We start from the raw sequence: 144,179 nt of genomic DNA on the forward strand, positions 1-144,179 counted from the left end.
AACGAGTCTTCAAATACCGCTTCCCAGTGATCGTGACATGCGAGCCAAATCTCACGTCGGAATTTCGCCTTACCGGATACGTTAAGCTCTGGTCACGTGAAGATGGACACAAGAGCAAAGTGTTAATGTGTATACGCAGTGGCATGACGTTTGTTCGGAACACGATCACTCCACATGACAGCAATGAATATGTGTGTGTGACACTAAAACATAAACTACATGTGTTTTCGATCATTGGCACATACGTACCTCCTGGAGAAACACTTGACCTCTCCTAACTATCCACTGTGTTACAAGGTTCCCCAGGCCCTCACGTTGTTATTAGAGAATTCAGTGCTCATAATCCTTACAGGGGAAGTGCCGCAATGAACTGTCGAGGTAGGAACTTGATAGACTTCATAGACACTGAAGGTCTGTCATTAACGATGGATCTCCAACTTACATCCGCGGCACTACCTACGGAAGTTGCTTAGAACTCACTATTGTATCTCAGAGCCTCCAGCCCTAAGTTAACTGGTGCTTGGACACACAAACGCATGGGAGCGATCATATACCAACATATGTGCAGATGAAGTGATTTCTGCAATCAACTGCATCTGCTGTACGCCGCACTGATTGGTCCACAATATCTACATCTGTCGAAGACTACTTCGGAGACATCACTTCAGCATCTGATATAGAAGACATTATTGTATCATCAGTGCAGAAGACAACTAAGTTCATCAGCGCACCTGCGTCCAGAACGGCGATTGATATTGAATACAAACGGCTCCGAGCGATGCGTCATAGAGTGGAAAGGAAGCTTAGGCGAACTCAATCGTCATTAGACCTTGTCTTATGTCGACGAGCTCAACAAAAAGTAAGGCGTCACCTTCAAAACATGGGAACACAACTGTGGAGGACCTGTTCGTCTCTGGATCCTCGAAAGCCACATTCTAGAATCTGCGAGATAGTACGAAGCCTTCGTGTCCCTCCTCAGCCAAAACATCCTTTCCGTGCTCTAGCATTTCCCCAATCTCTGACGGAAGTGCAGGTTGCCGAAACTTCTGTAAGATAGTCACCCGTACCGATGCTTCAGCATGTCCAAGATTGGATCGACCCGTGCTATCTCCTAAAGATGATCGTCGTGGCCTTCCTTTCACGATGCCAATTGGAAGCTACACTTGCTGCGTCCAGACGATCTTCTGCACCTGGACCTGACGGTATTTCATATACTGCTCTGTGACACCTTGGTGTGGAAGGTCGGAAAGCCCTGCTGTCGTACTATAACACCACGTGGTGATCCAGTACAGTCCCAAAGCAGTGGAAAACCAGCCGCTTGGTTGCCCTCCTAAAGCTAGGAAAATAGCCTTACGAAAGTCATCTTACCGGCCAGTGGCTTTAGCTAGCTGTGTCAGTAATGTGATGGAACGGATGGTGCTCACTAGATTAGAATGGTTCATGCAAAAGAATGAGCTTTATCCTGAAAGGAATAAAGGGAAAATCAGACATCCACCCGTTCGTAGCAATTGCTACAAAGGAAACCCATACGGGTTCCTCGAAAGAAAAGCCTCAAAGTTGAAGAAAAATTCGTCCTGGTCCGGGACTCGAACCCGGGACCACCGCCTTTCCGGGGCAGCCGCTCTACCATCTGAGCTAACCAGGCGGCTAGCAGATGGCAGGGAGAAGTCGAATTTGTCGACAACACACGAGGCAAAGGCAAGGTTTGACGTAGTAGTTCTGCGGAAACCCGCAAGGTGGAGGGAAGTAATGAATAAAGGGAAAATCAGACATCCACCCGTTCGTAGCACTTCCCTCCACCTTGCGGGTTTCCGCAGAACTACTAAGTTATCCTGAAATGATGACCGGATTTAGATGTGGCCGGTCTGGAATAGATGGGGTCATTGATCTCGTGTCCACGATCGAACACGAAAAAAAGCGATACCGACTTGTAGGAGCAGCTTTCTTAGACATAAAAGGAGCATATGATAATGTACTGCACGAAGCCATTCTTGATGCCCTCAGTAATTTGGGCATCGGTGGCCTTCTCTACATGTGAATTGAAAATTACCTAGGTGGTCGCACACTCTTCATGTCCACGAATGATGGCGAAACGACAAGACACGTTGTGGTCCGTGGAATGTCTCAAGGAGGAGTTCTCAGCCCGACACTTTTCAGTGCTGCCCTTATTGGCCTTGCGGAAATAATTCCTGATACAGTACGCATCAGTATCTACGCAGACGACATATGCATATGGGCGTCCGCAGTCACGCGACCGCAAATTCATGCAAGGTTGCAGCTAGCTGTTTTTTCAACGTCTCAGTACCTGCAGTGCCAAGGACTGCAACTGGCCCTAGGTAAGTGCGCTGCGACAGCGTTCACACGGAAGCTTATGTGTTGGTATCCAATTATGATCAATGGACATGATATCTCATATGTGATCCACCACAAATACCTCGGCGTTGTCATTGACCGCGGTGTTTCATGGTCGAAACATGTGGCAATGTCAAAGAAAAAATTAACTGGGCTTGCTCAAGTTTTTCGCTTTCTGGCCGGTATGAAGTGGAGTCCATCTGAGCATTCGCTACTCCGGCTGTACCAAGCTCTCTACGTCGGTTACATTCGGTATAACCTGCCAGCCTTATCAAGTATGAGCTGGTCATGTTTGCGTAAGCTGGAAAGTGCCCAGGCACAGACGCTGAAAACATGTCTCGGCGTTCCATGTTGCACCTCAACCTACGCAACAATTCAGGAGGCTCGCGTCACCCCTTTACCTGTCTATCTACGATGCGAACCTCTTCCAGTATTCCGGCGACTGCTGCGCCGTCATGGACGCCACCCCTTATCGACACTTCCCGACATACGGCCGGACTCCACTTTTTCAAGAGCCGTTATATGCCAAGAATTTGCCATACCAGCATACTTTGCCCCGGCTGACCTTTCCACGTATGCCCCCGTGGGTAATGTCCAAAACATGGGTACGTCTATCAATTCGCGGAATTTCTAAAATATCGCGAATACCTACCGTCGGCCTCAGATGTTTAACACTTGAATATATGTCGAAAGAATATGACTCCCCGGTGAATATGTATACAAACGGATCGGTCTCGTCGTATGCGTCTGGTGCGGCTTTCGTCGTGCCTGCACATCGTCATTCGACGGTTTCGTCTGTATAACAAGACGACTACAACATCTACGCAACTAGTCGCAATCAGAGAGGCCGTTCAATATATGTCACGACAGCCGCCTCAAGTATGGACAGTCTTAAGGGACGCAATATCGGCTCTGCAAATACTTAGAGTGGTGTTAAAAGAAAGCGCTTACAGAGTGTTGGCTCTTGAAACTGCCGAACTCTACACTTTATCGCAAGAAAAGGGCCACCATATCACATTTCAGTGGATTCCCAGTCACTGTGGCATACACGGCAACGAACTGGCCGATGCCGAAGCGAAGAAAGCCCTCGAAGAACCGGACTCACTGCTTGCAATTCCTTTTTCAAGAGCCGACGCCAACTGCCTCCTCTCCAGTGCCATACGAAAATAAACAGCAAAGCACTGGGACAATGTGGATAATCGCCACAGACGACTCCAGAGATTGGACCCTATCATGAATTTTAGGCTGCCACCGAAAATTCAACGCAGCTGTGTCAGTCTTCTGCACGGACTAAGGCTGGGTGTAGCGTTTATGCGCGGATACGTGCACCTCATGCGACGCACCAAGTATCCAGACTGTGAGGTGTGCAATGTGACTGAGACTATAGGTCATGTGCTTTGTGACTGCCCGAAGTACGTGGAAGAGCCTCAAAGGTTAAATAACGACCTTACGCGTCTCGACAGTCCACCGTTGTCGGAGGACATTATTTTACGCCCTTGGCCAGATGCTCAATCGAGTTTCAAGGCCATCCAGGCGTTGCTGAACTTCTTAAAAAAGTACGGACATGGATTGTAGGCTTTGAGGATGCCAAATTGCTTGCCATATGTTCTACATCTTCCTTCTCTCGTCATCGTCACCCATCACGCGCCTCTTTCTTCCCTCTTTCTTTCCCTCTTCCCCTTCCCGCAACGCCGAGTAGCTGGCTAGAGGAATATACCTCTGGCCGACCTCTTTGCATTTCGTATCATTAAACTTTCTCGAGAGAGAGAGAGAGAGAGAGAGGGAGAAAAGTTATTGAAAGCTTTGCACACATCCATGAGGCCTACAAAGTGCAACCTCAGCTGCCACACTAGCTTGCTGTATTAGATGAGCTTGTAGGTTTGAGTAAGCTTTAACTATTCTTTTTTTTAGCTATTCATGTTTCCTGTTTAATCAAACTTGTATGAATACCAACATCGCAGTCATTCTGAATATATCATTCTAAAGTCGCACGTGCCATAAAAAAGAAGGAAAGAAAGGAAGCATGGCCTAGTGGTTAGAACGTTGGAACTGCCGTGTTTGATGGCAGAGCTTAGATCGCACTGTCGGCCATGCATACTTTATTGCAATGCAGCGAGACTGGGAAGACCTACCCACATATCCCACTTGTCTATCTAGCTACTTACCGACCTGCAAAGTGCCTGAAAGTGGGTAACGAATGCTTCGCATTACAACGATACAGGGGGACTGAGAAAAAAGTGTTCAAGGTACAGCAGTGCATTGGTCAAATCAGAGTGAGAGCTTTGCATACGGGGCAGAGGCTGTCAGGCACGGGACAGCATGGGAGAGACTTTAGGCTGGGTTTCCTTCTTGGGCTAAGAGTTCTCAAGCGCGAAAAGAATGTGTACAAAGCTGTGAGGTGTCTGCTCTTCAACGGCTTCTCGGTTTCGTCGGTCGTGGACGGTGTTGGTGGCGAAGAGCCAGTCTTGATGTCATTCGAAACCGTGTCTCGGGGGAATACTTCAAAGTGGAAAGACGGACATACTGCAATTCTCTTAGTCCACTCGTAGTAGACATTCCGCTCACTTGCTTTTTCACCCCATCCTTTCATTGCTTTAGACGTACTGTCCATTTATTTTTTCACTGCATATAGTTTTTCCTTACCATGCTCTTTATTGCTTTCCCGACGCTTTTCACTGTCTTTTTGCAGCCTCCCAATGATGTCCACATGCGCAGCCGGTGCGTGCGAGTATCATGCAGTGCTGCTCGCTTTCCTCGGACTTTCCAGCGTCGTTGTCACAGACCAATACACTTCTCCCCTCACTGCACAGCTCTCTGATCGCGGTTGCCAAAAAATAATACATCTTTTTTGAGCAGTGACCGACGTGTTTCGCGTGTTAAACGACAGCGTGAAGCTGAGAAGCGAATTGACATTCACGACGTGCTCTGCGTAGTTGCGACATGCCCGTTTTTTTACTGTTTTGCCACAATGACCACAAGAGAAAGGGAGAGGCCGTCACCTTCGGTATAGCTTCCTGATTTATGGCCGGAAATATATAGCCTCGCGGTCTCTTCGGGCGATCACGAGATGGGTCGGAAGGCACGTTGGTGGGCTCCTGTCTTTTGTCTCGTTCTATAGCTATAGCCTGTTGTTGTTGTTTTCAAGTACTTCTTTTGTTTGGTTTTCTCTAACCATGCAAGATTACCGTTAGGATGACGCCACAGTTTCGTTCTTAAAACAAGATCACATATGATATCTTTATTTGCTGTAACGTCACCAAGTGGTAGTACTTCGAACTTTTCCATTGGGCTTTGTGATATTGTTATAATTCGCAAATCTCTGTCAGGTAATTATTGTTTTTGGTTTGAGTTCATATTGTGAGGTACATACAGGGTGTTTCAGCTAACTTTAGCCAGAGTTTAAAAATATGCCGATGCACTATAAGACGAAGCGACCAAATGCATGTTGCTCACTTTTGTACGCGTTGTGTCACATTATATTTTGTATTTTGCTCAATTAGATAGTTAGTCAAGACTAATTAATCAACTTTTGAAGCAGCGAAGTTAGGGAGAAAACCACAATTAGAAAGTTGCAGAGCGCTTTGCAAAACGTCCACTTAGGCAGTTTGTAACTTTCTATCCATTAAGTATTTGTGTTTTTCAACTTACCCAGGATGCCCGCAAAATACCAGAAATTACCACGTGTCATACTCGCTTGTTCGCCGTGATTGAAGCGCTCTAAACTGGCTGCGTACATACGAACATGACATCTAGTAAGGCATGCTGCTGCTTAAAAGATGACAGGGAAGTGACGAAGGCGTTGGCTGTGTGATTTACGCCAGCAATGCGCTATCCTCGCGGCGGTTCATGATAGCGATAAGTAGACCCAGCGGCAGCACTCCCGGCTAAATGCTATGTTCCTTTGTGCGTGGAACGCTTGGAAGCAGTACAATCACGACGCGCAAACGGGCATGCCAAGTGATGTTTTTCTTTTAAACGAGAAGAAAGGGAGTTAACTAAGGGGCCCTATTTCTTATAAGCATATCATAAGAAGCTAACAAACATTGACACCAAGGACAACAGAAGGGAAATGACTGGTCCTTACTAATGAATTAAAGAAATGATAAAAATAATGGAAATGAAAGTGGACGAAAGAACAACTTGCCGCAGGTGGGGACGTTAGGTTTCGGTGTCTCGACGTCCGTAGATCTTATAGCAGTGGCGTTCTGGAAGGCGTTTTACAAACGTCCCTGCTTGAAGTGAGCCTAAAATGTGCTGCATGTCACCGTCTTGACTGTTTTTCACATTTGCCATTTTTCTTCTTGTGGTATTATGGTTATGACTGTTTGGTCACTGCCCTAAGTGGCAAGCTGTCGATGCCACGTAGGCGTCGTTCTTGCATCGGCCTACGTGAAGTCTGGTGTAGTGTTTTCTTGCCTATGAAAACAGATGTGTGAATGGGTCCCGACCCTCATTTAGAAGCTGCATGCTGCAAGCGTACGTGTATATTATCAGTGAGCGCATTCTTAATGGGCGCTTTCGTGCACACCCTTGGTGGAGAGTGCCTTCGTTAGCATGGGAATTAGCTGCGCAATATGCAACACGCCTACCGTCGTCGTAGTGCCGTCATTCTAGCTTCGTCATCCGATCATTTTCATAGCGTCGTCATCACGCTGTCATTGTCATGCTATCGTTGTCATACAGTCGTCGTCCCGCCATTACCTTCAACAACTCTTCGTCATCTCATTGCCATACCTTCGTCGTATACCCACCGTGGTTGCTCAGTCGCGATGGTGTGGCGCTGTCAAGGACGTTGTCGAGGGATCAAATCCCGGCCACGGAGACCAAATATCGATGGGGGCAAGCTGCGAGAACGCCTGTGTACTGTGCGTTGGGTGCCTGCTAAACAACCACAGATTGTATAAATTACACCCCAGTACGGTGTGCCTCATAATAAGATTGTGGTTCTAGCCCTTAAAATCCTAGAATTTATTTTTTCGTCGTCGTAGCTCGTTTGGCTGCACCAGTGTGCGCTTAGAAAGCCGGCGAGGGTTCGAGCATCCAAGAGGAGCGTAGTAGTTTAAACGAGTACACTACAAGGCATCCTTTACACTGAAATTGCGTGGAAAAAGTGGCACCTCGAAGCCCTATAGCGTTTCGCCGAGGTCGAATTCGTTAGTGAAAACGCCTAGCCCATACCACGGCTGAGGGTTAAACATCCCCGTTACGCACTCATAACCATCCCGTTAGTTTCTTTTCTGTGCCTTTCACCGCACTACAACGCCTTTACCAGGAGTAGCTTTCATCGGTTCTTGCGTCCGTTGTTGTGGTGGCTGGTGGTCAGTGGGGGTTGGACTTTCACAGCCGATAAAAACGCGCATACGCAAGCGAGTTTCTAGGTGCGTAAGTCGCCGAACATCACTGCCATAGCTATTTTAGATACACATGCTGCCGCGCGAGATCTACGGCGCGTGTGAGCGTTATTTTTCAATTGAGGGTCCCAAAAAGATGCAGTGGTGGAGCACTCGAGAAGGTCAACTTTCTCTCCTGTGGCGGCGACGGCAAAGGGATATGGCAGTGGGAAAGGAGGATGACACCCACCTTGCGATCCGGCGCTCCCGCCATTGGAGCCTAAGCACGTATGACGAATCAGCTTGCACGTATAGCCACTTATACTACCCTTACGCGTGCTCTGGTAAATGGCTATATTCTTTACAGAATTGCGCTATGAAATAAAGAAAAACAATATTTAAATCTTCTCACTGCAAGAAATACGAGCCTTCAAGCACCATTGCTTTAATAATGCTAGTATATAGCTTCGCATAAGCGATCAGCTCATTTGCTTAGACTGACGATCATCGCCGATGCTTACTACAGTCCTTTGTTAACCTTTACTATCTCGCGAAAACATATACCCTATATAGAAACCAGTCGCTTTACATGACACAGGGACATCCACTTGCAGCACGCTCTCGGATTACGCCGTTCGCCAGGGCGATCAGCCCATTTCCCTTCGAGGCGGCAGCGATGACAGCGGAAGGGCCATTTGGCGGGTGATGAGGAGAAGGAGAGAGGAACGAAGCTGCTTTCGGAGACTCGGGGGGTCACAGCCTATGCCTATGAGCCTCGGGGATGGTCCGTATCGACACCGTCGAAAGGCAAGAAACAATGGCGCGTGGCCATAAATGACTTACTCCGGGTCGTTACACGATATTTGGAGGAACGGGCAGACATATAGGAAAGCTCGTCTCGCACGCCGTATTAACGCAGTTATGTGAAGACGTAACACACGTGCAGATGGAATCGGGGGATCGAAAAAGAAATTCCGCTGTGAATCGAAAATTTATGTCGGCTTCACCTTTTCGTTTAGGCGCATCAGCTGCTAGCACTTTTGTGTCTCGCGCCATGGCACCTGCTCAGTAAAGGTTAATGTTCCTTTTGGGGCATTGACCCGTAGGCGCGAAGGAGAAAACGGCAGCCTTTATGATAAAGTAAAAAAAAAAAGGTATATAACATATTGTTTGCTAACTGAAAGGATAATCACTCCTCTGATTTTACAGTGCCACTATCAGTCGATTTAGACGCGCCTCGAGATATTTCTCCAGGCGCACTTTCTATTTGCGCCGCTACAACCGTTTACCGAGGCTGTGGCTTTTCATAAACATCCGTTCATGCATTTCCTGTGGGGCAGTAGCTAGGGCTACACTGAGCATTAGCGTTCTTCGTCTACCAGCCCCTCTTGGGAACTGTTACCTTGGGTTTTCTATCAAACTCGCAGTTCTCTCGCAAGGGCTTCTGTGCCCTTGTTCCCCTTTCCCACTTTCCCAGTGCAGGGTAGCCTACCGGATTCAGGCTGGTTAAGCTCCCTATCTTTCCCCTATGGCTCAGCTCCCTCTCTCTCTCTCTCTCGTGGAGAAATGAAGTATATACTCGATGCAATAAAATATAGCCTAACTTCTAGCATGCTTGTTTTATATCATCGTCTCGTGCTTCATTTTTCTCATAAATTCATTATCAGCAGCTGACTTCCAGATTTCCTTCGAAAAGTTGCCATCTCCTTTGAAGGAGAACGATCAGAGGCAGTGTCCTGAATGTACTTTGACGTGCGGAACAAATCCTTTAGCTGCCGTTTAGACGTAATTCAATTTTGCTGCAGGTGGAAGGGGAGGGGTAGTGTCCCCTGATTATGTCAACATAACCACAATATTATTTGGTCTTTTTCCTATAACTCTTCAAGTCAAATGGTTGCTGAGGAGCTCCGCATTTTACTGAACTCATTTCATCATGTCTTCAATATTGTTTTCTTGGCTTAGCGTGAAGACGTTTGCAAGGATGTTTCCTCACCTTATATTGAAGATGATCACGACGTACAAGAAAAGTGCACTTTAAGCGTGTTTTTATTGTTTGGTTGAACGGTCTATTTTCATCTCAGAAAAAAATATATGCAAGTGGCTATGCGTGCTACTTCCCCCCTCTGCCGAAGTGACTAACGTGTAATGCATAGATTACAACGTGTTCTGCGGAAACAGATTCACTATACGAAGAGTGTAGAGGCATCTTGCATAAGGGTGAATTCATAGAGTGTTCCTTCTCCTGTTCTTTCTCTTTTTGTTCGTTCGTCCACCTCAAATGGGTTTGGGAAATAGAACGCAGCTGCCTGGCACTGTATTACAGACACCAGATAGTCATGGAAGAGAAAAAATGACCGTTTGTCACGGAAGGTTCATGTCCGTGCCTCTGAAACGAAAGAACCGTGCACGAGAGAGAAGTCCGAGCTTTACGACAGAGAGCTGAATAAAGAGAAATGAAAATGTGTACAGGAGGTACTTACGATTCCATGTGATCCTTATATTGTGGTACATGGGTATTTAGCCAAAGCGGGAACTTCACTGTCTGGTGACCTCTACATAATGAAATAACTAAGAGATGGGGGATAGCTTGTCTTGATAATATGATACTAGCACGTGTACTTATTATTCTTTTCTCGGGGACTGTATCTCGCCCGCTAACAACATAATGTTATCTCTGAGCGCAAGACGCGCCTGCATTATTTTCAACTTAATCGTAGGCTATTATTCATTCGATCTGTTGTGTATCTGTTGCGTTGTGTAGCTCTTGTGCACCTAACCTTGTATAATTTGATTATATTCGCGACGTGAATTGTGTAGCATTTGTTTGGAATGCACGCGGGGTTAGCAATTATGCTAGAACATTCCACGAGCCACTTGACCCGCAGATCAGATTTTCGACGATCGCCAACTTTACTCGCCCCTGTCATGGTGCCTGCGTGTTACCTTTCTTTCCGGGCTATAGTTCGCCCAATAGAGAGTTAGTTACATGATTCACACTTGTCGCATCTGTGTCCTTCAGCGTCACTACAACGTGATAATACGGATATTGTTTTCATGTAGGCCACACCTTTATGCAAATACCATCACTTTAAGTAATAACATCGTTTGGTGCGCTACTGTCGATAAGGAAAACAATGCCGCCGGTACAGGCAGCCAGAAATTCCTGAGCGCGGATAATTAAGAATGAAAACCAGCCCAGATTATCCGAAAAGCAGGCGTTCTTGGGGCACACTAGTAATTAATTTCTTTTCTTGATTTTCAGATGCATTGATATATTTGGAGCTACACTTTTACATTTCATATCATAAATAAGGTAGTTGGCTCAGAGGCAGTAAGCCTGAGACTAACTTTAAATCCGTCACACCACCTTTATAAAGTTTTCTTTGAAAACATGGAGCACGCATAAAAATTGTTCATGTGCACGAATAAATTCATGACTAGGAAAAGCCATATAACATGACGAAATTCAGCACGGTATGGTATGGTTGACGTTTTTCTTTAACGCATGCAACAAGGTACGCTTTATCATGGGTTATCATTAACTGCGCACCTTGTCACGCTTGTGCTAGTTGCGCAGCTTACTATTAAAGGCGTGTGCCTATTTACCATGGGCACAAGGTGAAGGTGACCTTGAAGGTGACCGTCAGTGAACATTCCTCTGCTAGTGTGTTTACACTTAATGCCTCTTGATTATTTTTTTCTGCCATTTTTTGTCATCTAGTTATCCCCCTTTACCTTTCCACAAGTGTAGGGTAGCCAAATTGGCACGGCCTGGCTTAACATCGCTGCCTTTCCTTCCTTTTCGTCTTTGTCTCTCTTTTTTTCTCTCACTGTTAATATTTTCAAGCCTGATTCCGAAATGTTAATGCTGAACAGAAGGACCCCGCTATATACTAGGCAAATACATTTTGCATTGATTACCATGCCAATGCTCAGCGTTACTTGTTTTGAGTTGTATGAATGTGTGTTCGACTATTCTGCAAAATACTGGAGCCGTACATAGTTTCTTAAAGTCCACTGTGTCTACGCCATCAACCTCGTAGCACCAAACGTCAACTTCACCGTCGCCTGTACGTCTCGTCTTCTCACGAACGTTGCTCTGACACACATAGCCGGCCGCGCCAAACGGAAATTACGAGCTACAGTACATTCACTTACCTATATTTGTTCGTATTGACTACATTTTTCTCTCCTTCATTTTCTTCCCGTCACCTTCAGCAGTGTTGGTTGCAGGATCATCACACTGCTCGCAACTTTCATGGTTGCTACTGTATGTTTTTATTGCAACAACATGGCGCGCAGCACCTTGGTCATTTTAAAACTCCATTCATTGATCTGGGTGTTTTCGGGTAATTTTCTTTTTTCGTTTTTGCCGAAAGGTCGCGCTTCAACTCGATACAATGGTGACGAATTCGTAACAGAATCCGTTTCAACTATAGAACTAGGCTATCGTCTGTATTGCTTATAGTCAGTGTGTGATGCGATGCCGTGTTCCCTTTTTCCCTCCCTAGTTCCAATCGTGTGGGCATGGTTACCGAATCAGGAGAGAACCGCTAGCCTGCGTCTCTTTCTCTCTGTTTCAAGTTGGGGTAAATAAACTCTTACTTCAATATAATAATAATAATAATAATAATAATCTATTTCATGTGTCGAGGAACAACCTGGTGTTTTGGTATACTGGCACACTCGGGAATAAAGGATATATATATATATATATATATATACGGTTGATTGAATTGTGATAGGATGACACTTGTTTGTGCGTAAAGCCACCCAATGAACACCTTCTGGTAGTAGGCCTGTTGTCATAGATAAGACGCCGTCATGGTTGCCACCCGCTGAATCCTCGTCTGCACCTTAGGGCGAGTTACCACAGAGCCCCAGATGCAACTTTCGTTGGCGTATGTTCAAACACGAACTGTCCGCGATAAGTAATGAGCAATTCCTACCAGGAGGAGGTTGAACAACATAGGGCAAAACCCTCCAGCCTGAGGCATACCACAGCTGACGTAATATTACGTAGCTGGCCGTCTTCGGTCCGTAAGAAAAAATATAGCTCTCAGTCAAAAAGTCCCGAATGCATTTATACAGCTGATAACCAACTCCCGCAGTCTCAAGTGAGTTTAGTATAACCTCATGGTTGACGTTGTCGTATGCTCCTTTGACACCGAGAAAAAGTGTCAGTCGTAGACGCGTCAGGATTTTTTGTTCGTGAGCCCACGTATAGAGGTCAATGGCGCAGCCAATGAACGAAAGAGCTTGATGAAAGCCTGCCATAGCATCCCGATGGATGTAGAAGCACTTGAGGTACCATTCCTGCCTAGCAAGAATCTTTATTTCCATCATTTTGCCGTCGCATCTTAAAAGCACAATCGGGCGACATGGTGATAACACGAACGGAGACTTCGAAGGTTTCAGATTGGGCATCAAGCACCTCGATCTCCTTTGGTACTTGAGCAGCCCGCCGCATGCGTCACGCACGTCCAAGCTGGCACAGGGCTGCGTGCGTAATGTCAGCTGGCCCCCTGTGACGAAGAACGCCTGCAGGTCGCCAATGCAGCGTCGAGTTCCTCGAGTGAAAAAATGGCACGTTCACTCCTAGTACAGATGCCTCAGTGACGTCAATCAATGCTGCGCCGCCAACAACACGCGCACTGAACTTTTCAGCCATTTCAAGCTGCGAGTGGCCTTGGTGGGGGGCCAGAACAGCAAAGGGCTTCCATACCGCAGTGTAGGGTAGCTCACCGGAAGCTCGCCTGGTTGACTTCCTGCTTTGCCTCTCCTTACTTTCTCTTTCTTTTTCACTGTAGTCCGGCGAGTGACTCTGAACGGCAATACGATACGAACAACTAACCCAGTACTCCGCGAATTGCATACTTTCCTAGCCTCGTCAAATATCATAAAGCTACGTTTTCAGACTTTATTGAAGGTGCTACTCAAACATTGATGCCTCTTTCGATGTTTCGGTCTTGCCCTGGTGATAGTGAAAAAATAGCTTCCGCCATCTATCTTATGCGTAGTTGTCTTTGCAAACGAAAACAACCCTAACGGCTATATTTCAGACATGTTAATAGTGCTCCCTTCTTCGTGTAGTCCTGCACCGTTATTTCTTTTCAACTAACGCGCCACTCGTTTGGTGCAGATGTTTTAAAAAAAACGTGTTTCGACACCGCCGAACTTTTTTCGCCACCATTTAGGACGAAAATAATCCAAATAAGAAGCAACTCATTCATAAATATGATATTTTTATTTTCACCTGTGCATACCTTTCTTTCTCATTTTAACAAGGCGCTATATTATTTACACAGCGGGCATAGTTATACTCTGAACTTATATCCTCCGAAACATTTCTTTGAAGTAAAACAGGTGAAATTAAAAAGAAATAACAGGGAAATCTTTGTGCACGTTCATTCAATGGAACCACTTCTGTCTTCAGCCTTTTTTCTGCAATGTTATTGGCCTTCGTCTCACTTAGCAGTTGATGGGGCAAGTCGAGGTGCCCCTAGAGTTGTATGGGCTCCCAGAGAACGTTGCACTACCGCTTGGCTTTTATGCGGTAGGAGTGTACGACGTCTCTCTTCTTTTAATCCGGGCTTGGAGTTTTCCCGAACGAAGTTGACTTGGTCTCGAAAGCAGATGACCGGAAGCTGCAAAATGTAAATAAAATTGCATATCGTATCTTTCATAAAGGTGTTTCGGCTTAGAAAGCTGGCACGTTAAATGCAAGCACGTTCGTACGCAAGAATGGTTCCTATCAACCATAATAGCTACTACAACTGAATGTGGCTGTGCATTGTGAAACAGTTCCTAGGCAGGACACCTTCTTGGATCCCGCCATTGTATCGGGTTGCGCATCTACACCGCAAAAGGAGAAGGACAACTCCGCAATGGCATGTCATACCTATCGGAGGTTAGTGTGGGCTTGCACGTATGTGAAGTGTCTTGCATAAAACTTATCCGCTCGTGGGAACTTCGTTATTCTTTTTCCACTCTCCGTATTTACCAGTGTATAAGAGTGCTTACCGCAGGTTACCTGCTATGACTTGCTTACCTCGTAGGCGGACCCTTGTTGACATTACCGTGAGGCCCAGATCAGTGCAAACATAGCGAGTGCCAGACACCAACTCATCTCCCGGCAGGTTGCGCTGTCCATGTAGTATTCTGCGAGATGAAAGAAATAGGATGCGTGCAACAACACTTCAAAAGTTCAAAGACTTATTGATGTTCCTGTTATAGAAACACTCCGCTTCATAAGAAGTTAATTGGCGCTTTCCAGAAAAAGCCTTTCGAGAAACGCCCACTAAACCTAAGCACGATGGAGAAATTTTATTCCAACAATGCAACAGAAATGAATTTCTTTGCATTTCTCATAGGAACTAGCAAACAGAGAGTGTCGTGTTGGGTTTAATGTTGACCACCCCTTTGAGGCGAAACACCATAGTACTAATGTGGCTTGGAGATTTGAGAGAAGGAAATGATACTCTTTGCTTTTAGGAACAGAATATGGAAATTTCTGCACAAGACCAGTCTTACGCTGGTGCAGATCACAACAAATACAGGAACACTTCCGATAGTGAGCGTGTTTTCGTGACAAACAACGCGATGAAGTTTTGCATACTATCTAAACAGCTAAAATAGGCAGTTGGTCAATGAAAACTATATTTGGGTAAATAATTACCCTTTTGAATTTGGCCTTCAGTTTATATTAAGATCAGTTTGTCTGGATGCCAAGGAGTGATACTGTTAGGAACAGATTGATCGGGTGGCGTTTTTTTTTTTTTTCCTTTTTCAGGCGTAGTAAAACTATATCAACGCATCCTACATGAGGAAAGAAACGGAACGAAAGAGTAAAACAAGGAACTACAGAAAAGATGAAGAAAGAAAAATATCTCTACAAAGCGTGACAAAAAATATTGCTGAGTGCCAGTGTTCTCAACAAATGAGAAGGAATATCGCTTGATACGCATTGCGCTTCTAGGAGCCTGACTAACATTTCTACTTAACCTTTCCTTCCCCATGTTGATAACGGGTTTAGCCAGCGTAATGAAAGATAAGAAAGCGGCTAAAAATAACAAATGCCTGGGCAACAGTAGGTCGACGCAGCCAAAACCAATACAATCTTGCATCAAAAGCTCATAGGCTGTCCCACCCATATGACATTACCAATCATTCGAGAAAATAAAGAATTGGGGCAGATATACCCGAACAAAACAAAATTGTGGAGAGTCCGGTAGAAGTTGAAAAGAAACGATAACAAAGGAAAAATAAAATTTTGGTTTCAGTGGCACCGCTGACGGCCATTCGGTTGTCTGTGCTTTGTTTTGTGCTGGCGTCTGTTCATCCATAATTCACCAGCAGAAATTACTTCCTGCCTTCGCGCTTTCTTCTACGGTCAGGCACTAAAAATACCGCGTCCGAACCAACGGGTACCCACGTAAACGAGAACAGCCATACACAGGCGATCGTTTGCCGTAGGGCCAAGGGGCACCGCTTACGGCTCACAGACGCTTCGCCTTCGTCATTATCCGTGATGCGCTGAAAAGCCATTCCGCCGGAACCCTGAAGCCGTATAGCCCCTTCAGCCTCGGTGCTCCATGTTCTGCCAGTATCGTGTGGTTCGTGCTTAATGCACACCGAATTTCCACAAACTCCACTGAGCGCGCTAGGCTTTGACCTACCAATTTGCCTTGAAAGTGGAAATATTTCAGAAACCCGCTACGGAACTGATGCAACATATAAAAGCGGCGCTCACTTCCTAATACATCTCCTTGGGCTGTTGCTCATCTGCACACAAATGAGCATTAAACATCGCTGGTTAGGAATAAATAAATAAATAGCGTGACAGGAACCTTTCGATTTAGTGCGCCTTTAGCGGTCTACTCAAGCATCTGCAAAGGGCGTTAAAGTATTGCATATCTCGCATTTAGTTAACCCTTTCTGTCTTGACCAAGGATGTAGATTGGTCAAGGTTATTTCAATGCCTTGCACCAGAACCTTACTGGTGAGATTGCCATCCCCATTAGATATCAGAATGTCGGTAATGCTCCTCACTTATTTCGTGTCAGGCGGAATAACTAAGGAACGCGACGCTCTAGCTCGGGGGGAATCAACAAGTAATTAATGAAATGAAGGCCTCTGAAAGAACCTATTATTTTATAAATGAGGAAATAAAGTCATAGATCAAAGAACCACGAAGCAAAATGAGACATAACTTGCTGTAATAATTCGTAACTTCTGAACAATTTGCTCCTCTCTTTTTTACTATAAGCACAGAAAAACACCAGGTAAACAACTGTATCCCATCTATTATTTTGCAAAAGAACAATGCGCGCACACATCGTAATCTTCGTTGTTGTTGTTGGTTATTGGTAGTGTTGTTATGGCTACAAATGCCTTCGGTAGCATGGTTCGTATCAGAGCATGAAAAGAGGCGTCCTCCTTGTCTGGTGACAGATTTTCTTGCCTAAATGAAAGCGGTTTTTAGTGACCAACACGCAAAAATTGGTTAAAATTTTCTTAATAAACCACAGCTTCTAAAGGAAGTAACATGTCCATAGGAAAAAAAGGCCAATGTACTGAGCAATCTGCTTATCTTGTTTAGGTAACCACAAGGAAGTTAATAGATGTGTTTCATTAAAACTGAACTTTAGAGAAGTTATCGCTTTAACAACCTGTTGTCTCACGCGTGAAACTTGCTGCAGTATTTTTAAACAGTCACGTTAGTATCATTGGTAGCATCGTTAAATGCATTGTGTTTCGCACCGTTCTTACGTGATCTTGCATTTCATAATCATTCAAATTGGCCGTCGTAGTCACCAGCTCCATCGGGGAAAATTTGTCATCTAAATCACAAAAATTGTATTTACCAGTCGGTGAATGTTGCCCTCCAAAATAATACCCTAGTTATTTAAACAAATACAAGCATTGGCTACAAAACACAAATTTGATTATTTCGAAAAAAATCGCACTCGAGAAAAAAGTACTAATTTACCCTAAAAAAATTTCTAAATCTTTGACTGTTATAGGAAAGCTTAAAGCTTGGAATAGTTCAATCTTGAATGAACGAAACTTGTCGGGGAGATCTCCTCACCAAAGTTTGCTGCACCGCAATTGTGAACAGACATTATCTGCTTATGGTTGACTACTTGAAAAGAAGACGAAGAAGTGGCTCCTGTGTGGAACCCCGTTTTCTACTGCTCTCATTTTCCGAGTATTTTTGCGTGTTTTCGGGAGGCGCCGCTCGCGAGACCTTCGGCGATGGAAGCGGAGCCAGCTAGACGTCCGAAGGAGACCGACGTCACAGCGTCAAGCGCTCCGAGGAAGCACAATCTCCTGATGAACGACACAGACCGCGAGGACACCTTGCTGTACTACGCTCCTTCAGAAGATCTGTCGGATGACGGCGACTACATGACAGTTGTAAGGCAAAAAGGAAAGAGGAGAATCGTCACTGCTTCCTCGTCTTCATCAAGGACGACAGCGGCAGCAAGGGCCAATGACACGACTCATACCATCCTTTTCTTTTCCGAGACGCCGACCGATAACCTGAATCGGCTAAACAGGCAAGCCATAACTGTCACACTGGAGGCTCTTGTTCCCAATGAGATTATGGATGTGAGAATTAACACCCCTAAGAACATTCTTGTGGTTGATGTCAAGAGCAGAGCAGCATTGGATATCTTGAGTACAGTGAAAATGCTGGGCAAGATAAATATTCGCACCATAATACCACAGGACATCAATACTATATCAGGTGTGATTTATTATGTCGATGAGTCAATCGATGACAACAATCTGCCTATTTTGGTCAAACCCGCCACAGCAGATGTAACTATTATTGAAATCCATCGCCTAAGAGGTTCACGCTGTATGAGGATAACTTTCAAGTGAGGTAGCTTGCCGCCCGACGTGAAAGTTGGATTTTTTCGTCATCCAGTGCGACCGTTCATTCCAAAACCACTTCAGTGCCGTAATTGTTTGAAGATCGGGCATGTCAGCGGCATATGCAAACATTTGACTGTGTGCGCAAGATGTTCTGAGCAGCACAACGCTGATGCTTGCCGTGCGACTCACTTCAAGTGTGCCAATTGCTCTGGTCCCCATGAAGCATCGTCCCGATGCTTCATCTCATGAAGCATCGTCCCGACTGCCCGAGACACAAGGCAGAGCGCGAAGTCCTACAAGAAATTGTGAGAGACAACTCAACTCACAGGGAAGCCGCCGCCAAAGTGCGACGGCGTTATGTCCGCCGTCACCGCAGACGATACTCGTCTACTAGAAATACTGATACCGTCGCAAAAAGGACGCTACTTCCTGAGGCTGGTGCTCCCAAGGCACTCACCCACACTAACAACACGGTGTCTGATGATACAGTGAATACCTCTACTGCAAATGACTGACCTGCCCTTCTGACGTTAAGTCCTCCAGCCCGACAAAGGTCGACAATGGGCTACCGACGCTCCAATGAGGGCACAGATCACGTGCGAGGTCAAGACAAGCAAGTAATCGCTGTAATGAAATCTCTAATGAAAGTCATTCGCGTGTTGATAAATGACATGCAGACGCCATCGGCTCGAGGTGCACTACAAGTGCTGGACGGCATGGATCCGGTTCTTGCGAGCCTCGAGTAGCAAGCACAATGGCTCTGCCACGTCAGCTGTTCTTCACACAAGTCAAGGAAGCATCTATTATGCAGTGAAATGCCCGTGGCCTGAAATCCCGCGTTGATTTTCGCCATTGCGTTTTAACCAATCGATTCCCCATTGTTGTCGTCTGCGAACCGAAGCTACAGAAACCCGTCCGGATCTCAGTATATGAACCACATGTGTCATCGACATGTAATGACATTAGCAAAGTGATCATCTACACACGGTGTGAACTGACTTACCTTGTTCATCCAGTGCGGCCGCATGACAATAATCAATATGTGTGTTTGACCGTGAAAAAACAAGAACTTGCGTTTACTTTAGTGGGCGCTTACCTTTCTCCATCAAGTCGTTTCGATAGGCAGAGACTGAGTGACATTATAGATGCGACACCTGGTCCATGAATTGTTGTTGGGGACTTCAACGCGCATCATTCACTTTGGGGAAGCATCAAGATAAATTCCAAAGGAAGAAACCTCTTGTCCTTTGCTTGCGACCATGAAATTTGTTGTCTAAATGATGGCAGTCCTACGTTTTTGCGCGGCCGGACGTATAGTAGTTCTTCAGACTTAGCTTTTGTTTCGCGGTGCCTCACTCGCTGCGTACATTGGTTCGCAGATATAGAAACCCATGGAAGCGGCCACATTCCTACCTACCTGAAGATAAAAGCCCTAACTGAATCCTCTCCATCAAATTTTAAACAAACAATAGATTGGCCCGTGTTTAAATCACTTATGAAAGATGCATGCCACGAAGGCATTTCGTCCACACTAGAATTTGAGATCGCCAAAGCTATGCAGGATGCTATGTGCTCATTTCGGCCATTAGAGAAATACACAGATTTTGATTCGGAAATACAGAGCATCCGTGCAATCCGCCGGCGAGTGGAGCGACGGTACAGACAGACAAAATCGTTCTATGACCTTAGAGAGGCCAGACGCATTCAAAAGAAAATTCAGCGTCGCCTTGCTGTACTGCAATATCAACGCTGGAAATCGTTTCGTGAGTCTCTCGATCCGCGTAAATCTCTGTCGGTTGTCTGAAGAACAATCTCTGGACTTCGAACAGCTCCTCAACAGCATCGTCCATTTAAGTCTCCCCATTTGAATCAAGGACGCCGAGAAGTCGAGCTAGCCGAAGATTACTGCGCAAGGATCGCGGGTCCGGTGCTCACGTATTCACCTTGCGCACCTATTCCCATTGTGCCCCCTTGCTCCCGAGATCCTCGTATGGACGCTCCTTTCTCCATCGAAGAACTGGAGTCCGCACCTGATGGATGCAGGCGATCTTCGTCACCAGGACACGATGGCAGCACATACTCTCCGCTTGCAAACCTTGATCAAGAGGCCAGAGCTGCCCTTCTTGGCCTATACAGCCCATCGTGGCGTGATGACCTGGCCCCTACAACGTGAAAATCCAGTCGGCTTGTTCCACTCCTCAAGGCTGCCAAATCCCCGTTGGAATTGTCACCTTACCGTCCAATAGCACTGGCCAGCTGTGTCGGCAAGGTAATGGGGAGAATGATCCTTACACGGTTAGAATGGTACTTGTAATTTTACGATGTCTATCCAGAGGCAATGGCTGGTTTTCGACGCGGCCGCTCGTCAATAGATAGCGTTATCGACCTAGTAACACGTACAACACCAGAGACATCTGAAACGAATCACTGCGACCCTATTCCTTGATGTTAAAGGTGCGTAGGACAATGTAGACCACCATGCAATTCTGGCCACCTTAGAAGCTGTAGGGATTGGTGGACACACCTTTCACTGGATAGGCAACTATTTGAATGGCAGATCTTTCTTTATTTTGACTGAAGATGGACCAACGCCACCTAGCTATACCAGTCGTGGTGTACTGCAAGGCGGAGTACTCAGCCCTACCCTTTTCAACCTGGTGCTTGATGGTCTCGCTGATTCGCTACCGCAAACCGTTCAGCTCTCCGTATATGCAGACGACATTTGCATATGGGCTTCAGGCGTGACACGTGTACAAGTCCGCGCACGACTTCAGAAAGCCTCAACGCCTGTGTTAACATACCTAAGAAGACAAGGCCTGGAACTTTCCGCTGAGAAATATGCACTCATTGCTTTTACTCGCAAAGCGATGGCCCCATATGCTTTGCGGATTAATGACCAAATTATACGATATAGACGAACGTACCGATTTCTTGGCGTCATCATTGATAGAGACTTGTTATGGAGGCCTCACATCTCGTACATGACAAAGCGTTTGACCGCCATTCGGGACCTTCTTGCGTTTCTCGGCGGGAAGTCCTGTGGCGCAACAGTACCATCAATGTTGCAACTCCATAAAGCACTGTTTTTGGGCTTCCTGCGGTACAGCTTACCTGTACTAGGAAAAACTTGCACTACGAATATCCGCATACTCCAGAGCGTGCAAGCCCAAGCACTCAAGACTTGTCTCGGTCTTCCCAAAACTACGTCATCGATTGCGACAGTGGCCATAGCCAGAGACGCTCCTACGACAGTCTACATTGATAGAGATGTCCTGAGAGCACACATTCGACACCTGACTCGGATTCCCTCCCACCATCTTGCTTGCTTGCCAGCAAAAAGGCCACTTTCAACTTTTGCCAAAACTATTGTCACGACACGATTGTCAGATCCATTGTGGTGTCTGCACCGGCCGCAAGTGCAACTGACAATTCCAGGAATCAGAAAGAAAGCTGGAGCGCCATTGCAAGCTTTGAAACAAGCAACTTTGGAGCACATTCACAACGTGCACAGATTCCGGCAACATGCATACACAGATGGTTCAGCAAAAGTCAACAGCTCTGCTGCTGCCGTCATCATCCCGGCAAAGTCTGAGGAGATCAAATTAAGAACTTGATGTGTGACCACATCGACGGGTGCAGAAATCGCGGTGCTCCGTGCTGCACTTGATTTCATTAAGCAGAAGCCACCGCAACAATGGACAGTCTTTAGTTCCTCCAAGGCAGCCCTTCAGTGCATACGAAGCCGAATGCGCCATGGACCCAACGAACAACTGGCCTCAGAAATTCGGCACATATATCATCAAAGCCATGACAAGGAACACAACATAATCTTTCAGCGGCTTCCAGGACATTGTAACATCAGCGGGAATGACCGCGCAGACGAAGCCGCCCGATCTGCACATGAAAGTGGTCACCGAATCTTCATTCCGCTTTCGCGAACAGACGCTGCGGCTGGGCTGCGATTGGTGTCCCGTGAGTGTACTTTGCCCCTGTGGGACTCAAATGTTTTCACCATGTGTCGGTTGCGTTCGTTGTCTCCGGACATACGGATGCACCTCCCGCCTGGTTTACCACGACGTGAACAGACCATGCTCTACGGTCTGTGGCTAGGCGTTGCCTTTACGAACTCATATGCTTTCCTCATTGGAATGGCCAACAGCCCCACGTGCGACACATGCAACATCGACGAGACGCTCGCACATGTTATCTGTGTCTGCCCGTGATACAGTGCTCAGAGACAAGTGATGTGCAGAGTACTGGACCGGTTGGACAATCGTCCACTGTCTGAACTAAAAGCTTTAGGCCAATGCTCCGAAAGAACATCCGCGTTGAAGGCCTTACTCGCGTTATTAAGGTTCCTGCGGTCGTCGGGACTTCACGACATACTCTAAGAATGCCGCCCCCTACCGCTCTGTAGCGTACGCACTTTGTTCGTGCTTGTCTCCCTTCCTTTATATCTCCCCCTTCCACTCTGTTTCTCTTTTTATCCCCCTTAACCATTTCCCCTCCGCAGGGCAGCCAACCGGAACTACCTCTGGTTAACCTCCGTGCCTTTCTCTGCATTATTTTCTCTCTCTCTCTCTCTCTGCCCATGGTTGAAATTTGGGTAACCCTGGGCAATGATATATTCATAAAACTGAAATGCCGCATTTAACAGAAAATAGAGATGCATGTTTGCGGGGGCGTTCCACGCTAAGAAAATGCCATAAAACCACTTAAACCGGTTGCACACAGTCAGAAACAAAGCCTCGCCATTGCGTCATCGGTACCACGAATCCTCACGGGCATTGTAAGGCCGCCGGCTTCTGAATAACGAGTAGATTTTCATTCCAGCACAACGATGGGCTGCGTTCTATTAGCAAGGCATGGCAGAATACCAGTGGTCGTAATGACGCCGATTAACGTTCACAAGGGCTGCGCGCTGCACCGCGTTCCCATCATTTGTTAGCGTCAGGTTGTTTTTCTAGTCCTCTTCACAATTGGTGTGCTTGGATTCTGTCTTTTTCTGCAGGGCAGCAGGATGATTGTGGCTTGAGCTGACAGGGCCTAGAGAGCCCGCCATTTGCGACGCACGCCCGTAGCCGCCTACGGCTCCCTGAGGGCCCAATTGCTGAATCTCTTAGCAATTAGTGGCGCTGAGAAGAGCACGTCTCCGCCGCGAGGACGTACATCGCAAATCACATTGTGCGGCCCGCGCTCCCCTCTTTGTGTGTGCAACGGTGTCGCTTGAAACGAACTTTGTCATTTTCGTCTCACTCTCATCTTAGCTGCCTCTTTCTTCTCCTCAACCCGTTCCTCTTCGGCGTCAGTAATGGTCTTTTCGGTTCTCAAACCCTTTCGAGATTAGAAAACAAACAGAACACTTCCGCTTTCCTCCAAACCCTTCTCTCCAACCACGTCCAGCTCTGTTTCTTGCTCATTCGCTTCATATATATGTCCTTCCTCTCTTTTTATTTTCTTTCCATACAGCGCCATGTTCTGGAAACAGTTCTGGGCTTTTCCCAAGCTTCATATGCTCTCGGTGCTTCGTTTTCTTTCTGGGCCGCAAGGAACCTGCAGACACGGACTGCACCGTGCGCGACAGCGCGCATGAATCTTTGCGTTAATCGCGTTTGCCGCCGCCACTCCTTCGTTCCTCTCGAAAGGCGCTAGGACGGCCGCGAGGAAGGTACGGCACGCCTCACCCGTGTGTGCGTACATGGCGTACGAGGCTGCGCATAATTATACGTATTTGCGCCTTTGTCTGTGCGTACGTGTGCACGCAAGCACATGCCCTGCGTAGTTCAGCTGCCACGTCGCGAACTTCGGTGCCCTTGAACGTGGCAGCGCAAAAGGCCTGAGCATGGTGAGGTGCGTACAGCGCTGCGAGAGTGCGTAATGCGGGCCGGTTGTGATTAAATGAGCCGGTTCAAAGGAGTTATATCGCAAAAAGCCCCTCTTCTTCAGCGCAGCGAATCCCTCCGCTAAACTCTCGGCCGTTTGCGATGCCCTACCCCCCATCTATTCTTTTCAACCGCTCTTGTCTCCGCCGACCAAGCGAGGAAAACTGGGGAGATAGAGGAGCGGCACGTGGCATGGTACTCTCATGCGTACGCCGTTGAGGTGCAGGTGTTGTTTCCCACTAGCGTGGCTACGCGACGGGCGAAGCAGCTGTGGGATGTGCTAGAGGCTGCGTTAATGAAGAATTGTGGCTGCCCATCTGAGAAGTATTTCCAAGCTCATTACGCAGGATCGCAATTCTGCAAGTGCTCTTTCTATTCATTATGGCGTGCAAGTGGTGTAGCCATAAGACTCTCGGTGCAGTTGCGTGTCCTACTTGGAGCACACAACAGTTTTCGATTGTTCATGTGATCCTGATGCGCGAGCAAGGATGATGTAGCACTACAATGGCTGATCTTGTTATTGCAGGTTGTAATCGCTGTAAAAACGAGTCCGATGAAAGTAATTTCCATGCTTTTTTTAATATTTTAGGAAATCTTGAGCCGAACACAACAAATTGTGGAATTTTTACGTGGCAGAATCATGATCTGATTATGAGGCACGCCGAAACGCTAAGACCCCGCTGAGCCGTACATTGGGTACATGTTAGAGATACCCGGGCGGTCAAAATTAATGCGGTCCCCCTCTTTCCCCCCCCCCCCTCATGTGTACGTACGTAAAGGACAGATATTAAAAGTAGTTGCATTATCGCGCCCGTTAGTACATGTAACTAGTGAATACGAAGAAATTGTCACCGCAAATAAGGTTCCATTGTTATGGGTCCCTGGCTGTTGCTATAAACAAGCATAGCAGTAAACTAATAGTATTGCGCCAGTGCCAATAAAAAGCGGCAGGTGCTCAGTAATTTGCTACTTTCGTTTTGGTAAATTATCCATAGCCCAAGAAACCTTCTAAATGTTGGGTGTGTAGCATTGCAGACCACGCAGATGGTCGCACTTGTTCGTACTACGCACATGACTTTACGCATTCCCAAATTATATATCAGGCTCATAACCTATTAGTGCAGTTGAGCACTCTCACTCAGTTATATTCAAGTTGGTGAGACGTGTTTGAAAAAAAAATGTATTGAACATAAAACATGAACATAAAAAACATGAAAAAACAAGCTTTTATTTAGAGCTTACCTTTTAAGTTAGGCAGATTGACTTAAATTGCCTCGAGCTGTAGCGTAAGAAGCTGCACAGGGTGTCCTGTCTCGCTCGCACGCGTTGTTTATAAGATATAGTACACCCACTGTAGTGGAACACAGTTGCTAACTACATAAACAAGACCAGTTCTCTAATCTGGAGGCATTTACCTTCTTTTCCCTTTTCCATTTATATTCTGTACCATTTTTCCTATCTTGTTCCAGTCGGACTAGAGTCCACAGTGGGTTTGGTGGTGAAAGAGTTCTGCAGTTATGACAAGGTTTGCCAATCATACCGATGCAAAGACTCCCCTACAAATTGCGGGCATCCCCCGCGTCTACCTCAGTTCGCTTCACTCTGACACTCTTATAGTCGGTTGTGTTATCGATAGGTGGTGCGACAATAAACATATTGCACACTTTTCAGCTGTCATGTGTCCCGTATTATGAAATATTGGTGCCTACGAGGAGTTTCGCAGCTGCCATGATTGAACAACTGTACAGATTTGAGTTGCGCCAGACGTCAGTTCCAAACCACTGTGTGATCTTATGCGGCTAAGCGGAAATCAGGGCTGTCCCGCATAATCTGAACCCTTAACGACTCTGTTACGAAGAATATTTTAATTGCAAACATGAATAAAACGCAAGCTTAGACCAAACGTAAGAGCGACGACTATGGCTCACCTGGATAGAACTCGATGAGTCGCTGCTTCTTGAAGTCCGTGCCCGGTATGGAGAGTAGGCACACGAACAAGTGCCGACCCGAGCGCGAGAACTGTTCGTCCGGCACTTGGCTGGAGACGCGAGTGACGTAGGATCCGTCCTGCCGGGGCGTCACCCGCTGCGTTGGGGTGAGGGCGTGGCGCCGTGGTGGGGAAGCAGAAGATCCTTCATCTAACTGGTACAGCGACAGCGTGGGCAAAGGAAATGCGCCGGTCGCTTCGCAGACGAAGGTGGTCGCCGATTCTTCGGCGGTTCGTGAGAAGTTGAACACGAAGTGCTTTGGACGTGCTGCAGCAGAATGTACAAAAGAAAAGAAAAAAAACTGTAGTCGTACAGTCTGCGTCAGACATCTATAGAAAAGGCTACTTCTTTAGCCAAGGAAAGCAGCCTACATCTTAAATTATCGGCCTGTACTCATGCATGTGGCCAACATAGTCATTTACTGTTTTACGGGCACCAAGCTAGATCTGTACGGTGATTCAGCTATTTTGTAGAATCGGTATGTAAGAAACTTCTCAAGACTAATGAAATAAATACTACACATTTTTTGCATGCGACAATGCAATACAGTGTGTAATCTAGCATAAAAATAACGCGCAGTGCTCACCATAGACGGTCATGAGTTGCGACTTTTGGTCCTGGCTATTGTGCGAAGTCACGTGACACGAGTACCTGCCGCTCAGCTCGGTGGTCGGTCGCAACAGGTTGAGAGCGCGGAACTTTGTGAAGTGGTTTGCGGTGACCGTGAAGTCGGTGTTCAGGCGCCCCTTCAGCCTCTGAGAGACGTGGCGTGTCTCCAGCTCGGGTATCCACTGGTAGATGGGTTTTGGGTCATCGTTCAGAAACCACTTGACCACCAGCTGTGAGTCGTCACGCTCAGTGTACGCGTACTCGCAGTCCAACAACACTGAGTCCTCGGTGCCGTTCTCGACCCACATGGGGACAGATAACCGCACGATCTGCACACCACTTGCCGACTGGATTGCTGAAACAGAAAGTTTAGGCCATCTCGATTACGCTCACCAAACAAGTTATTTTTCTTTAAATATTGTCGAGTAAGACAACCGTTGTGACAGTACGTTGCGGAAGAACACTATGTTATCACCGTCGCTTTACGCCGAGTGGTCTCACCAATGAAACCTAAAGAAAATAAAGAAACCTTGTGGACCAAAGGGTTACCGAAAGATTTTGTATGGCAGTACTCAAAATAATTTTCATGTAAACCAAGCCCAGGGCCTTCCTTCGTGTACCTTTCTTTAGCGACTGGCACACACATGATGGAGGGAACGGGGTTACATGTATGGTTAGTTCCGTTGTTTTCCACATTCGCGCCTGGACTCATGAAAGAAGGCACAAGTGAGTGGTCATATACGAATTCTTGCAGCATCCCTTGTGGGTGCGGTTTGTGAATATCTTCTCTACATGAAATTTGATTTGCACATTCTAGATACTACTTAGTTACAATACTCTCTTTACATGAAATGTTATATTTGTATGTAGTGGTAGTTTCACAAATTATCCTCCGTAACGGCAGTTAGTTGATGTAACGCTATTTAAAAGAAAGAGCTGAGGTCAACTGCACAGCAGGACAAATGACGTTCAAATTAACATGTAGCTTGAGGACTAAATAAAAATCAAATTAAGAGGTTTAACGTGCTAAAACCAGGATTTGATTTTAAGGCACGCCGTAAGGGGGACTCCGAAATAATTTTGACCACCTGGGGTTCTTTAACGTGCACCGAAATCTAAGTAAACAGGTGCTCTCACATTTTCCCTCCATCGAAATGCGGCCCCCGTGGCCTGGATTTGATCCCGAGGCAGTAGCGCAAGACCTAAGCCATTAAGCAAACATGACGGGTACGCTATATATGGATTTGAAAGATAATGGCCGTTACAAGATACAATCGTGCGTAGGTGCTACACCTTATATTGCTTTCTCGAACGCTAATCCAGAGCACGCCTGAGAAAGCTTCTGAGATAAATATAATTTTCTTATTAAATAGAAGAAAGAACAAAAGAAGAAACATAAGCAATTATAGCGTGCTCATTGACACGTTTCATATTCAATCCACCTTAGATACGTTCAAACGCACAGGTAGCACCATCAAGTATACAGACAATTCTACGTCACTTAAGAATTGCGCACGATAGATAGTCATTGGGAATGGAAGTTTCAAACATTCTTGTCAGTGAGCAGCGTTTTATAGATGTGGAGGTTGAAATAAAAATATGTGTAGAGGCAAATAAGCATGTCAGATATGCTACTCGCAGCTTCACTTGAGGCTACCGGGAGCCAGGCACGTACCCAGGATATTTTTTCGGGGGGGGGGGGGGGGGGGGCACCACCTCCATCATCATCATCATCATAATCATCATCATCATCATTCGTCATCCTCTTTTATGCCCACTGCAGGACGACGGCCTCTCCCTGCGATCTGTAATTACCCCTGTCCTGCGCCAACCGATTCCGACTAGCACCCACGAATTTCCTAATTTCATCGCGCTACCTAGTGTTTTGTCGTCCTCGATTGCGTTTTCCTTCTCTTGGTACCCATTCTGTAACCCTAATGGTCCAATGGTTATCTAACCGGCTCATTACATGACCGGCCCAGCAACATTTTTTCTTCTTGATGTCAATTAGAATATCATCTATACCTGTTCGCTCTCTGATCCAAACCGCTCTCTTTCTCTCTCTTAACGTTATGCCTAGCAATCTTCGTTCGATCGCTCTTTGCGCGGTCCTTAACTTGCTCTCAAGTCTCTGCCCCATATGTCAGCACTGGCAAAATGCACTGATTGCACACCTTACTTTTCAATAATAATGGTAAGCTTCCAGTCAGGAGCTGGCAATGTCTGCCGTATGCGATCCAACCTATTTTTATTCTTCTGTGAATTTCCTTCTCATGATCAGGGATCCCTGTGATTAATTGACCTAGGTAACCGCACTCCTTCACAGTCTCTAGTGGCCGACTGGCGATCCTGATCTCTTGTTCCTTTGCCCGGCTATTTATCATTATCTTATTCTTCTGCATATTAATATTTAACCCCACTCTTACACTGTCTTTGTTAAGGTCGCCAATCGTTTGTTGTAACTCGTCTGCATTGTTGTTGAATAGAACAATGTCATCGGCAAACCGAAGGTTGCTGAGATATTTGCCGTCGATCTTCACTCCTAAGCCTTCCCAGTTTAATAGCTTGAATTCTTAACACGCAGTGAATAGCTTTGGAGAAATTGTGTTTCCCTGTCTGACCCCTTTCTCTATAGGTTTCTCCCTGCTTTTCTTGTGTAGAATTAAGGTAGCTGTAGAACCTCTGTAGATATTCTTACGCGAAGGACGAGTCACTAAGACGAGAAACTATTTACAGATTATATTTACAACAACGGTTGCAGCGCTGACCGGTTAGATTCACAGCGCGACCCCAGTTCGTTCTTCCTCCTCTTTTCTGGAGTGATGGCGCCTACGCGCCTCGTTCAAACAAACAAATACCACACGCATGTAGCAATATTTTCCAAGCTTTTTACGTAAGCGTTCTGTACTCCTTGATTACGTAGTGCCTCTACGATTGCTGGTATCTCTACTGAATCAAATGCCTTTTCGTAATCTATATAAGCCACATAGAGAGGCTTATTGTACTCTGCAGATTTCGCGATAACCTGATTGATGACATGGATGTGATCCATTGTAAAGTATCTCTTCCTGAAGCCAGCCTGTTCCCTTCGTTGACAAAATCCAGTGTTGCCCTTATTCTATTGGAGATTATTTTGGTAAATATTTTATATAATACTGGGAGCAAGCTAATGGTCCTATAATTTTTCAGTTCTTTAACGTCTCCTTTTTTGTGGATTAGTATAATGTCTGCATTCTTCCAGTTTTCTGGGACCCTTGCAGTCGATAGACACTTCGTATAAAGAGCCGCCAGTTTTCCAAGCATTATGACTCCTCCATCTTTGATTAAATCGACTTTTATTCCACCTTCTCCTCCCGCTCTTCATCGTTTCATGTCTTGCAGGGCCCTTCTAACCTCATCGATAGTTATAGGAGAGTTTCTGTATCCTCTTCATTACTATTTCTAAGGGAGGTATCGTGACTCCTCTGGGTACTGTATATAGGTCAGCTTAGAATTTTTCCGCTGCTTTTACTATATCTTCGAGATTATGATGATATTATCCTTCTTATCTTTTAGTGCATACATCAAGGTTTGTCCTATGCCAGGTTTCATTTTTACTGATTTCAGGCTGCGTTCATTTTTTACGGCTTCTTCAGTCTTTCTCATCATTTTTACGGCTTCTTCAGTCTCTCTCAGTTATTTTCGCCTTGTTGATCAGTTTTGACAGTTCCGCGAATTGTGTAACGCTGTGCGGCCGCCAGTCCCATACAACCGCGTAGAGCGCAGGACACTGCGATTCTAGACGTACTGCGCCCACCGCAAAAGGTTAGAAAAACACCCACATAAGCACAGCAAAGAAGTGGCTACGTGAGGCGGTTCGACCGATAACTGTAGAAGCGTCATTCAAAACAAGTAATTGGTCTCCACTTCCGGCGGCGTTTTCTCTACTTCCTTTTTAAATAAAAAGATGTTGATCCATAAATATTCTCATAAACAACGGTTAACTTTTTTTTATTGTTCGCTTTTCCTTGCAATTTGGTTGTTGCCTTGGCTCTCTCCCTTAGTAGATCGCTTAATTTCTCAACTCCTTGCGATTTTTGTTTCCAGTTGCCAATGTTGCACGAAAAGTGCTATACAATTAGGGAAAAACAGACGAGGTAACGGGCGACAGTCATCTTGCTTATGCGTTTAAGGGTTATTGCAGGGTTTCATGATGGACGCTCTTTCACATTATCTTATTTCCGACCTTATCTAACCCATATCACGTGTATATGGTTCCGGGCATCTGCCAGCGTCGCGGCAAGCCGTAACTCAAGGAAATAAGGAAGCAAAGAAACAAGTTAAATGCAATTGGCGTTTTCTCCGGCCGCAACTCGTTCCATGAGAGTACAGACCAGCTGAGTAACAGCCGCATCCCTCTCCTGGTCCCAGGATCAGCCTAAACAAAGAAGGTTGAACTAACAAAAGCAACAGCTATGCGCGTGATGGTTGAATAGATGGTGACAACTGAACGCATCTCGAGTTAATCACGCGGGTGCGGAATATATGAGAAAACTGTCCTTCTCGTTACAAGAGATGCCGATAACTACCGCCATCTAAAAGGAGTGAAAAAGGCAGCATAATGCTGACTGATGATTAGCTACCAAGTCTCAACATTGATCTGGCGGCGCTTTAGGAATGTGTGAGGAGTGGTGGCGTGGGTGGGGAAGGGGGGGTATGCCACTTGATTTCGGGGGGGGGGGGAAGGGCCCCCCCCTGGGTACGTGCCTGCCAAGAGCGTTGAATTATTGAGAGTTGGCCTCTTACAGAGTTATCGGATCCTTTGATATTCAACTACTTAACCCTTTTACGTCATTGGAAGAATTGCGCAGTACTACATTATCGCTGGATATAATGCACGTGCACGTCTGATAGCAGTGTTGCTTACAGTTCGAGGCACAAAGCGAATGTTAACTTATGGAAATAAAGGGCAGAGTGCTCTTATTTTTTTGTTCTCACAAGCCCTTGCAGATAATGTTCCGAGCCAACGTCTGTGGAATATGAAAGCAAAAGAGAAACACTCAGGCGTACTCGCATTTATGTGGAAGAACTACAGGCAAGCAAAGTGAAGCACCCAGGACGCGTCCAAGCATGAGTGACCTCTATACTCAGAGCTGTCCATGCGGAAACACTGTTGAAACAGTGACATACACATTAGTTAAATAAAAAAGCCGGCATACGCTTCCCCTTTCGCGCTCGGATCAATTAGGGGCACTCGATACTGACATACATCAGAGTTAATTAAGACTGCTCATTTCGGCGCCGAAAGTAATCATCACAAGTGGGAACAAATTAAGCTATGGTGATTGGCTTCGGGAAGGGAAGAAACCCCTCCAGTGATTACAAAGCCCAGGGCACCGCGTTTCCTTGGATATATACTAAGTGGAGCTAGACAGAGCAATAGAAAGGTCGTACAAAAATAGTCCAGGCAAAGTTCATCGGCCGGAGCAGAAAACAAAAGAACCAATTTGCTAAAAAGCTTTAAGTCAAGTAATTTGAAAAACAGTTCGCGCAGTAATTAAAAAGAAAAAGAATAAAAACAAAAAGGAAAAGAAAGCCTAAAGTCTCAGCACTGGGAGGATGAAAAATATTTATTGATGTACACTTTTCATATCGCTCTCAGCCGGCAAAAGCTTCGATTAGTTCGATTTCTAATTGGCAGAAACGTAGACCATGAGCGCGTACGCTCATTCGAGCTGGAAGCGCTGCCCACTCGATTGCTACCAAATGCCTAATGAACGGAAACCTAGGGATCAGCGAAAAAATAAATAAGAAAGAAAAAGAAGAAAGATAATCTTGTGAGTGCATAAGCGAAAATCAATGAATGAACTCCACTCTCGTACAGATTACGTGGTCATCTTTCTACTGTGCGTCGTACTGTGTAGCAGTCGGCAAAACTATAATAAACGAATTATCGGCTCTTAGATTACTGCCGCCACCCAGCTCACAAATTTGAACGTGCTTGATTTTCCGGGAGCACGCCTACAATGTAAAGAATGGCGGCAATCTGGCTATTCACTGCGCAAATTGTGTGCGCCCCATTACTTGAAGATGTAGAAGTTCCGGGCAGGTATGGCGACAATTGCGGCAGTAAAACCTTCGAAACATTTACGACGATTTTCCCGTCATTCATGAGCACCACCTCACTCGTCATCACCTAAAAGAAGTACAGATTTCTCGGGACCTAACCATGGTGTGAAGGTATAGGGGGCTGCAGCATGTACGGACGCGAGCGCAAGTAAAAGGAATGGACGGCACAACGCTGCACTTACATGTGAAGTTTGAGTTTACAACTGAACTAAACTTCAATTGTAAGTGCAGCGTTGTCCTGTCCGTTCCTTTTAATTGTGCTCGCGTCCGTACTTGCTGGAACCCCCTATACGTTCACCGTGCACTAACTGGCCCAGCAAACCACACTACTAATCATGATGTATTGATTCGTTTTGATCTTCAGACCCATGCGCAACTGAAAGTTTCATTCTGCCCCTCTTTCGCTTCCTTCCTGCCCCCGTTGCGTTTCAAGGTCTGTATTTGTGCGCACACAATAAAACCAATTGTTGGCAGTCAGAATTGGTCCTGTCTTCATCCGTTCTCGTCCGTGTCGTTAGCGCTGTTTTCTTCGATAGATTTTGGCCTCAACTCGCTCCTAACGTTTTTGTCGCCATTTAGAAAAGCGTACACAAGCATAACTTCTGAAACATCTAAACTCTTATCTGTCATGGAAAATTCAATTATCCGCAAAGTATTTTAGGCGAAGCATTCATTGTCTCATTCTTGGCACTTCGCGGAAGGTGGGTAGCTAGGTAGCTAAGCTCCTGTCTTCGTTCGCTTTAATAAATAAACTATATTTGGGGCTTTTATGTGCCGAAACCACGTTCTGAATATGAGGCACGTCGTAGTAGGGGTCTCCGGAAATTTGGACCCCCTGTTGTTCTTTAACGTGCACTTAATGTTTAAGCAGTTTAAAGCACGTTAACGTACTTTAAAGTACACTAAAATAATGCGGCACTGATGGGGGAATCGGACCTCTGCCGTTGAGCACAGCAGTCAGATGCTCTGTTAGGCCACGATTTCTTCTTTTATTACGTGTTTCTTAACATCTTACAAACATCGGAGGCATAGACTTGTTACAACAGAAAAACAGAGAAAATGCAGTTAGCCACTACATGGCGAGTCCTGTCATATTAAATTGTTTTGTGTGTACCTGGGCCTCCAACCTAGCTAGCCAGTCATCTATTAGGCCAGGATAGCACACGTTCTTTTTTGGTTCCAAAGCCACCCACTTCTTTGAGACGATAGGCGCATGCACCCCGTGCCACTTCCTGGTCGTATTTGCTTGTGACAGCTCGCGCTACGAGGAGCCATGTTAGATTTCACTCTCTCCGAGATCGGCTCACTGCCATCAGTACTTTCATCGTAGCACGCCACAAATTTGCGACGTTGTACCAACTTCAACACCACCTAGTCTATCAGGCTTTAACATTCATTCATCGTCATCAGCAGGCTATCTTTATGTTCACAGCTGTACTAAGCTGTTCACAGCTGTACAGCTGTACTCTCCCTGCGGTCTCCAATCACTCCTGTCTTGCGGTAGCTGATTCCAACTTGTGCCTGCGAATTTCTTGACTTCATCACCCAACCTATGTTTCGGCCGTCCTCGACTGCGCTTCTCTTCCCTTGGCATCCATTCTATAACTTGAATGGTACACCAGCTATTTACCCTACGCATTACACGGCCTGCCTAGCTCCATATATTCTCCCTAATATCAACTAGAATATCGGCTATTCTCGTTTGCTCTCTGATTCACACCGCTCTCGTCCTGTGTATTAACGTTACGCCTTAAATTTTGTTTCCAGCGCTCTTTGAGCGGTCCTTAACTTGTTGTAGAGCTGCTTTATTAACCTCGAAGTTTCTCACGTATACGTTAGAACTGATAGAATGCAATTATTGCATACTTTTTTTTCGACGGAAGTGGAAAGCTTCAAAGCAGGCTTTGATTGATACCTGCCGTATGTACTCGAAGCCGTTTTTATTCTTCCTGAAGTTTCCTTATCTTGATCAGAGTTTCCTGGGAGTAATTGATCTATGTAAACATAGATCATGCGCAGTCTCCAGAGACTGATTGGCGATAATGAATTCACGTTCCCTTGCCAGGCTATAAAATGTTACCTTTGTCTTCTGCACAATAATTTTCAATTTTGCTCTTAATCTTTCTTGGTTAAGATCCTCAAAAAGTTGTTGTGATTCGTCCCCAGAATTGCTGAACGAGACAATGTGATCTACACACCAAAGGCTGCTGAGATATTCGCCGTTCATCCTCACTCCTGAGCCTTCCCAGCCTAACAGTTTGAATATTTCTTGTAGGCATGCAGTGAATAGGGTTGCAGAGATTGTCTCCTTGCCTTTCTCCTTGCCTTGTGACCCCTTTCTTGATAGGTAATTTTCTGTTTGTGGTGAACCAAGGTAGCTGTGGAATGCTTTTAAATGTTTCCGAAGATATTCACGTATTCCTCTTGTACTCCTTGATTACGCAATGCATTTGTGACTGCTGATATCTCTAGTGAATTAAATGCATTTTCATAACCTTTGAAAGCCACGTAGGGAAGTTGATTTTACTATGCAGATTCCTCAATTACTTCAGTAATGACATGAATGTGATCCATTGTATAATATCGCTTTCTAAAGGCAGCCTGTTCTCTTGGTCGATAGAACTCAAGTGTTGCCCGGATTCTATTGAAAATTATCTTTGTTAATATCTTATACAATACGGAAAGCCAGATAATGGGCCTATAATTCAATCCTTTAACGTTTCCTTCTTATGGATCAGTATAACCTTAGTATTCTTCCAGCTCTGCGAAACGCTTGAAGTCCTGAGGCATTGCGTATAAAGGGCCGCAAGTTTTTCAAGCATGATATTTCTTCACCTCTGTATAAATTGACTGTTATTCCACCTTCTCCTGCTGCGTTCCCCCGGGTCGACTTGCAAGGTCGACTTCACTACTTCAAATGAAAGTAGCGCGACTGCTCTGGGTACTTTGCAGGTCACTATAGAACGCTTTTGATGCATTTACTACATCATCGAAATTGCTGATGACATTACCCTGCTTACCTTTCAGTTAATTTTGTCTTTTCATATGCAAAGTTTTCTTCTAACTGATTTTTACTGCTTGCTTAATCTTTCCGACGTTATAATTTTGATTATCTCCTTTTTCTTCTTGTTGACTATTTTTGATAGTTCACCGAATTCTATCTGATCTCTTGTGTTAGACACTTACATCCTTTGTCTTATGTTAGACACTTACATCCTTTGTCGTGTGTTTATTACGTCCCTTGTTACTTCGGAGAGCTTACATACGGTTTGCTTTGGTGCGTTACCTGCCACTTCAATTGCTGCTTTTGAATTCGGCCTAGTTATAGTTTCATTCAGTAGCTCAACGTTATCTTCATCTTCCTGTTCTAAAGCTGCAAATTTTCCTCACTTTTTACCCGCTTTATATTAAAATCGCTCATGACTATAGTATACCGAGTTTACACCTTTCCCATTGCTAATTAAACATCTTCAAAAGCTATTTAATTTCTTCATCATGACTGAAGGTTAAGCGTAGGCTTGTACTCCATTTATTCTACACCTCACATTCAGCTTCATTACAACAACTTCTGTCCTCTAATAATGCTGTAGAGTTCATTAATGTTGCCCGCTATTCACTTATGGAGTTGACGTACCACCCTGTATTCTCTCTAATTCGCAAGACTTCTGTATCACAGAACGTGATCGCTAGTCGGCACTGTATAAGCCTCAACAGTTCTTGTAACCTCAATAAGGAGAATAATATCCCAGGCAATGCCTGATAATTCCTCGAAGACGCCTGCTAAGCTTGCTTCACTCGAGACAGTTCGCTTGTCAGACGTTGCCAGGTTCAGTTTCCAGTGACGGCCTGATCGTATCCGCAGATTTTTGGCACCCTCTTCTACGTCGCAGGTCTGACTGCCATCTTGATCAAGTGTTCCGCAGCCACTGGGGACTGAGGGCCATTGCTAAATTGCAAAAGTCGTCATGGAGGTAGTGACTGAATACTGCACCAGGGAGGCCAATTCATATTCTGGTCAGGGAGTGCCTTTGTTGAGTATTAGTGGGCTTTCCTGATTTGGTTGCACCTGGAATAATATAGTCCCACTGGCTCTCGACAATTTTTTTCGCCGGTGTCAGGCGCCACTCCAAGCCTGAAAATATAGTGGAGTGGACGAGGATTCGAACTTGCGACCTTCAGATTAAAGGCCCAGTGTTCTACTGCTGTTCCCTGCCGTCGCTCCACCACTCCATAACCAGGCCACAAGATTTAGTCACTGGGGTACAAATGCATCGAGGTTTTACATGCACTGCATAAAATAGCCATAGATGAGTAAGATTACGTACGACGTAAAAGCTAATGACATCATACCCTGTGTTTCTCTCGGTTACACTCCTCCAGTACCAATATAGGCAGAAAAAATTGGCATGTCGTAAGTTGGAGTCGAATGGTCACCGTAGAAGTCCTGTCGTTGCCACCATACGATCATTTTCAACGCAGTCATCGACGTCCTGTAATTGTCACACACAAGTAGGATCGCGACTCACACACACAACTTCTGAATTTGCAGGAACATGTTGGTCCACCGGATATCATTTTGCGAAAACAGAAACCATCCTTGATAGCCAGGTATCGTGTAAATGCTTCGTATAATATCGATTTCTGCAGTTCCTGAGATCTCCAATGTTTTGACTCTCTGCCGTTCAAAATGCGCCCAGCGATTGCAATCTCCGATGCTAGTCTGCAGCCATATTGTGCACGGAATTGCGGGATAGATTTTTACTTGCATTGTCTGCAATCGCACGGGGAAGGAATATTTAATACAATTTACTCAACCACCGATAATTAGTGTTCCCTGTTATTGCAAAATAAAGGCACAAGTTTAGTGAAGTTTACTCATTGGTAGCCATTTATATTATATTGATAGCGGTTATAGGCTAACTATCCTTATCATTTTGAGGTATGTCGATGTTTCTGACAAAAATCTTGAAATTATTTGCGAAAACTTTATAAGGAAATAAAAAGAAAATCCAAGGCACCCTGGGTGTATTCCAATTGAGTTCTCTCAGAGCGGCCGCCGGAAGTTTTACGTCTAAGTCACTATTTTCTTTCCTTTTGTTGTGCATTACGGAGCAGAAGTTTAAAGTACCATTGAGGGAAAGAAAGACATAAAGGAATTACTGAGTATATTCTCTTTGCACGCAGACGCAGACACGTACGAAGCGTCCCGCAAAGTTACCAGTCATCCCTGTTGAGGCGAGATGTTCAAGCAAATAAAGGGCAACACTAAACACTTAACCACTCCACCGATTGTAGCGCAGTGACGAATACTGCAGCTAGGGTGCAGGCTTACGCAGATTGATTGATTGATTGATTGATTGATTGATTGATTGATTGATTGATTGATTGATTGATTGATTGATTGATTGATTGACGCCAGTCATAAGCAATCGCGTCTGTAGCTTCACTCTAAAGCAGCACCGAAGTCAAAAGGTTAAAACAAAGCAAGCGACAAAAATCTAACAGAAAGATAACAAAACGGAGGAAGAAGCATATTTTTTCCGTCTCTTCAACACCGTAGAATGCTATAGCCCCGCTATCAATGAAGTGTTCTTCTTGGCGAAAGGAGATTGATCGCACGCACCTGCGAATGTTTGTTTACTGCAACCGATACAGGGCGAAATAGTGCAAGACCTATTGCATATATTACTGCGCCAGCCATCGCGTCGCTGTTTCGTAATGTGGACGACACTTGAAGTTGTTTGGTGTAGTGCATTTCTTTTCTTTGTCATAACGATACTTATTGCAACAACACAGTCACTGGAGTACAAAATCATTCCATTTGAAGACATTTTCAACGCTGCTATTCTTAAAAAGAAAGTCAGATGCCTACGGTCGTCGCCCCGTTACTTCCTTATTAAGAAAGAAAACGGTTTCAAGTTCTCTCTTTCTCGTAAGAAAAAAAAAATGTTGCGCCATATAAGTACGTAATGTGCTTATTGGAACGGTTTTTCTTCAAGCGACCTTGCACGCAGCCGAAATACTGCAATTTTGCTTCACATTTCAGAAAGTGGCTCTGTGTGTCCCGCTATTCAATCGCATTGCAAAAGGCCATAAGGCCGGCCCTTCGTCTCCACAGGACTTAAAGAGTCTCAAAGTGAGTAGTTGAAAAGCGAATGATCTACCCTGGGTGGGGTTGCGCAATGAAGTCAAGAAAGTATTACATACTTTGAATAATTACCTCTCTTGAGCTGGCACCGTTTGTTGATTTTGTTGGCGCATCTGCCCGTATAGAGTCACAAAATGAAAACCATAGTCAGTATTAGGTAGAGTTTCGGTGACCTCCTAATGCAGTCTATCTGTACGTCGTGCAAGGAAACCGTGATCGAATTTCCGGTCCGCTCTCTATGCTACACGGACCGCCTACAGCTTTCATCATTTCTCCGACACAAAAGAAACCTCTTGCGAGCTGTTATTACGTTGTTGTGCTCTCACGAAAACAGTCATTTCATCGCACTTTCTGTGCTTTCTTTTCTTTTGTGTCTATCTTGCTTTGATTCTGCGCTGACAAAGAGGCAGAGTAATTTTTTAAAACAAGAAACTCTCTTCAGCACTTCTTGTCCCTTATCGAGGTTAGCGAAGAAAAACTATTCGAGCGCAGGATTGTATATATGAAATGTCATCTGAATAATTTGGTCGCAGTAGTCGGAAAAGATGTGTAATGCTCAAGTTTCCTGTTCTTTTGAACACAAGCTCTGGGAATGTGTACCGAATTGGGTTGGAAACAATACGGCGGTACGAGTTGGAAGTTTAGAAGAAATAAAATGGTTTTTATTGAACAAGGCAAAAGAAGAAATGACATATTGTCGTCTGTAGGGATCCCTTGTTCGTAATCGAAGGGCAGGCAAAGCGCATTGTTCGAATAAGCATTGTATAGTTTACTGCATATAGAAGTTTCCAATAGCTTTACTTGAAAATAAATGATGATGTCTGTAAATTAAAATTTCGACATGCATCAGGCGATAGATTTATGATGCAGCTTCACATTAAATATACATCCGATAGTCACCACATGTGTTTCTCCACAATTAAAATAAACAAAATGCCCCCCATGAAATTACGATGCTTTCCTTTGTTCTAGAATAGCACCAAACAGTAACATTAGACACTCTAGTCACAAACGCTCAAAAAACTAGCAAAAGCAGAATGAATGAGTAGCCAAAATGGTGCTTTCAATAGTTCATAAAACGTCGTTGCAAATAGTTTGTTTTATTAGATGCAAGCCAGGCCAATCCATCTATATTCATGGTTTCACGCCAAACTAGCCACAACTGTTGCTTGTGCTTTCTCCATGCCGTTGCCCAAGTCAGGGCCCTAACGCAAGTGCGTCAGGTTAACTATTAATAGAGAACGGATATCGCCCACTCCTCTAAAACAGTGCTCTTTGGAGAACCCGCGACCAAACCTCCACAGCCCGGAATCTTTCTACAATGCGTGCGAAAATATTGAACTCGAAGTATGGCCAGCAAGCCAGAGCCCCACCTCAACCAATACAATTTTTTCTCGGCGCATCATGATTCAATTATTGTACAACATTGTGCTGAATAATCACACTGCTATTTCTTCCTCAAACTCTGTACTTCTGGCTTTCGATTAAGTGCAACCGCGCTGCTGCCTCCTGCCAGGCAAGACGTCGCTTCCTATCGCAACGGACGGCGGGGTAATCTTGGTCCTAGTTGTTCGATAACTCCCAGGTGCCTGAAGATGCTAAACACGGCTGACTTGCTGGTTAAGTGCATCTGAGCATCTTTGTTACCACGTTCTACCAGTTAACCAGGAGACCTGGACATGCAGCAACCAATTCACATCTGTCCCACTTCAAATGTAGCGGCCACCACATGCGGCGGAAGAGTTACTGCAGTCAATAGGAGGCTTAAGCCAAATGTGTCAGAAAACTGCTGCAGGCAAAACTTCCGACAAGGGGAGTCGCAATGGAAACGCCGCCTCGTGGGTGCATAATCAATAGGAGGACACCGTTGAGGTGCTTTCGTAGGAGTGAAGAGAATGACGAAGTTTGTGATGAAAATGTTGTGGCTTTAGATGGTTGTATGTGGACGGCAGCGGCACCGTGCCTCCCTGCTTTTGGGATCCACCCGCACTCACATCTACTACGCCAGCGATTCCTCGAACGTTGACGTTGCTACTCATGCTTTGCGCGCACTTTCTTGTTATGAAAAAGTATTTCGTGGTTCATCAGGGCCTTTGGTATTGCGCTGCTAAGCACGAGGTCGCGGGATGAAATGCCGGGCACGGCGGCCGTATTTACATGGGGCGAAATGCAAAAACACCCTTGTGCTTAGATTTAGGCGCATGTGAAGAACCTCAGGGGGTCGAGACCAAACCGGAGTCCCCTACTACGACATGCCTTATAATCGGATCGTGGTTTTGCCATGTGAAACCACACAATATTTATTTTAATGTTCTGGAAACTTCGAAGCTCCTGAGCACTTCTAAGTGAGAGAGAGAGAGAGAGAAGGGAAGAAGGAAAGGCAGGGAGGTTAACCAGACTGAGTCCAATTTGCTACCCTACACATGGGGAGGGGGATGGGGAGTGAGCGAGACAGCGAGAGAAAACATGAGTCTATACCGCACTTTCACATGCACTAAGTTAGGTGCAGGATGTCTATAGTCGGGGACTCAAGTCTGTTGTCTTCAGGTAGTGAAAAAGCGCTCGAACTGCTTGCTGGGCTTATGAACTGTGAGGCCAGGCTCCCAAGGTCTTTGCTTCTGTAGATGGCCTGTCATCCAGTCTATTCAAGGCACACTGGAGAGTCTGACGTTGGATATCAAAGCGAGAACAGTGGCAGAGAAGATTACTGATGGTCTCTTCACACTTGCACTTAGTGCATATTGGTGAGTCCGCCATTCCAATGCGATAGCTGTAGGAGTTGGTGAATGCTACTCCTACCAACTGCCGACACAGCAGTGTTGCGTCACGTCGTGAAAGGTTTGCTGGTAATTTAAGTTTCAGTGATGGGTCGAGGCTCTAGAAACGACACTTAGAGCTGCTCTGTGGTGTACGCCAGTAACTTAACGTGGTGGTACGAGCGAGACTGCGAAGCTCTCTTGCAATGTCTACTCTCGGTAAAGGTATAAGGAGTGCCGGCGCGCTAGCCTGGGCACGCCGCGCGCCGCCATCGCCGAGGTGATTGCCAACGATGCCACAATGTCTCGGCAGCCACTGAAAGATGATATGATGTCCTCGTTCAAAAGCGCAATGGCAAGTTTACGTCGTAAACCTCGCAAGCTATGGAGGGCTGCTTTCGAGTCACAAAATATTGCCTATTTTTTGGGCGGTGTTTTTCCAATGTGTTCGACAGCAGCACGAAGAGCGGCCAATCCGGAACCTTTAGATGTCGTTACGTGTGAAGTCTTAAACTCGATGACGACCGATTGAGATGGTATAACAATGGCGCCCGTCAAATTTTCCGAGACGGAACAGTCCCTGTAAACATGCATTCGGTTAGCACATGAACAATGCAAAAGTTCCAATGTGATCTGCTTGAGAGCCGCGGTGGTCAGGCTAGCTTTCTTCGCTATTCGTGGAACAGCAAGGTTTCATAGAGCGTTTCAGTTATCGCACCAAGGGCGAAGCCGTAAGGCGTATGTTTAACACCCGCTAGTTACGTTCTAGAGTTCGCACAGCTGTTTAATTCTTTTACAGCGACTGGCCTGTGTGAACGTCTTTGATTTGGTGAGGCCCACGGTGCCCATGCGTGAACTCACTGAGTCTTTCCTTCCCTCCCACACTTCTATTTCATCTTTCTATTCCCCCTTTCCCGTCCGCCAATGCAGGTTAGTTAACCAGACGCATTTCTGGTTAACATCCCTACCTACCGTCTTTGTTTTCTCCTCCCCTTCCTCCTTCTTCCTTTTACAATTATTCCGCTGTTTCTGCATACATTGTATATGTTGTATGTAAAAGTGTCTATAGCTTTATTCTGGCTCGTTTTCTCAGTTCTCCGAATGACACTTAGGATAATCTTACTTTCCTTCCACACGCAAATACGTGTAGCTCGGGTATCTGGCATTCGTATTGACCTCGGTGTTTCATTATGTTTCGGCATGCCAACAACAGCTTGAAATTTGTGGGCATAGATTATTATCGCTTAATTGGTGACAGCTTTTTTAAATGTCATTCGGCAGGTTGAAAATTAACAACATAGGGTAGACGAATAATTTGTTCTCATCCCCTTTTGTTTTGAGACTCGCGGCTGCCCACAGGAAGCGGGGTTCTTCGCTTCCTGTTCTCCCCGAAACGGAAAGGCTGTCACGTTTAGCCCACTGTCTTGGCTCTGTTATAGAAAAGCGGTGCTGCTAAGTTGTCATATCCCTCCCATGTGACGATGGACAGACACTACCATTTTACAGCGAAGCTACATACCTCTAACTATCGATGCATTTGTCGTATCCGTGAGCAAAAATATGAGCTGATCCTGGAGGTAGCGCAATACCGGGCCGACCCGCGGCGGACGTGAAGCAGGCTTCAATCATTCCGCCCCCAATAATAATAATAATACTTAATAATAATGCATGATATCAATACATCAAAATTTCGATGTATTGATGGCGTCTGTGCGTTAATAATAAAATACGTGAGCGTGGGTCGATCCGGAGGTATTGCGACACCGGGCCTACCCACGGCAAAGGTGAAACTCGCTTCAAGCACTCGGCCCCCAATAATAATAATATTATTAGTAATAGTATTAAATAATAATAAGTGAAATAAATAAATCAAGATCCAATCTCTCAAGTCGATGGGTGTAGTGGAATTGTTTGGGAACAGCACATGGACTCACGAGCACAAGGCATTGCCATATACGCAGTGGACAAAATGTTTGTACCACCATACAGCCTTGACTCGCAAAACCAACGTGCCACCGACTGTGGAGACCTGTGCACCGTTCAAACGTAAGACGGAATTGTGAAATCCATTGTGTGTATATCGCTAGACACGCCCTAGTGTGATACCGAGAAGTTCATGACGACGCACCTTGCATGGGTTAGCCGTGATGACACTACCACAGTGATCATCGTTGGAGACTTCAATGTGGACATTTCGGGACCAGACAAGAAATTGGGAACTCAGTTTGTGCTAGAAGATATTGGCTTGAAGTGCAAAACCGAGAAAAGTCACTCAACTACTCAACCGCTGTCGTGTATAGATTTAACTTTGGTCAAGAATCTGTCTTAGGTTGTAACCAAACAAATCAGTGCATATCACATTGAGCACAAAACTATCATCACTACCATCACCAAATGATGAAAATAAATATATGTACTCTTGTCTAACCGTGTGTGATGTATTACAGCTTCGCTGGCCATCCACCTCTGCCGAGTGGTATGGCTATGCATATATATATATATATATATATATCGCCATGCCACCAATGCATAAATATACCAAGAGTGCCAAAGCGGCTGCTTCTTAGAAACCAGAAAAGCCGATTGTGCATCGCAGTGATGAAAATGCGAAAACAGGCCTGCACTTCAGGAATAAATAGAATTACGTAGAGGCGCTGTTCGCAGTGTTTGTGTAAGGATTTCGGAACTCCAAAGAACGCAATAAATGAAAGTAGAATACCGATTGGAGAACACTGTGGACCATTGTGAGTTGAAAAACATGGACGGACATTCGAAATCCGATGAAACTGGAGCACCCACCTGCGGACAAAATGAAAACTGGTCGTGACTTTCCTGTTTCTATAGAATTGAAAGAGGTCGGGTTCGGAACAATGTTTATGTGGCTTTAATAAAAGAAAGACAACACGGTTTAAGCTGGGAAAATAAATATAATAAAGTGAAATAAAATAACCATCAAATTGCTCGATGCACATACCTGAAAAACATTTTCCGTGAACGGATAAGGCACACAAGAACAAATAGTCTTAGGTGAAGGAAAAAACAGTGGAGACGAATTGGAATGAAAACACTCACCGAGATAATTTAAATGAAAACCAACAATATGTTTTTCGAGCTTAACTTATATAGCTTGAAATGATATTGTCAGCAATCGTATAATGCTTCTGTAAAGTAATTTAGCGGAATACACAGTTATCTCTTCTTTTCGCTCAAATAACTTTAGTTGTCTACTCCGCCGTGATTCTATTCCTCACACCCGTTTTTGGCCTGCGCACGAATGCAGGGGTAATAAGACCAGTGGACGCCCTTCTGCTTATATTTTGCCGTGCAGTTAGGGCGAAGATAGATTTAGCTGAATATATGCGTATTCCCGCGAAAGTGGCGGGGGGTAGACGAATGGAGAAAGCATCGTCATGATAAAAAAATTCCAGAAATATAGAAATAAAAGATCGTACGGTTTAATGGTAGAACTTTGGCCAAAGAGTGCCAATAAAGGTGAACCTCTGAAGGCCCAGAAAAAAAGATATTTGGCAGTTGTCAAAGATATTGAAATGAGAGTTAAGAGCATCTGTGTTTCCATTACTGCAACAAAAGAAATTTTTAATTGAAGCAAAGATGTCATAATAAATATTTTGTTTGCACGTGCGCGCGGAGTAGTTTTCAAGATGTGAGGATGGTTAACATGGTAAGAGCAGTCGCAACACGTCTTCGAATCCCCGTTCCCCTAGTCAATTTTCATATCTCGGAATACCTTGGAATCGTTCTTGACACTGTTTTGTTTAACTAGAATAGCTGAAGTGGCAGGCTATGTACAACTATGTACAGTGCTCAGCAATTAAAACGCCATACTCAGACTGAATGGCGGCCGGCGCTTTTTGCGCCACCGGTGATCGGTGGCTGATCGCTGAGGAGGCCGAGTGCAGTTACGATGCATCAAAAAGATTCTCGCTTTCATGTGACAAAAAAAAAAAATCATCACCTCAGTGTCACCAGCGCCCTCCAGTGGCTCAAGAAATACCGGCCACCATGTTGTCCGAGTATCGCGTTTTAATCGCTGAGCACTCTAAGTTGGAGGAGCTTGCAGTTGTCATGACCACTGTGTCCTCGAGAAAAATCATACACCATCGACCTGAAGACATCTCTGTCGAGACGTCTTAAACTATGTCAGGCTGAATGTGTCTGCATAGATTGCGAGTGGTACAATGTATAAACATAAAACTTGTATTACAATAAAACTGTGACTTTTGTGGGAGATAAATATGAACATGGCATGATGGTGAACGCGACATTCAATGGAAGCAAACACAATCGCACGCAGTGACGTTGAACAGTGGAATCGTGTTCGACACTCTACTTAAAATGGGGCATAATCTAATTTTCTCTAATGCGAAGAAACGTTTACGCGAAATTAGAATTACACAGAGAACGCGCCAATATTTGTCATCGCAGCAACAGCTACTCATATTCAATGTCGTTACGGGGAGAAAATATATGTATTTAAGATATATAGAGTTACAGGGTTGTAGCTCAGTTGCCAGATTAACACTATCTACCGATTGTCGAGTTACTTCAACCTCGTCTTCACCTCCCAAAGTCCTTTTGTCCACAACGGCACAAACTTGTACGTGACATTAACCCCCGGCGGCAGAAGCATCGTGGCGATGCTTCCTAGGGTGTCGATTCCGTGTGTGAGTTATAGGGCTTTGGTCGCGAAACGTGCACGATATCAGTTCTTGGTGGGGTAGAAGACGTCGAAGTCACAGGTAATATCTCACATATGAGACTGGTGCCTTGGCGAAGAACTCGCCATGGCCCAAAGTATCGTGGCAGCAGTTATTGGCGAAACGTTATGGGAACAAAAATATATATATTTACAATATGTACAGTTACAAGGTAGTAGCTCAATAGCCAGGATAACACTATCTACTGATTGTCGAGACACTTCAACCTCCTCTTCACCTCCCAACGTCCTTTTGTCCACAGCGGCACAAACTCGTGCATGACAATATCATCAACGATTAAGTAAATATCCTAATGCATACCACTGAATACATACTCCATATAAATGTTGACAACTACTCCGAGCTCACTTACATGTGAGATCTTCACGAGGAAGGCGCTGCTGAGACTAATCGCAACAGTAAATGCACTACGGGGCATGTGTACGCTTTCGTGCATTGAAACCGCCTCAAGAAGAAAACATTGAACACAACTGATTGGTAAATATAACGTTTCATATCCGTCTACATAAACATGGCGATTGCGAAGTCATCTCATGCAATACGCTTGCTAGAGCCCGATAGTGCAGAATCATGTCGTTTTCAGTAAATAGCGCACTGTCGGACATATTGGCTTTGGACGCCACGGAAGATCAGTAAATACGTCAAGGCGTCGTAGCAAGTGCTGTGAAGACACTCGTAGCGCGTACTTTCCCTTCTTTTTTTGTTTCTTTTTTTCATTAGGTGTACCGCAAAATATACCGTCAACTTGACAAGGTGAGAATGCATCATGAATTCTATTCTTCAGGTTTGCAAACTGCCGGTCCATGGGGTACAAAAGCGGAGTTATTTTATTGCGGCGTGAAGCACTTATTCGGATTTTATGAATGACATACCTGTAGAAACTCGGACGGAGTGTACTCTGCGTGTGGACTGAACCGATGCTCCAAGACAACTTTCGTATACTACTTCCTAATAGATAATAGCACCAAACTGTTTCGTTTGCGCATACTGCTTTGAACAATACATTATACAAAATTCTAATTCTGGAGAAAATTGAAGGAGCTCATTCCTCTCACTACTGTTCATGTGTGACATCTTGTTCAACTTACAGACTAGACACTCGTGCTTTGACTGCATCCTAGAAATATTGACGCTGCTTTGATGCTGTCACGGTTCCCTCGCAATTTTTAATGACAACCGCGCTAATTCTTCCTTTACACATGGTATCATTGCATAGCCGTTAAGAGTACCTACCTATAAAGATACGTTACAACAAAACGGCCATGACCTGCTTCTAAATTCGGGTTCTTGTGATTTGGCGAAAAGAGAAGCTCTAAAAATTCATTGTCAGTGAGTCCTAATATTCAACTAAGGAATAGGCGCGAATAGTAATTTATGTGTTCTAAATAAGTATTGGCTTGATATCTGCTTTGGACTCATTACAGTAAGGAATCAGAAAAGGAAGAGGAGGTTAGACAATTAGGTATCTCTTTCGAAATGGTTCGATGACGCTGTCTCCACTTTTTTCCTGCGGGTGGTGAATTCTTCGTTTACTTCGTTCACAACATGAAAGAAAAAGTATGGATGCAGTCGTATACAAAAATCAGTGCCGTATTTCGTTACAACTACCTGCAGCTACCCCAAAGCTCCCGCAGCCTTCGTACAAAGACAGAGAAAAATGTATTGAGAGGAAAATTAGGAACCACGTTACTCTTGAGCCACCTTATTTTGCGCCAACTGCTTCCGCCCCACGCTCGTGGTTATCGACGAGCCCAAACACGGATGTCAAGTCCTCCCTGCACCAGCCTCACGAGGGCAGCTGGGCGTTGCACTTTGAGACTTCGATCGCCCGAACCGTGACTGAATTTTTTTAAAAGAAGCAAATCGGAAGTACGCGGGAGGGACAGGTTGGGAAAGCGGGGAAAAAAAACAACAAGGAAATGGCAGGAAGGGGGAAGCCAGTGAAGCGCGGCGGTAAGTTCAACGACGCCCCTTCTGTATTGGAAATCGACGGAGAACGCACACAGCAATCGAAGCAAAGTCGAAGATGGCAGGGGTGGGGCAAGCCTCGTCTCTCGAAGTCAGCCCTCGGTATTTTGGCCACGTCGCACAAGAGCCCTAAATTTGAAAATAAAAAAAGCTAGAAAGCGGCAAAATTGTAGGAAAGCTGTATAATAGGCAATGAAGGCTGCTTTAGGCCGGACGAGGAGCGAAAAACGGCGAGCAGAACTCAAACCCTGAGGAGGGAATGAAGCGCCGGATTGGCGGTGGTCGAGCGAAAACGATTCGCGCAGGGCTGGCGGGAATGAAAGGAGTTTGCAGACCGATAATGGAACAAAAAGGAAAGAAAAAGATAAAGAACAGAATGACAGCAAGCATTTGCGCAACTACTCATTAAGGAACACAACTGGAGCTAAGCCAAATTAGCATGTGTCCACTAAGTTCTCATGATGATAATGAGCTTTCAAATTATTCGCTTTATCTCGTGAATCTCTCCGATAAGACAGTTACCGCTAGCTCTGAAACTGCACCACTTCTTCCACCAGCTAGACATTCCAGCTTGCAAAACCTTACTATTCCCTAGACATTGGCTGTCTGATCCGTCTTGGTCTCCCCATGGATACGAGTGATGAGGCGGAAACGACGGCGTGTGACGAAATGGACAGCGCCACCGACGCATTCCGTGCAAGCGTGGAAAGTTACTCGCTCACAAAGGATCGTTAGGGTCCTAATAGTTCGAAGAAGCCGTTCGGAACAGCGGTATCCGCAATGCTGCTGCGGAGACACCGGGGTGATTGCTTCAGCCACTGAGCTTCTGGAACCGACGAGTACCCCTTGGTTCGCACCAGCTGTTCACAAAGTAGCCGCTTCAATTGGCTCATCTCGTTGATCTCGTGAGTGGTCACCGAAGTAATTACGGTGGAGAAACCAAGCCGCTGTCTCTATCGCGAAGTCGCAAAACCGCGAAAACTCACCATGTGATAGTGACGTGTACGCATTAAAAAGGCATTATTAAGCTCAACAAAACAGATTAAAAAAAAAATAGCTGGAAATTCCCCCGTTCAAGAAGGATAGAAGATGCGTGCTCATCGATCAGTCTGACACTGGCTACAGGAGCTGCAAGGGAGAATAGATTTATTTGCATGTAGTTATTTCTTTTTTTTTTTGCGGGGCAGTATAACATTTTTGAGACCTTTAGGCACGTATACAACATCCATCCACTGACTCTTTTTCGCAAAGAATCCATTCTAGCGGCATTTTTAACCTTCTGGCTGGCACTGCGCCGGAATTTTCGTCGAGCCACCACAAGCTAAGTAAAGCGAAGCGGGCCAGTCGCAGACACCAGCACCACTTTTCTCATCCAGTTATCTACTTTCACTGGGCTAGCTCAGCCGAAACAAAATCCTCTCTCATTCTGGGTGCTGCCTTTCTCTTTCCAGACAATTAAATAAGAACGACCGTTCAAGGTAGGCAATACTAGTCGCTTTGAAAGCAAATCGAACTGCCCTGCTATTAACGAGAGGACCGTGTGAGTGGGCGGTTCATACAACGCTGCGGGTCACTGCCCGATGCTTTCGTCAACGGTTGAGTAAGTTTGATTTCAGGAGGCTGATATAAAAAAGGCATATTGGAAAATTTTTACGTTACATGATGCCATGCTACCCTAGCAACGCCAACTCTTACGAACGAAATCCCATTTGTTATACCTGTTAGTCCCGTGGTTTAGTTACAAGGCACCATTCACGGAATTACGAGTAAAGTCAGTTTTGAAGTGATGGCAAACAATGAATAAAATAACAGGGGTTGCAAGGCGGATAGAATATTAAGCTGGGGGAAAAGAAAACAAAACGTGTTATTCTCACATGTTCTCTTTGTGGTATATCGACTTCTGTTTACTGCTCATGAAAGCGGCCAATGTGATTCACGTCGAAACGACTTCGTGTCAACTATACAGCAAACAAAGTGAACACATGTCTTGTCAAAATGCTTGCAATAAAGAAAGACTATTAACGCTCTTCAGCTCGTAGAGGGTCGTTAGGCCCTTTGCTGTCATTAATCTCGCCGGAGCAGAGAAGGGATATTTATATTTATCAGCGCATTATCACCCGAGCGTAACGGGTTCTGGAGCCTACGTCACAAGGCAACAAATGAACATCACCGCAAATGGTACACGCGGTTGTTCTTCGGAGCTTGCCATAACTGCTGTCTATCGATGTACCCTATTTGAAATCAAACGACCAATAATGAAGACCCTAATGTATTTGAAGAACATATTTGACGTGTAAGAAGAAATGATCATTGGTGATTCTTCGTTTTATCAGCCGACTAAAGCCAGCCATTCTTTTTCTATACTCAACGCTGCAATTTATGAGCTTTTTCTCCCTTCATGCTCAATTTGTTGGCAGCAGGAAATTCTACATAGTCTCACCACCTTATTATCTCATGCTAACTTTGTTTCTCTCGGATAGGAAGAGTATTTCTATGGTCGGTGTAGCTTTTTGGTAATGAAGTTGTGCGACTCCAGCGTGAAAGAACCTGCTAGAGTTGTCCTATTCATTACAGGGCTTACGTTGTTCACTGTGAAACTTGAGCGGTTTGTTTTCACTGTTTCTGGAGGTTGTTAGAAGTCCCGAATAACATGTCTTCTCTGCATTAAGAAAGAAATCAGCTGTATTTGATTTTATTTTAGTTCAACGGAACGACAGCCTTGGTCTAACAAACAAATAGCGTATGTTTCTTATCTTTCAAGTTGAATGTTCTCGTTTGATACCGGATACTTGGGAAACCATTTTTTTCCAAACCTTTTTGATAAGCGAGTTCGCTGCGCCATTCAGATAAATAGTAATAAGGTTCATTCGCATATCCGTGAGTAGAAAGCTTCTGGCGTATGTTCATGTTGTTATTCGTTGATGTTCAGTCACCCAACTGCTATACTTATTCGGTTGCGAACGATCTATATCAGAAAACTAAGGTATCGTAGATTTCACAGCTCAAACGTATTTGTTAATGGTTAAGTATGCTTACGTTCGACAAGAAATAACAAAGTAGCTATTAAGACGGCAGTGTTCAAGCTGTGTTAGGATTAGCACTAATGCATACGACACATTGAAATCAGCCTCGCGATCGAGCTCATTAGACGGTGTTGTAACAATATACGAAAGCGACTTGATATCGCGAGGTCACACATGATAGAGTCACTAATGCGCTGCAGGAACTGTGTCGTGGCAGAATACCAGGCGTCCTACAACGCTGGCTTGATAAGGAACGCTGACTGCGGCGTTACAGGCGTCGCGCCATGATTGCGCGCTAGACGGGAAACCGCCGGCGTTTGTCAGCGCCGACGTGAAACATGAGAAAATTATAGCTTGACCCATACTGTTCGGTCCGCTCAGATCAGCGTATGCACCATGCATGGTGCTGTATGCACGACCCACCTCAGCAGAAACGTTAGCGTGTGCATGCAAAACGCAGCAGAAGGCAGGACGCTACACCTTCGCTTCGCTGTAGTAACGACGAAGTGGAGCATTGCGGTGCTTCCACTTTTCTGTTCTTTCTATTCTTCTTTTTTTTTTGTAGCCAAACGAGCTGCGCGTATAGTCATGTATTTCGAGTCTTTCAGAGCCTCCGCGCGTGGAGTGCAAGTGCACCGTCGACAGTCTGACAGCACGTCGACGGAGTAAATACATCTCAGGCATCCGCCTAAATAATTGTTGTCACAATCAAGCAGCAACAAAGAAAAAGAAACTCGCGTGCCCTGTTTTGTTTGCTTGTGAAGGAGCCCCTCGTCGTCAAAGTCAACCTGGAGCTCGGCCCTAGCGCGTATCTAATAAAATGTATTTTTCAGCGCAACGTGGACCATGCGGTGAAAGTGTCTCAGAAAGTTTTGTCAGGCTAAGGCCGAACGCTCCTGATCGTCGCTAAGTCAGCCCGTGCAGACATTTCATTATTGGAGATATCGTGCTTGTATCGAGCGGCTCAAATATATTTGCCGGTACTCTAAAGGACATGGCCTCTTTCCTAACCATCTCCCCGAAAAAGCGAATCGATTTTATCGTGGAGCGTCTGAACCTCTTTTTCTTATAATTATTTTTCTTTCTTATCAAGTGAGATATTGAACACATAAAACGAAATAAAATGTAATGTTCTTTCTAGGGAAAAAATCACTAGTAGCATGGTGATACAAGTTTTGAGGCAACCCATAAAGCAAGGACATATCAGCGTTACCTTAATGAGCTTTACTGCTGTGTACTGCGTAATATTAGAGAAAGGCATTGCATATATGGCCGCGTTCGCTTCCGCCGGAACGAACACCGTGCCGGAGACGGAGAAACAAACGATCTCCCCAGAATTCAATTTCGGGTCGCTGCTCCAGCTAATGCGATTCCAGAATGTGAAGAACCTTAACGAGCTCTTTTCGGTATTCAGGGCTTTTCAATCTGCGCCGGAGGCGGCATTCTCAAAGAGAAGCTATTGCTGTTTAAGCTCTGTACTTTTTTTGGGGTGGGGATCTAGTCTGGGTGCTCTGTTTTCATCGTCGTGATCGCAATAACGATTTAATATCATGGATCATTCACAAAGCGGATTATAACATTTCTCGGCGAATTATCTGATTCCTTGTTTAAAAATTTTCCTATAACTGGAAATACTTAAAAAAATTACAACACATACCTGAAATGTGCTTGAAGAAGCATATTTTGTGTAAAACGCGTAATATATTTAGCTGCAAGATGAAACTAAAAGAGAACTGAAAAATTTTTACCGCAATATAAAAGCGAGAAACGTTCCCTCGAATGTACCAAAAAATTTGTGCAACAAGAAAACCTTTCATTTTTCGTCTCTATTCCGTGTTGGTGCTTTGGGTGGGTGTCCAAGATTTCTTTCATTTTACAAATTTTAAAATATTAGGGAGGTACACTTTTTGAGCACCCAAACGTACGGGACGCAAAGCGCCGCGTGCACAAAAGGAAGCGAGGAAGGTACACAAAACAGTGGGAAACGAGTACTAAAGTACACAAGCGGTGCCGCGGGACTTGCTATATTTAAAACTTCCTATTCTTTCATTTTCCTTTCATGGGACCTGTTTTTACGAAATAGTTGAGTGATTTGCTTCAACCAGTTCAATTTCTTGTAGGTTTTTACGTTACAAACGAATGTATTATTGTCGGAAATCCTGGCGATACCTTCTGCACTGAGCCAGCGTTCAGACTTTGCGTAGAAGGCCCTTCATAAATACGCGCTAGTAGAGATAATTTTTATCTGTGCGCTAGTAATCAGCAGTTACGTTTAACAAAACTCACTTGTTGACATAAGCTCAATTTCAGAAATGTGCTAACAACGTGGGGTCCAATTCACAGCTCTTCTCTCGTACGTGCTCTTTACCATCGTGTGGCTGCAATCTTTAATGTTATGTGTATTATCAAAACTGCTAGCAATTTGATGTTACGAACAACTCTCGCGTAAAGGTATTTTCGCGTATACAGACCGCTCCTAACACAGTTAGCAAGCAGCTCCATGGAAAATGTCGAGCTGAGAAATCAGCAGCACGCGTGTAAGACGCTATAGGCCGCTTTTCAACACTTATGACTCGAACGAAATTAAATGCAGTGAAAAATAACTGCATCTAAATGGACGGAAGCCAAAGCTCCTTGCGCAATCGTGAATAACCGAGAAGGAGCGGTGGAAGCCTTCATCTCATATAGGGCGCTATGCTTAGTTAAGAACTTGTTGAAGGGTGGTTCATATAGCTCCTATCAACAGACAGGAAGAAAGAAAGGAGTTCTAACCGGGCCCGAGTTCAATTATTTCCGCCAGCTTACAACGGCCACTTACTGTGCGCTAGAAATAAATCTCGAGCTAAAGTGGTGGACTTAGGTCTCTGCCATGTTTTTGAGTATATATATATACGCCACCCCAAAAATAGGCAAAGAAATAACTGCCGTTCCCTCGCCTCGGCTCTGCACTTTTATAGCTCCTCCTGGACGCCCCACCCAGCGTCGAGAATCTTTGATAAAGCACTGTAATTTATGTTTCTCTACCGTCTACTATAAGGCCGTGAAAAACCACGTCTCTCTTTTTTTACGCTTTCTTGCTTATGTCCGCGTTGCCTATCACGTGGACCTGCGCTGTTCCTTGGACGCCGAGTAAAGAATATATTCAAGAACAAAAGTGCTTGAGACTAATATATCTTCTACTACTGGCTCAGTAAATTTACTGCTGCAACTTTTTAGAGCTCGGAACTTTGAAGATAGGGCAGAGTGCGAAACTGCAGCAGTTCTCGTTCCACGCATTCATGCTCAGTAAATTGACTTAGGATCCAAAACTTGAAGTCAAAGTTCTTAATCGAGAGCGGGCACCATAGCTGGCATTATTACAGAATGGCGCAGTAAATAATTAATTAAGTTTCATAATTATCAATGCTTCTTCTTGCTTTAAGCCTTGTCATGCAGTGATATGGATTTACACGTGCCAAAACGATGACAAAATTATGAAGCACGCTGTTCTGGGGAACTACTGAATAATTTTGACTGCCTTGGGTTCCTTAACGTGCACGCAACGCACGGCACGCCAGCCTATTGGCATTTAGCCCCGCACCAAAATGCCACCGCCATGGCCGGAATTCGATTCCGTTCCCTCCGGCTTAGCAGCGCAACGCCAAAACCAGTACGCCGCCAAAGCGGGTCATTAAGACTTAAACACATTGTATAGAGAAATAAAGACGGTAACGTGAAATTCACAGTACTCATTAGGAGTGCTGTCTTTCAAGCAATGTTTACGATTGTAATTTTGTAACACTCGCAAAACGCCTGTTTCTGCCCTTTCAGAGACTGTATTACGGAAAAAAGTACTCATTCCTGCCATGCTTATTCAGTCTGTAATGTCCTGCGCTAGAAAAGAGGACGTTTTTCTTTCTAAATTCGTGTGAACTGCTACGGTAAAGTTTTGTGCTAGCTGTTTACGTTTAATTTGGGCATTCCAGACAGCATTTCATAAAGCTCTTCTTTTTTTAGTATTATTGTTTAAGATATCTAGTGTGCATAATTTAATGAAAGTGACACATTTGAAGTCTTGTAAGTCGTATATAGAAGAATAAAGGGAAATGATAGGTGGAGCCTCTTTCGAAACAATGAGCACTGAAGCTCGTCAGGACCAAATTATCTGTTGCTAACCCAGAAACGTTTATTGGCAACAGACTGACGGTATACTACGCGCAAGGTAACAATAATTGCTTATTGAAGACACACTGATGCAACTGAGGGTAATCCTTCGCGGGTTTTCTATTCAGCCGTGCGCTACGCTCAATTTTATGTGTACTTAAAGAAAACACCGGAGCTTCTGGATTTCTCTTAACGCACCCTCTTGGTAACAAGTGCTTCAGCCGCCCGTAAAAGTTCCACTGAAAGAGCCTACCGCGTTCTACTTCGTAACACTAATCTGATTTCCTGTTTTCTTTTAACATAATGGAAATAATTTACGCTGAAGCGCTTCTCAGATGTTGTACTTCTCACGAGCCACTGAGAGAATATTACTTTTCCGAGCGCCTTAACTGACTACAGCGTGCGTCCGACTTTAGCGCATTTCACCATACACATGTAAGTTTCGCGAAATATCATCTTCATTACTCACTTCTATGGTCACTCCAAGCGAATTGTTGCCGTCGTCGTTGCCATCCGCATCATAGTGAGATTAGGTGTATATTTATTATATGTATGCTATATACAATGCCGTGCTATATGAAATGTGGTATATGCGATTTACATTGCCACACGATTCTAGCACTAAACTTGCTCACGGCAGGTCTTACATTCCTGACAACATCATTGCTCAGAATTATGAAATTGGCAGCCCACAAATTAATGTCATTAAACAAAACACCGACAGCGTCTGCCTGTTATCCTAATTCTTCCCAGAATTCATTATTAAAAGCATGAAACAATAACAGATAAAACCTGAAAATTCACGTAACTTTAATGGCATGGCTGTGCACGACCTCAGGGATCAGCCGAGCAAAAGGTTTAAAATATACCCGATACGGAAAAGCGTTAGGAAAATCGCTAGCAAGGACGTTGGCTTTAATTATAATATATAAATGAAATTGTCCGATGACAGCATTCAGAGAACCCTTAAGCACAACTCGATTCCGCTAGTCAGCTTACGTGTACTTCAATTAATATTCCTACTACAGCTACGAGTCTCATTCTTGGTGTAATATTCTAACATGTTGCTGTCGCCTTCCTTACTTCGTCCTGACGGCGAAACTGTGATATGTTTTCTTTTTCACATTGCAGGTATAACTTCTGCAACATGTTAAACAAGCGATATCATAATGTTCTATTACCTACTTACTAATTCTTTGTTCTTGTGTAACTTGCAAAATCGAAATTTGGCCATGAACCTTCGTGGATGCGTACAGATGAATTGCGATCATCTGTAGTTTTCTCCTATGCAACCGAATTACTCTACCTGAATTTCACAATGCACACCATGCGCCTGTTTCACTCCTCTACTAACGAAATGTGGCCGACACGACTGGGCATCAAGTCAAGAACCTCACGTCCAGCTGCCCCTTTTCTTAAGTACACAAGAAATTGAGCGTAGCGCACGTTTGAATAGGAAACCCGCGAAGGGTTAGCGTGTCTTCGGAGGGTTAGTGTGTCTTCAATAGCTTTGAACAATGCGGGTTCTTAAGTAAGGAGCAGGCATTTCTTGCGCCACCTAGGCATTGCGCGCCAGTTGTATATATTGTCTTGACAACGTCATTAGTGTAAAAATGACACGCAGAACTCTTTTTAAGTAACGGTCGTGCAAAGTATTCTCCACGTTGACACTCACCGAAAATGCACAAGAGCATCAAAATAGTGGTGACGGCGGAAGGAGAGTGCACGATGCCAGAGTATTCCAGTCGCATGGCTCCAATTCTGAACAACATAGACGTGTAGGCAGACAGAGAGAGGACAAACCGGAATGCAGTGCAATGTTGTGGGCACTCACGACACCCTATCCGTTGTCGTCGCCGTCATCAGCCGCCGTTGACGGCGATCGCGTATGCCGAAGTCAACGAAGGTAATCGTGGCCGGAATGAGCCGGCGAGGCGCAAGCAATCCCGAGGAGCCGCATATTCGGCACGCGCGCGCGTCTGAACGCGGGGCCGCGAGGAGCAGTCGCGACCGCCGCCGCTGCCTGCCGAATAAAAACCAGGGAACGTAACAGCGGTGGGTTTGGGCCGCGCTCGGTTCCCGAAGTCCCCGCTAGGCGAGACGCGCCCATCGACCCACTCGAGGGGGAGCCACGGCCGACGAAGGAGTCACCGTCAAGTGCGACGCCCTATGGCTGTACGAGTATTTCGCGTGCGCGTGGTGCCCCACGGGTGGCGGGCAGGTGCAATTGGCTTCGCCTCATTATGAATTCGTATGGGGCAAAGCCAACTTAAGAGAAGGAAAAGCAGAATGTAAACTTCATTTTCAAATCAATGATTCGAGTTCGGCATCTTTTCAGTGGGTCTGGGCACCCGCCGCGGACACGGTTCCAAGGCCTTGTCTCGAAGCGGCTTCCACGGCTCGCTGGACGGCCCAGAGTTGTGCTGTCAGGTTCGAGCTGAGCAGTGCGGTCTTCAAGCGCGAGCGGAGGCTGGCGGTGGAAGAGATGGAAGGGTGCGCCTGTCCAGGACCCGCCCGGGCAGACACGTGCTCGAAAAGCTCGACATCACATACCACACGCAGCACGGCATCAAAGTAGAAATTCCAAGAACCATACGCGAGCAACTATACGTACCCACGTTGCCTCGCAACATGCACCCCCAACACCACACGGGGAGACGTAAAGCCAGGGCACAACACATGGACCAAAGTTACTCCAACGACAAGGAGGCGGTCTTCACCAACGCAGCTCGTTATCGAGACAGGAAGAGTTTCGTGGTGGCAGTTACTAGCCACCGAGGCAACCACCTCACGAGCGTCACCGTGAACACGGCACGTGCCGAAGGGGCATAGGAAGCGGCCATAGCACTGGCCCTCACACAAACCAAAGCTACATACGTGATCTGCGATTCCCGAACGGCTATTACATTGTTTATTACATTTTTGGCAAGTTAACGGGGGAAAACGTTTCCAATAAGATCTTTTCATTCTCTCTTCTGCTAGTAGCGCAAGAAACGGTGGTAACAAGATACATCACGCTGTCTGTAGCTGTACACATGTTCCTTCGTGCGCTGGTTGATGACGTCGCGACTCCTGAAGGCGCCGCTTTTATGTTCCAAGCCAGCGCGAAATTCAAAGCAGGTCAAAGTTTTATCGTGCGGATCAGGGGCGACATTCGACTTATCTAAAAGTGTTATTTAAAAAAACTACAAAGTTCGCCCGCATTTACTCTGCTAAATATATTCGATGCGCTCTGGGAACTGCTCGAAACCCTAAGCTGAGGAGCTTAGAGTATGCTCAATACGTTAATTTATACAGAAAAATGCGACCATCACGAAGCTGATGAGCAACGTTGCGGCTGAAGAGCTTACAGTGACGCATAATAAACAGCCATCTTCAGTTGAAATTTGCCTTACTTCAGAAGAGATGAAGGTGAAGACATTGATTCAATAATTTTTTTTAATTATACGTGTGTTTATTACCCTGACAAATCTCAAAAACACCAGAGATTGCACTTCTCGGGCCGTCAAGCGTCTTTCTGTAGACTACGGGCTGTGTTGGTAATCAAGAAAATGAGGCTGTAGACAGATCAGTGACAGCGGCGCATAATTTTTGACACTTTTATCTCTAGTGAATTTTTATGATCAATATCTAGACTAAGACAAAAGCGTAGTCAAACCACTTGTTGGATGGGGAGTCTAAGTCAGTGTTCCTGTATATGCTCTCGCAGGGAGCAGAGTTGCGCGTAACTTTTCCGGCGCCCCTCGCACCGCTATTCGCCGAGCGTTATCACGTGGTGCAAATTTAAAATGACGTCAAATGTTCAACTGCGCCGCTGCGAAGCCTACTTTGTGGGCGCACCGCCGACTAGTTTCCGTCAGTGCCATCGAAATTGCGATCAGCGGACCGTCGAGCGTGCGTTGGACCACCGGTCGGCTCCGGGTTGCAGGTACGGTATGCGACGATGTTAAGTTAATGACTTTGGTCAAGTGGTACGAAACACATCATTTTGACACTTGTATTCCAGTATAACGGGGTGCAGCGCACCAAACTGCACAAAATCGCACGGAAGGTGGCAAAGTTTTTTACGCGGTGCCATGCGGACGGACGAGACCGGCCGGCTCCGAAAGGGACCAGGGTATGCGAGGTGCGCTCGCCTTGTTTACAGTGGTAAGTTGGGCTTGTTTGCACTAAAGCAGAATTTATCTAGAGTAACACTCTTATAGACGCTGAAATGCCTACACCTGGCATGAGAGGTTGTTCACTTGCGCAATTTTTTGTGTATATGCGCAGCGCGATACAGACGCGGGACAAAGAATGGACGATACATCTTTGTCGCGCTGCACGTATACGCCAAGAATGTACACTTACCAACTCGCCCAATGCGCAGTGTTGCTAGTACGATTGTTCTGACTGTGCGGCTCTAGAACAGCGTGTTCGAAACAGATTAAATACTAGCAGATAAAATTTGCCCGCTGCACACTGGCTTTTCTCTACTCTTTATTTTTTATTTTTTGTCGGCGTTCTGATTTTTTATGTAAGGTCGATTGATGTACCGGTGTTCATTGTTTTGCAGTAAGCGAAAACATCGTGCGCTCCCGCTGATGAGACAGCTGTGATAGCTTCAGCATTTACCGCCTTGTTCAATAAGCCTTAGTCGCCGTGAGGAATGTAAAATTCTTTTCGTACTTTTATTAAACGCGGTGTTATAGTAAATTAACCTCAGGTGTATGAAAAGATAAAGCAAAATGTGTTGCCGTATTACAGTCTGTAATGTGTGAATAATTACTTTGCAAGTTTGCCATCTTATGTAATTAGTGCCATAAAGATAACCTGTTGTTACTCTTAATAACTTGTTGCCTTTCCAGTGGCTTTCAAGTCTACCCCCCAAGGCTCCAAGAACCTGCGCTCATCCCCTGCTGCCACCAGTCATTGCTCATCCATTCCCTTGTACGAAATAAATTTGACCAAGAAGATCGTGCATCTTGAATCTTATTCCACTTACAGATTTGTTGCTACGAAGCAGCTGTTAAGTTTGTGGTATGAATTGTAAAAATAAGCTTTGCATAAAATGTGCGCATGTGAACATTTGAAATGCGTTTAAATCTACGTGTCTGTACCGCATATATCAAGAACGTGCAGCAGCTGTGAACGACGGTCACGGTTAACGGTCACTGAAATAACTTCAGGCACGACAATTCTTGCGACGATTATTATTCTTCTAGTTTGCGCTCACACTGTGCTCACATAATTGTCCACCACACTTGTATAAAGTTTTCTTTCAACACTCTTTAGAACATTTCTTTTCTTCCGGCCTCTGCGAGAAAACTTCATATGCATGCTGAAAAACATTGCACCGCTTTTTTTTTTTGCAAGATAATGCGCGTTTGCACGTGCACGTTTGAGCTGTTTTAGTGACGGGTGTAGTCAGGATTTTATTTCGAGGTATCGTACTCCTTATATGTACGTTCGTGCGTGTGTTTGTATATGTGCGTGTATATATGTACAGTCGCGGTCAAAAATACGCGGCCCACGGCTCCAGTCGGCGGAGCGGCCGCGAGCCGCACCGCGGCGCTCGCGTCGGCGCTGCGAGAGTTTGCGCTCTGACGACAGGTATCTCCCTACGTATCGTCCGTATCCGTTACGTATCCGCCCGTTACGTATCGTCCGTTACGTATCCGCCCGAGAGCGAGGGAGATACCTGTCGTCAGAGCGCAAACTCTCGCAGCGCCGACGCGAGCGCCGCGGTGCGGCTCGCGGCCGCTCCGCCGACTGGAGCCGTGGGCCGCGTATTTTTGACCGCGACTGTACATACAAACTACATACATGTACATACAAGCCCCTCCGGCTATGCCAATCGTTCGAGCGAAGCCTGCATTAAGCAGTGTCATCTTGCTCAGCGCTTGCGAACAAATTCCGCATGTAGGTCGCGACCGGCATACAAAAAACCAAATGGAACACCGCGTGGCATTTCCCTCCTGCGCGCGCGAGGAGTTGCTTCGCTGCAGAGCTGGCACACAATGGCGGACCTATGCGCAACTCTGCACCCTGCGGGAGCATATACGGGGACACTAGTCTAAGTCTTCTCCCCTACATAGGATTGACCCGGTTTGGTGCTTCGCAACATACCAGCGCATCGATCGCACATTTGATATACTCATACATCGACTGCGTCTGGAGTTGGCCCACACAAATTACTTCTTACACGCGATCAAGAAGACGATCTTCTCTGCTTGCCCTCACTATAACCACACCGACTCGCCTTTGAAACATCTGCTCATCGAGTGACCGCAATACGAACGACAGCGAGGGTCCCTGCGCAGTCCCTTGAATCGGCAAGACAGCCGTCGTATATTATGTGGCGAAAGTCCTTCGACCCTGGTGGTCTTGCTCAGAAAAACTAAGACATGTTGTCTTCGTGATTTTCTGACAGATAGTGATTTGAAGCAGTCTCCTTGAAAGTCAATTAATTGTGAACGTGCTCGTTATCTGACATTGGACGCGTTTATTTGAACTGATGCAGTTTGTATGTGGCTTTATCCTTCACTATTTTGCTATATATAGAGTGTTCCGGCGAGCACTTTCAAAAAATTTAAAAAGGTTGCCTATGACAGGTAGCAAAATCTTCATCCACGAACTGGTCTACACGAGGATGCGGACATTTCTAGTACGATAAATTAAAATGTATAATTAACAAGATTAACAATTTTCTAATTACGTTTTTAATTTATAACCTTAAGGCACATATTGCAATTTACAAATTCTAGCAGGTGAGACTACAAAGCATATGTACTTCAAAATAATTATGTGGATGACACCAATTACGAGACACGCGCCGCCAAACTTGCGGTAAAAATGCACTGTTGTCCCACTTACTTTCTCAACAAAACTTCGTTTTATGCATTGAAGCACAACAGTAACTGGGACACCAATGCATTTCTCCGCGAAGTTGAGGAATAATTATCTGGAAACTGGTGTCATCCCGAGAATTCGTTCTAAGTGTAACCGACTTGGGAACTCCCCGGCTAGAATTTGCAAATTGCAATATTCACCATGAAGTAATTACTTAAAAGTCTAATTTGAATTTTCGCAATTAGTCAAATATGCTCTTTAATGTTATTTACAAGTAATGTCCGCCTCTTCAAGTAGATCAGCTCATGAACTAGAATAGTGTTATCTGCCACAGGCAATTTTAAAGTTCCTTTTTTAATGTGTTCGCTGAAACACCTGGTATAATGTGACTGTACAGATGGGCACTGCCTTGTAACGCTCAACTGTGACTGGCCGCTCGCATATAGCTGATACAGCGCACCCTCAATATTGTTTAACATGCAACGTTTTGCTTAGGTGATGCTATATCCTCCTCTATTTTTTCTTCCTCATTTTACTCCTCTTTATTCTCGTTTATTTTTATTACTTCATGCATTCCTTATTGGCTCGAGGTTATTTTAGAAGATGTGGATGCCTGGTCCTTAGACTATCATTTTTCCACGCTATTCACCGTTTATCAAGCAACAAGGTGTGTAGAAACACAGGCATGATATTTATGTTGTCTACCACTAAGTACCTCATTTTGATTCGTCTTCTTGAAGCGCATTCGCATGCTGGATATCGCGCTGACGTTTCACTTCCTTACGGTGTCATAAAAGGCGTCGTAGTCACCAAGACAGGTATTGCCGTTCTGTATTGTCGCTTTTCTTTATTGTTCCTCACAACCTGCTCACAGCTTTAATTTCTTAACGCGTGTGCAGGCGAACAGGAAAGCAGCGCTCTATGCTTCTTTGAAATCAAAATTTTCAAATTCTTCAGTGATGTCTATCAAGCGGACCACTCAGACTCGTTATAACGTATTCCTTAACGACATAGTTCATACTCTTCCAGTTGATTGTCCTGCACAAGCATTGCGAAACAATCTTCGCGTATGTTCGTTTTTCTTACGACAAGGCGCAAATTACTTGTAAGTTTTAAAGGCTGTCGGGCAAAGAGCCACTATTATAACGTTTTAGTCCTCTAAATATTTAGACCTGCTTCCGTGGCTTAGCAGCTATGCTGTTGCGCTGCTCAGCACGAGGTCGCGGTATTGAATCCCGGCAGCGGCGACCGCATTTAGATGGGAGAGAAATGCGAAAATGCCCTTGTCCCGTGCATTGGGGGCACGTTAAGATCCCCAGGTGGTCGAAACTTACGGAGTGCCCCACCACGGCGTACCTCATAATCATATCTTGGTTCTGGCACGCAAAACCCCGGAATTTAGTTTAACTTTAGTCCTAAATATCTAGAACTCTGTTCAGCGGAAGAGAGAGATAAAGAGAGAAACCTCTGTAATGGTATGCAGAGAACTCTGCTGTATATGTAATTACCTAAATGCTACTCTGCATAGTGAAGGATATCGGAGACGGAAAGACTGTAGCAGCGATGAGGGCGGACTCTCCCGTGCCATTTCTCCAGCGGGAACGATCCAGCAAAACGTTTCCTATTTTGGCATGGAAACGGTTGCTGCAAAGAAACGAATTCCATAAAAGAGAGAAAAAAGAATGCGTTATACCGCGGATGACAACGGGAATTTTTTAGCAGCGCACATCTTTGTCAGCGATTTCCAGTGAGCCTGTCGCGCTGCAGAGATCTGTTGCAGCTTTAGTTCATGACCTAAGGCAAGCGTTCTTTCTGTCACCGCATCAAAGAAGACGAACGAATATCAGCCAAAACAGATCATGCGTCAGGTTTGCGTGAACCACCACCAAGGGGAGCAAAGTAACACGATTTGCGGCACTCTCCTGCTTAGTAAGTATGCCTCGGCCGCGACAATCGCACGGCTTGATTCGGCCCCGAACCTTGCCACTGCTTCTGAATTACCCACCGTCGTTCTGGCAGCTCGTTTCTTGTGCACGAACCGAAACTTTCTTTTCCCAGCCGGCGTCTCTACTGGTTGCACAACTGCGACCGCACAAGTCAGCGCAGCGCATTCTCTCAAATTTTCATTGTATTTGTATTGTATTGCATGTATTCATGAATTCACGAATGCTAATCAAGGAAAACGAACCGTGTACTGCTATTGCACTTGAAGTAGAAGCTTGCGTAGGTCAATATTTCACGCGTGTTCTTTAACGTTTAAAGCAAAATTCAATTGTTGTAGACATAGAGGAAGAAGAACATTACGCCAACCTAGTGTCTGACCAGAGCATCTCATGCGTTCAAACTTCGTTTCTGCGTGAATTTTGTATATCCTTGCGTTCGTTTCAAAATATAAAAAGCATGATTCATGTCATCATAAACAAGCTTCTAATTCAACTCTTCAAACCGAATCCGGCAGAAGTGTGAAATGTATTCTCGTTTATTCAGTTCGCATCTTAAGCAGTTAAGCGGTGTAAATTATGCCGTTATCACGTCGACGTGGAAAAAATAATGATAGAAGTATAAAACAATAAAAAAATGCGCATGTGATGTACACTCACTTGTATGCGTTCGTCTGAAAGCTAATTATCCAGCCACACCTGCTTCTAATGGAATGACCAAGTGCAGAAACGACGAAAAATCACCCGACAGTTACAAGTGTTTAGTGAGAATAAGCAGTAAATGGTAAGGGCTAGGCCTGTCAGCTCCTGAAGCAGAGCTCGCCGATTCGATTGGTGGTTGGAAGCCCCAGCTTCGTCGATGATATTTCAGTATTGTTACGTGGCGACACATGCCCGTGCCACCACCGACTCACTAAGGGAAAGGCGAAAATTGACCACGGTGTGGCAAAACTTCCATGCTATTGCGAGAGCAATCAGTGGATTCCGGCTCCTGTAATACACAGAATGCCACACTATCTAGGAGAGTTGCAGGGTAGCAAGATTTGCGCCACGTGACCAAACTTTCTTCTATCATTGGTGGAAGCGCAGGTAGCGTCGCTTAGGGCGCATTCACACTAGGTCAACACGAGAGCGATTTCGGTCTGCCGACTGTCGGTGACAGCATTTTTTACTTCATGTCGGCGCCTTTGTCACACTGTACCGACGCCGAGCTCTTCGCCGACCATTCACACCATAGTGTGAATGGACCTTTAGCTTCTATAGGAAGCACAGAGATCGCACAGCACCCAACTACCTTGGCGTGCTGCCAAAGAGCCTGCGTGGCGAACGGACATATGGTGTGATGTCCGGAAATATAGTGAAGAGCAGCCACCCAGGACCTATCACGCCGAAGGACACATCTCAGCAAGGACAAGCACTGCGGAATAACGAGAAACAGAATGCGCCAGGAAGGCTGCAACTCAACGCCCGAGGCGCCAAGGCCACCCTGTGTCTGCGCCAGCTTTTGACGACGCATCACGCGCGGAGTGTTAAGAACTGGCAGAGCGGCAGCAGCAGTGACAAGATGATGCCTTGACGATTATATTGTGTTTCCGTTACGTGCAACATAGCTCTAGCTATTCCTATCACCGTGAAGAACTGCGAATGGAACTGTGACATCTTTCTCAGCTCATTCGATTGCATACTCTTAGCAATAGCCCTAAGGTGACTTTGAAAGCGAGAAAACTTGCTTTTTTTGTTTTACAAAAAAAAAAAGGAGGAGAACAGTTATGTGAACAGACCTCGTCAATATATTGTCACTCAAAAGGAAAACACCTAATTTCCTCTATTGATTCCTGTCTCCATCTTTTTACCGAAACTTCTCATTTGTGTCCCACTTTCTGAACAGGGCTACAACTCGTAGTTTATGTCCTCCTTCGTGGGCCTTTCTTCTTCGTGGACATCAGTCATGGAATAAAAAAGGTAGGGGTTGAGATGTGTTAACTTGGTATACTTGCGTTTTGTTCAGCAATTGAGTATTGTGGTTAACTTACGGAGCTGGTCATGTTGACTGTGAGGCGAAGGTACTTTACGCACTGTTCTTCGAAAGTGCAATCAGGTGACAAAAACTGCGGTTCTGTGAAGTCTTGTTATGCAAGTCGTTATATTGTTTTTCGATAAGCAACTCATCGTCACTTGATTTCTATGCTATGGACAACCGCTGCCTATTAGACTAAACATCGCATGTTCATTACCGAATGTCATATGTTAGTGTCACCGCATAGTCATGACTGAAATAGATGACATGGTCTGAACCGCACTGATTGGTATTCCCTTATGCTAGCTATTTGGATGGCTTGAATATCTGAAATGTTATTTCGTCTCTTATTGCTCATCAGAGCAGATGCAGTGTGTCCTTCTTACACTTCTGCTGCAACGAAGTAGCTGTCTGGTTTAAAATAAAAGACGGCCCTTCTTCATAGTATGGGCGTAGTTCGACGAGAAGTGCAAGGGAAGCTAGTCAGCAGATCAGCTTCTTAATAACCAAGAACGAGACACTAAGTTATAGCAACAAGACAAAATGCAGCAGCGCAGCAACTCACAGAATTGTGAACGCTCGACAGCAGTGGAAACTATTCACAGAGGGGGGCTGTGTTGCAAATACTATTTAAAGCCGTGCAGAGTAAAACAAAGGCTAATTTACCGTGGCTCAGCTGGCAATGACGATAAAAATGAACACGCTGAATCACGACTGTATTATGACCACGTAATTAACCACGAATATTCCTTTCAAGTTACCGATTCACTTAAATCGTTTGGGTGGTTGTGGTTGGCGTACACTGCGCGCATCGTTTATAAGTGAAGTCGATGTGGAATAAACGTAAAGAACTTAGAACCGCTGAAACTTAGGATGCAGAGCGTTGCGCTAGAACTGTGTCAAGTAGATTTTGTTGTTGTTGTTGTTGTTGACGCTATACAACACTCTACAACGGCAGGCACAACAATGAGATGAGTTAAAATATGTGATAAGGATCAGGCCCGCCTTTGGATTGGCTAAGTAGACGCTTTTCACATTTGATCTACTTTGTTAATACGAGTTCTCTACCCCGTTTCTTGTCGCGTTACGGTGAGGTGTCGCCTGTCATGGCGTTAGGGAAAATTGCGTATTGATGTCCCCGTTGACATTTCGGTGACATGAATTTTGCCATACTGTTTTTCCGTAGTTCATAAAGCAGAACTATCGTTATTTTTTTTTCTTTTCCAATCGAGGTTCGTCTCAGAAATAAGAAAAAGAAACTTATTTGCATGCAATGCTGTTTCAAATGATGTCATTTATCTTATACTGCGCTATATGCCAACTTACTCTAACCGATAAACAGGGCTTACGAGATTTCTTTCCGCTGCGAGGGGCCCAGGTTTTGCTTAATGGTTATGGGACGAAGAAGCGTCGGGCAAACATCGCGTCGTCGCTTGTGTCTGTATTTCGTACAAAGGTACACGGATAGTCGGACCTTTACTTTCGCCACTGAGGGAATGAAGCACATGCAGTGATGAATAAAAAGCGTTCTTGAAACCTAAGCAGCAACAATTTTTTGTATTCACCAATGTACGCTGTTGTGTAGTTCATTCTATTCATTCCGACTTTTTAGTATAAAGCGCGCTCTGTTTCGTTGGATTAACCTCTCTTGAAGGAATGCTTAACTCGTATGGTCATGAACGCCTCAGGCAGGCTTCCTTTTCAATAGAAGAAGAAATAGCGCAGTTTATTATCCATATTTTATCACAAAAAGAAAAGCAACCTTAGGTATCTGCAGTTACTTCTAGCAGATTATGATCCATATTTTATCTAAAAATAGAAGCAAGCTTAGGTATCTGCAGTTACTTGTAGCAGACGGCAATGATGTATATAAACAGTAGAGTGAGTAGTGAGTTAGTGAGTGAGTTTGGTGTGTGTGTGTGTGTGTGTGTGTGTGTGTGTGTGTGTGTGTGTGTGTGTGTGTGTGTGCGTGTGTGTGTGTGCGTGTGTGTGTGTGTCTGTGTGTCTGTGTGTCTCTGTCTGTCTGTCTGTCTGTGTGTCTCTGTCTGTCTGTCTGTCTGTCTGTCTGTCTGTCTGTCTGTCTGTCTGTCTGTCTGTCTCTGTCTGTCTGTCTGTCTGTCTGTCTCTGTCTGTCTGTCTGTCTGTCTGTCTGTCTGTCTGTCTGTCTGTCTGTCTGTCTGTCTGTCTGTCTGTCTGTCTGTCTGTCTGTCTGTCTGTCTGTCTGTCTGTCTGTCTGTCTGTCTGTCTGTCTGTCTGTCTGTCTGTCTGTCTGTCTGTCTGTCTGTCTGTCTGTCTGTCTGTCTGTCTGTCTGTCTGTCTGTCTGTCTGTCTGTCTGTCTGTCTGTCTGTCTGTCTGTCTGTCTGTCTGTCTGTCTGTCTGTCTGTCTGTCTGTCTGTCTGTCTGTCTGTCTGTCTGTCTGTCTGTCTGTCTGTCTGTCTGTCTGTCTGTCTGTCTGTCTGTCTGTCTGTCTGTCTGTCTGTCTGTCTGTCTGTCTGTCTGTCTGTCTGTCTGTCTGTCTGTCTGTCTGTCTGTCTGTCTGTCTGTCTGTCTGTCTGTCTGTCTGTCTGTCTGTCTGTCTGTCTGTCTGTCTGTCTGTCTGTCTGTCTGTCTGTCTGTCTGTCTGTCTGTCTGTCTGTCTGTCTGTCTGTCTGTCTGTCTGTCTGTCTGTCTGTCTGTCTGTCTGTCTGTCTGTCTGTCTGTCTGTCTGTCTGTCTGTCTGTCTGTCTGTCTGTCTGTCTGTCTGTCTGTCTGTCTGTCTGTCTGTCTGTCTGTCTGTCTGTCTGTCTGTCTGTCTGTCTGTCTGTCTGTCTGTCTGTCTGTCTGTCTGTCTGTCTGTCTGTCTGTCTGTCTGTCTGTCTGTCTTTGTGTGTGTGTATGTGTGTGTGTTTTCCTTAAAGAAATGTGGTGTCAACAACGATGTTGAAATACATCTATGTATATGGAAACTAGAAAACCGACGCTACGGAAAGTAGTTAAGAAAATTACTCTAAGCGATTGTCTTGAGTTCTGTGACAAATAGAGATTGGCACCAGAAATATTACAAATAGAGTTTGCAGAAATAAGAGAAGGCCTGTCAAGAGCTGCAAAAGGCAGTCCGGCATTCTTTCTTTAGCAAGCTCGAATTGGGTTTAGATGTTCTAATGGCGCAAGAGATGTACGATGACTAAACATTAAACTAGCACAACTATAGATGCGAAAGAAGCGCTTAAGAAAACAGCAGGAGTCGTCTGGCAACAATGGTTCACTAGAGAGAAGTGGTCGTCGTCCAGCGGGGTAGCAACGGTAGGGCGAGGCTCCTGCAATATGCCAGAATGCGATTCCGTCTGTGTGGATCCCGCGCGCGCTTGTTTGAAGAAGCACATCCATGGGTGGCTCTTATAAGATTGCTTATTTTATGTTTCTTTTGTGTGCGAACATTAGCTTCTTGCCGCATTTTCTGGCAGTCTGCTCACGAGGACACTTTATTGCACATCAGGGATGACTGAATCAGAAAAAAAATAAACATTAAGAAAGAGACAGCGGCAAACCAAGGAAAACAACGAAGGAAGATATTGCAGCTCCCTCCTGCTCTCGGCAAGCAAGCGTAACCAAGTTTTCTTTCAACAAAACGGATTCCTTTCCTTCCCGACAGCATCGTTGCTATTAGGTAAAAAATGAAATGGAGGAAAAATCAACTTTTACAGAAACTCAAGGGTATAAACAAGGGGGCTAGCCACAGCAATAATACGTTTGACCAAACGCCGGAGATGCCACCCGCAGGCACATAAAAAGGGTGTTTACTCGTGAGAAGAGACCGTGAGTATATTGGACCAAACGAATGAAATAAAAGAACTGCTGCTTGCGAAGTTTCTGTTGCTCGGTTTGTTTTACGACATGCCTGGCCCGTTTTCTCTGCGTCGGCGCCTTAGTCTTCGAGAAAATTTAATCGCCGTTCTCGACAGTGAAACGCCAGTTGGCGTGGCGCTCGCCGTCCGATTGCGCACAGCGGCCGTAGCAAATTGGATTCCGGAAATGGGGCATTGCTTTTACGTCTTATACTTTGATGTGGAAGATAGCGCACCCCAATACGCTAGGCGAAAAAAAAAAAGTCACAAACAAGTGGGCAAAGGTACATTTTTCTTCTGTAGTCGTGTGCAAAATACAATGCCAGTAACGAACGAAATTGGTCAAGTTGAGCTGACGTTTCTGGTACGCGAATTTTACATTTCTGTGACTTTTAAAAAAGGTTTTGACAAAAGTAAGGGATAATTTGTTGCGGCTAGTTACTTCAAGTAACAAGAATGATGCTAGCTAACATTGTATTGTGCGACAGCGATTGTTTGACACGTTGAATATATATAAAATATTGATTTATTTTAGTTCAATTGACCTGTCCTTTCACGCTTGAAAGTGAACGGTTTTGAGGCAATCACTATATAAAGCAAGGTCTGCGTTCCCTCCTCAAGTCCGTCTAGCTCATGCTCTGTTAACATCCTGTAAAGTTTATTCTGTTCCTGCTGGAGGCAAGCCCGCGTATAATAAGCATTCCTACTCGAATGTTATTTTTGATAGCCATCATAATGTTGAGGGATCAGGCCGACAGCATAGCGCTTACTTTAGCTGTGCGATGTTTTGCAGAGTGGCGCCAAGGCGCCGTTTTTATAGCGTTGCTTTGTCGTTACGTTGAAGCGCCGGTGAGCGTCACATGTTCAAGACGCGTTTCTTTTTGCCGGTAACATAGCTGGATTCATTCTCCTTCTGAAGCCGTCAATTTTCACGTATAGGCTCACCCGTGTCTTCAAGTCTAATGTTCATAGCAGCAACATCCACATCCGTGCTTGCAGAATGCTTGCAGAACGACTTGCGTCGACGCCGCCTCTCCCCTGTTGTCCTCAGGCGCGCCGCTCTTGTCGAACCCTTGAGTGTCCGCCTTCGTAGCGTCTCCCGCGCTGTTGGGCACCTCCTCCGCCGCCGTTGTCTCAACAGCAAGCGAGTATTCCCGGAAGCTACTTTCTACTTCGGTGGAGACCCAAGAGTTTCCGCCCGCCAAGCCGGCTTGCATTCCCACAGACGCTGCCAATCGCTCTGCCTCTTTCTCGTCCATTAAATGTTCAGCGCTGTCGCTGGGCGCGCTGCGACTATAGCAATGCGAGCATAGGATCTTGAGCAGTCAGCTTGTTGGTGCCCAGAAACCCTACATTCTTTCCAGCGTAGGACGCTGCAGTCACGGCGAATATGGGTTGAGGCATTGCATCTCAGACAGATGGGAGCACGACCAGAAACGACAACCAGCACTGTCCCTCCTCCCACTCACACCTGATGGGGAATGCGCTCGAGGCTTAAGGCCGCCCGGCATTTAACGTTTTTAGCGGCGATTTCTCGCACTTATGATAGTGATAGTGATCTAAAGAACGGAAGGGCGCTTGATTCAGCAACCCATGTGGGAGCATGGCGAAGCGTCGTCAGGAGAGAGGGAGTGGTAAGTGAAAGATGATAGAGAAAGAGGGAGGATGTGGCCTAATAGACGACTCCGCTATGCGCGACAGGTGGCAGTCCTCAGTAAAGTTGCCAGCGTTGTAGCGGGCGCTTATAGGGTGTCTATTCTCTTGGCGCCGTCGCATGAACGCCGCCAGAGAGAACGTCCAGCCACACGAGTGGCACGCGGACCAGCGCCGATTGGTCTTCGCTCATTGAGTTGCTTCCAGCGGTGGTGACGTGTCTCTTGAGCGCACCATCCTCAGTGTTGTCGCCGAGCGATGCCGGGTTACGAAGTGCCAGAAAACGCAGGGAAAACACTGAATGTGTGTACACGTGGGGCGGCCTTCACGGAGGAGAAGACCAACAACCTTGCTTGTCGAATCAGCGGATTCAAAGTCATCAACCTTCCACTTGTCGTTGCTCACTTCTTTGACCTCCCGTAATTCCATGAGACGTGCCGTACAACGTCGTTCGTGACGTTCAAAGCCAGCGAGTGAGTCTTCAGGCGCACCTCCGGCTTTTCGGGATCAATCACTAAGAACCTACATTTCTTGACACTGATCTGGCTTGCATGACGTAGCGTCTTCTTGGCGACTTTAGTTAGGAAGTTTATCGACCAGTCATGTGACATCTGGCAGGCACCTATTCCGCTCACTTGTTGTGTCACATCGGTGTCCTTTAATGGGTTGCGAAAATCGTCGATCCTGTAAGGCCGTCCTGCCGTGTCACAGTGCAGGACGACAGTGGTCTTCAGTCCTTCACCGGCGGGAAGAGGTGGCACAACCACACGGTAGTCTTTGGGTACGGCCTATGTCGGCCGCTGTCGCAGCTGCTGCGGAGCCTTCTATCCTGAGTGCGCACGCGTCGCTGACCAGAAGTGGAATGACGCCACGGCGGCTCCATGGCTATGGTTGACTAAAGATGCGCCTAGTGCGTAGTCATTACACACATCGCGTCGTAGCCATCTGGCTGACCAAAGGTGTGGCCTAGTGCGTGCGTCGTGGGGTGGGTGATAACGCCGCCAAAGGGGTGGAGGTGGAGCCAGGTGATGTGTACAAAATTAGTTTACAAAGCAAAAAATTCGCAGTTCCGCTGGAAAGGCGAAGCATGGATTACGATAACAAATTAGTAGATAGCTGTACGAAGTAACGATAGTAGTTTTATCGGCTTACTAGCTAAATTACCAATGATAGAATGTGTAAGCGGGACTCAAGGAGGACGTAGAAACAAATAGACACGCGCAGACAGCGCGGTCTTTCTGTGTCTGCGTCTTTCTACGTACTTGTTAAGTCGCGCTTGAACATTCTGTCATGAATGAAAACCAACTAGCCCGTGTTTTAACCAAATTAACCAGCACAGTGCCACGCACGCACAGGTAATTATGAACACACATCGCTCGATGACAGCGGAAACTGTCTGTTACAACGCTGGAGTTAGGAATCACGGTTGCAGCCGCTAGCCAATTGACATCCGTGCATCTGTCGCTTCAACACGTACGAAACGTCGAAAGCACAGCGTATGCCAAGCTATATACTGGCACTACGCGCACTCTGCAAACATCCCAGATTGATTTGAAGATGAGGCCCGCGCAGGCGCGCACTTTAGCCACGTCGCTGACCGCTTTCAAGACACACGAGCGCTGGCAACGCGTCCCTACGGCGTCCGCCAAAGCCGTCTACTAGGGGGCGTCCCTGATTCGCGTTTCAAACGCCGTAGTAGACGCCGCTGTTGTTTCCACTCTGTACGGAGTGGCGGGCGAGGAGGACATCGATGCACTGTACCAGCCACCGGACAAGAACGCCCCTCCTCCCTCGCCTCACCCCTCTGTCTCGCAAGCCACAGGAGAGGGCACGCATCCTGGCCGCGTTCCTCGCTCGTGCACGCGAGATTGAACCGCGTTCACCTTCTCACCCTCACAAGCTTTTCCTCATACCGAACCTCACGGCGATGGCAGGAATGCGCCTAGAGAGTTCATATATTTGCTATCACAATAAAATCATTGATGTCCAATTGAACGCCGCTGAGTGGACCTTCGAGATACGAAATGCTCGGGAGCAAGCGAGCGCGTTGAGATACTTGGCGCGTTTTGATTTGGCCTTACCAAGGCGCAGTTAGAACGCTTGCGCGGTCAAGGAATGCGTGGAAAAATTATTTCGCCAAAACGACTATAATGCTTTCGCATTCGCACAGGCAAGCTGCCTTAAGTATCTATGGCAAATTTTTTATTGTTTTTATTGTTCTGTGTGAGAAAGATGTCGCTTTTTACGCATTTTCTAAAGCATAGCTGAAAACAGATAATTCTGCATTGCGACAGGCGACACAGTGGTGGCAGCAACAATAACGTCATCAAGGACAAGATGAATGACATCAGCCTAACGCGCAAGAAAAAAAAGTAGCATACATGCAAAGAAAAAAAAAGCATTATGGCGGTACTCGAGTAACACAAAAGCTCTCCTTTCATGAGTCCTCGAACAGAAGTGCATTTGGGCGAATGCGATTTTGAACAAAGCAGTTCCTTTCACGTTTACATTTATGCTTCCATCAGAAAATGTTTATACAGAAGACCCTTCGCACACCAGGGTTCTGCATTGGTATTGCAAGGGTGTTGAAAAAAACAGAGATTATGTGCGCTTAACATGAGAATACCCTTGTCAAGTCTGGAGTGCATCGGCTGCATCGGAGAGGAAAGAAATGTTTTTCGGTGACATCTTTGAGCACCAAGTGCTACACTTTCCGTTTGTTAGCCGATCAGATCTGCAATTCTAATAAGCCATTGTGACATCTTATAATCAAAAAAACCTGTCTAACTTTTTTGTGGAAGCATGTAAACATTATGTGCTTTCCTTTACTCAATTTCTAAATAGTTGAGCAAATAGAAGATGAACAATGCGCTGATATTTACATCAAGTGAAATTGAAACATTGTTTTATTTTTTTGCTTCCGTGTACTGTGACGAAGAAGGCATCAGAAAAAAAAAAGAAAGAACTTTGCCTCCCGGGAGTAGGCAAGACTGAAACGTCTCTAATTTTGTCCCCGATATATGAACTCTTCAACTTTTGACCCATGTCTCTTATTCTGCTGGTACACGGCAGCGAAGGAGCGTATCGTCAAATAAAACGCGACATGACCGCTTTTCTACGCAGTTCACATGGCATTTAGTTCAGCTGTTGTTTTTGATGACGTCATTGAATTAGTAATTTTTTCTTGTCGTTGTTAAAATTGTCAGTTGTGCATTTGGTGTTTTTCTTTAGGTCATACCTGCCACCATGTTCCCCACACTCTTCGACTTTAATGCTGGACTTCGACTTTATATAGTGTGCAAGAAAGTGCGTCATGCGCCAAACGACGACAAGGTCATAGCAATTATTGCATTACAAAACGTCAAAGGAGAAACCGTGAAGCAACACAATCCTAAGAATATTAACACGCCATTGAAGTCGGTTCTTTATTGCATTCTGAAGTGTCATAACGTTGACACAAGCACTCTGACAGTAAACTGCTTTATCTAATACACCGCAGAGGATGGCGGTGCGAAAGCAGCACTTTTGTCACATCAAACTCTGAAACTGTTTTCAATATTATCCACCAGCACAGTTCATACTATTTCCGCCGAGTCAAGCAGCGATCATCAATCGATCTCCATTTCATTCTCAGAGGAAAGCGAAATATATATGGCTCTTCTAATGCTTCCATCGTCCTTTTGTATAAGCATGCACTGTGACTTTTTTTTCTTTAAATCAATACTGAAAAGCAGGCACAAGATTTAAACATACTATAGATATTTCGACAGCTTAGCTCGACAGTATATTAAGCAACAGAAACCGAACGTCCCATGAGCACTTCTCTGAATATAGAATTTGTGCCTATATAAAGAATAAAAAAATATTGAAACGTAATATATGAAGATTCCTTTATCTCTCTTTTCTTTTCACGCTGTTCCTTCTCGGTACCGGCACACTTGTAGATGTTGGCAAAGAAATTACATTTTTCTTGATATCAAACAAATACTGGCAGACGGGAAGACTCCACTATTTTTATCCGGTAGTCAGTATACATGATGCTATTTTAGTGACTACAAAAATTACGAAGAAAATGCCGGTTTTTGAGTCCCTACAGGAGCGATGCTTTAAGCAGTGGTGGCAGCTAATCTATTTTCTAACACGTCATTCCAGCTTTGCGACACTTTGTGTAGTCGGTGCATACTTTTGTCTATCTGAGGCGTCGGCGAAATCCTGTGGTACTTTCGATTAAACGGGACAGCTTGACAGTTTCAGGACGTCTTTAGCAGTGGCGTATTCTAGGAGCTGTTAGTGCCCTATTGACGACTTTACCGTCCGAATGAGAACTAGAAACGTGTTCTTTAGGCAGTGCAAATTACGACAGTTCTTACCGAGAGGGTGTCACGCAATCGCGACATGTTTGACGGTTGTCACAAGAACATTCTTGCCGCACCAAATGTAGCCCACTTGCGATGCCATATCTTCGTGGCCGAATCCATGGTTCCACGGTTCATATTTCTCTAAAAGCCTAATTTTTTTCTTTGCAAAGACCGTGTAATCAACAAAACAGACGGGGAAAAATATCAGCTGGCTTTATCGCGGATGCAGCCACAGTGGGGTACATAGAACGTTTTGGGCTTGCTGCTGAGGGAGTATGGCCACAAGGGCACACTAACGACGTGACTAAATACACAAGGAATATTTATTCACGCATTAGAAAGCTTACAGCTAGTAGGGGTCCTGCTAGCTAGAAAGATCCAGCTAGGAGGGGTCCTGGAGACTAACGCTGCAATCGTGCTCGCTCTCTATTCCCGCCGTTCTCAAAGTTGGTGGGCGCGAATTGGCATCCCTTTGCGTTGCTGCCCGAGTCTCTTTACGCTATTTCTACGTGACAAACGGGGGGGGGGGGGGGGGGGTGAGCTTGATAGCACCTGATCATCCCAGGTTTGAATTCGATGGTGTATACCTACTACGTCAGAGTGAGCTTTCTCAAACGTGACCGCACCCGCTCAGATCGACAAAGGTATTGCCGACCTATTCTTGCAAAAGGATAGAAAGTTGGGCGAGTTGGTACGGTAACATTATCTTGGATTGTAGCATGAAGTCACACGGACACAGACTACAAGCAGACAGAACGACCAATTCTTGACTAAAGGGCGTGTGAATAGCTAAATTTGTCTTCGATAGTATAATGCTTGGCGCGAAAACGGCGCTACCTGTGTACACTACATATGCATGATCGAGTAATGATTGCTTTCCTCTGCACAGTGATACAAAAACAAGCTGGTTGGGTAATACGGTTCCAAAGATACCACCAATAATATTACATCTGTGCGTTAGGTAACTGTAACTTTGCATGACATTTAAGAAGCTATAGCCCAACATATGCTGACCGAAGATAAAGATGTCTCGAATCAGAAATAAACTTGCAAATGTTAGACAGTTATACTCGCCATGGAAACACTATTCTTTTTCTTTCTTTCCACGTCTCTCTTTTCTTACGACTTCCTTTCCTTTTGGTGCCATTGCTAGAGCGCTGGCGCTCCACACGATACAGCACAACTGCCAGTTTCCGACATCATCGATAAATGACATTCAGAGGAGTTATGTGTTCCTGTGTACATGAAAACAGTGGAACCAAGGTAATGAGCAAGATAAATGAAAGCTCAGGTTCTCTGTATATCAAATTCGTCATTTCGATTCACCACCGACGTGTTCTTTTCTTCTGTCTCCTCACACGAAAGCTCAGATTGAAGGCCTTCCATACAACTGTCCGTTCTGCGTCCCCCCCCCCCCCCACCGCGGTACCACCCTTAACCTTTTTTTTTTCTCGGAAGGGTAGAGATCATGAAGCAAGAACCTTTCTTTTTGGACCATTGCCATTGGTGATGGCATTTTTCGGCGACGTCGCTGCGACGAATGCTCTCGCCAACCTGTCCTGCACAATCTATTCATTATCTTGCTGTCCAGTGGGCACAAAATTAGCCTCACGTGTATCGGCAAACTTTTTCCATCGCCGCAACAATCACGGGTGTGCTCCAGCGTGCTGGGCAGTGGCGTCCGGGGCAGCCTCGTAAAGAAAACTGATGTATCTATAGTTTCAGTGGGTGCAGGCTCAGTAGACATAAAGATGAGGGTTGAAGAGTGTTTCTTTCTGTTACTTGTTAGGTTCCTCTTGGCCACTGTTAGCTTTAAACTGTTATTGAGAGCTAGAACCCGAAAGAAACTTTAAGGAAAGAAAAACAAGCGAGGAGTGAACGCTGCTGCTGAACGATGTTAGGTGTTGCGAAGTGCAATAGAGCAAAGTGATTTAGAAATAAAATAAATGTTGCTGATTCTAGATCCAGGAAGCACAAATGAAATTTGCTCGCGGAACGATGTGTCATTATAAAATGAGCGATTGTATTAGAACAACATGGCATACTGTGACATGCGCATTAAGGCGTGGTCATTTCAGGAGCTGCTTCTAAGGAACGGCACTGAAGATTCATTCTACCAGCATCTGGCAAAATTTATTAAGTTGAAGGAAGAAATTTGCGAGAAATATTTTTGCCGGTACAGCGACAACGTACTCACAATCGCGTGCTTTTTCCACGCAGGCCTGTTCCACGTCAAGTTTCTTCGGCTTAAAGGGACACTAAAGTGAAAAACGATTCCTTCTGCAACAGTAAATTAGCGTTCTAAAACACCAAAAACACCACTCTTACAACGATAACACATTTGGTAAGCGAGAAAAAGCGCAAGAACGAAATACGGGTGGCGACGCCTACTTAAGTACCCGCACCTGGGGGCTGGGACGTCTTGGATTTTGATGGCATCTTTTAGGGCCTACTAAATATATATAGCGGTACAGATTGACCACATCGTGTTCTAAAGGAACCAAATATTAAACATGGCAAGTTTCGGGAACCTTTTTTCAGCCAACGCTGCCCAAATGCGAAAACATACTTTGGAATCCTTGACGTCACGCTGACGTACCGGCGCTTGGGTTTCGGCGCGAAATTCAAATACTGATACTTGGACCTTCATTTTCTCATCTAATAATCAAACTATTTTTTTTTAAATGACTGCCTGGAGGGTTCTCAAACAATGCTTCATTAGTATAAACTGATTTATTGTTTCGCTTTAGTGTCCCTTTAACATAGCTGATCACCTATAGCTGTGCGCTCGTCATATCAGCAAAGCTTCGTCACCTGGCCGTATGACACGTGGTGCTGGAGGCCTGTGACGTCAACTGGACTATCATTTCCATTGGCTATTCCAAGAGAATACCACTACAAAAGTGGCGAGTGCTCCAGCTCAAGGTTTCGTTTTGGCAGCAGCGGCAACGGTACAGCGACGACGTACTCACAATCTTGTGCTTCATCCACGCAGATCTGCGCTGCTATACTTTACTGAAATTATTTTTTCGTTTGCTTTCCTGCTGCTGCTGCTGCTGCCACGGTTTATTTGCATTGCAATGTCCAAAGAAATCAAGGCTCTTTTCGAGGAAGTGAAACATAAACTTCATGCAGAGTTTGAAAATTTTAGAGAGAGATTTGACAGAGATTTTCGGAACGAAATGAGGGAGGTGAAGGCGAGCCCTACGTTCATTAGTAAAGAGTATGATAAAATGAAAGTGGAGAACAAAGAACTGAAAGAGGCGAACGTTAAACTTGAAAGTCGTTGCAGTGACCTTACACAGCAGGTGAAGGCTCATGATAGTCGTCTCCTCCATGCCGAACAATACTCTTGAAACAGAAATGTTGAAACTAAAGGTGTTCCTTGCAACATGCCAGAGAACCTAACCAAGGTAGAATTGCAGCAAAACTGAATGCCTTTATTTTGCCAATTGACATTGACCTAATTCACCCCGTGACGACAGCAAACTCGGCAGTAAAGAATATGCTGGTACAGTTGAATCGGAGGCAGGTCCGTGACGCTCTTCTTCTAAAAGCGCGCGCTGCAAAATTGGTATGCTCTGACATGGCTTTTGAATCTGACATGCCAATTTTCGTTAATGAGCAGCTTTGCCCTGAACTCAAGCGCCTTCTGGGTGAGGCAACTGCGCAGAAGCGCCAAGCCAAATGGAAGCATGTTTGGGTGCGCAATGGTAAAATATTTGTTCGTCAAACCGATCATACGCCCAGAATCAGAATTGCATGCAGGGAGGACATTGAGAGGTTCACTGCATCATCAGATAGTGTCTAAAGCAAAAGGTGTCACTTGCGAAGAAATGGTAACGTTAGAAAACATGTAACATGTCTATGCTTCTGAAACCAAGCGCACTTGCAGTGCGACATGTTTATTCTGTAGAAGTTTTGTCATGCCCTCGTACATTGCTTGTAAGGATAAGATACCCAAAACAAATTGCGTCATATTACGTTGCTCTGTCCCTGTGTTTAAGGTTGTGGCAATAAGCAGGTTCAATTGTGATGAAGCATCCAGTTTGATTGCCCAATTTTAAATCGTACAATTTGACAGCCCCACGTGATTATTGTTACTGTACCAGAGATATCTGCACATGGGGGGGGGGGGGGGGTCAGCAAGAACTCGGCTTTGCAGTTACACATGTTGCGCTTGCGTACCATTTTCCATATGCTCACGTATTTTATTCTTACCATTTCTTGATGACAGTCAATCGGTATTTTGAACGTGTTTACCCCTGTGAACTGGGATCCAGTATGAAAAAGAAAGGTTTGTTCTGAGCGTTGCATTTAAACATTCACTCAATGAGGCATAAACACGAGCAACTGGATCAGTTGATACATAATCTTCCGGTATCTTATGATTGTTTCATGTTTACTGAAACATGGTGCGCACAAGAAAATTATCTCATCTCGACGGAATGATGAAGAATGGGACCCGAGGAGGCGGCCTGGCAGTCTATAATAAATCTTGTTAAGCACTGGAGCTTGTTGAATTTTCCGTTATAACAAATGACTATGAAATTGTTACATTACGTCATAACCGTCATCTTATCGGCAGTCTATAGGCCGTATCGGTAGTCTATAGCCAGTGACCAGTTTCTCAATAGTGCTAACAAATGTCTAGAATTTTGTCCGGTTAACCGTTATATTGTGTCTTGGGTGGTAATTTTAATATAAATGTAGCTGAAGATAAATACACGTCACTTAGTCTTGCGAACATAATTGAATCCAACAGTTCTGCAAACGTAATAGTGTCTTCCACAAGGATTACTTCTTCCAGCCAGACTATAGATTTATACGTCGTGAATGCAGACACTACTGTCCAATGTGCTGGTACATTGTCGTCCGACCTTCGTGACCACCGTCCAATTTTTGTGTAGGTTGTACAAAGACTTTAAACTTTCACTAGAAAAGCCCGTACGACCTATCGGTCAATTAATGACACAAATGTTAATAAATGTAGAGAAATGATAAACAGTGCTGACTGGTCCGAAATTTATACTTATAGTAGTGCAGATGAAGCGTACACTATATTTATAAATAAATTTCGCGAAATATATGATGCATGTTTCTCGTGGTCCACAATACGCCAATCTAAAACAAAACTAGAAAACAATGGATTACGCCGTCTCATTATAAACAGATAAAAAAGAAAGACAAGATGTATCAAAATTTTTTATCCAACCGAGAATTGGCCGACGTGACTGCCTTCAAACAGGTCAGAAATAAATTAAACAGTGAGTTGCGTAATGCGCGTAAGGAATATTATACGAATATATTTGAAGAAAAAACGGCCGCTGTGATGCGAAATTAGTTTGGAAAACAATAAACGCAGTCATTAACATGCCCAAGCCCTACAATTCTATAGGAGGTCTTACAATAAACGGCGTAACCTTAACGGGTATTGAACTAGCGGATAGCCTTGATAGGCATTTATTGGTCTCCCTAAAACAGCCTACAACAGAGATGCTACCTGCCTAATTTCTGTACAGACACCTTACTCTTTTTTTCTCCACCCTACCCACCCATTCGAGAGAGAGAGAGAGCAAATGATAAATGAAAGGTAGGGTAGTTAACCAGGACTGAGCCCGGTTGCCTACCCTACACTGGGGAAAGGGAAACGGGGACGGAAAGATTAAAGAAAGAAGAGAAATTCCACCGGGGATATCGTTCAGTCACTCAGTCCGGATCACAGACGCTGACTCAATCCTGTATCTTTCAGATATCGCAGCAGCGCTTTTGTGGCCTTTTGTAGCTGCGATATGCGAGGCCATGGTCCCAAGATCTTGTTCAAGGTGAACGGTTTTCTATCTAACTGGTTGAGAGCTGTGCAGAGTTCTTGTCTTTCATTTTCAAATGATGGGCAGTAGCACAGTAGATGGTCTATAGTTTCTTCGACACCGCAGGCATTGCACTCGGCGCTATCAGCCATTCCAATTAAAAACGTATATGCATTCGTGAATGCGACGCCCAAGCGTAAGCGGCACAGCATTGTTTCCTCATTACGTGGAAGCCCTGGTAAAACCCATTCGAAGTTTTTGCTACACTAATGGCCTTGAAGAATAGCTCCAGCCTTGACGCAGAGGGTCTGTCAGTAAAACCAATTACATTTGTGGCTGACCTTCTTGCACCTCACTTATCGTATATATTTTACCTATCGATATCTTCCTCTGCCTTCCCAGACAGATTAAAACTAGCCATAGTGATTGTTATCCAATAGTCTGGGACGACATAAGTCATTGGCAAATATCGACAAATATTGATTCTGCCAATTTTCTCAAAACCACTGGAAAAAATTTTGCTTAAGCGTTTGGAAATTTACTTTAATGATAATTGCCCGTTCAAATTTCCAAATTGGTTTTGACAAGGCTTATCTACGGAATCTGCACTACTTAAACAAAAAGAACTAATTTTGCAAAACATTGAAGGTGAACTTCTAACACTGGGCATTTTTATTGATTTCATCGAAGAATTTGACTGTATTAATCATAACATTCTTTGAAATAAACTTTATGCATACGGTATAAGAAGCAATCCACTTAACCTGATAGGGTCATACCTTGAAAAACGACAGAAATCTCTATGTGTCAATGGCTGTAGCTCCAGTCTTGAATATATAAGTTGCTGAGTACCACAGGCCAGCATCTTAGGATCGTTCCTTTTTAACGTGTATATAAACGATCTCGTTCATATCTCCGAGGAAGCTAAATTTATTATATATGCAGGCGACACTAGTTTATTGCTATCTGGAAACTCATCGTATTAACTCCTGCTTGAAGCGAACGTCATATTGGAAAGCCTCCATAACTGGTCACATCTAAACAGCTTCAAGATTATTCATAATAAAACAAACGCATTTATTTTTCGTTCGATAAATCGGAAAGTTACGATATCAATACCACTGCTTATTGGAGATTACGCCATCGAAACTGCAAGTAAATATCAATCTCTTGGCGTAACATATGACGAACATCTTAATCTGGGCTGATCACTTCCGTTATCTTTCTTTAAACTTGTCAAAATCTGTAGCAGCTCTCTCACGTGATCGCGACTTGTTTCCCGTCAAAGTTTAAAAATTAATATATCATTCATTATTTGATTCTCAAATAAGCTACTGTCATCTTGTATGGGGAACTGCGGCTCGCGTGCATCTAAACCAACTAACACTTCTGCAAAAAAAAAAAAAGCTATTCGCATAGTTTCTGGCTCAGATTACCTAGCTCATACTGGATCATTGCTTATTAAACGTAGAATATCTCCCATCCACCATCGAGTGTCATTTACCATACTTCGCGCTTTGAATAACTTGAGCGTACCTCGGGCTAAGTTGATAATCGAACTCTCATCGGTGACACAAACGCAAGCACCAGATGCAAAGAGAAATGGCATCTACCCCTACTTCGCACAACGTATGGCTCCCAAATGTTGCATTTTCTGGTTCCGAACACCCTTTACACAAACTAATGGTACACAGAAAATATGAACCTAAACAAAAAAAAACTATTGTTCAGCATTTTTTTAGCATGTGTTGGGCTCAAACCCAAATTAAGGTATTGTTTTTATAATTTTTGCCATGGTATAAAAAGAAAAAAATACTGCTATGTATTGTGTTTGAACTCCATTTACTATATGTAGTGTTAAAGTGCTATTATGTTTTAAACCTCCTGTTTCTGGTATACCGTTGTTATATGCCTTTTTTTTTGCTTCTCATTGCATTGTATATTTGAATTTTAGTTTTGTCATACATTAGGGTTATTTGAACTCTGCATTGTGTATGGTTCCTTGATTCATGATGTATGTGAAATTGTATTTTTTCCCTCCACTGCTGCCATGTTGTAAATCGTCCCCGGACCCTGTCAAGCTGCTCCAAGGCAGCATTTTGTCCCGGGCCTTTTTTCTCTTGCAGAAGTAAATGAGCCTTGAATCTTGGAATCATAAATACACAAACCTAGGAAACGAGGAAAAACGCTTCACTGAAAAATTATCTTGATAAATTTTCAGTTAGTTTATCGGCTTCATTTTTGCATTTGCTTTGCTTGTGGTGCTTGTACTTAGTGGCTCATTCTACAAAGCGGTTTGCTCAAGCATGAATTTAGCAAACATTTCCACAAAAACGGTAAAAAATACAAAGGCGACTGCGATACTCCCTAATGCAAAATCTCAACACATCTGTATACATGTTTTGATTCCGCGATGTATTGGCACTTTCGGCACGTTCCGAATTGCCTCGCAAATCGGGAGATCACGAGAGGCAGCGCGTGGGTGACACGTGGGAACGATTCACAACAGCAGCCGCCGACACACCTCCTCGCACGCAGCGCTTTGATTCCACATATGGTATTGGTGGCGTCATCGCTGAACAAACGACGCGCGCTACACTAGCGCCATCCCGTACTCATCGTCACCGCGAAGTCTGTCATGCGCGGCACTACACTTCTCACGCTTTCGCCATGCCCTCCTCTGCCGCTTTCCGCCTCATGGTACCGCTTCACCCTCCTATTCCGCTTTCCTCCTCGCGATCTCTTCACTATCGCTGTCTTTCATCCGCGCTCCAAGTTCGCTTCTTCATCCATCACTGTGCTCGTTCGCTCAGTTACGAGAACGCCGAGGGACGATGCTTACGCTCGCCGCAGGAGTGTCAGCATCGTCCTAAGAGCTCCGCCCTGAAACGTTTTACAAAAAATATAAATACCGGGCGATATAATTTATGAAAGTAGACTGGCGCTTTTGCACTTTTTGTGATGTTTCATGCTTTACCAAAAGTAATTCACTCAATTTATCGAAAACCTAGTGAGGAACAAAACTTTCTTCTCATGTCGACGTCTTTTCCGTAACTGAATGAAGCCTATAAGAGACTGTATACTGTGTACTCTGCGCGTTGTCTAGAATGATTTGAATATTCGAGACGAACAATACAATAAGAACTGGACTTATACCAGCGCCTTGCTCTGTTGCCTTACACGAAACGTATTCCTGCATGTTACCCTTATCAACACGCCTTTGGGAAAATTACCAGTTGTGCCAATAAGAGTGGTGGTTTTGTTTACTCATAATACAGATGCAAAAGATCAATATTCCCAGCTTCGCACTTACGAGGTCTGGAGGATTGCTTTTAAGAGCAAGATAAATTAATCCCGTGGTCTGTGTGCACATCGTCAATAATGTGGCTTGCAGCCTAGAGCAAACATTGCTGGACTGCATGTGATCGATACGTACAATTCTTTACACCAAGAAAATAAAAAAAAAAGACTGAGGGAGAAGACCCGCATTAATAACGCTCTTTATATCAATACAAACGCTTCAAATAAGGCTCCTTTAGTTTACCCATTGTTTGCTCGACCGTTCCATGGCGTTTTATATTAGTAATTCTCTTTTTTTTTCTCGGTATAAAAAACACGCATCGCGCAAGGAGTGACGGAAGATTGTAAGCTCTTATACGGTAATGCTTATTCACTCACCGCGATTATAGTAATTATACTCGTCCAATGGTGCACAAATACCACGTTGACGTCACCACGCTAACTAACTTGCTTATACGGTTTGACTGGATGTCGAAACACTCTTTTTTCACCCTTGCTTTCTGTGAAAATCTGTGAAAACACATTGACCTGTTAATAATGGTGAATTGTATTGAACGAATTCGTTGATTTAGGATCTCAGTATCTGTCGCGGCATGTGTGCCGTTCTTGGGCAATTTCCCAGTATGCTTATCTCCCACTGCGAATTCTACATAAAACCTGGAGATGTAATGTAGGCTTACAGATATCTCTAATGCACATCGATCTGTTAATAGGTTGGAGGATTACGTTTCATAGATCCATTGATTTAGTTTACTTTGATTTAACTATTTGGTATGTATCACTGTGGGTGTGGTCTTTCTCGGCCTATCCCCCCGAATGGGTATGTTTTCCTGTGACATAAGAGGTACAGAATCCCTACATTTTGGTTTCTAGCAGCATACATCGCCTGCATCCTTCCGATATCACTTCGTATACGTCTCCTATTGTGTATTGTGGAACTCCGAGTTACCACATTTTGAACCGGTGGAGCTTCTCGTCTTGGTAGGGAAGACCGCTGCACGTGCGAGTGTTAAATCCAGAGTCTGGTGCATTCAAGAGGGTGTCGACTGCCTATTTCCCACGGAGCAAGTACGTGTGCCCAGCCAGACCTCCGTTATCAAGTGACTACATGCAGCGGACCTCAAGCTTCTCCAAGCGGATAAGGATGGCGGCTTTGTTCTTGCATCCACTGTCGTCTATAACTAGAAGGCCGACGCTGCCGTTGCAAGCAACTTTCAAGTGGCCAACGTCAAGCCTTCAAAGGTGAGAAGCTAGCGTCTTCACTGCGCTCGTTGAAGGGCTTGAACATATCGGTGTTTTGGTCGGAGTCTCACAAAGCAGAGGTTCCCTTCAGCGTCATCGTTTCAGAACAAGGTACTTTACATCGCCTGGTGGGAAGGTTCCTACAGCGTTCCATAACCATCCTGGGTATGGAGACCCATGCCTTATCAAGAAACCGCAAGAAGTGTCCGACTACCTTCAGCACGAGTCCACGTTTAGAACTTATTCATTGCCGCTGAACCAGGTTTCAGCTGAGGTGAGCGAGTGCATTGACCTCTATGGGTGTGCCCGTTTTCAGGAGTCTTGCGGAATTAGAATTAAGTACTTTTGAGAAATTCTTTGCTTTTATTTACTTTCCATCTTCATAAAGCACGATGGTCCACATTTTATTCAAAAGGAAGGTGGACTCATATGCTGGTATTTTGCCCTTAGTCTTAGTGACGTTCTTTTAGCAAGTTATGACAGTGACCTTATGAAATGCTTGCAACAGAGAAGCTCTGTAAAATCATTCAGAATTATCGGCGACATTTTAGTTTTTTAAGTATCTAACCACTGTGACATTCAGCTTTATGCTGGACTAAATGCTGACGTTGTTTCGATTCTGCATGAACAATTTATAACAGCTGCTTTTCCTATTGACAACAAACTTAGGTTCCTTGACCTTGAACTTTTTTTATCCAACCGCGTGAGCTGGTAGTTTTTACCTAACCATGTCGCTTCATGAAGAGCCTACTACCTTACAGCTAGCCGCATTCGAAAATAGCGAAGTGAGCGATTACCAAATCTTGTTTAGGAGCTGCCTTGTTGCGGTCTAGCCTTCCTACAATGACCAGCAGTTCTGACTCGGAGAATGGCAGGGTACCCAGACAATTTGCTTTCTAGCATTGCCGAATGTGTTTTTTTTTAGCAGACAGCCAAAGACAACCAATGCCCGACAAAGGACACAATAAAAAAGGGAGAAGTTCGTATTCAGGAATTGTGGTCATTCCCTATTTTCACCTTATGTGTCCTTGTTGAAAAAAAGGGTAAAAGAAATGGTAGCACAAAAGGGCATCAGAGTTGTTTTCTCAGCCGAAAATAAATCCTCCAGTATGTGCCAGAAAGAGAATAGGTAAGACATGGGGCCTCACAAGTTTGATAAGAAACACACATAAATGTTTGCTGATTGCTCTCACACCTTAGTGTACAAGATGCCCCCCTCGCGTACATTTGATGCTAAATCCGCCAAACTGGTCCTTGCGTAAACGGCCACCACCGAGAATATCTGAATATAATGAAGGGGTGTGTTGGCAGTCACCTAGCTGCGCATAGCTCCTGTTGTGGTCGTCACGCATTATTTCATCAATGCAAAAAGCGAAGGCGCTCCGCTGATCAGCGAGCACGTGAGATACACGAGGCCTTCTACACCGGCAAGAAAGGCGATATTTGCGAGAGTGTGCCTTCGATATCGTTGCTCACCCAGGAACTCGCGTATTTTGAGCGTAGATGACGTCAACCATTAAGTAGCGTTGTCTGTTTATATTCATTATCGTGACTATCTTCCTGACGATGCATACCTACTATGGTATGCTTTACTCTCCCTCCGGCATATTCAAGCTTCTGTGTAAGTTGCATGTGTGCGCAATAAAATATTGGCAGATAGCGATTCGTCTGTCGCCGTCGGCGCGTCCCGTTCTTTGCGCTGTTACTAGTGTTTTTCTGCATGGATGAAAGTTTTACCTAAAGAGAGAATTCTACCCGCATAGTTTCTATAACGATGTTCAATAACACTGTTACATTATCCTTGCGATGTTAGCTCTGCTATAGCGAGGAAATATTTTCACATCATCATGAACTTTATTAAAGGAATGCTAGCTCAGGGTTAACCTTAAATTGTGTTTTAGGCTATTCGGTCTGCCCTGTCGTGTTTCTGAACTACCACGACTCTTTTCTTACCTCAATTTGTTTTATGACTGTTTCTTTCCCAAATTTTATAATAACAAAAGTTATCACACGGCGACAGCATCACTCAGATTTCTTTAGCTCGACAGGTGAAGTATTCTTGGAAGTTGGAGGTAATCTTTCACGGCATCCTGCTAATCTGACACCAAAAGAACAAAACAGAAACTCGCCCAAGAAAAGTGAATGATGTTTCGGGAAACGAGTATATACTTTCGCTTGTTATGACCGGTTTCCTCGTTCACATGGTGAAAGCGAATACGATACTGCTTGTTCAAATTCAGGAACGCGAAAACGAAAAGCCGCGCGTTCATGTTTCTGGCAGCAAGTTACGACGGGAAGAAAAAAACAGCTGTGCTCGTTCCCGCGCCAGGCTTACGAGCAACAATATCCTCTTCGCAAGGGGGCAGGCACTGTGCTTGTGTTCTTTTTTTTATGGAAAGATTTCGGGTCGCGGAAATTATATTCCTCTTCTGGCCAAGAGCATGCGAAGTGCGACACTTCCCATACATATAGCTGTTATACATAGAACAGCTACATTTACCAAACGGGAAATTGTTGCACTATTTTGATCTACAATATCAAATATCTGTAGAATCGTCGTTTTCAGAGTTCATGTCGAGTGTCAACATTAGCGCGCAGATATTGTAAAATGCGGTACTCTCCCATAGAGAATTAATGATATTGTTTATGACACGCTTATAGTTATTAGAGGAGACCCTCATATTTTTTCTATTTGCTGCATTTCTGATGTTCCCAGTTTTCTGTCCCACGTGCATGATGTGCTGAGCTACAGAGTTCTTGAAGCAGTGCGAGAAACAGCACACTGGAGATTGCATAAACAAATTTCTTATTTAAATGTAAAAGGGACAGCGGTATTGCCTCTCAAAATAACGAACGCTGCTGCTTCAGCGTATGGTCGACTGTTTGCGTTCACGTTTGCTTTCTTTTGCATATCTATCACGTTCGCGGCAAAGATTCGCGTTGAAAGGGAAGAACACCGCTCCTACAGAACTGCGTAAAATGTCTGCACAAAGTGAACGCAAAAGGCAGAACAAATATCGAGCTCTACAGGCACACTAAGCCACAACGCCATAGCATACTTAGAGCTGAAAGATAGTCAAGTTTCTTTTAAAGCCGTATTTTAACCGGTTTTAGACCACCGTTCCGACACTATTCAGACTGTCATCTGCCTGCCACATCGTGCTTGAGGTCGTTGCTATCACAAAAGCGTCGCCGTGGCAGCGTTGCGGGGACGATGCCAAAAACCACGCGGCTGCAGGAATACTGGAGATACATTTCCGTGGGACTCGGCAAATGCGAACATTTCCCTCGAAAAAGTGCGTTTCTGAAGTAGCGTTTTAAACAATCTTCGGTAGCTCCTTTGCCCCTTCGGATTCGAAGCAGCTGATTTCATTGCATAGAGATTGAAAAGCGGAAGATTCTATTATGTCATGTTGGAGGCTAGCCGCCGCAATGTCACGCAGTCTAAGCAGCCGTTCCCAATGCCATTTTAAATATGGACATGTGTTTTTCGCCATCATATAGATCTTGCCCACTAGAAATATATTGGTGTTAACAGCGCAAAACGTAGATGAGACACGAGACGAGAAGACGACCCCACAAGCGCTGCGCTTGTGGTGTCGTCTTCTCGTCTCGTGTCTCGTCTACGTTTTGCGCTGTTAACACCAGGATGAAAAACCAACAAGCCCAAGCTGCTATACCAGAAATATCAGCAACGTGTTTTCCTTCGAAATAAGAAATGCAGAGAAAGAAGATTACTGACTTTGTTTTGCTGTTTATTGAAATAATGGGACCCATTAGCTTCGAAGGAACTTAAACTTTGTTTAAAATGTATTTGACTGAATTGCATGCAATTTGCCCGGAGTTTTCAAAGGAGCACATTATTCATTGATCGTATACTGAGGAATCTATGACAGGCTTTATAAGAAGACGACAGTGAGAGTTGTGTAGCAAGGACAATGGTAACCGCAAGCATGATGGATCTCCCAATTATAACGAATCATCCATACACTGGAGCACCTGTTGGAGTGACTAAATAAGTAATCGTGTCTCAAGAAATACTAGTTTTGCGACTTGGGAAACACGAAGAGCTTTGGAATAGTATTTCGCAATTAGCTAATGTTGTTCCAGGAAATCATAATTTGTCTCAGAGGGAGCTTTAGCTCCAAGGCTTTTTATAAATACATAGAAGGGGAGAAAACGTTTTTTCGGGAAAGCACTGCACCAATTTTTCATATCGTTTATTGCATTTAAAAAAATGCGTTATACTCTACCTAACGCATGAATTGTATTTGAATTTTTTGCAATATATAAATATATTCTTTAAAAATAATATTATCAACTCAAGCATGAAGGTTACATGTCAATGGTGTAACTGAGCCATAAAGATAATATCAGAGTTCTGTAAGCAGCCTTTAGTAACATATATCAAGGGGACATAATTCATCTATTATATCTATGCACCGCTTCGAAGTATATGCCGCTTTTTGTATGACATTTGCAAAACCCTTGTTATCCCTTGAATCATTCCACGTAAGCTGTAATTTCGCAATAATAATCTATCCGGTTGGGTTGATCTCATAAATGCAGATCACAGAACTTCGATATATCTTTTTGGTGCCGAGCTACAGATTTGTAAACTACTCGCGCTTCTATTTTACAGCAAAACTCTGTGCTGCCAATTGTTCGGGATTTCTCGTAGGCTTCTGCTGTACTCCACCAAGTACAATACCGCCACACAGCGGCCGCAATCGCTCCGACGGAACTCAAACGGCAGCTGTAAAAGGGCCTTGCTTTGAGTTTCAGAGTAATAGAATTGTTTTCTCGTATGGTCAAAATACAATCCGAAGCTATCATGTATGCAGCTTGAGCGTAAGTCGTACTTTACAAATTCTGCGGCGCAGTTTTCCTTGAGAAATTCAGTCAGGTCAATAACGCACTTGCGCTTGACAGAGGGCCGAGAAGAATGAGGACGTATGCACCACTTGCCCACACTTGCGTGCGCGCGCGACGTACACGTGGACGCACTGTATCTGTCGTTGAAGCGTCGCACAGCGTGTACTGCGACTGTAATCTACATTACCGGAAATATTGTCCGAAAGCAGTAGCGCCACCTAGCGACCACGGCCACTCTGACAGGCCTCAAACGGCAGCTGGAAAAGTGCTTTGTGTTTGAGTTTCCGCTCAACAGAATTATGTTTTCTCGTGTGTTCAAATTACATTCCGAAGCTATCATGTCTGCAGCTTGTGTGCAAGTCGTACTTTACGAATTTTTGGACGCTTTACTTTGAAACATCAAATAAGTTCAATAAGGCACTTGTGCTTGGCGGTGGGCCTAGAAGGATGAGGGTGTATGCTGGACTTTCTCACACCTGCGCGCGCGCCCAACGTACGTCGCGTGTGGTGGTGGTACTAGTCGAACGTCGGTTTTTAACTTTCCAAGTTTCAGCAATTTTTCCAAAGTACTCGACTTCATAAATCAATATTCTGCTTAACGTTGCTACAAATAAACTTCATCTTTTAAGTGCGTGAAATTTTATTTAAATCGGTAGACCGCCCTTCTCATAAAAGGATTTCTGCATTTTACAGGTATTTGAAAAGAGAAATTGGAGTTACCCTTTGGTTATGCTTCTTCTTAAAGGCATACTAAAAGCAAGCAAGAAAGAAATCAAGAAAGAAAGAAAATAAAAGAAAAGGAAAGCCAACGTCCATGGCCACGACCTGCAGCATGTAGCTTTATGGGCCCTATATATAACGACGTTAAAAGGCACCCGCTCACCAGTTCAGCTACTTGCCTATGCAGGCGACGCTCTATTCTTTTCTAAGATTCTATCCAATTTCACGCTATTGTTCCTGTAGTGACAGCAGCATGACGACTATGGTATTGTGCACGAAGGCTACGCTCTGTCGAAATAAATCGGCAAGCAAAATCTCTGGCAAACAGTTGTTTGCTCTGACAGTTAAGGCTGTCTTAAGCATAGCCTTTCACAAAGTTATCTTCGTTATAATTTCACTGTTCATCCGGCCAGCTCTTTTCAGTCTCTGCTTGCCGGTAGTGTGCCTCACTACCCTTTCGGCGCCTTAATTTACGCGCTGTTAACGTGGGTCCCGGTGGCCTGCCGCGCGCGGAGCGAATGCCTGAATTTTTAACGAGCCCTAAACCGCGCTTTCGTCCTCATTATTGCCTGGATGGATCCCAGGATAACGCTGAAGGTATTGTGCATCGGTGCGAGCATAAGGGGCCGCTAGTCACTTTTCTGTCAAGCACAGTTTGGTAGCACACCAAGCTTTCGTTTTCTTTTCTCTCTAAAATTTTATTTAACTATTTCTCTTCCTTTTTCACATTCCGCGGATTTGTCGAAATCGCATTAAACAGAAATATAGAGAATGTCAAAGGAAAATATACAATTCATTAGAAAGAAGGTATTTTTCGAAACGTTTTTCGTTCAAACAGATTTTTCTTTTTGCTGACGGTAGCTTTCCCTAATAGTATGCACCCAAACACCCTTACATCACACAGCCTTTACAACGTAGGCTGCTTTTCGCTGATTTCAACGCGAGTTGGTACTTGACAAGTGCATTCCACGTACGTGTTTTTATGTGGTTACGCTTGCATTGTGCCTAACAACCAGCTCTTAGTGAAATCGACCATTATTTGGTAAGGTTTTCTGAATTTTATGCTGAGCGAAAGTTATCACAAGACGGACTGAAGCGGAAAATAATTATACTTACAAGCGGAAAGGGCAGTTTTCTTCACGCAAAGTCACTGGAAGTTTATGACGAAGGTCTTTTGACTCCTCCTCAGTTTTTTTCCGTGGTAAAAAGATGGAGTATGAAGTGTTTAATTGTATTAAATGGGGAGACGCGGAGATAAAAATAATTAGGCAAAGCGAAGTCCGGACCCTTCCGCACACTCCTTGTTGTGTTGTAGACCGGCACAATCTACGGGTACCGTCAATCATGGGCTAGTGCGGAAGGTATTGGTGGTGCTGGTGTATGCGTTCGTTGTTAAGAAAAAGTGACCATCGAGGATACCTAGACCTCTTTGTTCAACAACTGCATTCATTGCAGTGGTCTTCGCTGTAAAGACGTATACAATAAATATTAACTATAGGAATTAAACCGGGTCATAAGCAATCCTTTGATATACAGGTAATTTTGTTTCAAAAGCGTTCTAATGCAGCTACTATATTGGACGGCGCACGTTATGAATTGCTCTAGCATAGAAAACATTTTCAATACCCCCCGCTTATTTGTAGATGCCAAAATGAAGTTCTTGTTTTACTTGCATAGACGCCGCTGCTATGCCTACTAGAGCCAATAAACGTTATGTTTGAGAAATTGCCGCAACGTGATTCATTTGCCAGAAGGCAAAATAAATGCAAGTGGTTTGCAATGAAGTGCCATGCACCATACAAGTAGCTTCACTGTGGGCTTGCTTCAAATCACGTAACGGGTTCAAGTGTGCACAATTGTGCTACTGCCATGTGTCCGCAACAGTCGGGTAGGTATGCAGTGCAATGTGCCGAATTTAGCGAGAAATAAATGGCGAAGGGTACCAAGAAGAGGGAAGGGTGTCAAAATATCAAGGATTTCAATAATAGTGGGCCGAGCTCGCTGAGGCAAACTGCCGGAGCTGCATATCTTTCTTCACTGGGCAAACATAGCGACGGCCGGCGTCCCGCTACTCATTGAGCCTGAGGCCGACATTCGTGAAAACCTACGAGCAGCCAAGACTGCTTTCGATTCAGGTCAGCTCTGCAATGGCAAACACAGTACCGCACCAAATGGCAAACGCACACAGACACTCAGGTACAAACGGTCTTCTGCTGATCGCGAGAGGATTTCTTTAGGTGTATTGAAGATGCGGAGAACGAACCATGACACTTCTATCTGCAGCCTTTTAATTAGAATCGGAGATCGCAGCATTGATGAAATAGCGTACTTGAATCGAAGGACGAGAAATGAGACAATGAGCTGGCGTGGGTGTGCATAGTTTACCTTTAGCTTTTCATAACGTTGCTCCTGCAACGAGTCCTCAAGCACCGAGTGGCATGGTCGCCTTAAGAGAAAAGTCTTAGTATATGTCACCACGCAATGTTGTCACCTTATGAACTTTACTGTGCCATTAATATCGCTGAATATGGCTGACTTTGTTGTGAATCGAAGCGATGTGAGCGCATAAGAAATATTAGAGATCGTCAAGTGGAAGAAACATCTCGCGCCTCTTAATATTCAGAAGGCATAACACAAGGAACAGCGGCATTACGAGGTGGCCGTAGCGCTCTTGGCTTTCGCTGAACGTAAGGCCTACATTAGGCTAATTGTAGATATACGCAGTACATTTGCTCCTAAAAGCCTCATATTATTGTCCTTAGTTAGCTTAGTTAGCTTTCATTTATTAGATTACATTAAATTAGATTAGATTTCACAGATTAGCGTTCCAAATTCTAGGTCCTTGTTCCCAGCTTTCTGAAGAGTAGGCTGGCATTGTGTCACTTTCGATGCCAGTTACCAGCCCAGTCCTCGGTTCCCCTTTCCTCTCTTTCAAGTGTATATATGTTTACACATTTATTAATGATGATAGTAATATTAATATAATGTAGAATTTGAAGGCACCGTTCAAGAGCAGGAAAGTAAAACAGAGAGAAAAAATAATGCCATTTTAGTATTGTGTTGATCTGCAATAATTATGAGCAGATCGTAGCACTTATTAGTAAAAGGGGATAGTTGCCCCTCAGCAAAAACCGTGGGTATGCATTTGTCTTTCATCCTTTTCCATCTTCCTTCTTTTCACCACACATACGTGCCTCGCTGCATCCAATTTAACTTCCAGGCAAGCCTTTATTGTCACTTCTTTCCCTGAATGGTCAAAATGAGCGTCAGCAATGATTGTAAGCTGAATTAGCATTTCTTGAGAGTACAGTGGTAACAATCGCAGTTTACAACTGTACCGTAATTGAACCCACACGTTTCCTTGGCTCAACCTTTGGTTCTATGAATGAGCGTTTCGAAGGGAGTACTCCTCCTGTGAGGGACCTGACAAAGACGGGTTCTAGGACACAAGACTAGCAGGCGCTGACTTACATTGTGAAACACGAGCCTATGCCTGAAAGCAAAGAGTATGCCTCAGTGACATTGCAGCAGACATGTTACATATCCATGATTCTTACACTAGCGTCAGCAAACAAGGATAGGGGCACAAATTCGCAGGAACGACTTACAGAACAACTAGAAATGATTAGAAAGAGAGAGCGATAATTTATTTGAAGGAAGTAGAGAGGTTGACCTGAGGGAGCGTACTCTAGCCCGCTACTCTGCGCAGTGGGAGGGGAAAAGGGTACGTAAGGGCAAAAACGGCAAGGCACAATAAATACTGTGATACGACGGTAAAAGCAGTAGTAAACTCAAGTTACGCTGTGTAATGCCACTTCTTAGCTTGTCAAGCTAACATAGAGTGCCTTGGCACACTCCACTCTGTTGGGGATAGCGTTTCGTGTGTTTCCAAAATGTATCGCGGCTATTTTTTATCTCCAGTATTCCTATAGAATCGAAGTGTCAGCGATGAGAGGCCTACATTCACATCTGACTCTGTGCACCGGAAAATTTCCTGGGGCTTTACGGGGTCGCATGCTTGCTTGTGTTTCATAATTTGTGATTCCAGTTGCTCGTGGGTAGTCCGACGTAGCTTCTATTGGACGGTAGCGTTATCTTGTACGAAACGGTTGTAGTGCAGTCCATGAGCAATGAAGCAAGGCAACCGCACAACGGTTCCTTGTGCTAGCATCGAGTTTTACTTTTCTGCACAGGCCCCTTAATTAGTTATAATACCGCTGATGACGCTTCAGTGGCTGCCGCTATGGGCTGCTAGAGTATGCTCTAAAGAGGACAAGTCCTTGGCTTCCTTCTCAGGCTTCCCGTGTTCTCGCACTTCAAATCTCTACGCTCCTGGGGCTCCTTTCTCTATCCCCGCTCTTGTTCCTGCAGTAGCTAGGCGCTTCCTAAAGCGCATTCTTTCTGCGTGAAAATGTGATCCCCCTTTATTGTGATTGTTGTAGAAGGAAAGAAGGGGTTAAGGCCTCGGTCTTGCAAGTGGGACAGAGTAAGTGAATGGTGAGGCAAGCAACAAGGGAGTGTTTTCAATACAACTGCTTTCAAACGCTACATTTCTTGTTGCCTCGTAATGCAGCGTCGGGTCGCAGGGCTCTGTGCGTTTAACGTGGTTGTGGTTTGTAGTATAACGTCATGCTGCACGAGCTGAAGCTCCGGCCGAGCCATCGCAACATACTGCTGGAGCAGACACGTATTAGCACGAGTGTTCACACTGCCAGGCCCAGGTGACACAGGAAGTTTATGCAAAGCCTCATCCACCTAAGCACACTCACAAAGCAGGCACGCGCCGGGATCCTCTTAGTTAGCGCAAAAGCTCCCGGAAGAGATCACGGACAGTGCGAGGCCACGCAGTTAGTGCGATTAGCGAGAAGATTAATTCACAATGCCTGGCACGTCACAGACTGCGTTTCTGAAATTTCAGCTCACGAAACGAGATGCAAAGCTCTACGAAGAGCCCGTTTGGAACAGCCCTCGCCTGTTTGTTGAACACAAATTTCGCAAACGATATAATAAAACATGCGGTCGTGAAAAGCGTCTTACGACGACGGAGCGGTGGGTTAGGTCACGGAGAAAGCATTTCTCCGTGGGTTAGGCGAAAAGGTAAACCTGTACTTTATCTTTTGTTCTGAGTATTTACAGTCTTGCTTTCGTGAGATTATAATCACCATGCCCAGTATCCCTTACATGCACGAACTACGTGGGAGGTTCTAAACGCAGATGAAAACGACTGCATGCTCACACATGGTGCTTTCGGCGTGGTCACCAGGGCACCCGGACTCGCAGGGCAAGGTAGTTGGGACTTGCGTCATTTTGCCGTGTCTACGATGCAGATATATTAATTCCGGCGACTCTACTTGCCCCCCTCCCCCGCAACATTATATATATATATATATATAATTTATGACGCATTGAATGTCGCTACTTCATGACGTACGCTCAGCGCTGTGTGCGTCCATTTTCATACCTTTGCCGTGTTTTGCTGTTATAGATAACAAGAATTCATCAATTAGTTCTTCGGAGAGGTCTCGGAGGTAGGCGTTTTGATTAAGTAGACCTTGACAGAATTCTTTTTTCGAAGTACCAATTCTATGCGCACAAATATCTTCATAGTTACGAGGACAGCAAAAAGAACACGTGCGCAGATGCGAGAACAAGGGGAAAAAACATTTTGTTCCTAATTGCATTTCAATGTTGTTTCAACATTGTTCTAGCAGCACCTGCTGTGAAACGAGGTGCGTAATTTGGCATGTCGAGCAACGCAGTCAACGGAGCAGATCAACGAGCAGAAGAGGTACGCCGCGTTTGTTTTTGCCGTTATCCGCGCTGTTCACCATATAGAACGTATACAAATTAGCCCAGCTTAGAACTTTCGTGCGTAAGTTCAGCCAGTACAATGCGACGATTCATTTCATTAGAGTCTATCCTTCTCTTTATCCTCCACAGCTCACGGCCAGCTGAGCCTACGCGGAGTTTGGGTTTTACGACGGATGAAGCGTGAAAAGAAGCGGCTTTGGAATAATACCGTGATAAAATACCAGTCATGCTTCATGAAGACACAAACATTAACTAGAAGTCAGAGCTCACATTTGAAAGTAATTATTAAGTATTTACCCCTTTCTTATCTCTCTGGCTAATTCGGTGCTGTTGTTGTTGGGTTCGGGTAATGGAAACCGCTAACAGTGGTTTGGCGCATGAGACTTTTCTCGCTATGCTTCAAAAACGAAGGAAGAAGTGGCATTGGGCTATGTTCAGGATAACGCTACTCGTTTTATTCTTTCCAATTATAACAGAACTGCCAGCGTAACAGCCATGAAAACTAGCCTTTCTCTTCCATCTCTCGCAACTCGACGTAAGGTCTCCCGTTTACCATTATTTCACAAAATTTTTCACCACACAACACTGCGTGATGTATTCATCCATACTCCACACTATGTATCATGTCGCATCGATCATTCTTACAAGGTTCACGTCCATTCTTGCAGCACAAATACACTTTCCCAGTCATTCGTACCTCGGACATCTCTAGAATGGAACCACCTTCCCGAAACATTCTATCCATCAGTGATAATATTTTGTTTCGTGATGAATTGACCAACATTAGTTGCTAGAATGCTGTTTGATGTGCATGTATACCTTGTCCTTTTTTGTGATAGCTTTCATAATTGCTCATTGTATTCCTACTGAATTATTCGTCAAATTGTCCTTGTATGTTGTATATTTTTCTTTTGTAAGACCTACTGTTTGAATTTACTCGTAACCCACTTCCCTCTGTAAAACCTTCACAGGCCTTGAGGGTATAATAAATGAAATAAAATGAAATGTGCTAGTGCTTGGTGATGCTCCAGATCTCTGACACCATCACTATAGGTACCTCTCAATTCAACGTCATTGCGAAATGGAACGATTGTTTCTGTGTGCTCTTTCTCGTTCTACTTCTCTCCGTGTTTTGTGCCCGTATCTTTAGCATAAAAATATGCCCTTGTAGAAGGAAGGCACGCCTACGCCCTAGAATTGGAATCAGTTGAAGGATGTTCTCTTATTCAGGACATTGAACGATACATCCTGACGGATTCACATTTAGGTATTTGGAATTTGTGTTCTGTTGATGCATATATACATAGTGATGCTTGGTATTTCCATGTTCACATATCTGGTTGCTCAAGCGCTTGAGTCATTCAGTTATTCTTGCCAATGAGGTGGATTCGTTATTCTGCTTCTCCTTTACATAATAAGACACTGTGGAGAGGAGAGATTTAGCAGATGGCTAATTGAGCAACACATGTGATTTATGATGAGTAATTCTAAGATAAATATTTATATTCTTACTGTGCTCTCTGCAAGTTCTTCAGCGATATGTCATGACACTACCTGCTTGCGTGAATCATGCAATCATTGCATGAATATGCTGTAAGAGAAATATTGGGATTCAATTGAACTGGCTATGACGATGCGGATTTGTTTTAACAAAATACCATCAAACAGGTGGTGTTTATTACGGTAGCGGCTTTGCTCGTAGTGTACAGAACGATGTAAGAAGGACCTTCTGAGGCAGTCGTTATACACGTCTAACAAAAGGATGGCGTATCTAATTTAAAAGCGAAGATTCATGAACTTAAGCAGTGCATCACAAACAACATGAACCTCAAGACGCCGCATGCTCATTTACGGCACCGTTGCAAGCAAGAAATATGATACTTAAAATTACCAGTTCTCTGAAATTAGCACATGTACTGCCTAACATTCACAATATTTATAAGCATTTCATATGCTCAAAGTCGACTGGGCCGTTGCAATTGGTCCAAAGTCGGCTGAAACAAGTTAAATTGGGCCCTATTAAGCAAAACGAAACGCCTTTTATAAGAGCATGGTATCAACCTGATTTTGTTGAGTATGAACGGTCCTAACATAATGCTTTACAATTGCGGCTTCTTCATTTTTTGGCTACTTAGTGACAACATTCCTGAGATGAGATTTACCTTAAAATTGTGCTTCTGGTACTTACGATTTCCATTGTCAACACTTACAAATCCGAGCTGTATTGAGTTTACTAATGAGAAGGTTACGCATGCTCCTCAATAAAATGTCAACTCGGTCAGCTCGAAGCGGGCCGTTAGGTGTGGATACCTTGAAAAAAGTCCATGCTAGACTTCATTAATATCATAGCTTCCGGTTCATTGCTATTGCAAGCTTCCAGAGCGCATGAATATGTCAGTGGCAGGCGAGAGTTTCTCAACAAAGAATTCAGAAGCACTAAAAGCGTGCATAGTTTATCCTCAGTTTCAGACAATAACCTTTGCGCTTCAAGCAACTGCTGTCAAACTAGACTCCGCTGCTCAACATGCAGTAGTTGCTTGGACTTGGCTTTCGTGTCCGAAGCTCAAGTGGCAGCACCCAGTGGTTCACATATATTGCACTTCATGGCAGCGACCATATACCAAGTTATCACATCAAAAAGAAATTGAAATCCGGCTGTTTTTCAGTAGTATCACGACAAATTGACTGGCAAGAACATTGGCGTCTTATCGATTAGATGTGTAGGATCGGCTTGGTTTACCCAGTAGTGTACGCCATCGCTGAAACAATTCAGGCTCCAACAGGCTTCTGTAAGATAGCTGTCAGCTCTTTCGAATCGATGCCGAACTGGAGCCGCTTCGGGCGATTCGCCGGCGAGCCTAAAGGTGATACAGACGCACAAAGTCAATCCTCTAGTACAGGAAAGCCAGACGTATGCAGAAAAAAACGAATTTTCGGATGAACAATGTGTAGGCACAGCGGTGGAAGAGCTTCTGCCAATTCCTTCACGCTCGAAAGCCACTGACATGCAGGTCGAGAACTTTACAAAGTTTTCGCTTCTCTCCAACTAAGCCATCCTTTCTGGGCACTGGTGCTCCGTCAAAGCCGTCGAAAAAACTTCGTCGAGGCATCTTGCACGAAGCGAGCTAGCGAGACAGTTCTCAACGATATGACTCTACAGAATGTCCCTGAAGTACGAGATATGCACGCACAATGTTTCTTGTTTCTTTTTTTTTTCTTTTTTACCATAGAGCTTCAGGAGGCTTTGGATATCTCCAGATGTTCATGGTCATCGGGTCCCAGCTGGATAACCTACATTGCCTTACGCCACCTTGTTTAACGGGAATTCCAGTCATTCCTTGGAAACTACAAACATCCTGGCGTGTGGTACCGTTTCAAACGCATCGAATTGTAGCCATCTGGTACGTCTGATAAAGTTTGGAAAGCCTTCGCATGATCTCTCATCGATTCGATCTATCACATTCGTCCTAATATCATATATGCCAGGGGATATAAAAACTTCACGCATGAAGCAAATCGGGATTCGCCAGAGAATTAAAAACGTCGTAGCCCCGCTTTGAATCATTTATCGAGGTCAGGCACCCGGCAACACGCGACCAGAGTGGGTAGCGATAGTAAAAAAAAAAAAAAAAAAGATGACTATCGCATTCAAGACCATTCCGTTGCTACCATTTACCTTCTCCTCGCGGGGCAGGAAATTTAATGCAGCGCTGCCTTGTGAGAACACTACCGTCTCTTTTCCTAAATGTTTAATATGACAATGGGTCTTACTACTAAAGGAGTAGTTGCAGCTGCCACTCTTATTGCGGGTCGTTTCGTGGACGTTGACATTAACTGGGCTGGAGTACAAGCCAGATTTGGAAGAGTGAAATGCATCTTCTGCGAAGCACAAATACAGATAGGGCAGCTGCGTACTTGTGAATTTGCATTGCCCCAAAAATATAGATACGCTAAAGTATTCACGAGAATAGCATTTCCACTTAACAAAAGTACAGCGCAACATTTGCATTTCTTTGTGTCAGTTTGTGTCGTGCTTCCTAGTCGGTGTTCCTCTTGTCCCCGTTAGTGAGTCCTGTATGTAGCACAATGACAATGAATGTACACCAAATAGACCAATAATACGCTTTGTTAAAAAAAACGTGCTTGAACCACTGTCGGATATCTTCACGAGTAGAACAGGGCATCTCGTACAGCACACAATTGAGCTCGAACTTGAAGATCCTCATATGCACGAGGCATTGAGATAATAAAAGCATTCTTCTCGCTTTGTCATGAAGCTGATAATGAATAGAAGAGCTTGAATAAAATAAACGAAACTGCGGAGTAAAGTGGCGCACGGGCAGGTGCCCTATATTTAGTGAGAAAGCGTACACATCTTATCCAAGTCTCAAACGACCCCCAAGGCGAAGACCCGTGCTGATACGCTGTGCGTCTAATGTCCTCGCGTCAATGTCAGGTGTACAACAAATCTTCATTGACTGTGTTGTTTCCTCGCTTCGAGATCACGCCGCTGGCATCTCATCGCTCCGCGGCAAAGGAGGGGCTCTACGCGCCCCTGTGAATAATGAATTTCCTCGGGAAAGTACCAGGTCATTTCCACACTCACGCTGCGCCCTGATACGTGCATGAAAGGACATTACCTTCTCTTCCCTGCCATGTAATAAACGTAATAACACCTTTTAGCCGTAAGCTGAAAGCAACGTCGAAAAAAAAAAGTCGCACGCCGACGCAGCAAACGCAGCACAGTCGCAGCGTAAGCTCGAGGAGCGGCTCCATAGCAGCTCCATTTTCGACAGCACGCACTAGGTGGTCTTAGCGGTGAAGACTCTTTGCGTCGTTTTTACGAAAATGAACGGAACTGTACACCCAGCGTTGACGGGGAGCTGCGCCTTGTGCTGCTTTCTGCACAGTAGTCTGCCGAGCCTGACGTTTTCTGCTCGCGGCCATGCGCTAGCTCTAGGATTCGCTTCTTCAACAGCGGTTCATGCCTTGGGAGGAGGCGCCCTAACGTGTACGGAAGAGTAAGCACTGGTATCGAGGCTACACGAAACACATTTCACATACCTTGAGACCTGGCACGTTACGACGCAACTGCTACATGCTGTGACACTTGGGGAAATGTAACGCAACTGTAATGCAAAGTTTACACATATCGACCTTACGCGGCGCGCTTTTCAAATCACGTGACGAGGTACGAGGGGCTCCGGGGTATGTGGAAAAGTGTAATGGTTCCAAGACACATCTAGAAATGCGGTTGTTTGCTTGAAATCAGGAGCACACTCAGGACTCGGTGGCAATAAAAGGTCAGTGCGACACCTTGCATTGGGCGCTCAGAGGAAGGCTACAAATTAAGTTGTGCAGGGTGACATGGAATGGACAAGTTTTGAAGTTAAGGAAGCTTCAAGTATAATTCATTATTAAGAACGACTTAGGAATATAGAAAAAGAAGTAAATCGGTTGGGAGAGTGTTCAGGTATTTGTAGAGAAAAAACATTGATTCACAGTGGAGCAAAATGACTACGAAGCTTACCAGCAAGTATGTGGCCTGTATAGTGAGCAACACGGCAACAAAAAACGTCAAGCGGTAAGTCAGAAAGGCTGAGATAATCTCATGGTGGACGGCAATGGAAAAGAAACGTGCCATGAGTAACTACTTGCAAGAAAAAACGAAATCAGGAAAGAAGCAATTTATGATAAGTCAAAAGGAAGCCTCGTTACTTTTCGAAGCGAAACCGGGATGCCTTAGGACACGCACTTATAAAGCGAGGTAGAAGAAGGAAGAGGGAGCAGGTGCTTGCTGTGGTAACGCTGGGGAGGTGATGGACCATGTTTTATTAGAATGTGAATTTACCTGCCCAGCAGCCGATGTAGGCAACACTGGCCTCCTTGAAGCCCTTAGGTTAAGCACGAGCAGGGTGAAAGTAAACATGTCCGCAATAAAGATTAGTAAGAGGCGATTGGAAGATTGAGGGAAGAAACGTAGGGATGCGACAAACAACAGAGGCGTACAAAACTTAGTTCCCAATAGAGGGTCAGGGAATTTGGTTGTGGGAGTTCATCGTGTTTTTTTTTTCTTTTTCATTTTTTAACCTATGTAGGACTTCAGGCAGTATGATAACAAGAGCTTGGTGGAGCAACCCACCACCCCGTTCCGAAGAGGACGCTCATAGCACCCACCCATCCATTTAAAAAGAAAACAAAAAAGAAAAAGGCAGTCAGTGAGTTTTTTTTTTTTTTTTTTATAAAGACCGTACCACTTAGAATGTTTATGCTCCCTACAGGCGAGAGGGCATACCAAAGGAATAACGCTACACAAGAAAAAACTGCAAGACATGATTCAAGCGCGTTTATAAAGTGTTTCGGAGAAACCTAGCGTTATCATAGAAGTCTTATGAAGCACGCCTGGCACGCGCGAACAGAGACACTTTTCCAGTGTTGTTAGAGAAGATCGTTTCAAGCGTATGCCTTTCTCCGGCTAATAGCACGTCTACCGTCCTTGAAAAGAGTGTATAGGTTCCCACAGCATATTTTGCGTTGTCTATACACTTTTGATGAAGACAAATTTTCTAAGTATAAGAAGAGGCTGTTATATTATTCCTTAAGGCGCCTTTCATAATGGTCGTTACATCCAACTCATTAAGTGTTAGGGAAGTATAAGTACGGGTTTTTGTAAATATCCCTTATATGTCAACACACTCAGAGTAGCAAGTGGTATAGCAACGTGTTCTAATGCGTGAATACTTATGTTTATTTCTTTTTAATTTTTTATTCATGATAATATTAAGGACACATTACGACCACTGAGGCTCGTTAATATTTACTGTTGCACGCGCCACACGGGAAAGATGTTGCGCACTTTGCTAAGATTAGAGTTCAGGTGAAAGTAGTGCGGTAGTGCATGTTAACGAAAAAAGCCAGGATCCCAAAGTACGCATGTTCGTTTGGGCTGACATCCTAGCAGTTTCAGAAAAAAATGCAAGTAGATGCAAATAAACGCTGCACGCTGTTATTTGAAAGGAGCTCTTGAAGCATGCGTCGGTGCCGTGTGGCAACTAATATATATATATATATGAAATGTTTATTCTGACAATGACTTTGCCATGGTTGGAACGTACGCAAGTAAATTTGCCTTTATCGTAAATGGGCTCCTGCTTTCCGAGAACCTACGCGCATAAGAAAGCTACAGCACATGGACCTATAGAACAAGGACGTTCCCTGAGAGAGGATATGATAATAAAAACGAAAAAGCATTTTTCCAAGGAAAAGCCATATGCAAAGCTCCCTAATTGTGTCTCCCAATGGCCATCATGATACCACATATAGCCATGATGGCCATACATAGATACATACACACACACAGATATATATATATATATATATATATATATATATATATATATATGCTTAAGCTGCACTTAATAAGTGCAGCTTACGCATATGAGCTGTTTCTCGGGGAAAATTAGTTCTTCTCGGATCGCTAAGAACCGAAATAGTTATTGATTTGCTGTGCAAGCAAAATAAGTGCAGCGTACAGATCAATAAATCCATAGTTTTTTGACAAATGGCTGTCTCGCCACGAGAACAGTCGGTTGACAATTGCGAAGTGGCACTGCTCCTTACAATCCGCACATCGCTCATTATTCTTTGACTCACGCGTCCGTGGAAGCTGTTTTTAGTGGGCCGCTGAATAAACGAACTACGGTACTATCATATGAATACCTTCTTCCGCAAGCGGGACAGTCGAAAGTGGATGTGGAGGAGCCCGAATGACGAGACTAGAAATGAAATAGACTTTATACTCTGTGCTAACCCTGGCATCGTACAAGATGTGGACGTGCTCGGCAAGGTGCGCTGCAGTGACCATAGGATGGTAAGCACTCGAATTAGCCTAGACTTGAGGAGGGAACGGAAGAAACTGGTACATAGGAAGCCTATCAATGAGTTAGCGGTAAGAGGGAAAATAGAGGAATTCCGGATCAAGCTACATAACAGGTATTCCGCTTAACCTAAGGAAGAGGACCTTAGTGTTGAAACAATGAACGACAATCTTACGGGCATCATTAAGGAGTGTGCAATAGAAGTCGGTGGTAACTCTGTTAGACAGGATACCAATAAGCTATCGCAGGAGACGAAAGATCTAATCAAGAAACGCCAATGCATGAAAGCCTCTCACCCTACAGCTAGAATAGAACTGGCAGAACTTTCGAAGTTCATCAACAAGCGTAAGACAGCTGACATAAGGAAGTATAATATGGATAGAATTGAACATGCTCTCAGGAACGGAAGAAGCCTAAAAGCAGTGAAGAAGAAACTAGGAATTGGCAAGAATCAGATGTATCCGTTAAGAGACAAAGCCGGCAATATCATTACTAATATGGATAAGATAGTTCAAGCGGCAGAGGAGTTCTATAGAGATTTATACAGTACCAGTGGCACCCACGACGATAATGGAAGAGAGAATAGTCTAGAGAAATATGAAATACCACAAGCAACGCCGCAAGAACTAAAGAAAGCCTTGGGAGCTATGCAAAGGGGGAAGGCAGCTGGGGAGGATCAGGTAACAGCAGATTTGTTAAAGGATGGTGGGCAGATTGTTCTGGAAGAACTGGCCACCCTCTATATGCAATGCCTGATGACTTCGAGCGTACCGGAATCTTGGAAGAACGCTAACATAATCCTAATCCATAAGAAAGGCGACGCCAAAGACTTGAAAAATTATAAACCGATCAGCGTATTGTCCGTTGCCTACAAAGTATTTACTAAGGTAATCGCAAACAGAATCAGGAACACCTTAGACTTCTGTCAACCAAAGGACCAGGCAGGATTCCGTAAAGGCTACTCAACAATAGACCATATTCACACTATCAATCAGGTGATAGAAAAGTGTGCGGAACATAATCAACGTCTATATATAGCTTTCATTGATTACGAGAAAGCGTTTGATTCAGTCGAAACCTCAGCAGTCATGGAGGCACTACGCAATCAGGGTGTAGACGAGCCGTATATGTAAAAATACTGAAAGATATGTATAGCTGCTCCACAGCCAACGTAGTCCTCCATAAATAAAGCAACAAAATCCCAATAAAGAAAGGAGTCAGGCAGGGAGATTCGATCTCTCCAATGCTATTCACAGCATGTTTACTGGAGGTATTCAGAGACCTGGATTCGGAAGAATTGGGGATAAGAGTTAATGGAGAATAGCTTACTAACTTGCGATTCGCTAATTATATTGCCTTGCTTAGTAACTCAGGGGACCAATTGCAATGGGTGCTCACTGATCTGGAGAGGCAAAGCAGAAGGGTGGGTCTAAAAATTAATCTGCAGAAAACTAAAGTAATGTTTAACACTCTCGGTAGAGAACAGTACCTTACGATAGGTAGCGAGGCACTCTAAGTGGTAAGGGAATACGTCTACTTAGGGCAGGTAGTGACTGCGGATCCCCATCATGAGAATGAAATAATCAGAAGAATAAGAATGGGCTGGGCTGCGTTTGGCAGACATTCTCAGATCATGAACAGCAGGTTGCCATTATCCCTCAAGAGGAAAGTGTATAATAGCTGTGTCTTACCAGTAGTCACCTACGGCGCAGAAACCTGGAGGCTTACGAAAAGGGTTATACTTAAATTGAGGACGACGCAACGAGCTATGGAAATAAGAATGATGGGTGTAACGTTAAGGGATAAAAAAGAGCAGATTGTATGAGGGAAGAAACGCGAGTTAATGACATGTTAGTTGAAATCGAGAAAAAGAAATGGGCATGGGCAGGACATATAATGAGGAGGGAAGATAACCGATGGTCATTAAGAGTTACGGATTGATTCCAACGAAAGGGAAGCGTAGCAGGGGGCGGCAGAAAGTTAGGCGGGCGGATGAAATTAAGAAGTTTGCAGGGACGACATGGCCACAATTAGTACGTGACCGGGGTAGTTGAAGAAGTATGGGAGAGGCCTTTGCCCTGCAGCGGGCGCAACCAGGCTGATGATGATGATGATGATGATGATGATGATGATGATGATGATGATGATGATGATGATGATGGTGGTATTATCACGTGTCGATTATGTACTATCTGAGCTGCTTGAAACCGCTGGATCAGATATGTCTTTAGTGGATGCAGACGAAAATTGCCGTAGTTGAATGCGTTTAAACGAAGTTTCTCGAGGAAGAGCACGGTTTTGCTTGCTTTGAGAAAGGACGCAGACGCTGCTCAGCGCCCCGTCAGCAACTACGGCATGTACAGTTGCACCACAAGACAACACACAGGCGCTGCTCTGCGCGGCAGCAGCAGCGAGCAAAGCATGCTGCGTCTCGCTTCAATGCGAGCTAAGCGTCGAAAGCGCAGCGCAAATGAAGCTACCAGCACTAGTCGCACGTTGTACACATCGAAGATCGCTTTCAAGATGTGGGCGCCCACGCGGAGTACGCAGCAGCCGCCGGTAGTGGCAGGCTAAGTCCCAGTTTGGCCTGGGCTGAGCTTGATGATAAAATTTACGCAAACAGGCGGTTTCTGGGTTTGTACCTGGAGTAGTAGAGTTATCGCTCTAAAGAAATATCTTGAACATAGCGGGCTCATGCACAATAATCTCATGCATATGCGGAAGCATGGACTAATTAAAGCGCGAAATAAGAGGCTTCCTGTAATTCATGAACACTACACAATAGATGAAGAAAGAATAATCCTCGAGATGTACATGTAGAGTGGGTAGTAACGATACAATTGCCGGCGAGGCCAAACGCAATAAAACTCTGCGCTGTTAACGGTTTTGTTTATATGACCATGAGCTAGCTGCAAGATGTTATTTTGAAACGTCTTGAAGTTTGTTTCGCTTTCTTTCCTCTATATTTTATCGTTTTCCTGGCAGGATCCTTTGCTCTATTTTTGGCCCTTGTACACATCTGTCACCATGTTGGCTGCCGATCCAGCCTTTCAGGGTATACGCGGCGCACAGCCGCTTAGAAAATAAAGGAAAACAAGGCTCTGCCTAAGGGTTGGCTAAAAGTGAGTTTCATCTGTGTAAAACATTTTATTTGTATCCATCGCGAAGAAAGAAAAAAACATAGTTGCCCCAAGGCTTGTGTCCAGATGGCGGACACCAAAAGTGTTGTTCGGAAGAAGGCTTCCTCTGGTATCCAGCTACCATCGGTGACTCCAGCGTCGTAATCGGGGCCTTGTCTTCCTTTCTCTTCCATTGTCAGATCTGTGAGCCATGCCCTGTACTTCGCTTCTTTGCTGCTGGCCTCCGGGCTTCCGCGTCTCCTTTAGTCATCTGGGCTTCTCAGAATCTGTATATGGCTCACTGTGATTTTTTGTTTCCCAATTCGTGTGTGGTTGTATGTTCGTAAACCGTGTGTTCGTATTGCCGTATGTGCGTGTGGGTATGAGCGTGTGTGTGTGTGTGTGTGTGTGCGCGCGCGTGCGTGCGTGCGTGCGTGCGTGCGTGCGTGCGTGCGTGCGTGCGTGTGTGTGTGTGTGTGTGTGTGTGTCTGTGTGTCTGTGTGTGTGTGTGTGTGTGTGCGTGTGTGTGTGTGTGTGTGTGTGTGTGTGTGTGTGTGTGTGTGTGTGCGTGCGCGTGCTTGGCCGAGTGGTGGGTGGGTGTTTTGTTTGTGCACTGCCACTTATCGTTGTTTCCCGGATGTGTCACTGACAGTTTTGCTCGGCCTTCTGAGACTACCATCATAGTTAGCCAGTGTTCCCGTAAGTTTTACGTTTGTTCCTTTTATTTTTGTTTCTGTTCTGTAGAAACGTTGTGTGGACAGGCTTGCGCTTTATGAGCTAACTTAAGAGCTAAGTCTAGGAGGAACTATTCAGTTCCTTGAGCACAGTAAGGTATTCATTTATGCTGCGTTAACCATGCTGGTCGACTTCCCTGCCTTTCCGTTACTTGCTTTCTCGCTCTCCATCTCCTTTATTCTATGTTCGTGTTGGTCTCTTTTCTTGTTTCTTTTTGTTTCTTCAAGTCCTTTACAGCTTGCAGTGAACGGTTTATTTTTTTCTTTACCTCACTTTTCTTGTATCAGGTCTCTCGCCGCTTACTATTTAAGTAAAACCATAGTAGTCATTTAACTGAGCCTACTGATGATAAATTATACTAAACGACCGGAGTGACCATCGAAAGCTGAAGTCACCCCATATAACACTTACTTTCTGTCCTGAGTTCGTAGCTTTCCGCAACAAAATTCTGCGTCTATAAAGAAACCGATGCGTCTTTATTTATATTCCCAGGAAATCGAATCAGAAAAGCAGTACTCGAACAGAATCTATTTCTTTTTGAATTTATTGACATTTTGCCGCTAAGCGCCCTCTCCCCCAAAAAGGAAAGAAATAAAAGAGAGAGAGAGAGAGAGGCAGAGCGAAAAGAAACGAAAAAGGGTAGTGTGAAGCACCAATAGGAAAACATCACGCGGCGTCAAGTACTTGTCACTAAATTTCTCATTTGTACCTTCGAGAAACGCACACTATGTGCTGTATAAGTAAAATGCAATGCTGTGCCTACGGAGACTAACCTCCTTGCAGAAGCTCTACTCGAACTTTAGGTTTCTCCAAATCTTCTAAACGAAATCGACACTCTCCACAACTTTACTTCATAAATAAATAAAACTAGTCGCTTATTTATTGCGTAATCCCTACTAAAGGCATGCGTGCCGAGGGGGTTTTTTCCTTTAGTTGGGTTAATTCTTATTCAAACATTCCTCTGGTACACAAAGCAGCGTTGTTTGTCCATCGTTATCTGTTGTCATCATTTTCCGGGGTGATATCATCCATTGTGATTCAACAACGACAACAACAGAAATTTTATTCAGATAATCAAAAATGGTATGCGAAAACGCCTGGATCCTTAGCCATAGGCTAGTTATGGATCCATGCAGTTATACAAAGAAAAAGTTAACCATTCAGACAAAATAATTTGTTTTGGATAAAACAAACAAAACAAAAACAGAAAAAAGAAAGAAGGAAATGCAACCAAATAAATACCAATAAAGCAAGGCGCTGTCACCCACGACAGGAGCCCCACACCACCAGTGAGGCAGCCCAGCTCTCCAGCCTAACGTAACTGAGTGAGTGAGTGAGTAAAAACTTTATTGGATATAAATAAAGTAAGGCACGATGGTTGGAGCCCCTATTTCAGGGCCCCACTGGCACGAGCGGCTCGCTGGGCTTGGTCCAGAGGAGCCAACTGGCTCTCCCGTAACGTAACTGAAGAATCATATGTTAAAGCGACATGAAATGAAACTATACTGTCGACCTTATTCAAAAATTAGCCTTCTCTAGTTATCAGTTCGTCAGTCTTAGTGAGAACGAAGCTTTTGCAAGGAAGAAATTTACAAAAGAAAGAAAACTCTAGTGACACCATCTAATCTGAACTACTGTAACTTGCCTGTGATTTCAGCACTGGCTAATTCACCGCAATATACAGAAATGTCACGTGAGGATTACGTCAACTCGTGCGTTTTGGCATGTGCGATTCAAATTCAAGAGCTGTAGCGGAACCCTTAGAGGCAAGTTTCTTTCTAAGGAAGTCTTATATTGGAACAGAAAACAATGATAGACTTCTAGACCGAAATTGTATCGATACAACTCGGCTTAATATGGTATCAGGACAATGGTATCAATTTTTTCTTCTATTATTATAGATGGCATGTTAATATATAATAAACGGTCACACCTTTCGATGTAACGCAACTGTATTTGCATTATTTACAGTAATTACTTCGAATCCAGTCCCTAGAGGGTGCTGTCTCTTTGTTACTTCAGCGTCTTCTACGGTAGTCCGCGTTCTCGCGTGCTGGCGTTTGACTTCTTCTCGAGTTCTTCCAAGGAAAGAAAATATTCAGTATTAAACAGCATGCATAACACAGGAAGCTGGCAAAACTAGAACACATTGGCTACGATAGAAAATTCGTATTTGGTTGTTTTTTTCACTGTGCGAATCTTAACGTGGACTGGTAACACTGACGGAGGAGAAAATAAAGTATGTTCCGCTTTGGTCAGGGTGCTGCTGCTGCTGTTGTTGTGGTGGTCGCAGATTATGCCTCTTACCCATAATGGGCATTGGCCGCGTTAAATGCGTGGTTTCATTTTCTCACATGTGCGTCTGAGTGCTAATATTTGCTAGTGTCCACTGTAGTTCTCTAATTTGCGCTGTCCTTATTCTAGGAGTGAAATCACTACCGGCACACTGCAGCTTAAACATCCTTGCTGCGCAGTTCTGCGTCGGAGAGTGCAGAGGGAGGGCGTCCGACTTTGTCCGTTCATTTCCCGAAGGAACCCACTAAACGTAATTGGCGGGAGCGATACGCAGAACGAAAGGACGAGAAGGCTTCACCGATTTCATTGCCGATTTCCGAACATGTCATGTCAGAAAGCTATACGTCCAACCCACGCCTTCTCGCTGCGCTTGGTTTCTGCTAGAACACTCGCGCAGCGGTGGACGTGCACACTTACGGCATGGCGCGTACGCGGCCTCGGAATGTGTTGAAGCGACAACACAGCTGTAGCCCTGCAGTGCTTGACGTCACGCAAGCCATGTCGAAATTATGACTGCTATTGGTGGCAGAAGGCTGAGAGGCAATGATTTCTAACTGGGAAATTTCGGGTTAATAATGCGCTGAGAATCGAGTTGTTTTACAGCGAAGCTATCTATACGGACCCGGTGCCGTCGTTGTCGGAGTTTACTAAAGCTATCATCTTCAGCAATGGCTTGAGCGTCGTCGTCTTCTTCTACAGCTGGCTCGACGGCGCCGCTCGGCTCTACCACGCGAACGCGCTCGTGCTACTGCACCTGCGTTTATCGTCGTCGTCGTCGTCTTCCACAGCTGGCTGCATTGCCGCTCGTCATTCCAGCGTAGAATTTCACTTCTCTTGTGTCGTCGTAGTGGGGAGGCCGCGTTTACGGGGGGTATGAGCGATTGCGTAAGAGTGTATGAGCCATTCGTTGTCTTACGTGACGGACAGATTTAATTTTGAAGCACGAGGCTCTAATTGTGAAATGTAAACGCTGCCATCTGCCATCAACTCAAGAGCAAGCAATGCAAGATTCAATGTCTTCAAAGTACTGCAAGCGGATGCGGCTCACCGAGCAGTGCAGACACAAGAGACGACAATTCAAGATCCAGCGGTAGAAGCGACAACACAAGACCAAGCAAATAGAACATTGTATAGAAAATAAATTAAAAAAACAACCAGATGGTTTTCATTTCACGCCAAACCTTGCTCTTATTACTGTCATGTAAAAAAGGGGCTGAGCAACTTGCACCCGAGAAAAAGAACGCACGGGAAAACACAGACAAGCACGGAAACATGAAAATGAGGTGAATGAATTGCGAAACATAATATTTACAATATACACTGCTTGCGAAGTTTGACTTTCATGGTGTAACACTCGGTTTAACAAAAACAGCTTCGCTGTTCGACCATCTTCACGGACTCGAAGGGCCGGTGCTTTGTTTTTCTTTTTTCTTTTGTTTTATGTGCTCTATGTTACAATAATGCTCCCTGTCGGTTGACCATGTGACAGTCCCTGTTATTTATTACGACTTCTCATTATCTGTCCATACTCGCGTTGTCGTAATTCTGTTTCGATAGTGCGTGTTTGAACCAGCGCGTTCCTGTTTGTGCGTGCATTTGTGTGAGTGCTTGTGTGTGTCTGTTTTGATTTTGTATATCTTCTTGTTATGGTTGTTGAGAGAGAGACACATACTTAAATACTCATCGCAAACCACAGCATTCAAAGAGAAAAAGACACACCCGAAACTCCTACGGTGCGCTGCTCCCCCGTTCTCTTTTTCAGTGGGCTGCCTTACATTTTCCAGTATGACCATGGAAATCACTAGAACTCTATATCTACTTTTCACAGAAACGTGAGACATTTAATACCAGGTAGGCTACAATGTTTAACTAAAAGAAAAATAATTCGCCCAACGAGATTACAACACTCACCCAGCAAATACAACGTATTTCGTATACAGGCCATCCACAATATATTAGAATTTAGAACCTAAAAAAATTTCGAAATATATTTGTTTGTTCTGTAAATAAATATATTCTCACGTAGTAGTTACAGTGAAGAACATCTGAGATTTGTCACCCGGTCAAAAGCAGTCACCAGAGGAAGGTAAAAAAGTAAGCGTATCGATCAGTATACTTTTGTACACAATTTACCAACCGATTTCGTACTTCGCTTTCACCTGCCCGATTTTGGGCAGCTCCCCTAGAGAGGGTGTGTACGAGTAGATCACAAGGATATACATTTATTGGGTCTTCAACATTAAACGAAACTTTCTTAAGTTTCTAGGGACGTCAACGATTTCTGAAATATTGAAACTACTTCATATATTGTATAGTGTCGTCGAAATGAGCGACGTTCCATATTGCGACTGTTCAATTTAGCTTACACATTCAATCTTCGTTTTTCTTCTGTCTTTTAGAAAGTGACTCTAATAAGGCATAATACATAAATAATATTTTTTGTAGTTGACTATTGATGTTTTTAAATGAGATAGCGATGCCATATTTGCTGCGCGTTGTTGAAAACACCCTTGTCTCAATTTCGCTTCAGCTGGATCGTCCTTCTTGTAATCAAAGAAGCAGGTAATGGTAGAGGTACGCTTTCGATGAACTTTCTTTTTTCACTATCTTGTTTGTCAGCGAAAACATCACTTTTCACGACAGCGCACTCTGAAAATGGCGAAAAAGGAAACGAAAATAGAGAAAGGCTGGATGCAAAAGAACTCACTTCTTCAGATATAAATCTAATTTGAATATTAACCACCTACGCTACAATTCTTAATTTGAAATGCAAAGTAAGAAAATAGCTCGTTATAAGGGCTGGTGCGTATTGTAAATGGTTTCAACATTTCATAATGTGTTCATGACAAAAAAAATAAAAACAGGAGAAACAAGCAGGCACAAATAGTGAAGGGTCGTTTGCGATCGTGATTGCAGAAATCGAAAAAAGCAGACGAGAAAGAAAAATAATAGTTACGCGTCCTTTCGCACGATTTTGTGCTTTCACACGACCTTGTTGGTGCATCTGTTATAACCGGATAAAAAAGCCATCAATTTCGTTCACACAGTGAAGTCAAAACCATGGAAAAGCGTAATCATGTGTCGACGCTATCTTTCTCTGAAAACTTCACCGTGTAAGTTCATAACAAATATCAAATTACGCTTAATAGTGAAACGATATCCTTCTTTCATTGTGCATGAGGCAATGATGTAGTAGGGAAAGGGGGCGGTTTCATCTTGGTGCAAAATAAATATAATCTTATGATTGAGTGCGGAATCACATGTGCATTATTACCAATGTATGCAAATAAAGTAGTGAGATTTAGTGGCAATGTAACCTAGATAATAATATCGTAAATACTAACAGTGCCATGCATATACTATTAATTCTGTTATAGGCCCTGTGGCATCCATATCCGTGTTTCCTGCCATACCAATACTTTGTGGCAAAGGGCGGACACTAGTAATAGCTAAGTAATTGCTTGCCGCTGATGGCTTCAACAGTTGCTTTAAAATTGGAACATATTTTGTAATGTGATATTACTTTTCTGCGTACAATAATAGCTTATTTTTACTTATAACTCTTTCCTTGACATTTGTTCGTTCGTAGTAAGCTACAGATTACAGTTATTTTCGGTATTCTACAAGATGTAATCCTTGACTGAAAGGAGAAATAATTAAAGAGAAAAATTTCACTCCACACTTTTAGTGGAATTCCATTCCACTAAAAATTCAACTCCCCGCAGTATCTGTAGCATGCTTGCTATAAGCCCTGTTCGTACTCAGCTTCGATCTTCTCAAGAAAAACTGAAGAAAGTACCAGTAAAAACTGATAATCAATGTGCCCAGGAACATGCTAAAATGAGAAGTAGACTTAAATTTCACGAAAGCGCACAATTTTAAAAGTGCACAATGCTATACATAGCAGATAAAGGGAGAAGCCGACACTTCGCAGGAGCACTTTGCGTATAGCCGACGGACTTTCCGTCCATTCACGCAAGCAACCAAGCTGCCATTGAAAGGACGTACGGACTATTGTTCTTATCATCCTGTTCCAAAATAGAATCAAGCATAACATGAGATGGCTCTGAATGGCGGTGTCTTTCCATGTCCGATGTCATTGTTCCGCGAGGAAAAAAAGAAGACGGAGTGCAAAAAAAAAAAAAAATCACTTGGTTGACTACGGCACGCTTGCATAGGGGCTCAGCGTAGTAGCGAATGAGGCAGAGAAATGAAGGTAAGATGTAGAGGACGTCTGCCTGTGCCGAGTCAACGCCGCACAGTCAAACGCTTCTGCAAAATTCAGTCCTCCTCAACTACAAAAAAATTTTGGAGAGACACTCAAGACTGCTTTTGTGTGGGAATGAGAAAAAAATTTAACTCATTTTGGTCAAATGTTTTTGATTGATGTTTTCTACTTGCTATAAAGTTCTTCCTGCATTTTCGGTGTGCGTGTTTGCGTATATATAGGGCAAGAACAGGCTCATTATATACTTTCGTGACGTGGAGTCGAGGGTTTATCGGAGCAGACGCAGCACCGATGAAATCCGAAGAGCAAGTGACCTGCGGGAGGAAGCGCGCCCATTTTGTACACTCAAGACGTGACGCCACCCCCTTCCCATTGGCTGCGCCGTCAAGTGCTAAATGACGCACGCACTAGGCCATACGTTTAGTCAGCCAGATGGCTGTAACGTCACGTGTGAAAGGAAGCAAGCACGAGGTGCACCTTTAGTCAGCTATAACCGTCGAGCCTCCTTGGCGTTGCGCAAGTGGACATATCTCGCACCCTAGGGTTTGGGTTCGATTCCCACCTAGACCGAAATGTAGAAAGTTCTTTCTTTAAAGCCATTAATTTACATTATAGGAACCTCCCTGAAAAATTTGCCGTCAATCCGATCATTCTTGAGGTGTTTTTACTTTAGCGCCGTCGGCCATTTTTGGTACCACCGACCAGTCACGCCGACAGTTCCGACAGATTCTCTCGTAATGGGGAAAATGGTGCTTTCACATTAAAGAGTTTGTTTACTGCTTTGGGGCTGGCGATCAGTGCGGAACGTGTCGCTGTAGTGTGTGGTCGTGGGCGCAGAAAAGAAAAAAAAGAAAGAAAACGCAGTGGAATCTATTTACAGCGATGCTTTCCGTAAATGCACCAGAAGTGCTGAAACACTTGTTTGTGTCTATTCAATATCAGTGCAAAGTGAAATCGAGTGCGTTATTCAGGTATATTTTAGAGGAAATACAATGTCTCGGAAATGAAACACATGTGTAATAAAACTGCCAGGTCACATATGTTCGTGGTGGTCACATTGGTGTTTTGGCGCTGAAGTAGGATTGGAACAGGGGCTCACGTTTTGCAGCACATTTTGCAAAATATCGAGGTCGTGCTTGCTTAGCGCGACGATTCTTTTGCTCCAGTTTCTGTTTCTCTCGCAGGTTTCGTTTTGGTGGCATGCTGGCCAAGAATAAAACGCACATTTTAACGCAACCTTCGTTACAGAGGTTAAAAGAGGTAAGCTGGCTTTCTGCGCGATTTGTTTATGGTACCGTGCCTCCCTTTGGAGGCTCAGATGCGACCGTCCACGCGGTTGCCAGGAAGCGCGACGCGTGCGCGGCCGTGAGACAATCTCCTTCAGTGCCCTCTCTCCCATCTTACCGCAGCTGTCCACGTCCGTAAGTTAACACCGGCAATAATATGCAGCTCAGCTACGGATTTTTGTGTAAAGTTTCTGAATAGTTTGTCTAGCAGTAAGCAAAACAGGCTTTTGGGAAACTTTTTTGCGATATGCTTTCTAAAACCCTGCATGTTTTAAAGACGGAGAGCTTAAAAGTGGTGCAAGTGCGAAGATTGCTTCTGAGTATTTCATATGACTTCCTCATTGCTCGTCTTCAATTATACAGCTGCAATATGTTCGTGAAGATAAATAATTGAAAAGCTTGAAGTCAAACGGTTTCATTACACATTGTGAAAATAATGGACGCCTTTTCTAGTAGCTTTCCCACACAGGCCCAATCGCGGCATACGCCACACGCGATATTTAAGATATGTCACAAAAATACAGCAAATTGTAAAGTGGTTTTATACCTTGAAAGGGAACTAAAGCAAACGTTTCAGCAGATAGCTTTTTACCGTATGACCACTTCTTGTGCAGCAACGTTGCGAACGTTGTCCCGCGACCACGAAAACTTTTTACGCTAGAATTGGTCCTAAGAGTAAACTTCAGCCAATCCTGATACTGGACCTATTATTATCGAAGGCGGTCGACCAATGGCATAATTTACGAAATAAAAGTTTCGTGAACTCGGCTCCTTCTTTCAAGTTGTCATCATTAATCTGAAAGGATCCTCACAAAACCATACATTCAAAGCCGAGTCAATGCAGCGGAACTCGCTCAAAGTAGTCGACGGCTGAACCACCTAACTTTCGAGTTGAGCAGAAACGTTGACCTTACTATAGTCGCCACAAAACTAAGCTAGCGGTGCGAATAAATTTATTTTTCAACGTGTTGATTCACGCAAGATGGCAGGGTATCGCGTCTATGTAAACAGGATACAATGCGTGCCGCCATTTCTACTCATACTCACGATATGTTCTTACGCTACATTTGTTCTTAAGATATAAATACAGCCAATCTTAACGCTGAAAATATTATTAGCGTAGGCTACTGGCAAAACAACCTTGAGCACTTACGAAATGAAAGCTTTGTGAATTGGACCCCTCTTTCGTTTGCCATTTGTTTTCTGATTCATTCGCAGGCCGACCAATGCGTTAACGCTCAATAAATTTAGAGACACGCGCCTTATGTGACACCGCGCATCGGCCGTTGCACTTAGCCAAATCTCCAGGGAAATTTCGCTCGCCACAACACACCGATATCTTATTTAGTGTTTATTTCGTGTAGCTACTTCTTTATTACGCTGTCTACGCGTTGAGGGCGTTCTTCCGTCCTCTTGTGCAATTTCCTTTCGTGTTACTTGATCTCGGGCTCGTTTGTTTCCTTCTCAGCGCAGGTCATGTTGTTCTTGTGCCTTCTCTGGCCATTTGGAAACAGATCAGCGCTGCTTCACTCGGAATGCAGAGGAAAAAAGTTAAAGTGAAGAAAGCGAGGCCGAGATGCCGGCAAACGCATTAAGCCCAGCAAAGGGTGACAGTCCCAAGTGATTGATCACCACTGCTCGCCTTTCGCGTGTCGGACGGCGATAGTTCTTGTGGGATGGCGCGTTAATTGGTTGTAGGTGCCTCGTCCCCTCCTGCTTCCTTCGCGCCGTCCCATCGCTCTTCTGTACATCCATAGAATAGCGACTACTAGTCGCCCTTGCAGTAACTGGAAGGCAGGCATGTGCTATTTGAGTTCTGTCGCATATGCTAGCCTCTGCTTTAGCTTGCCCTTTTTGCTTGTACTCGTTCTGCTATTCCTCCACATTTGTCTCATAGTAGAAAGTTAAGACGCTCAGCCTTATGTATGCAGTTTTCGTAAAGTCACTCTAAGCTCATGTCTGACGTATCTATATAGGTCCACGAGCTTGTGGAGATTACTAGGAAGGGATGTAATTATGAAGATGGATTGAAAATCACGATCGAAAGCTGTTACTGGTGTCGAATCTTGCTCCAACGACACTTAATGATATCTTACGAGGGCGAATCAGAAAGCATTTGCCCCCATTTTTTATTCTCAAAAATAGAGTACACAGAGATAAGCACAAATAAACGTGTTCAAGTACCTTACACAATTTTTCCACGTGGTCCTCACACTGGTTCAGATGTTTCTCCTATCGCAACATCAAATCTGAGATGCCCCTGTGTCCAGTCAGCGACGCGCGCGGCCTCACCGAATGCTCATTTTAATGCAAGTCTTCACGGCCTTTTGCTAAGTTTCAATAGAACCACCTCACACTTATCAAAAGGGAGCGAGACACCTTTCCTCATACGTGGGCTGCAGTTCCTTGTGAATTTCCAATTGGAGTTCGTCCCTTGCTCTTTAGAAAACAAATCACACTTCGTTGCTAATTCACCATGGATGTGTGAAACACAGCCGCTATCTTCAACGACTGACAGCAGCGTCGTGCCGCGGAGCTAGCGAAAGAGAAGGCTGGGCCGGCTCAAGAAAGGTCCACCGCTGAGAGTGGATATGTTGACTTCGCATTTACTGCCGTAATCTGGCAAAAAAAAAATTACGGACGAAGACTTTCTGAATTGCCCTCGTATTTCCAAATTGTTGCGCTGAAGTCGATATGAGCCTCACAAAGCTTTGCCGAAATCATTGCAAACCAGGGCGCTATACTCTCCTCTGGAACGCACATGCTCAGTGAATGTGTAATGTCTGGTTCTTCCCTCTCTTTTTCTTTCTTCCAATATGTCCTTCTTCTCTTTCTTTTTTTCTTGTCTCTTTGCAAGCAAGGGGGAGAGGGGGGAGCTTGGGCATAGTGTCCCTGGTAAAGGCAGTTTCTAGGCCGCTTTTCTTTCTTTTTATGGGGTTTTTACGTTTACGTGATAAACAATATTAAAATGAAAGTACAAAACCGTTGTTGGAACATCCCGTATCCCCTTTAATATACGAGTATGATTTTATGTGAGTTGAGGTATTACAGGTCCCTCAGTTGTGTTTAAGGTTTTGTTGGTCTGCAGGTTTCATCCATTTAGACGGCTACACGTTTGCGAAAGCACATCACCCAGCGCGCGTCCGGCGCAATACTTTGAGGATTTGGGGGCGTTACTCAGAAAGTGCAAAAAGCATTTACTGAGTAATTGCTTGTGCTTAATAAGCACACATAATTTCCTCTATCTTGTCTTTGGTGTCAGTGTTTGTTGGCTTCTTGCGATATTACTAATAAAAATTGAGCCCCTCGGTTACCCTCCTTTCTTCTCGTTTAATACGTAACGAGGGTCTCGGATCCGGCAACATTGATGCCTTCAGGTAGCATGTATGGGTTCATTGACCGGTTGCCTTCACCCAAGATGATCACGTTCTCGCGACGCCTGCGGCAGAAAGGATGTTCTACATCCGCCGCCAAGGTCTGCGAGTGGGGGCGCTGGCTAACACTCCCAGGGTTGTACTAGGAAACATACATACCGAAGAAAGTGGATGCGGAAACTGCGCCGCGGTAGCTCAATTGGTATAGGTTCGCACGCGAAATGCGAAGGTTGTCGGATCGTTTCCCACCTGCGGCAAGTTATTTTTCATCGACTTTTATTTCCAATAATTTATTGTTTCTTTATTTCATTTTTTAAGCCCAAGTAATTTCTCCTATGTCTTCTTTGGTGTCAGTGTTTGTTGGCTTCTTATGAAATGTATAATATGACGTTTTGTTATAAAGGTTGCAATGGCCAACAGCCCCATGTGCAGCACATGCAGCAGCGATGAGACGCTCGCACACATAATCTGTTTCTGCCCGCGATATATTGCCCAGAGACAAGTGATGCGGAGAGTGTATGACCAGTTGGACAATCGTCTTCTGACAAAACCAAAAGCTTTAGGTCAGTGCTCCCAAAGAACACCCGCGCTGAAGGCTTTACTCGCGTTACAAAGGTTCCTGCGATCTACGGGTGTTCACGATGGACCTTAAGAACGCCGCCCACTGCGCTCTATAGTGTACGTGGTTTATTTGTGACCATCTTTCTTTCTATCTAAATATATATCTATCTGCCCTTTCCACTCTTTTTTTCTTCTTATCTCCCTACGCCGTCTCCCCGGCAGGTCGGAAGATGTAGGGGTATAACTACCTCTGGTAACCTTCCTGCCTTTCCAGGTATCCTTTCTCTCTCTCTCTCTCTCTCTCTCTCTCTCTCTCTCTCTCTCTCTCTCTCTCTCTCTCTCTCTCTCTCGCTCTTGTATTAAGGTAAATGGAAGGACAGGCATTTATGATTACAGGTTAGTGAATTCTAGGATTTGCCTCAATATGAAGAAACAGTAAATTTAGTCAAGAAGAAACAGGTCAACCTAAACCCAGTAAAGGTAAAAGTAGACCAATTCATGGCGGTGCTTGCAAACAAATGTATAGCTTTAGAACAGAGAGGTGATGACTTAGGGGTAATGAATGAAACCATTACTAGGCTGGCTTCAGAACCAGCAATTGAAGTGGCAGGTAAGACGCCAAGGCAAACAGTAGGTAAGCTCTCTCGAGTAATGAAGGACCTAATAAAGAAACGACAAACAATGAAATTGTCCAACTCAAGAGGTCAGATAGAATCCGCGAAACTGTCAAGACCGATAAACAAGGAGAAATTAAGGTATATTCGAAGTTATAACGTGAGAAATTTTGAGGAAGCAGTAAAAAATGAACACAGCTTGAAATCAGTGAGAAAAAAGCTTGGCATAGGACAAGCGAAGATGTATGCATTGACTGATAAGCAAGGTAATATCATCAGCAGTTTCGAAGATATAGTAAAAGCAGCAGAATAATTCCATACTGACCTGTCCAGTACCCAGAGCAGATACACTACCTCCATTCGAATTAGTAATGAACAGGATACAGCGGCTCCTTCTATAACTAGCAATGAAGCTAGAAGGGCCTTGAAACAGATGAACTGGGGCAAAGTGGCAGTAGAAGATGGAATGACAGTCGATTTATCCAAAGATAGAGGAGATATACGGCTTGAAAAGCTTGCGGTCCTTTATACCAAATGTCCCAGGACTTCAAGTGTCCAAGGGAACTGGAAGAATGCCCAAAAAGGGACACGTTAAAGAATTGAACAATTATAGGCCCATGAGCTTACCTTCAGTATTACATAAAATATTCACCAAGATAATTTTCAATTGAATAAGCGCAACATTTCACTCAACCAATAGAAAAGGCCGGCTTCAAGAAGGATACTCTGCTATGGATCACATCCATGTCATCAATGAGCAAATCGAGAAATCTGAAAAGTACAATCAACCTTACTATATGACAATTATTGATTATGAATAATCATTTGATTCAGTAGAGATACCAGCAGTCACAGAGGCATTAGGTAATCAAGGAGTGCAGGAGGTGTACATGAATATCTTAGAATTTCTACAAAGATTCCACAGCTGCCTTGGTTCTCCACAGCAAAACTAGAAGTATGCCTATAAAGAAAGAGGTCAGGCAATGAGACACAATCTCACCCATGCTATTTACTGCAAGATTCGAGAAAATATTCAAGCTATTAAACTTGGAAGACTTAGGAGTGAGTATGAATCGCAAATATCTCAGCAACCTTCGGTTTGCAGATGACATTGTCTTGTTCAGCAACACTGTCGACAAATTGCAACAATTGATTGAGGACCTTAACAGAGGAAGTGTTAGAGTGGGTTTGAAGATTTATATGCAAAAGACGAAGATAATACTCAATAGCCTGGCAAAGCAACAAGAGTTCAAGATCGCCCGTAAGCTTCTAGAACCTGTGAAGGAGCTAGAACTTGTGCAGGTTACTACTATAATTCCAAAGAAAGGTGTACAATCAAGTTAGTCTACCAGTGCTTACATACGGGGGTAGAAACTTGGCGATTGACAAAAAAGCTCGAGAACAAGTTTAGGACCGCGCAAAGAGCATTTAAAAGAAGAATGTAAGGAGTAACGCTAAGATACAGGAAGCGAGCGGTGCGGATCAGAGGACTAGCGGGGATAGCCGATATCCTAATTGACTTTAAGAGAAAATATTCATTAGCTCTTCCACTCTGTGAAGAAGGACGAGCAGCCAAGCTGTGGTCGGTTCTACCCTAATCTACGGATGTACGTATATACAGGGGTATTATTATTATTATTAGTAGTAGTAGTAGTAGTATTACTATTATTATTATTATTATTATTATTATTATTAATCAGCTGAATGAAATTTGGAAGGACTAGAGTTTTATTCTAGCGGACAAAGATGGGGCTGTCCGTTTCCCTCCAGTAGGAGTCCATCTATTGACAGTATATGGGAAATCCGCAGTATTTAAAACACCACTGGGAACTGCGTAATTACGAAAAGTAGATGAAACTCGGCGTAATGTTAGAGTCCTCTTACCGTCTTATTGTCATATAATTTGTTTCGGGATAGTTTTGATAAAACAAGAGTTACGGCCGTTTTCTGTAACCATACTCCCTCCATGGACGGCCATGTGCTGCCGACAGACGGGAATTCTGTAACGTTTCCAACTTCACTGTGAACTAGCTAATTAAGACAAGCAAATCAAGCTTGACGTAATGATAGAGTCCTCTAAGCAGCTAATTTGAGTATATTGTTTTCCGAGATGTCTACTTTAGATTGAGAGGTACAGAGCATTCGCGAGAAACTGGAGACGAAAATTTTTTTTTGTGTGTGTGTCACGCAACGCGTAGACGGACGGGCTTCGACTACCACCGGAGGGTAGCTAGATACGGTGTCGCTGTAAAAAATGGGTCTGGGCAGGCCATGTAATGCGTAGTGTAGATAACCGGTGGACCATTAGGTTTACACAATAGGTGCCAAGAGAAGGGAAGCACAGTCGTGGACGGCAGAAAACTAGTTGGGGTGATAAAATTAGGAAATTCGCAGGCGCAAGTTGGAATCAGTTGGCGCAGGACAGTGGTAAGTGGAGATCGCTAAGAGAGGCCTCGATACTGCAGTGGACATAAAAATAGGCTGATGATAGTGATGGCAAAAAGAGACACACAGAAAGGTCTGCGCTTGATCTTACTGTTTGTCTCTTTTTGTGTGTAGTCCGATTTGCCTATTCTGCGCACTTAGCAATCAGTCAGTATTCAAATAAGTTACCAACGGCGGCAATTCTAACGAGTTCTTTGAAAAACGCATTGACTTTGGTGGCTTTGTTTTCTGATAGTAAATAGTAATGAGCAAAATTTTATTTATTGTCTCGTTGTAAAGTTCTTCTTAGATAAAAACACGACACCATGCTCAGGTGGCTGAAGTACGCTGTCGGCAAGCAAAACCATTCATTCGTGTGTCGAACTAAATGAGTTTTAGAGCTTACGTGGTGACCCCCACGGAACGTTATGGGTTCTGAGAGAGTAGGAATTCCATAGAAACCACTTATCTCTTTGGGATCTGACGTGTCTTTCTTTATTTTTTTTTTTTTGATGTGCGAAGTGCACACCTGCCACCCTAAGTTTGTTTGTCTTTTCTTCTTTAAATTATACTTACGAGAGAAGAGCGATTTCTCCACCGTCGCATTCACGGATGAGGGCAATATTTCCGTCGAGTGGGCTAATTGGATTGGTATCTGTTTCACGAGTGCGCGCGGGATTCACAGTGTCGGTGCCGGAACACTCTGGTGATTGGAGTTCCACCTCCGGCACTGGCGAAAAAACAAAACAAAAAGAAATCGAAACCCTACTTCCAGATATGCTATTTTTTTCCTTGTAAGCGATAAGGAAGCAGACAAACCAATACCAGCGCTCAATAATTCCCCGCACGTTCGTCATTTTCTTATTGAGGAATAATCATTCGTTTCCGCTCTGCCCTGAGGTACCGGAGGAAGCCGCGGTTTGAATACACAAAGAGAGACAATGATTTTATTCCCCACTCACTCACTACCACTCATTCTGAGCAAATTCCAAGCGCTGTTTCATGAGTAGAACGTAAAAGAGAACTTCTTATATGCTATATAAACAGGAAAAAAAGAAAGACAGATAGTCGTAAAGCCAGCCACGAAAGATGCCCTATAATGTCGGCAACCAAGGTGTGCGGAAGGACGGAAGCCTTAATTTGAACTGAGGATTTTTGTGATTAACTCCGCCTGACGGCAGTGACTTGCACTGTGCCGCCGTGCTCTTTCTGACTGTAGTGCATTAGGGTGCACTGAATTAACCTTCCCTTCCGAAAATTACCGACCGTAGTTTCTACATGGGCTCACGAGCGCATTAAGACGCCTTGTTTAGTGGGTTGCGCCGGAACGTGTCGTGCCTGAAATGAGAAAGGAAGCGTGCGAGCTGCCCATTATCCGCTCCTTTCTGGCACTCATCGACTCCCGTACAGCCTGATTCGTATTCATGTTGTTCGTTTGGTTAAGTCGGCACGTTGTTTAATGCTTAGCTTTCTTCTTTGGTCGATTTGTGAACCTATTATTTTCTGATATGCTTCTGTATAAAAAAAATTCCATCAGCAATGGCAGATGTACGTAAATGAATAAGCAAGAAATGAGCGACCGAAGTGCGGTGAAACCTAGGGCCTTGATTTATTTGTTTGCTGGTTTCATATGGTTGTTACTGTGAAGCAAAGTGAGGCATAAGACGAGTTATTCGTGGCCCAATCTATTGAAGCGAGTCCGATTACAACTATGAAAAAGCCGTGCAATGAAAACTACAGCCATTGGGTTGCGGTTACACCCATCATTCATCACTGATGTGTGTAACGTTAAGGGATAAGAAAAGAGCAGATTGGGTGAGGGAACAAACGCGAGTTAATGACATCTCAGTTGAAATCAAGAAAAAGTAATGGGCATGGGCAGGACATGTAATGAGGAGGGAAGATAACCGATGGTTATTAATGGTTACGGACTGGATTGCAAGGGAAGGGAAGCGTAACAGGAGATGGCAGAAGGTTAGGTGGGCGGATGAGATTAAGAAGTTTGCAGGGACAACATGGCCACTATTAGTACATGACCGGCGTATTTGGAGAAGTATGGGAGAGGCTTTTGCCTTGCAGTGGGCGTAACCATGATGATGATGATGATGATTGTGACCCTCGTTCGGGGCACTACTAGCAAGACACACCTCACGAAGTTCCATTTGCTTCAGAAAAGAGCAGTGCGATCCATTGCCAATGTCCCTTGCTCAATTTCTACGAAAAGTTTCTTTGAAAAGTTTGACATTTTACGCGTATTCTTTTTATACAATTATCGTTTAATATTGAGCTACAAATCATATTTGAAACCTAATGAATCCATTTTGTTTCCTCTAGGAGATCTGAATATAAACCTTAGTATCCGTCATGTTAGTCATAAAGAAGTATGGCATGTACGTACACCTCGAATCAATTACGATAAGCAATCATTAACACACACTATGCACATTCTACTTAATAAACTCGCAACCGAAGAGTTTGATCCTTTTTCTAATCTAAATCATGCAACAACACTATTTTGTCAGTTATGCCAGATATGCAATTAGTGTTCTATATCATCTTTGTTCGCTTAATTGTAGTCACTCATGCGTGTTAGCGCAGGAGATGTATATATGTTCATATAGATATATGTGCGTATACTTGCGCACATGGTATATATGTGTATATATGCATAATGTATATCTGTATCTATAAATGTTTGTGGGTTTGTAAATATAATTATGCATGTATACGAGTATTTCTTTTGCTTGAAAGTGCATTTGGTTTCAAGCAATACCTTGTTTTTAAATGCGGCATTTTTCTGATGTTCTGCAGTGCTCTGCTGTCAACTATATAAGGGGGTAGGACCCTTGTCAACCTGTACCCTAGCTTTTAGTCCGTTGTCATTTCTTCAAGGTCAAAAGAAAATAAAATCTATTCATAGATTGATTGATCTTCGTCATTACGTCGGCCTCATACAGTCGTCGTCGTGCATTCGTTGTCATGCCATCATCGTGATGCCATCCTGGCCGTTCCATCGTCGTTATTCCAGCTTCTGCATCCAATTTCCGTAATAGTGTTGTCACACCGACGTCATTATAGATTCGTAATCATCTCATTGTCCACATGCCGTTGTCGCCACTCTTTACTCGAATATGCTGCGATCGCTATTTCAGAATCGTCATTTTGTTCTCGTCATGCAACCTTCGTCGTTCCATCGACATCATTCATTATTCGTGATTGCACCATGGTGACTGCGTAGTTGTCACACAATTCAGGTCATGGCCAGCCCTGGCCATCGCGTGTTATAGCAAAGGGCGCTGATTCTAGTCACAGCGCATGTCACATTTAGCCGAAGGGATGGCAATCTCGGAATAACCACTGCAAGTTTTAAACGAAGGCGTCTTCAGGAGTACGGTATGTAACTTGAATACTAATCGCAATAAGGTCGACAGTAACAGGGGACTTTTAGATTTTCGTAGGCATGTTAGGGGATCCAAACGCTGCGCTTACAAACGAAAGCACCAATATATACAAGAGAACTCCGAAAGAGTACAAAAGAATGCAAGCCGGGTGTTGTGCTTTGTGTATGCAAAGCACCCTTTGTACAAGCAAACTCGTTTGCGTAAGCAAACTCTAAATCTCCTTTTTGTGAAAGGAGCATTGCGGAAATTTTTTGGTTCAACTTGAATGCGCTCGCCATGGTAAAAAAATCGAACTCACCGCTTCGTAAGAGCAAAGGGATGCGCATTGTCCACTGAGTGGCAGTAGCAAGTCATATATAAAAAGCGAATGTATAAACAGAAATATTTGGGCGTAGTCAGTTGGACAAAGAATGAAGTGTTGGGCGGAAAATCTCTGTTCCGAGGTTGTGTCAATTTACTGTCAACAATTTTTGGCTATTCATGCGTACGGGCAGAGGCACTCAAGGCTTGAAAGCTATGGCCATTTTTATGCAAATTCATATGTTTTCCCGAGTCCTTGTTGTTGCAGCTTTCTAGAGCCAAGTGCTCAGCCTTTACATTGGTGACAGTTTCAGTAGAAACAATTTTTGCATCCTACATAAATTTCTATAAGAAGGAGACTTCCTTTCAAAGCCCATGGAGCAAGAAGGAGCGACCATTTGTATTGAAAATGCAGTGATGCGTGAGTTTTTGCATTTTGGGCATTCTTCTGCACCTACCTTCATGTTTATTTTTCTGCACACGTGGTGCTGATGCGCATTTTTTTGTGCTTCAAACTACTTTGAATCTGGGCCCTATGCATGCGCCCCGTTGCTTTCCGAAGGAGTACAACAATTGACTCACAGGTCGCTATTTCGGATGGGGTTTTTATTCCGTAGGGCTCAAAGCAGTTGATAAACACAATATTTGTCAGCACGCACGCTAGTGAAATGAACTGACTGTGGCCGAAAAATAGGGAGAAAATAAGAAAGAAATAAAGAAGGTTAGCTCATGTAAGTACCGGCTGGCTATAGTGTGCTGGGGAAAGGCGTAAACGAAACCGAAAAGGTAATCAGTTCGAGTATATGGCGTATGGTGATGGAGGCTTATAGGAGAAAAACAGTGATAACTTTTTTTTTTTTTTTGTCTCGCTGCTCTGAGTCTCACTGAATCAAAAGTTCTTGCTGATGGCGTCAAATACATTGTGATGTGGACTGTCACGTGTCCAGTAATGACGTACAGGGAGTGTATTGAAGTACTCACACAGGAGAACATTTTTCACAGCAGAAGCACAAAAATTTGCGCTGCGCAGTACTTTAGGCGTAAAGTCGAAAGTGTGGTGTGATCTTGCTCGGAATCAGATGACACTGAAAACCTCTTGTTGCGTTGCAGCATTTATGCTTAGCCTATAAAAAGATTACGAGATAAATTAGGTGATCTGGACAAATGGCCGCCCTCACTGGGGAGAATATTGGGCCCCTACGGAACAATTGAACAGCAATAGCGCGCAGTTAGCTCCTTGAAATAATTTTTGAAAGAGACAAAAATTATATATAATTACTGCAGTGTATAGTATACCTTCTGTGCCTGAGTTTGTGTGTGGTATTTTAATGTGTTTTTGAAGTGCCTTTGATCTTGACTTCATTACAGCCTGTGGTGTAAGCTTTTTCATTTTTGTATGGTACACTGTGCTTCCTCGACATACAACTGAATTAAACTGACTGTTATATATTGTTGATTCACATTACATGCTTTGTAAATTCTGTCTTGTGACGTGGCACACGCCTACTTGAACTTTATGTGAATAATACATTGGCACTTTTCAACCTATATATATTTTTTATGTTGATATTGTATCTCTTATATTGTGTGTCTGCTTTAACCAGCCTATCCTTCTTATGTACTGTCTCCGTCTTTTTTTTTATCAGGTTTGTTATGTATAATTACTGTTTGCCTACGAGAGAAGGAGTAGTGAGCATCGCCATGATGCCAACTTCTCCTGCGCACACATAAAATCTAAAAAGAAATATTCACCTAGAAAAAGATAATTACTTGCTTCCACCAACTTGAAGGAAAACCGATTGAAGAATGATCTTATGGTTCGACGCTGAGATATAGGATCGATTTACTACGTCGTAAGTAGGCAGAAAAAAATGGGAACATTATAACAAGCTTCAGGAATTCCTTCGGCTCATAACGCAATTCTCGCACACTAATATTCAAAGATACCTAGAAAAGTCTGGTAGACGACATTATCTCAGATAAAGGTTCCGAAGATAGTAATTATACGCATACACGCAACGCTCAAGATAACCAGTGCCGCGAGTTTGATAAGATTTGTTTCTTTCATTTAAAAAAAGAGGTTAAAGCATAGTAACTCTAGAAAGAAGGTATTTATTTGTGCTAAGTATTGGTTAAGTGCAAAATTTTTGAAAAAAATATAAAGGCAAATGTTAGGATTACAACGCTCTGTAACCCAGAAAGAAAAAAAGATAAGCAGAAATAAATCATAAATTTGGCATTGGGACGTTTTTGTCGTAATTACATGTAATCTCTAAACCGATATATCATATTTGTCCGCTTTGGATGCTTTAATAGATTACATATCTGCTTTGGTTGCAGAGTTAGGGATTTGTATACTCCATAATTCTATCTTCTTGGAACGTGCGAATTTCAGTAAACTTATAATGCGAAAGCATTATATGCCCCATGAAGCGGAAAATCCGGCGTCCAGCGTTTCAGTACGATGGTACTAAAACCCGCGTGACCAAGTCAGAACGCCACGTTCCTGGCGCTGGTCTTCCTGCGCCCCACATGCGACATCCCATGTGAACCTACACCCCAAAAAATTGACTGTGTCCGATTCGAAGATTGACGACCCGCGTTCCAAACCGACCTGATCCCCTCCCAAAATTTGGGTGGACCACCTGCAAAATTGACTTTGCCCAATTCGAAAATTGAGTTGACCCGCGTTCAAAAATTGACTTGGCACACCCCTCAAATTGGGGTGGACCCCTCTGAAAGTTTACTTTGCCCAATGCGAGCACATGACCAAGTGAAAAGCATCGTGCCAAAGAGTCATACTGCTTTCGCATTCAATACACGTTCGCAGACTTAAACGCCACTGTAACTTTTTGTAAAATATCATCATCATCATCATCATCATCATCATCATCATCATCATCATCAGCCTGTCTTATGTCCACTGCAGAACGAAGGCCTCTTCCTGCGACCTCTAATTACCCCTGTCATGCGCCAACCGATTCCATCTAGCGCCCGCGAATTTCCTAATTTCATCGCTCCACCTAGTCTTCTGTCGTCCTTCATTGCGTTTTCCTTCTCTTGGTACCCATTCCGTAACCATAATGGTCCAGCAATTATCTAACCGGCGCATTACATGACCTACCCAGCTCTATTTTTTCCTCTTGATGTCACTTAGAATATCGTCTATACCCGTTTGATCTCTAATCCAAACCGCTCTTTTTCTGTCTCTTAACCTTATGCCTAGCACTGCTCGTTCCATTGTTCTTTCCTCGGTCCTTAACTTGCTCTCAAGCTTCTTTCTCTGTCTCCAAGTCTCTGCCCCATATGTCAGCACTGGTAAAATGCACTGATTGTACACCTTCCTTTTCAATGTGGACCGGGAAAAGCTTCCAGTCAGGAGCTGGAAATGTCTGCCATGTGTGTTGTTGTTGTTAAAAACTTTATTCAAACAAAGATGCTGGGGGCACGCAGGCCCCAGGACCCCCACACGACTGTACTGCCCTCAAGTGTTTATGTTCCGCAGGTCCATAACACTGGCAGCCCGGCTGCCATATGTGTTCCAACCCATCTTTATTCTTCTGTGAATTTTCTTCACATGATCAGGGTTCCCTGTGATTATATGAGCTACGTAAACATACTCCTTCACAGACTCTAGAGGCCGACTGGCGATCCTGAACTCTTGTTCATTTGCCCGGCTATTTATCATTATCTTTGCCTTCTGCATGTTAATCTTCAACCCCACTCTTACACTCTCTCTCTCTTAAGGTCCTCAATCATTTGTTGTAACTCTCCTGCAGTGTTGCAAAACAGAACAATGTCATCGGCAAACCGAAGGTTCCTGAGATATTCGCCGTCGATCTTTACTCCTAAGTCTTCCCAGCCTAATAGCTTGAATATTTCTAAGCATGCAATGAATAGCATTGGAGAGATTGTGTCCGCCTGTCTGACCCCATTTAGGTAGCTGTAGCTGTAGGTAGCTAATTAAGGTAGCTGTGGAACCTCTAGATATTTTCCAATGTAGTTACGTAAGCGTTCTGTACTCCTTGATTGCGTAACGCCGCCATGACCGTTGGTATCTCTACTGAATGAAATGCCTTTTAGTAATCTATGAAAGCCATATAGAGAGGCTTATTAGACTATGCGGATTTCTCGATAACCTGTATAATGACATGGATGTGATCCATTGTACAGTATCCCTTCCTGAAGCACGCCTGTCCCCTTGGTTGACTAAAGTACAGTGTTGCCCTTATTCTATTGGAGATTATTTTGGTAAATGTTTTATATAATACTGGAAGTAAGGCAATGGCCCTATAACTTTTCAATTCTTTAACGTCTCTCTTTTTGTGGATTAGTATAATGTTTGCAGTCTTCCACTTTTCTGGGACCCTTGCAGTAGATAGACACTTCGTATAAAGAGCCACCAGTTTTTCCACCATTATGTCTCATCTATCGTTGATTAAATTGACTGTCATTCCATCTTTTCCTGCTGCTCTTCCTCGTTTCAAGTCTTGCAAGGCCCTTCTGACCTCATTGCTAGCTATAGGAGGAGTTCATGTATCCTGTTCATTACTGTTTCTAACTGAGTTATCGTGAGTCCTCTGGGAGTCACGATAACTCAATTACAGGTCCAGGTCAGTATAGAATTCTTCCGCTGCTTTTACTATATATTCGAGATTTCTGATGATATTACCCTATTATCTTTCAGTGCATACATCTTGGTTTGTCCTGCGCCATGTTTCTTTCTCACCGATTTCAGGCTGCGCTCATTTTTTACGGCTTCTTCCCTCTTTCTCACGTTATAGTTTCGAATATCCTTTATTATCGGCTTGTAGATCAGTTTTAAAAGATCCGCAAATTCTAACCTATCTCTCAAGTTGGACACTCATTTTTGTCTTTTTTTTTATTAGGTCATTTGTTACTTGGGAGAGCTTGCCTACTGGTTGCCTTCGTGCCTTGCCTCCCACTTCAATTCTGCCTCTGAAGCAACCTAGTTATGGTTTCATTGATTAGCTCTATGTCATCACTCTCTCTGTTCTAAGGCTGCATATTTGTTTGCAAGTACCAGGCTGAATTTGTCTGCTTTTACCCCTCTGCCTCTAGGTTGACCTGTTTCTTCTTGACCAATTGAGCTTTTTCTCTCTTCAAGTTGAGGTGAATCCTAGCCCTCACTAACCTATGATTGCTGCACTTCACCCTACCTATCACTTCTACATCCTGCACTATGCTGGTATCAGCAGAAACTATGAAGCCAATTGGAATTCTTGTTTCACCATTAGGGCTTTTCCAGGTCCATTTTCTGTGGCTACGCTTCCTGAAGAAGGTGTTCATTGTTTGAAGCTTGTTCCTTTCTGCGAATTCTGCCAGCATCTCACCTCTAGCGTTCCTAGAATCGACGCCGTAGTGGCCAATTGCTTGTTCACCAGCCTGCTTTTTTCCCACTTTTGGATTGAAGTCACCCATTACAAGAGTGTACTGAGTTTGCACTTTTCTCATCGCTAATTAAACATCTTCATAAAACAGGTCTACTTCCTCATAATCGTGACTGGATGTTGGAGCGTAGGCCTGTACTACCTTTAATGTATACCTCTTAATAAGTTTGATTACGACTACAGCTACCCTTTCATTAATGCTGTAGAATTCGTCAATGTTTTCCGCTATGTCCTTCTGGATTAGGAATCCTACCTCGTATTGCTTCTCATCTAGGAGACCTCTATAGCAGTGGACATGTCCGTAGAAAATATATGAGGCCTTAAATAAAAATTATACTTCTTCCTGTTGTTCGACTTTAACTTTCATTCACGAAAGCAATAAACCTTTTCGACTCGGTCTTACGGATGTGTCTATATGCATAGAGAAATCAGAGACCCCCGCACTTGCAAGCTGAATGTTCCTCCAAAATACAGGTTGCGAGCTTTGTCGAAATAAAGGTAGGACGAGGGGAGAAGGAAGCTCAAATTTAATATTTCGGCATACATGTTCTAAATGTGTTCATGCTCATTTTGCGGTATGAATATACTTTGTGTGCGTGTTACATGGCTAATGAAATGCGATTAGGCGTTGTTTAAGCACAGCCATTGATCTCCACACTTCAAGATTAAGGTTTCTATTTCTTTTCTCTTTACAAGCAGCGAAGACACCACGAACAGTTGGTAGCATTACGAAACACAACTGCGCGAGATATTGAAACCAGTATTATTTGCCAGCGCGTGGGTGCGTACAGTGACACAAAATAGTTCATCAGGCGTCAAAATGAGACTCCTTTTCAAGCATGTCTTCGCGAGGTATCCTCATGAAGATGTTCATGTTCATGGTCACGCATAGTGTGTAGTGTTCTTTAGGAAGCCGCTATTCACACACACACACACACACACACACACACACACACACACACACACACACACACACACACACACACACACACACACACACACACACACACACACACACACACACACACACACACACACACACACACACACACGCACACACGCACACGCACACACACACACGCACGCACGCGCGCGCACACACAATGCAAGGCCCAGCATTGCCAAGTGTTGCCTTCCTCCATGCTTGTGGCGTGGTGGCTCTTTAGGACGTAGCCAGGATGCGGCAGGCGTCTTTTGATTCCTGTAATGCCGATCGCATGAGTCCGCCTCCGACTAACCATCGTCTCGATGAGTACAAAAGGCCTGCTGTGGCCAGCAGCTTGAAAAAGGCAGAGCTCAAGGTATGGTCAGCGCTAGGCATGGGCACATGCGCGAATTTTGTTATTCAATATTTTTTCCATGGTAAGGCTTCATTCGCACTACGTGTATGACTTCTGGGTGAATTGTCCATCGTGTGGAGCATACTTGACCTTCAGGAATTTTGGCGTAGTTTAAAGAACTTAGCTGTCGAAGTACTCTATAGGGACCAAAACAGGCACGCAGTAACTTTTCCGAAAGACCGGGCGTACGTAGTATAGGCGTCCATATCCACACCTTGTCTCCGGAATTGTACTGCACCTCTCTTCGCCTTAGGTTATACTGGTTTGTGTCGACGCATTGTTGCTGTACGATACGGACCCTCACCCACTACTTTGCTTCTTCTGCCCTTTGTATGTATAAATGACGTCAGTGCCGTCTTCACTGTTGCTGTCGTTTACCGATAACATCACGGCTATAGTGTCGCTGTTACTGTCCAATCATAGACAAGTTCAGATGGTGTGAAATGTGCCGTCTCTTGCGCTGCAGTATTGTACGCAAAGCTAGCGTATGTAGAGTACTGTCTCATGTTCGATGTCCTAAGTCCAACTATAATGAGATCATGTTAGCGAGCATTCTGCTGAACCAGCATGTCTCGCGAAGAGAGAGAGAGAGAGAGAGAAAATGATAAATGAAAGGTAGGGAGGTTAACCAGGACTGAGCCCGGTTGGCTACCCTACACTGGGGAAAGGGAAAGGGGGACGGAAAGATTAAAAAAAAAAAGGCAAAAGAGAAAGTCCACTGGAGATATCAGTCGGTCACTCAGTCTGGATCACAGACGCTGACTCAATCCGGTCGCTTTCAAATATCGCAGCAGCGCTTTTGTGGCCTTTTGTAGCTGTGATATGCGAGGCCATGATCCCAAGATCTTGTTCAAGGTGAACGGCTTTCCATCTAGCTGATGGAGAGCTGTGCAGAGGTCTTGCCTTTCATTTTCATAAGATTGGCAGTAGCACAGTAGGTGTTCGATGGTTTCCTCGACACCGCAGGCATTGCACTCGGCGCTATCAGCCATTCCAATCAGAAATGCATAAGCATTTGTGAATGCGACGCCCAAACGTAAGCGGCACAGCACTGTTTCCTCATTTCGCGGAAGACCTGGTAACAGCCGCAGTTGCATATAGGGATCGAGGGAATGCAAGCGATGGTGAGTGAATTCAGGTGTGCGCCACTTCTCCAATGTCAAAGAGTGCGCTAGCTTGCCTAAGTGTTGGGCAGCGTCGGTCCGCGATAAAGGTATTGAAACAAGGGTTGCTCCCTCGTGAGCTTTTCGAGCAGCTTCGTCAGCGAGGTCGTTGCCGGAGATACCGCAATGACCAGGCAGCCACTGAAACACGACGTCGTGTCCTTTCGCGATCATGTGATGGTGCATTTCTCGTATCTCCGACACGAGTTGTTCGCATGACCCGCGACGAAGAGATGCCAGAAGACATTGTAAGGCCGCCTTCGAATCGCAGAATATAGCCCACCGATTAGCCGGTTGGTTATTAATATAATCAACGGCACCTCGGAGGGCAACAAGCTCCGCACTAGTCGATGTTGTCAAGTGCGAAATCTTGTATTGGATGCTTAGTGAACGGGATGGTATAACCACTGCGCTGGTGGAGCTGGTCTGAGTGGAAGAGCCATCCGTATATATATGTACTCGATCAAAGTAGAAAGTGTGCAAACAATCCAGAGCTGCTTGCTTCAAGGCCAAGGTAGGCAGGTCGGTCTTCTTTCTTATCCCTGGAATCGTAAGACGCACTTGAGGTTGTTTTAAACACCACAAAGCTGAGGTTGAACGTGCAGAGGGTGTGAAACCCGATGGTAAGGAGGCACGATGGATGTTGACCTTGTTGGAGAAGGACGCCTGTGGTCGTCGTTCTGGCAGGCACGCAAGAAAGCTTGACTGCATCCGTGAAGCATGACGAACATGGGCTCTAAGCGTTTCGGTGCTAATGTAAGTTGTGATCGGATGGTCTTGAGCGATTATAATGGTTCCAGCTGTCGAGGCGCTGCGCGGAAGGCCTAGGCAAACACGTAGTGCCTGTGCCTGCACGCTCTGAAGTTCTCGAAGATTTGACTTGCATGTTTTAGCAAGCACGGGGGAGCTATAGCGTAGGAATCCGATGAACAGTGCTCGATATAACTGTAGCATGGAGCCCACTGACGATCCCCATGTTTTGCCGGCGATGAACTTGAAGACGTGGACAATAGATGTGAGCTTCTTCTTTAAGTGGGCAACATGAGGGCTCCAAGTGAGGTCCCGGTCTACAATGACACCCAAAAACCGGTGATTTCTCTTGTAGGAGATAGGCTGACCATTGATGCATACTGGATAAGGAGTCATCGTTTTTCGCGTAAAAGCGACTAATGCACATTTTTCTGTTGAGATGGTAAGGCCTTGTGTGTGAAGGTAGTCTGATGCCTGTGTTGCTGCTTTCTGTAGCCGTGCGCGAACCTGCAGGCGAGTGACCGCTGATGTCCAGATGCAGATGTCGTCGGCGTAGATTGAAACACTCACTGTTTCCGGTAGGGATTCGGCCAGCCCAAGAAGCGCGAGGTTGAAAAGAATAGGGCTTAGAACACCGCCTTGGGGAACGCCTCGGCATGTGTAGTGGTCGGTAGTCGGACCATCTTCCGTTCGTACGAACAAGGACCTTTGTGTCAAGTAGTTACTGACCCATCGATAGACTCGCCCTCCTAGTTCAATTGTCAGAAGTGCGTCTAGAATGGTTTGATGGCAAACGTTGTCGTAAGCGCCTTTCACGTCAAGAAAGAGCGCTACTGATAATCGCTTCCGAGATTTTTGTTGTTCCACAGATGATACTAGATCGATGACACTGTCAATCGATGAACGACCGCGTCGAAATCCCGCCATAGAGTCAGGGTAAATTTTATGATGTTCAAGGTACCATTCGAGACGCATGAGGATCATACGTTCCATAAGCTTCCCGACGCAGCTGGCAAGAGCTATAGGCCGATAGGATGCCAATTCGAGCGGTGACTTTCCTGCTTTTAGAAGCGGTACCAGGCGGCTGCGTTTCCATTCCTGTGGGACGACACCATCTTGCCATGAAGTATTAAAAAGGCTGAGGAGTTCTCTTCGTGCTTCTCTGCCTAGGTGGCGCAAAGCAGTATATGTTATGCCATCGGGTCCTGGTGAAGACGAACACCTACATAGCGCCATAGCAGCTTCTAACTCTTCCATAGAGAATGGAGCGTCCATACTTGCATCTCGTGGGCCGGGGATGTTGCCTAGAGCCATGTCAGGGACTGAAACTGTGCCGCCAGCGACGTTCGCACAAAATTCCTCTGCGACGTCTATCTCGCGGCGGTTTTGATAGAGAGCAAGGGCGTTGAATGGGTGTCGTTGCTGGGGACTTGAGCAAAGACCCCGTAGGGTACGCCACACACAGGACAATGGCTTGCGGGGGTCTAGTGAGTCGCAAAAACATTTCCATCTTTGATCCGCTAGCTTATCCATTCGGCGTTTGATCTTCTTTTGCATGCGCCGAGCTTCTCTGAGGTCAAGAATTGACTTCGTGCGCCTGTACCTCCTTTCAGCTCGGCGACGTAGTGCACGAAGCCTTTCCAATTCAATGTCATTCTCTGTACGCTTTGATGGATGTGTGAAGCGGCGTGTACAATCTTGCATAGCGTCAGCAATTATGTCTTCTAATCTGCGTGCAATATGTGTCTTGCATGTGTCTTCTACGCGATCTTGAAAGACTGACCAGTCGATTTGGCGAGAGACAACCGGTAATGCGGCGTCTAGTCCATCGATTCTCACATAGGTCGGTATATGATCACTTCCATGGGTTTCAACATCAGTGAACCACTGCACGCTCAAAGTCAGGCAACGTGACACCAAAGTCAAGTCAAGGCAGCTACTGTATGTAGTTCCTCGCAGAAATGTCGGGCTTCCGTCATTTAGAAGACACAGGTTGTGGCCTGATGCAAAGGATACTAGTGACCTGCCCCTCGAATTTATCCTGGAGCTTCCCCATATATGGTGGTGAGCGTTGAAGTCCCCTGTTATTATCCAAGGACCGGGAGTATCAGCCATAATATCTTCCAGTCTTTTTCTATCAAACTGACTTGTTGGGGAAAGGTAGACGCCAATAAGAGTAAAAGACAGCTTCTTCTTTTTCACAGTAACACAGACGTATTGGTTACCGTCGTGTGGCGCTACGTGTTGGGAAAAATACGTAAGGTCCTTGCGAATGTAAACCAGAACCTTACTACTACGGACACACGTGTTTGAAAGAAAAGATTCATATCCCGATAGTCTTATGCAGGCTGATAAGTTCGGTTCACAGATTACCAGTATAGGAAAATGGTTTGCAAATACGAACTGTCGGAAATCCGAAATACGAGACCTCAGGCCCCTCGCATTCCATTGGAATATGGAGGCACTTCTCACATCATCCCGGAACGATCTTTGTTGTTGTCGATGAGCCATGGTTCTGCTGTAGAAGTTCTCAAGCACTGGACTTCTGAAGGCTCGCCAGAACCGGACTGATGGCATCTAGCACTTGCAATGCACTTCGAGCTGTTGGTGTCTGTAGCTTGTCCAGTAGAACACGAATAGCACGCACCAGAGAGCTGATCATAACAACAATTTGTTGATCTTGGTCCGCCAATTTATCAGGAACAGACGAAGTGTCCCCTACTGTAGAAGTATCATTTCGCTCAGTAGGGGCATGTAGCTTCGGGAGTGCAGGCCACGCGTCAGCAGCCGTGCTGTTCGGTGCACCCTTGTCCTTTGAGCTGACTGCGTTTGACCTGGGCGGAAGAGTCGGTGGTAATATACGTGTGTGGCGTTCTGCAGAGGCTTTGGAGGCTCTTGATCGACGTCGGCGACGTGATCGTCGTCGCTTAATAGATGCTGCTGCTTCTCGGTGAGACGAGTGGTCTCTAACCATTTTCTTCAATATTTGCATTTCCTTTCGAATCAAAGGGCATTCCTTCGAAGATGCGTCGTGAGGGCCGCTGCAGTTTGTGCACTTCAGCACACTGGCCTCGCACGTGTTTGTGGTGTGGGGCCCAGTGCAGCGAGAACAGACGGTAGTGTTATTGCACACACTACTCACATGTCCAAGCTTCTTGCAATTCCAGCACTGCAGCGGTTTTGGTATGAAGGGGCGAACTGCGTGTCGGAAGTGGCCCACTTTTACGTGCGATGGGAGGGATTCGCCCTTAAATATGATCTTCACACACCGTGACGTGCCGAGACGAAACGCGTTTGTGATGATGGTGTTTTCCGTAGCTGGCTTGATTAAGATTGACAGATCGGAGTCGACGATGGTCTCGTCAACATCGTAAATTACGCCAGTACGGACTTGTTTGCCGAGCGGAATATAAGGGCGGACTTTCATCCCGCCAAGTTCCGTGACCTTGCGCAAGGAATCCAACGCAGCCGCGTGTTCTACGTCAATAGCTAGCACGTTCTTACGGGTGTTCACCCTGATGTCTTTGATTTCGTTTGGAGCCAGCGCCTCTAGATGAGAAGACACGGCTTGCCTGTTGAGGCGTCTCAGGTTGTCACTGGCGATAACTGGCGAGAACAGGATGGTGAGCTCCTCGGTATCCCGCGAAGATCTCACGGTGGACTCACTCGAATTCGATGATGCGCTGAGAAATCTTCGCTTTGCTTTGCGACTCCGCACCAGCTCGAAGGTGTCGTCGCAAGAATCTTCACTGCTGACATAGTACTGCATGGTGTCGTCGCTGTCAGTGTCGCTCTCGGTGCCGTTGCGCTTCCTGGAGGCTGCCGCCGCGGGCACTGCCGAGCCCGGCGGACGCGCGTGAGGCTCCATCTCCATCGCAGTTAAGGAGGAAATAGCAGTCCACTAGCAAAGTCTAAGAAATTCACAAAATGAGTAGAGCTGGGAGAGCCGGCGTTCTGCCTGAAAGACACTTCGTCTTCTTCATGTCTCGCGAAAAGAATCTGCTGTGATAAAGACATGGGCCGTAATATCTTAACTCACTTTTCAAAGACCGAGAACAGCAGCGAGAGCTTTTGGAGCATGGTTACTATGGTAACGTTTATGTTTGGAACACCATACCCAGTGCTGCTTTGTGAAAAACACCACGTCACTTCCACCACATTCTCTTCAACTGATCCGAGCTTGCCGGGGCTCTCCTATGCTTTCCTTCCTCCATCCTATGCTATGACAAGGGCTGTCAACTCTCGCGTGAGCGAAGTTGGGAGGCTGGGGGGAGGGTGGGGGGGGGTAGGGGAGGAGCGAGAGTAGGGTGACTGTGAGCGATCCACCTTGTCAGTGCCAGGAGCCGCCAGTCTGTGCCAGCAACAAATTCGAATATTTTTAGACCCACCATGTCGCGTAGTATAACTGCCTCACTAACATGGCTGCCAATACGGATAGAGGTAGATGCACTGTGAATGGTTAGGCCCTACAGAGGAACCCAAAGCTCGACAAGAGCGAAATGGTCTTTATGTTTATGACAAGGAAAGAAAGCACACAAAAATGTGCAAACGAGCTCTCAGACACTATAAAAAGCAAACATGGTCTACTTATTCTAGTAGGAAAATAAAGCAAAAGTTCTGACATTTAGTCGATGTGACTGGATCAAGTCAGTAGACGAGACGTTTACTCAAAAGTTGGGACTGTCCCTATATCTTCAGGATGGTTGGCAACCGCCTATTACATGGTGCTCCAGATCAGGCAACATTGTTTTTGCAGTATATGCGGGACCGGCTTACCTTACCCGGCAAGAAACCGATCGTGTAGGCGTATAAAACTTTGGGAAGAAGGTGCACAAAGCATCGAATCACTAAAGACATATAGCGCATTAAGAAGCATCGTCGTTCCTTATACATCTCTAGGCATGCCTGCAGGGACAGACAAACCTCAAACATCTCCTTAGTCCTCTTGAGAACGTTACCTCGACGTCTAACCACGGGTCATTTGCATAACCTCCTGTATATCTACCCAGCTTGTGGATGGTGTAAGGCGTAAAACTGCGTTATCTTAAAGAGGCGACCGGTGCGATGCATAATAATAGGCACTGCATGAAATAAGGCATTGTAAAGATTTACGACAAAGAACGTTCTACGCATCGGATTTAGTCTTCTCGCATTAACCGCTTGACGAAAACTTCGCTTCAGATCGATTCCTATATGACCTTCGTATCTGCATTCTCTTTTTTTCTTTACTGCTTGTTACTGATTTTACTACTTGTATTTTTCTATTTCCAATTTTTTACCGTGTAACAGATCGAAACGGCGTTTGTTTGTCCGTCCGGTATTCTATTAATTTTATTAACAGAACACCGGACGAATACTTTGATATATAAATATTAAATATTTAAAGGTTCTGAACCCTCGTGAGGCGAGTAACAGCTATCGTAACAAACGAGCTGAAAGATGGCCGTATCGGTGAAATTTGACGATTTCTTTTTCTTCTTCTATGTTCCGACACTTTTATTTAGCAGGCAACGGTTCTAATAGCGCACGCTGCGCCAAAGCTTTCTGGCAGTCGCCGTGTGCAACCAGAAAAATGATTAATCTTGTCATGACAGCAATGCACAAGTCTTTTTGTGAACAGATATTAGCCTTGCACGTATTATCCACCTGTCAACTATGTTCCCGCCGTAAACAAATCACTACGCAATACAAGAAAGCATCCTTTAAAAACCATAATAAGAACGTTTTGGAACATGCAAGCCTCGGCTAAGAAAAAGAAAAAGGCCGAGAAGTGTTGGTTTGGTTACACTGTACACTGTATACATTATACAGTTTGTGATCAATTATTTCCTCACTTTTTCTTTTCATTCTTGTAGTCCGAAAGTATCATCTGCGCTACGATGAAAAATCCCCTTGGTAACGTGCCATGTATTCAACGGGACAGTAACAACAAATTCAGTCTGCTTCATTCACGCCAGGTATGTGACGTTCTTTTCCTCCCTGTAGATTTTTTTGTCGATGGGGTATAAATAAGTTATCACTGCAGTGATCTATTCGCTGTATATGTGTAGTTTCTGTGATTAGCAAATAGATCCCCATCTGTTCATTACTGAGTGGTTTTTCTATCAGTGTAAGGACATTGCCTCACGGGCTGAGTTTTATCTACGTGTAGAGCGTTAAGTACTACGTTTTGGCTCCTATACGAAATGTCATGCAGAAGCTGCGTTGCTGTTCCACCATCGCGGTCATCACCACCGATGTGTTGTTCTCGTCCATGATAGAACACTCTCATGGCCCACACATGTTTGCGTGACGTGCCCCCTGCTTTGGGGAACATTTTCCCCTACTTTGGCGTCCAGAGCCAAACCAATACTTCTTGCCAACGAAAATAACCTTTCGTTTCCTGTGATTGCGCATCACTTCTGCTCCAGCTGCAACGTGTAAAGCCGTCTACCGCTTCTGTCATCGCGACAAGTCAACCAACGTTTTTCTTGTGACGTTAACACCGTGTCGATACGCCAGTTCTTTATTTTCTCTGATAACGTGAGCCTTCTCGAATATAAAGGAAGATGCGACATTGCATTTTTTCCTTCTTATCTTTCTGTGCCCTACACAGCCAGCTATACTTATATCTAATAATACAAGTGTTGCGCCTTGACCATTAGCAATAACGGTTATGAAAATGAATTACGCAATACTCTTTCATTTTCAATTGCGAAGGCAACAACGCAGTGTAGCGATTAACCTTCTTTACTAACCAGACATTTCACGTTAAGTAAACAGCATTTGCCTTGGTAAATAACAATCCAAATTTCTTGTTTAGTTCTCATTAGTTTTCCTTCGTAGTTTCTTTTAATTTAGCGCCACCAAATACGAGAAAACGAGAATGAAATGCTATCTTTAAATTCAGAAGTGGAGGCTAGAAGACCTATGGATGCCGCTGCTGTCAAAGGTTCATTTGACATTTGCCTTTTGAAGAAGTGTTTTATTTAGATATGACTTTCATTTGA

At 44.5% G+C, this 144,179-nt stretch overlaps 1 protein-coding gene and 1 non-coding gene across 4 annotated transcripts; both read right to left on the minus strand.

Annotated features, from left to right (window-relative positions):
* Positions 1-1,570: 1,570 nt before the first annotated feature.
* On the minus strand, positions 1,571-1,645 carry TRNAS-GGA (transfer RNA serine (anticodon GGA)). Its single transcript has one exon. It is a non-coding gene; the product is annotated as a tRNA-Ser (tRNA).
* Positions 1,646-13,910: 12,265 nt separating this feature from the next.
* On the minus strand, positions 13,911-57,960 carry LOC126531072 (uncharacterized). Of its 3 annotated transcripts, none has more exons than XR_008612596.1 (5): positions 57,606-57,960; positions 27,023-27,400; positions 26,377-26,703; positions 14,706-14,843; positions 13,911-14,329 (listed from the first exon to the last, which is right to left on the minus strand). XR_008612596.1 is itself a non-coding variant. In XM_055070953.1 (5 exons), exons 1-4 carry the CDS (start codon positions 57,700-57,702, stop codon positions 14,758-14,760), a joined length of 888 nt encoding a protein of 295 aa, XP_054926928.1. In that variant the 5' UTR covers positions 57,703-57,960; the 3' UTR covers positions 13,911-14,329; positions 14,734-14,757. The 3 variants fall into 3 exon arrangements, 2 of the variants coding, with proteins under 2 accessions (XP_054926928.1, XP_072144370.1); XM_055070953.1 differs by having other exon boundaries at positions 14,734-14,843; XM_072288269.1 differs by lacking the exon at positions 57,606-57,960 and adding an exon at positions 37,504-37,643 and having other exon boundaries at positions 14,734-14,843.
* Between the last annotated feature and the right edge of the window lie 86,219 nt (positions 57,961-144,179).

The sequence above is a fragment of the Dermacentor andersoni genome, chromosome 5, assembly GCF_023375885.2.
Source record: "Dermacentor andersoni chromosome 5, qqDerAnde1_hic_scaffold, whole genome shotgun sequence".
Classification (NCBI taxonomy): domain Eukaryota; kingdom Metazoa; phylum Arthropoda; class Arachnida; order Ixodida; family Ixodidae; genus Dermacentor; species Dermacentor andersoni.

Bases quoted from the DNA above. Each gene is read 5' to 3' on its own strand.
- LOC126531072 (XM_055070953.1), bottom strand. From the start codon at position 57,702: ATGTTGTTCAGAATTGGAGCCATGCGACTGGAATACTCTGGCATCGTG. The intron at 26,704-27,022 runs GTGAGCACTGCG...ATTCTGCTGCAG, and splicing joins GCAACTCATGACCGTCTATG to CACGTCCAAAGCACTTCGTG. The intron at 14,844-26,376 runs GTGAGCCATAGT...TTCATCTCGCAG, and splicing joins ACTCATCGAGTTCTATCCAG to AATACTACATGGACAGCGCA.